Source organism: Panthera tigris, chromosome D2 (genome assembly GCF_018350195.1).
Source record: "Panthera tigris isolate Pti1 chromosome D2, P.tigris_Pti1_mat1.1, whole genome shotgun sequence".
Lineage (NCBI taxonomy): Eukaryota > Metazoa > Chordata > Mammalia > Carnivora > Felidae > Panthera > Panthera tigris.
Genome location: NC_056670.1, coordinates 74447118 through 74569345, shown reverse-complemented (window position 1 = coordinate 74569345; position 122228 = coordinate 74447118). Strand labels below are relative to the sequence as shown.

Here is a 122228-nt window from a genome sequence, read left to right as displayed (position 1 = left end):
GCAGGGGAGGGGCAGGGACAGAGGGAGACACAGAATCTGAAGCAGGCTTCAGGCTCTGAGCTGTCAGCGCAGAGCCCAACGCGGGGCTTGAACTCACAAACCATGAGATCATGACCTGAACCCAAGTCAGACACTCAACCGCCTGAGCCACCCACGAGCCCCAGCCCTCAGCTCTTCAAGCTCGGAAAACTCCTCAGCCTGGGCATCTTTCCTCAATTCCTCTAATCCGATCTTCATAAGCCCTCTATTCAACCCACTCCAATCTTCCCTCCCCTCCAATCTTTTCTCATTCTACCTCTGCCCTCCAGGCCGGCTAAAAAGAGGAGTCATGAGTATGGAGGAACGGTCTCCCTCCATCCACCCACCCACCCAACCATCCATCCATCCATCCACTCATTCATTCATTCATCCATCCATCCATCTATTCATCTATCCATCCCAAAAACAAAAACAAACAAAACCAAAACGAAACAAAACAAAAAGCCCGGAAGATTTGAAAAAGCTTTGGGAATATAGTGTTGAACAAGATAGAGCATTCTAGTGGAGGGAGACAGACAATTGCTGAGTAAAATAATACAAAACAGCCTAGAGTGATAAGCCCATTGCAATAACATAGTGGAGTGTGTTAGAAAGTGGAGGGGATGTACTGCTTTAAAATAGGTGTCAAGGAAGGCTCCTCAAGGAAGAGATATTTAGACAGAGATAGGCATGTTGAGAAGGAGCCAGGCAGTTTGTGTAGCTCCAGGATCCCTCCTCATGGATCTTCTGTGCCTCCAACCCCAAACCTCACAAAACTAATTAGGGAGGGTCTTTGGTATCTACAGGAATATCATACCATCTCCAACTCACTTGACGTACATTTTAAACTATTTAATATAAAATATTATATATATATACACCAATTGTTACATATATACATAAATGCTAATTTAAGGAAAAGAGGTGGTTATCCCCCAGTTTAAGAAATAAAGCATTACATGGGGTGCCTGGGTAGCTCAGTCAGTTAAGCCCCTGACTCCTGATTTTGGCTCAGGTCATGATCCTGTTGCATCCACACGACTCCTGAAACAGAATGTTACGGGCACCAGTGACCGATTGGGACCAACACTCTTGATAAGAGTGTGGCCCCAAACAGCCGGGGTACAGAGTTTTTAAAGCCGATCACATCATTTTATCATTATCTGGGAACAGAACAAAGAAACAGTTCCCAGATGAGTTAGAAACAGTTGCCAGATGAGTCAGAAACAGTTATCGAATGAGGTGATTATTTTAGACTTTCTGCTGCTAAGTTGCAACCAGTGGATCTCCTTGACCTTGTCTCTGATGCTCTTTTTTTGAGCTTTTGTTTCCTTCATTGGTAAAGCCTGATTCACAAGAGTATGAAGTATGATTTACAAGAGTAAAAGCAAGGCTGTTATCTTTTGACCTTTAGTGTCAGAACAAAGTTATCTTTCAAGCTAAGTGTTAGCCCTACACTACAATCTAACCCTTACAATCCTAGCATTGTGGGATTGAACCCCACATGGGACTTCTTGCTGAGTGTGGAGCCTGCTTGAGATTCTCTCCCCAACTTAAATACTCTTTCTCTTTAAAAAAAAAAAAAAAAAAAAAAAAGCATTACAAATATAGTTGAAGCACTTCCCTTTTCTTCTCCAACCTCCTTCCCCTCCCTTTCCCACAGAGGTGACCACTGCTCTAAGTTTGGTCATTGTCATTTTCCCATTATGTTATTAAGTTTTGGTTTATTTCTATGTTTCACTCAACAAAATATTGTACTCTTTCTTTTAAAACTTTACACCAGTGCAACAATAGCTAACATTTACTGAATAGCAGACATTGTTCTAAGTATTTTACTTGTTTTTTTTCCCTTAAATCCTCAGAATATCCTTTTGTATAAGTCCTATTATGATCCCCAATTCATAGGTGAGAAAACTGAAAAGTGGCACAATTTGCCTAGGATCACATACATGATTGCAAGTGGTGATGCCAGGACACAGACCCAAGCAATAAGACTCCAGCCACACAAGAAATCACTGTGCTACAATGCCCTTCCATTCTGTTGCATACTATTTGTATTCACTTGTAAGTTGCTTTTTTTGCTCAACTTTGTTTTTTTTAAAGATTTATCCAAGTTAATACTTATAATTCTGGTTCAGTAATTTTAACTGAGTGATACTTTTGAGTATGAAAATATGATTAGTTCCACCAGCTATTAATGACAATAAATGTGTTTCCTGCTGTTTACTCTGTAATCACAGTGCTGTTATATTTTCAACAAGTCTCCCTGTTCTACTTTCTCCTTACCTTGGGAAATTCTACATCTTCAAGGTTCAAATACCATTTCTGCCCTCAACCCAGGCAAAACTAAGTTATCCCTCTTCTAAGGTCTAATAGCATTTGGCCATAGAACTAGAATTGGGAATATATATGGCTCTTCTTTAAATTTTAAAAAAATGTTTATTTTTGAAGGAGAGACGGAGCATGAGAAGGGGAGGGGCAGAGAGGGAGACAGAGAATCTATAGCAGGCTTCAGGCTCTGAGCTGTCAGCACAGAGCCCAACGCAGGTCTTGATCAAACTCATGAGCTGTGAGATCATGACCTGAGCCAAAGTTGGACACTTAACTGAGCCACCCAGGCACCCCATATATGGCTCTTCTGTTTCTCTCATTAGACTGAACTTCCGGAGGGCAGCACCCTGAATTATGCCCCTTGGATTGATTCCCTATGCTTACTATTGTAGTAAATAGTTGCTAATGTTTCTAGATCTCACAGAAAATACAAAGGTGTTAGGGGCTGAGGAGTGGGATGCAGATTTGGAATCAGTTTGGAAGCCAAGTAGACACTTGCACTCATGTTTCATTGGCTTTTACAATCTCCTGCAAGGTTCTACAGATAAAGTGTTCACAAGGAAAATAGATCCTCTTGTAGATTCCCTTTAACGTGAACAATGCACCAATCTCCATCAATCTGCACCTTAAATACCTGCTTTTGGTGAAGGTCACTGTCATCCAATTAACTAGGATAATTAATTATATAAAATCCTAACATATTTCAGCTACTGTGATGGGCTGGAATAACTCCATGGTTATATGGTATAGGGCTAACCTCACCACCTCAGGATGTGATCGTCTGTGCAGATAGGGCCTTTAAAGAGGTAATTTAATTAAAATAAGGTTGTAAGGGTGTGTCCTAATCCAATCTAACCTATGTCCTTATAAGAGGAGGAAATCTGGACAAAACAAAGAGATATCAGAGATGTGGCTGCCCAGAGGAAAGGCATCTGCAAGCCAGGGAGAGAGGACTTAGAAGAAATTAAACCTGCCAACACCTTGATCTTGGACTTTTTATATCTTGAACTGTGGGAAAATGAATCTCTACTGCTTAAGCCCCCTAGTCTGTGGTATTTTGTTGTGGCAGCCATAGGAAATGAATATAGCTACTCTTCAGCCATGTGTGTTAAGTTTGAGAGAGAGAGTGAGAGAGAGCAAGAGAGCACACGTGGGGGAGGAGCAGAGATGGAGAATCCCAAGCACCGGGAGTGTGGAGCCTGATGTGGGGCTCAGTGCGGGGCTCAAACCCACAAACCTTGAAATCATGACCTAAGCTGAAGTTGGGATGCTTGACAGAGCCACCCAGGCGCCCCACTCTTGGGCCATTTGTATTGGGTGTATTTGAAGCACCCTACTGGAGATTATATTTCCGTGGGGGTTCTCCCCCTCTTCTCTGATAAAAGAGAAGCTTGGAAAGATTGCCTTTGAATCACTAAGGGTAAACCCCTCTTCTCTCTGCAGTAAAGGTGTGGGCCCCTCAAGTTCACTAGCCATCTTCCTTGGGTGGGCAATTGCTCCTTTATCTGGGGTTAGGACATACTGTCACGTCCTTTTGTGGTTGAAGTTTCAGATGTGCCAGGCACCTGGGGAAATTCTCATAGCTTGGAGGAGAGAAAGCAACAAAGGATCTTCGTTCATGGAGTGATGGACCAGGGAAAAAGCCCTAACCTGCTGCTCCTGAGGGACTGGAGTCAGAGTTCATCAGTGAATCAGGGAAAGCATTCCTCCTCTCCCCAAAAGCAGCACTAGGATCTGTGCACTGAGGAACATCCCAGGTCCTGGATGGTAGCCAGATGCTGCAGGCTCAGTCTTCAAGAGCAATCTTTGAGGCCAGAAGAGCCACAGCCAGAAGCAGAGTGCCCAGAACTACCTCACAGTCTCCCTGGATTTGTTTGCTGGCCCAAGAGTAAGCCCCTGGGATCTGGGACAATTGGAAAGAGACGCTGAAGAAATACCAAAGTCTCTGGTAATAAGGCAGTTTTTAATAAGAAAGATAAAAGCAATACAAGCATAATTGCCTGTTGAGTTTGTGACAATTTATGCTGACTTTACTAGGAAATACCTTGTTTTGTTCAATATGGGTTTTATGCATTTAAAGAAGATGTGTTAATGAACTGAAGACTTTCTGAAAGGCAGTCTGGCAGTATTTAACAAAATGCTGAAGTGCATACCCAGCGATTTACTTTTCAAAAATACACATACCAAAATATGCATGTTTAATGATGTTCATCTGGTGCTGCTAGTAATCACAAAAATATGAAAATTACCTAAATATTTACTCATGAAGAAACTAAAAAAAAATAAAATAAAGGCGTATTCCACCATCATAGAGTGCTATGGAGCTATTAAGGTGAGGTAGACATATTTGTACAAACTCACTATAATCACATCTGTGTGTAAAACTCCAAGCTGGTCTGTATATACATAGGATTGGAAGGACGCACACCCGGATACTGACAGTCATTACTTCAGAGGAACGGTGTGGGGATAGGGTATGAAGGAAGGTATGAATTGTATAATAAAAATACAAATATAAATATTTGGAAATGTATGATATGAATATATACATTTACAAATATGTATAGATGCATATATTTAATACATAAAGACATTAAATGCACTAATACAAGGTCCGTAACTGTAAAGATGTCATAGGACAATATAGAAAAATAATAGTGGTTTTCTTTAGGTGGGTAAGACTTTAGCTATTTTTCCTCCTCCTTTTACTTTCATTTCACAATTTAAAAGATAAAGAAGTATTTGTTGCTTGCAGTAGTTCAAATTAAGAAGTCTCTGAAATTGGGATGTATCCTACAATTATAATTGAAAATGTTTTCAAATGTATGGTAGATAAAATGATGTGCTTAATCACTGATGGCATTTCTAGATTTGATGAAAGATAGTACACAGAAAAAATGAGAAAATATGTTAAATCCACAGGCCCCAGATCTCTTGTCTTTCCCACCTCACCAAGGTCATTTGCTGAGTCTTACAGGGACACATTTAGCTCCAAATACATAATATAATTTTCTGTGGTATTTGGGCTTGGGGAATCATTTTCCATTACATTGGCAGGGGTATAGCATTAGGAAAACTCCACTTCCCTTGCACAGAGTGCAAACATTTGCAAAGCACACTGTGAAATGGGCCAAAGGCTGGGGAGATGGGTGCACAGATAACCTCAGCAGAACTTGTGCCTGTGACCACCTTACAATCAGGTGGGAAAACAGAGAAGGGGTGGGGGAGGGCCTGACCAGATCTATTGCTTCTGGGATTTCAGACCTAGAGATCCAAACTTGAGGAAAGGGAAAAAGGAGACAATCTCAGAAGAGCATGAAAGCACCTTACGTGTATTGCCTCTCCTTGTTCTTGGTTGGCTTGTTCATGCTGTGTCTCCTGCAGTCCCTGATGCCTGCTAGACACTCTATTTTCTCAGTGAATTAGTTAGGGAGCAGCCCCTTGTGGCGGGGAGAAGGATAATGAGGCTGTGGCCAGGCTTAGGACACAGGGCAGGGGTGGGGAAAGAACGCATGCCTGCCTCCCTTCCATTTCACTGCTGGGTGCTGTCAGACCTGCCAGACAGGTTCACAGAGTTGAGGGAAAATGAGTAGAGGGCACGGAGAAGGGGAGGTATTTCTAACCTTAAGCAATAAGATGCTGCCTGTCATAGATGGAAGGGGGTTGGAGGGTGTGGAAACAGACAAGCCTGAGTTCAGATGTCAGCTCTGCCATCTTGGCTGCCAAATCTCTCATTTCGCTACTTTCTGTGTACTTGCTTCCTCAGTGATCAAATGGAACTAATCATACTTTCTTCTGTGCCTGTCCCAAAGTTTGAATCAAGAAAAATCTTTATGTTAATATTATAGATCACTCCCAGACCCAATGATTTCTTAGGGGGCCCCCGCAGGATTCAGCACACAGCTGTGCTCATGGCTAGGATTCATCAGCAAGGGGAAAAGGCACATGGGGGTGATTTCCGAAGGAAAGTAGGCCAGTAGGCCCGTAGGCCCAAGCTTCTAACCTCTCCTAGTGGAGTCACACAGGACACGTTTCATTCCTCCAGCAACAAGTTGTAACAACACAAGTGAAATATTATTGAAGAGGGAAGCTCGTTAGAGACAGGCAGGTTTTTATTGGGGGACAGTCAGGTGGCACCTTCTACCGAGCAAGTACCCAAATTCCAGTCTCTCAGAAGGAAACAGGTATTCAGCATGAACCCCACTGTTTGTGCAAGGAGTCTAGATAGTCATTCTTATCAATTCCAGGAATGGTGGGAGCACTCCCGAAATCCAAGTTCACAGATACCAGCCACGGGCCTACCTTATCAGTAGGCTTTTCTAAGCATAGCTGGCTGAGGCCTGCTATGTCTTATTTGCACAGCCTGCTTGCTCTTTGCTCCCTGGGAAAAGAGTTAAGATGTTATTGGCACTAATATGGATTTGGAAATGCCCCAACTCCCTGGGCATGTAGGTAAGGCACCCCAACATCTTCTATAGATGTTCCAATTCCCAGATCCCTGTGAGCCAAATGTGGCTTTTCGTTTCATCGTTTTTCCTTACTTGTATTTAATAAGAGGTTAGGCATATGTCGGGATGTCAGCTCTTTTCAGGGATTCCAGGCTTGCTTGGGGCCCAAGAAGTCACCTCTGAAAGGGGCTTTAGTCAAATGCCTTGACACTCTTTGCTGATGGTTAACTGGCTTCCAGATTATGTGAGGCTTTCAGAACATTCCCAAGGGAAAGTCATCCTTCTTATGTTCTCCATCCATAGTTTTAGGGTGCTGATATTGGAACCTGAGTAGATCCCAGGCCCCAAAAAGCCTAGCTTTCAAACTGTGTTGTATTAAAAGAAACAGATCAGCATGAAAATGTAATTGAGATAAATTCTGATCTGTATTTGCATTTTTCTTTTTTTTTAATTTTTAAAAAATGTTTATTTATTTTTGAGACAGAGACAGAATGCGAGTGGGTTAGGGCAGAGTGAGAGGGAGGCACAGAATCCAAAGCAGGCTCTAGGCTCTGACCTGTCAGCACAGAGCTCAACGCGGGGCTCGAACTCACCAGCCGTAAGATCATGATCTGAGCCGAAGTCGGACGCTCAACCGACTGAGCCACCCAGGTGCCCCTGTATTTGCATTTTTCAAAGAATATTAAAGATGATATAATTTATTACCTACAGTGATATGTCTTAAAATCCCTTTCCCCTATTTTATAAATAGATATTTTATTTTTCTTTTATCATTTTTAATTTTTTTTTTTTTTGGTGCCAAAGTCTGGGATAAATATTTTATTTTAGAATAGTCTTAGATTTACAGAAAAGTTACAAAGATAGTATCTAAAGTTACCTACCATACACCCCAACCATTTTCCTCTTTTGTTAACATCTTACATCAATAAGACACGCTTGTCACAACTAATGAACCAATACTGACACATTAGTAACTAAAGTCCATATTTTTTTTCCTTAGCTTTTTACTTATTTTCTGGGTTCTGTTCCAGGATCCTATTTAGGATGACACTATATTTAGTCAACATGTTTCCTTAGGCTCCTTTCGGCTGTGACAGTTTCTCAGACCTCCCTTGCTTTTGATGACCCTGGCAGTTTTGAAGTATGCTGGCCAGGACTTCCATGGACCGCCCTTCAATTTGTTTTTGTCTGATGTTTTGCTCATGATTAGACTGGTTCATGCGTTGTGGGGAGGAAGACCACAGAAGTGCTCCTGTCATCACATCATATCAAGGGTACATGGAGGTATTAACCTTCATCACCTGGCTGAGGCAGTGTTTGCCAGGTTTCTCTCCTGTAAAGTTACTCTCCTTCCTCCTTTCTACGCTTTCTGCTTTGGCTACCAGTCACTGTGCACGGCCCACGCTGAAGGAGCGGGGAGTTATGCTGCACCTCCTCCAAGGCAAAGCGTCTACACAAACTATTTGAATTCTTCTTCCTGGGAAATGTGTCTATTCTCTCCCATTTATTTACTTATCCAATCGTTTGTTCACATTGGTGTGGACTCCCTCCGGGTTTTTGTGAACCATCACTCCCATTCAGTGGCACGGGTTCTGAAATCTCCCTCCTCCTCTTACAAAAAGCTCTTGTTGTTATCTCCTCTCTCCTCTTTCCTTTTCTTCCCCGTTAGCCTTTTTCCCCTACCCCTCTATTTTTCTCTCTCATCTCAGCCCTTTCCTACTTGATTCTCCCACCTGACTTTTCCAGCTGTCCTCCCAACTGATTACCTTATGTATTTAAGAAGGTATAAGTGGGGAAAAAAGGGGAGGAACACAGGGGGAAATGCCCACTAGTCGGTAGATGATGTTAGCAGTTGAGAGGGCAGAAAGAGGCTGTGAATATTTCATGCATTGATTATTTGCTCTCTCTTACATGTCCATGTATGAAAAAGACTTCTTGAGGGCTTGTATCAAGGACAGTGTGAAGGGTGCTCGGGGTCGTATCTCCTTCAAACCTTGCCCGACTCATGCATATTTCACAGGTGAGAAAATGGAAGCTCAGAGAGATTACTTGCCCAATATCATAGTGCTAATAAATGGCAAAGCTGGGAGCCATTTGGCTCCAAATGAAGCCAACTGGCTCCAAATCTGGCATGCTTATTGGATGAACTGAGGTGTATTTATAATTCTAAATTCCCTAGGAAATGCAACTTAACCCCTAGTTCTAAAAACACCAGTGTGGAGTACTGTAACATGTTCATAGTCTCAGATTCCTTCTCAAGGGCTTTTGCTTGGACAGTCTGAATTTGTAAAGTTAAACCTTACACAGTCTTGCCCTTTTCTTCTACTGAGCTGTACCTTTGTTTTCATTTCATGCAAAGCAAAGTCACTTTAGAATGTTAGACTCCATTTGTGTTTCTTTCTTCTTTTTCTAGAAGTTAATATGGAGAAAATTTGTTAAGGTCTCTGTATTAGTTTTCTATTGTTGTGTAACAAGTTGCCACAAACTTACTGGCTTCACACAACACCCATTTATCACCGTGCAGTTCTATAGACCAGAGGTCCAAGCATGTAATGACTGGGCCTCTGCTCAGGCCCTTGTCAGGCTGAAGTCCTGGGATGGCAAGGCTGTATTCCTCTCTGGAGGCTCTGCAGAAGAATTTCCCTCCAAGCTCATCCAAGTTGTTGATGGAATTCAGTTCCTTGCAGTCGTGGGAGCGAGGCCTCCGTGCACTAGCTGGTTTTTGGCTGGGGGCGTCCCATATCTAGTAGAGGTCACCGACAGTTTTTTACTACGCAGCTCCTTCCATTTTTCCTCTCAAGCTTTGAATCTCTTACTTCCTTTGCCAGTGACCTCTAGACCTGGATTCATAGGGCTCATGTGATTGGTTAGGCCCACCCAGAAAATCTCTTCTGAAAGTCAACTGTGATACATAATATAACTTAATCACAGAAGTAACACCTCATCATATTTACAGTCTCGGGTATTATACAGGGTGTGTACATCAGGGACTGGGAATCTATGGGCATCTTACAATTCTGCCTACCACATTCTCCACTCCTTTATTTATTCACACAACCCATATTCGTAGAGTGCCTGCCCTGTGCCAGGCACAGTTCCAGGAGTTGGAGCTACAATGGTTAACACGACCAGCTTGGTCCCTTAAAGATTACCATCTAGTGTGGTGAGACAGATGGTAACCAAGGAAACAACGAAAACTATCCATTAGTGATGAATGCTGTGCCGAGAATTAAAATAGGGTAGACTTCAGGTTTAGATGGGGTGGTCAGGAAGGGGCTCTCTGAGGAGGTGCCATTTTTGCTGCTTCATGAGAAGACGGCACAATGAAAAGGTCCATGTGAAGATTGTTTAATACCCACAAGCCCAAAATGAAAGCCCACACCCTGTGGTTCCAGGGTTCCTTCTAATCATATTTAACATATTTAACACAGAAGCCTATTTCCAAACCACACCCTAAACCACTCTGCACAGCGTCTTCCTCATTCTGCTCTTGGCCCTGGTTGGTTGGTGTAGCTTTGAGCATAATCTCCTAAACTCCCAGATCCCAGGCGGGAGCTGGGCTGTGTGGCATGTCAACAATGGAGACTATGGACACCAGTTCCCACAAACATGCTTCTCTTCTCCCCCTCAGACTTCTCCTGGAGTCGGGCAGAATATTAGTGGTGAGGACTCGTGGGTGTAAGATGCATTTCTCCCAATAAATAACAAATACTGCTAGGACAGATTTCTGCTAAAAATCTACTCAACTGAATCTCCATTCCAATTTCCTGCTTTAAAGTTACACAACCCAAAGGTTCACTGAGAACTGCTTGGCCCAGGCACAGTGCTCCCCACATCTGCTCTTGGTACACCACCGTTGAAAAGATTTCCAACCCTCATTGGTCACTTTCGTGGTTAAGAATGCAAAGGTGTGGGAAAAAAAAAAAAAACAACAAAAACCCAAAGGTGTGAGGTTTTGGACCTTGTGTATCACCATGCAGTTGGAACCATCAAGGTGCTCTGAAACATACACTGAACAAACACTTTCCGGGTGTGGACCATGTCCCTACCATCAAGGGACTTCCAGTGTCATGGAGGAGACCAACATGCAGGTGGGCAATGATAATACAGGAGGCTTGCTTTAATGTATTAAGTGATTTTTTCAACAAATATTTATTGAGTGCTTACTCTGTGGTAGGCACTGTTATAGGTGCTAGACTTAATACAGCAGTTAAATGGAACAGACATTAATCCCTGTCCTCATCACCCTTATTATATTCTAGAGGAGTATATCATGAAATATATAAGTAAGATGTTGATAGCTAAATAAATTCTGTGGAGGAAAATAAAGAAAAGGGTGCTCAGAAGTATGAGAGGAAGGGGGTGCCTGGGTGGCTCAGTTGGTTAAGCGTCTAACTTTGGCTCAAGTCATGATCCTGCAGTTCATGGGTTCGAGCCCTGCCTCTAGCTTTCTGCTGTCTGCACAGAGCCCACTTCGAATCCTCTGCCCTACCCTGTCTCTCTCAAAAATAAACATTAAAAAAAAAAGAGGGAGAGAAGTATGGGAGGAAGGGAGGTTATTGTCACTTTAAAGAGGTGAGGGAAGGGGCATCTGGGTGGCTCAGTCGGTAACGTGTCTAACTTTGGCTCAGGTCATGACATGATCTCACAGTTTGTGAGTTGGAGTCCTGCATTGGGCTCTGTGCTGACAGCTTAGAGCCTGGAGCCCACTTCGAGTTCTGTGTCTCCCTCTCTCTCCCGCCCCTTCCCCACCCCCATTCACACTTTGTCTCTCTCTCTCTCTCAAAAATAAATAAACATTAAAGAAAAAAAGAGGTGAGGGAAGACAACACTGAAAAGGTGACACTGGCATGCCCTGAGACGGATGGGAATGGGGAAGGGTAGGATGGGAATGGGGAATGGTAGGGTCTCGCAGGCCACTGTATGGACTTTCACTTTGACCACATGCACTGGGTAGCCACAAGAGCGTCTTCATCAGGGGACTGGCATGATCACCTCCTTTTTACTCCCTGCTTGCTATGGTGGAGAGTAAAGAGAAGGGGGTCAAGGGGAAACAGAAAGACAAGTGAGCAGGTTATTACATATTCTAGGTGAGAAATGATGGTGACTTGGACCAGAGTGATAGTTATGGAGGTGGTAGAAATGAAATTTGCTGATGGATTGATTGCATTTGGGGCTGTGGCAGAAAATGTGGAGTCAAGGATGTTTCCAATATTTTTGGTTTAGCAACTGGAAGAAGGGGGTTGCCATTATTTCCATGGGGAAGATGATGGAAGGAGCAGGTTGGAGGCCAGAGAGACCAAGAGTCTGGTCTGGGGCAGGTTGGGTGTATGTTGTATGTCAAACGCTTAATGGATGTGTCAAATAGGCATCTGGGTGTGAGACTGGCTTTCAGGAAAGAGAGAGAGAGAGAGTGAGAGAGAGCACTAGTGATATAATTTTGTAACTTCTAAGCACAGAGATGATGTCTAAAGCCATGAGTTAGAACCAAAAGATGGATGTAGTTAGAGAAGGGAGAAGTCCAGGACCTCGGCCCGAGGACTTTTTAACCTTAGAGGTCTGAGAGGTGAAGAGATACCAGTCAAGGAGACTGAGGAAGAGTCAGAGAAGTAGGAGGAAAATCAGGAGAGGGTGATCCTGGAAGCCAAGTGAGGAAGTATTTGAGGAAGGATGGAGTGAACAACATTCCGTGTGAGAGGAGACAGAATCCAGTGCACTAGTACAAAAGGCTGGCCTAATTTTTAAAATTTATTTAATTAATTAATTTATTTTTACTATTTTATTATTAAAAAATTTTTTTTAATGTTTATTTTTGAGAGAGAGACACAGAACGTGAGCAAGGGAGGGGCAGAGAGAGAGGGAGACACAGAATCCAAAGCAGGTTCCAGGCTCAGAGCTGTCAGCATAGAGCCCAAATGCAGGCTCTAACCCACGAACCAGGAGATCATGACCTGAGCTGAAGTCGAACACTCAATCAACTGAGCCACCCAGGTGCCTCAAAAGGCTGGCTTTAGAGAGGAGCGCAGACTGCCGGGTAAGAGTAGGGAAGCAGAGTCTCTGAGTACAGAAGCAAATGGGTGGGTAGATGGCAGAGTGCAGAGGCAGGTTCTCTTCTCGCTACTCCACTGCTTACAGTGCTACAGAAAATGAAGCCATCAGCTGAGAGCAGAGGATTGGAGACAGGAAAAAGTACGAAACAGTCATTGGGGAGATTGGGGATGTGGCCCAGAGAAGTGTAGTAGGATGGCTGAACAGCAGCACGGTACTTGTTGGGGCTCGTGGTCAGGAATATAAAGTGGGGCTTGTCAACATGGTTGTGCATTTTTCCCCAGTCATACTGGGCTGCAGGCAAGGAGCAGGAAGACACTTGGATTGGCCAGGGTTGGGGTCAAATAAATGGAAAGCGGAGCAAGAAAAGAACTACATGATGGAATCCAACTTGGGTGTGGAGGAAATAGAGGACATGGGGGATGAGGAACAGTGAAAAGGAAACAGGATTTGTGAATGGAATGCAGGTCCCAGTCAGGCAGCAGGACCACTGGGGTTGTGGTTCACTATGAACAAGAAAGTGAGATACTTGAAATCACAATCTGGGAACTGAGAGAGTTGGTATGACAAGGTTTAGTTAAGAGTCAGCAAACATGGCCTATGGGCCAAAGTTGGCCTACTGCCTGTGGTTTACACAGCCTTGAGCTAAAAATAGTCTTTACTTCTTTTTTAGTCTTTATTTTTTTAGTCTTAAATTATTTTTTTAGTCTTTTTTTTTTTTTTAATTTTTTTTTTAACGTTTACTTATTTTTGAGACAGAGAGAGAGAGAGAGAGAGCATGAACAGGGGAGGGTCAGAGAAAGAGGGAGACACAGAATCTGAAACAGGCTCCAGGCTCTGAGCGGTCAGCACAGAGCCCGACGCGGGGCTCGAACTCACGGACCGCGAGATCATGACCTGAGCCGAAGTCGGACGCTTAACCGACTGAGCCACCCAGGCACCCCTATTTTTTTAGTCTTAAAAAATTTATTTTTATTTTTATTCCAGTATAGTTAACATATAGTATTACATTAGTTTCAGGTGTACAATATAGTGACTCATCAATTCTATATATTACTCAGTGGTCATCAAGATAGTTTTTATATATTATTTTCTTTTTATTTTTTTCTTAATTATTTTGAAAGAGAGAGTGTGCACATGTGTGGGCTGGGGGAGGGGTGGAGGGGGGAAGAGAATCCGAAGCAGGCTCCTCGCTCTCAGCACAGAGCCCAATGTGAGGCTCGATCCCATGAACTGCAAGATCATGACCTGAGCCAAAATCAAGTCGGACACTTAACTGACTGAGCCAACCAGGCATAGTTTCTACTATACAACCCAACATAGTTTTTACATTTTTAAATGTAATATACACACACACATACATACATACAAGGGCAATTATTCTTTTGGCAAGAACAATTGCTCTAAGAATTGAAGACATTGCCTCCTGGCCTGCAAAGCCTAGGGTACTTACTATCAAGCCCTTAACAGAAAAAGTTTGCTGACTCTTAGTCTAGACTCTAGGGTATCACCATGAGTGTGAGTAGCTGAGGTAAGGAAGAGGACACAATTGTAAAGGCCAGGTGGCCAGGATATTGGCAGGAATATCTACACGTGTATAGAAACTGCTAATAATTATGACGGTGTTGGAGAGAGTGGCAGGGAGCTAGAACTAACAGTTAAGGAATAAGGAGTTGTGACCTGGGATCTGTAGATGCCTATTGAGGACTGCAACATAGAGGAACCACACGTAATCCAATCTGATAGCATGAGGTTCAACATTCAAAGTTAAGGGAGGAGAGAGAGAATGTTCTAGAAGTAGCTGGGTGAAGAGCTAGTCAGTCATTGGTACTCCTCTAGGCACCAGTGGTTTGAGGGATGAATACAGCTACCACTTGACAGAGCTGCAGGGGAAGCAGAGTGCTCAGAGATGGCCTGGGTGACCAAGTTAATGGTGCCTTAAGGAAAGAGCACAAGTGAAGGGGCAGTTAAGTCAGCCCCCACTGGCTGGAAAGACTTTGCAGAGGAAAGCTTTGAGCGGAAGCTTAAAGTATTGGTAGGACTTAGGTAACAATGGGCGGGACAGGAAGAAGGGAAGGGATATATAGGTGTAGGAAAGCATGATATATTTAAACACTGACCTCAGAAAGGCACAAATGAACTTCAGTACAGCTGGAGGTTCAAGACCAGTGCAATTAGGAGCTTTGGGAGAAGAGCATTATTGTCTCTTCTTCAGTATTTGCGTGCTGGGGCTTGAGTAGATTGAGAGCCTCACGTAGATAGGTAGATGCTCTATAAATGAAACAAAACCACACAATCAACTTGCAGACTTGTTACTTCCCCACGGGTATAGTAGAAACTGTTTTAAATAAATCTGTATATGGGGATGCACTCATTCATCTCTCAAGCATTTTTTGAGAGTATCTCATCTGCCCAACGCTCTGCCGGGCATTGGGGGTGTAGTGGTGAACAACACAAAAGCTTCCTTCCACTCTCTGAGCTTATAGTCTGCAAGTATTGAAGTGTGATCAGGCTCAGATAGGATGTTACTGGTGCTCACTGCTTTGGCATCTAAACCAATCTGGGGGCCAGGGAAGAGTCCTGGAGGAAGTGACAATGTGGAGAAATAGGTTGTTGTTAGAACAAGGAATGGGTGGTGGTGGAGAATGTTCCACGTGAAGTGACAGCACTCATTGGGTTGGAGGTGGGAGAAAGGGCTATTTAAGGCACTGAAGACATGGAGTGTGGTGAAAGATGACTCGGAAAGACGATGGGGGTCTAGCCTGGAGTGGGGTCTGCATCCTCAAGAAGCCTCTGGCAAAGTCCAAGAAGGCAGGACCCATGTCTGTCCTGTTCGCTGCCTTGCACCTGCTATCAGGTGCTCACTTCCCATACCTGGCACGTGGTAGGTACATGATAATGGTTTGTGGAAGGAGTGTGTCACTGTGAACCATAGTCTAACGCTCTGAAAAAATTATTAGTTTATCAGTATAAATACCTGCATTATTCTTGTAAACAAAATGACAAATGTGAAAGCATTTTGTAAACTGTAAAACATACCTGATTTTAAGCTATGTTATGTTGCAATATGTATAATGTAGTACCTCTTTTGTGCTCCTAACAACTGTTTTTTTTTTTTTTGAGACTCTTATTTACTCAACTCAAAATCCCCAAAACATTGTATTAGAGAAATTATCCAGTCATATGTAGTACGAAAGTAGCTTGATTAGGGAAAAAACCTTCATCAGCCTTTTAGCCTTTATCACTTCCTTTTACCGCTTCCTAAGGTGGCTTCTAGCATATTCACATTGCTTGTTTCCTATGAAGTGAGCATAAACCAACAAAGTAATCATACTTTTCTCCTGGTTCAGAATAGATCCTACCTTGTTCCTCACTGTGTACTCCTCTATCTTCACCAGGGAATCATCAACTCCTTGGAAACAGGCGTCTTGCATCGTTTATGCCCAACATCCAACATTATGGCTATTAGCTGGTATTTAATACCTACTGGCTACATTTAATAAATTTATTCTGGAAGTTGCGACTGTTCACAAATACAGTACTAGAGCCTAAATAATTGTATTTAATGCACTTAAATGATCATTGGCTATTATATTACCAAATGTTTCATATACTTTAACTTGAAAGGGAAAAGAATGAAGATGCAGAAATATTGAATTTCATCTTTTCTCCAAATTTTCTAGAGTTTGTCTTGTTTTAGGTCTACCACATAATGGGCGATAACCCATGAGATCATTTTACCATCTTCTTTGATATATAACGCAAAGGTAATAATGTTGAAAAGCTTTTTCTGATATTTAGGCCAGGTTTCCTTTCATTTTATTCTGTCACATCTCTCTGTGGCCTACTAAATAGTTTTCTATCTACGGCATTTAAAAGCTATGCTTGCTCTTATGTTAAGCTCTTTAATTCTGACTTAATTATCATATACACAAACGAGTCTCTTGATCCTGCCCCATAAAACAGTTCCTGTAGCTTCTTAGTAGTACTTGTTGTTCAACTCTGTCTGGCTCTTATTTTGGGGGAGGAGGGTAAGTTTAATTTAGAGTGGCCCAAGCATTTTGGAGAAAGAACTCTGAAGCTAATTTTTAAGTAACCTCTTTTAGAATTTTTTTTTTTTTTTTTTTTTTGGTCTATGTTTGCATTTCCTAAGTTTTCTTTCTTTACAGTGATACATTTAGTTACATAGAAAAACCTCTTTGCTCCGGTAGAACGAATGAGAGGAAAAGGCTTTTTGTGTGTATGTGTTGTGGGTTCATTGTTCCCGGATGTAGTATTCTGTCATTCATTCACATGTACCATCCATTTTTACAAAATGTGTAAAAAATTTGTAACAATGTATCCCACTGCTGCTTTCTGGTTTTTTCTGAACTCCTCTTAATTTCATACCAAGGGTTTGAGTAATTAGATTCAGTTTAAATGGCTTTCAAGTTCCAGGTATAATAGTTACTGATTAAACATTAAAATTGTTGGTCAAGAGGCACCTGGGTCAGTAGAGCACCCGACTCTTGATCTCGGGGTTGTAAGTTCAAGCCCCACGCTGGGTGTGGAGATTACTTAAAAAAGTAAAATACTCAGGGGCGCCTGGGTCGGGTCCCTCAGTGGGTTAAGCTTCCAACTGCAGCTCAGGTCATAATCTCCTGGCTCATGGGTTGGAGCCTGGAGTTGGGCTCTGTGCTGACAGCTCAGAGCCTGGAGCCTGCTTCAGATTTCTGTGTCTCCCTCTCTCTCTGCCCTCTCCTGCTCACACTCTCTCTCTCAAAAATAAACAAACATTAAAAAATTTTTTTTAAATATTCAAAAAAATTGTTGGCCAGTAATAAAAGGCTGTAGCAAAGGGCCTGATAAATTGATTTTTTTCCACTAACACTCATTTTTCTTGTTTGTGATGTGTGCTGAATGTAAAGCTACCACACTCAAGTATTTTCAAACGATGCAAAATCTGTTCTGCTGCAGAGCTTCTGCGCCCTTGCCACGTTACTCTCTCCAGCCTGTCCCCACCTTTCAGGTCTCAGCTCAAAACTCACCTTCTCTGAGTGTCCCTATTCCCCAATCTTGGTCTCACCAACTTTTTTACTTTACCGATATGAAATAAACTTGCTAATTTACTTATTGCGTCCCTCCTCCCACTGCTAGTCCGTCAAGGGTCGGGCCACTCTTACTTCCCAGAGGTGAGCGGTGCTGGGCTAGTGATACCTGCTCGATGCGTTTCTGATTAACGGATAAATACGGCATTTTCACTCAGCGGAGACAGGCCATTCCCCAGGCGGAAGGGACCGGCCTGTAACTTTGCATGACTGCGCACAAAACATGCTCAAAATGACCCTATGCAGACGCCTTCTTTCTCGCCAGGCAGAAACCCTGACCCCAATTTCACCTTTCCTACCCCGTTTCGCGCTCGAGGAGTGAGGGGCGAGCGGTCTGAAAACCTCCTCCCTAACGTTTCCCGGCGGAGGCCGGAGGAGGAACCGGCGCGCACGTACTGCACCCGCCGCCACGTCAGCCGGTGCGCGCGACGGTAGCGCGCCTGCGCGCAGAGGACCGCCCCGTACATCCGGGGCCTGGGCGGCGGCGGCGCCGCCGTGCGGGGGTCACGTGGCTCTTTCCTTTCCGTCTCTGGCCGGCTGGGCGCGGGCGACTGCTGGCGAGGCGCGTGGAACCTCGCGCTGGTTCCCTTTCGTCTCCTCTCGCGGCCCGGGCCACCAAGGAGTTCGCTGACGCCGGTGAGCTGAGCCGCCCGCCAAGATGCCGGCCTATTTCCAGAGGCCGGAAAATGCCCTCAAACGCGCCAACGGTGAGTAGGGGATCGGGGCGCGCCGGGCTGGGTCGGCCCGAGGCCTCGGAGGTCGAGGGGCCCGGGCCTCCTTCTCCCTGCTCCGTCTCCCGTCTGCGGCTGCAGAGGTGGTCGATGAGACCTGTCTGCCGCCGTTCCAGCTTGTGGTTGGGCATGGTTTCCCTTCTCGCTCCTACCGACCGCGGTTGGGGGGGTGGGAGGTGCGGAGCCGGGAACCGTCGCTCTGGGGGGGGGCCCTTCCTTCCCCCCGCCGCTTCCTGCTGCGTCTCAGGGGCCGCGGCCCCGGAGACAGGTCTACCGGAGCCTGGCCTCCTTAACCGCCCCCCCCCCTTGTCCGCCTCCGCCCGGCTCCCCAGGCCGCCGGGCCCTCGGCTGCTTAGGCCCCGCGCCCCCAGCCGCCATCTGGGAGTGCCGGGGAGGAAGAAACATGGCTCCCTCCCGGGGACAATGCACGCGAGAACCTCGACTCCACCTCCTGCCGGCGCCGGGAGCCGGCCAGTCCCACCTCCCGCCCTCTCGCAGACACCTCCGCCCCCCAAATCCAGCGCCGGGCTTTGCTGGGTCAGGGTCCACTTAGCCTTTTCCCCAGTCACTATAGCTCTGCTTCGGGGACTCTGACCCAATTAACCGGTTATCTGTTTTTTTCCTGGCATTGATTATTCTCAGTCCCAGAGCCTATCCCAAATCACATGAAGTTGGAACATTGTTAAACCTGTAAGAGACTTGAAGTTCTTTCTTAAAGATAACGAAATTGAGGCCTACAGAGAGAGAATGTTTACCCAAGGTCACTCCGAGAGTTAGTTGTGGAGCCAGGAGACTAGAACCAAGGTCTCTAGACTTCCAGATGAGTTGGTTTTTTTTTTCGCCACAGCGCTGCTGCCTGCGATTTTTATTTCCATGTGTTCTTATGCCACCGGCCCTTTCGCGAAAAGTTGTGCGTGTCTCGGTCTATTCGAGAGGCATTTATTACGTTCGCATCATGGGGGTGCAATGTATTATGCATGGCTCTGGTCTTTAAAAACTTTTTCGTTTAGAGTTTTTTAAGCCTAATAATTTCTAAGTGTGTAGGTAGTTGATCGTTCTTATTTCAACCCTTCCTGTACCCCAGACAAGTTTTGAGTCTTATCCCATCTTGTAGGTGGATATACCGTGTCTCTTACAGTCTTATGTTGGTGGAGCTAATTTTGTTAGCTTGTTTGGAAATTCCTCTTGTGGAAATGTCAATTTCAGTCGACACAAAATTGTTAGTGATAATCTGTCAGGGGTAAGGGTGCCTTTGTCACATGGTTATTTTAAAAGCAACAATTTGGGAGGGTGGTAAGAGTGTGAAATAGGATAATGCCACATTCTTTGGAATAGAGTAGAGTAAGTGTTCTAAAAATCAGTTAAAAGTACAACTTAGATCTGATGACTGCTCATTTTAACCAGTGATCTAATGGTTAGGACAGGCAAGAATTAAGGACGTTAACTTATAGGAAAGAAACTCAGTGGAAATGGAGATTTATCACTAGAAAATGAACTGTAGCAAAGTTAGAATTTTTTTCTTACGTTTAGAAACTTAGAAATCTGTATTATGGTATACAAAGTGACTTGGATTCAGTTACTACTGTAATTGCTATTGTAGATTTGTTCTACAGTTGTTTGCTTTATCAACAGGCATTTTTCCTTCTAATAGGCTGAAGCACTGTAATCTGGATAGCCTAAGTATTACACATTTGATGTGCTCCGGCCTTGTTGCTTTCATCACTCCCTTTTGAATCCTCATATGAGTTTACTATTGCAGTAATTGTTTAAATTAAAAGGGTTATCTCCTGTGTAACGAATCTTAAACCTCTTTTTCACGTTTTCTAAGTTGAAATAGCTTTGACTCATGAAGGGCAAGTTAGGGAAAACATCTGAAATTAAAGTAGGCAAGATGAGAAAGGGGCACTGTGGGGGGGCTTTTATTTGTGTAGGTTTTTTAAAAGTCTGTATTGACTCCTTGCTGCAGCCCTTTTAAATTGTAGGATGGGTGTTACAGTAGATAGAGGCCTTAGCTTTCAAGTAGTTAGCTCTGTACCTTTGATCTTGTGAATGAAAGATCCTGTCTGAAAGTGTCAGAGTGAGCTGAATGTGGATGGCACATGGCACCGCTTACAAAACTTTAAATAGGATCGTAAAAGCGCATTTCATTCCATGGAGATAATCTCATTTTATGTAAATGTTTTATCTATGATATTTGTAGCCTTAAACACATTTAGACCTAATCCACTGCATTATCGTAATAAAATGTGAATATGTTTAAGTAGAATAGTTCTTCAAGTCACTCTGAGTCTGTAATTCAGAACAATTCCTTCGGAAACTATTATAGTAACCATTCAGGAAGATGAGAACTTGGCCTAAGCAGTTACAGACAAGAAATCTATACCCCAGAATCATTTGGAAAAAGACCCTTTTGCAGATTATGTTGTCAGTAGTGCAGAATTAATTGCTCCTGACCTTGTAACAACCTTTTAATTTAGTTCTACCAGTGACTTTAATAAATAAAGTTATTAAACCCACAAATCGAGTAACATTATAGCTTATCTACTTGGTCTGTTGCCCAAATAAACTAGTAATGTTGAAGGGCCGACCTAAGCTTTTTCTTTCATAAATAGATACAATTTGTCACTGTGTCTGAAAGGTAAGCTCAGCATGTCCACCCTCCTAGTAACAGTTCATAATGCTAGATTTTTATTTTTATTTCAAGAATATCAGTTTGGAAATGAACTTTTTTTTTTTTTTTTTTTTTTTTAACATTGCAATAGAGCTTTTAATATGTGGTATGCCTCTCTAGCCTCAAAAAGTTTTTTTTTTCCCCTTACTAGAGAATTCATAGGAACTAAATTCTCCCTGTATGTGACTTCGGATAAAGACAGGAACTCACCCTCATGGACTATCATATCTGTTCCCATTCAGGTTCTTTCCCTTTAAAAATGTCCTTGCTTGGTATCCATGTTTGCTTTTTTCCCACGATGATGGTAGGGTGTCCTATAAAAATTATTTTTTAGTGCATTTGCTTTGTTTGAACCTATTGTTTCAGAGTTTGAAAGTGGAATTTGTAATAATAAATTCTGATTGGCTGTTTAGGAAGTGAAAAAAATCACTTTTCTATCCCTAAACAAGATTTTTTATTTTTTATAGTGACATTAAGACACCACACTCCCCTATTTAAAAATAAGAGATAGGGTAGGTAAATTATTTTTACATAGTTTATTATTTTGTCATCACCATCCCGGGCACAGTTCTCAACTTTAATTCTCTTTGTGCCTGTTCTGTGTTACAAGCATTTTGACAGTGTTTATATACTAAACAGTATAAGATTTAAATCCTCAGTGTAAGATTGGGAATTGGATATAATAGGTTGTTCTGGTGCTGATGCTGTGCTCTTTAATATGAATGCTAAATTTAACTAAAAACATTTACTTCCAAATTTTTGGGTGATAGAGACTTTTCTGTTAAATAATTATTAAAAACACCTAAGGTACTGTTGGATTTTAGACGATAATCTTGTATGTATGCTCCAGTTTAAAGACTGTAACGTCCTCCCCTCAGAACAGGAAGGCTTAAAAAACAAAAAACACCCAGGAAAGGCTAGTATTCTAACAAAGTATCTAGTTGTGTTACATCTTTGTTTCCTCTTACAAGGTGTTTTTTTTTTTTTTTTTTTTTTGGTTCTTTGTTTTTTTTTGGTAATAGCATTGACTCAAATGAAAATGGACTTTTTCTCATAACAGTACTACTAATGTTGACATTGACGTGAATTACTGAAGAGGGGTTTGTTTTCACTAACCTATGAAGAATAGGGCTTAATATGATATGGGAAGACACAGGCTATCCTTTAAAGATAAGAATTTCAGTATCTTTTGTGATTTGTTGCAAACCTCTTAATATACCAGAGAGTTGGAATATTGTTTGTAGTTTTCCTGGAGGAAGGAACGTTCAGAAGCAGCATTCCTGAAAGATGTGATAGTTGGGAGGAAAATTACTTACTAAATCTGTAAATCTGGTAAAACTCCCAAATAAGCAGTGTTTCTGCCAGTTGTTTGCCTAGCACAGAGTTTCATGATAATGCTGTACGCTGTTTGGTTAACTCTTAAAAATAATTCTTTGTCAAAGATTTTTTTCTTAGGAAAACAGTGATTTTTAACAATAGGGATGTAGTGTTTTAAGATCTTTTTTAATAGTGTTAATTAGTGTTTTGGTTCCCCAAAGTATGTTTCAAATGTTCAGTGGAAAGATTTTTCTTTGTGAAATTTGTTAATTACTGAATTTTAAGTTGAACATAACCAAATGACTTAGGTTAAATAGCCTTCCCCTTCCCTCAGTTTACTAAGTTTTGTGCAAAAGTAAATAAAGTAAAAGATGAGAAAAAAGATAAATTTTAACCTGTGTCAGAAGTAATGTGATAGAGGACTCTTTGCTTTTGAGTGAATTTCAAAATGAGCAGTGTACATAAAACCTTAGATTGGAACTGGATTTTGAAATATTGCCACTTGCAGAGTGCCTTCAGGTTTAGGTGGTAGTAAATTCAGAAATGTGTAATTTTCTCTGGTATGCATTCTAAAATTTTTTTTTATTTTTAAAAATAAACTTAATTTTAAAAGTTAGGGATTTACAGAATTATTGGAAAGATAGTACAGAGAATTCCCATATACACCATAACCTATTAATTTCTTCTGTCATTTTGGGACATTTATCACAACTAATGATCCAATACTGATAACATTATTAATGAAAGTCCATACTTTGCTCAGATTTCCGTAGCTCTCCCTCATGTCCTTCTCTGAATTCCAGGATCTCATCCAAGATACCACATTATATTTAGTCGTCCTGTTTCCTCAGACACTCTCCTCCTCCTCCCCTTGGTTATGACAGTTTCTTAAACTTCCTTGTTGGTAACCTTGACAAGTTTTGATGAGTACTGGTCAGGTATGTTGTAGAATGTCCCTCATTTGGGGTTTGTCTTAAGATTTTTCTCATGTTTAGGTTGGGATAAATAAATGGGAGAGATATTTCATAGATTGGAAGACTATTGTCAATTCTTCCAAATTTTGATATATAGATTCATTAAATCTGAATGAAAATTCCAGTGAGCTATTTTGTAGATATTTACAAACTAATTGTGAGTTTATATGGAAAGGCAAAAGACTTTCCAAACAATAGAGAAGCCAAACAATACAGAAGAACAAAGTTGGAGCACTCATACTACTTGGTTTGAAGACTTTACTATAAGTCCATGGTAATCAAGTCAGGGCGGTATTAGAAAAAGACTAGATACATTGCAATAGAGAGTGATGAGAATAGAGAGCCCAGAAGTAGACCCACATAAATAGTCAATTGATCTTAAAGGAACAAAATCTAATTGACTGTCTTATTGAGTCTAGTGATCCTTTTGCCTAGAGCAGAAATTGTATCCACCAGATCATTGTGACTAAAGTCACATTTCACTTTGTTTGCTGGGAGGAGATTTTTCTCTCTCATAACTTCAATTTTTGGAACATGGCAGTCATTTACAAGGGTTTGGTACAATGTAATTGGGTGAAATCGTTTTATCCATAGACCATATTTTGAGATAATACCAGTTTTCGTTCTATTAAGTTGGGTGATTTTGGCATGGCTTTAGATGTCAAAAATAAGTGTGATCTAAAAAGAGATGGTAGTGAGTTTAGAAATTAAAATAGCCAACTTAGGCAAGATTTACACTTTAGTATAGTATACATACCAATTTTAATTTTTCTGAATTACTTTTCCAGAATTTCTTGAGGTTGGGAAAAAGCAGCCTGCTTTGGATGTTCTTTATGATGTTATGAAAAGTAAGAAACACAGAACATGGCAAAAGATACACGAGCCAATTATGTTGAAATACTTGGAACTTTGTGTGGATCTTCGCAAGAGCCATTTGGCTAAAGAGGGATTATACCAGTATAAGAACATTTGTCAACAGGTATGAAAAGAGCTGGGTTTTATATTTTTAATAGTGCTTTAATGATTTTCAGAGAAGTTTACCTTTTAAAGGTAATATGCTTTTATGTCATAAAATTTGCTCTTAAAGCATTCTGTGGTTTGTTGAGAAGTGTTTTAAGGTTTTCTCTCTCTCTCTCTCTGGTTAGGTGAACATCAAATCTCTAGAGGATGTTGTTAGGGCATATTTGAAATTGGCAGAGGAAAAAACTGAAGCTGCTAAAGAAGAATCTCAGCAAATGGTCCTAGACATAGAAGATCTGGATAATATTCAAACTCCTGAGAGGTATGTAGGTTAAATTGCTAATTTTTTTTTCTTTTTTTTTTTTTTGCTAATACATTTTTGTCAATGTTTTTCTTTACATGTGTCTCCATCGTCCTCATTTGAAGTATAGATGTTTATTAGAAAGAATGCTTACCTTTGGAATTTTAAGTGTCTGATAAGAAAGCCATACTATTCAGAATTCATAAAGGTGGCAAATTAACAACCTTCAGATAGTCAGATACTAATTTAAATGGTTGTAATATGGGTTGGGGGTGCAAATACTTGAACACTTACATGGCATCTTTACAGTATGCCCAAAGTTGTAAGAAGGATTCACACTTTCTTACACTGGTGTCATTGTTGGTTTTGTTTTTTTTAATCTTAGGGCAAAGTAGGAAATCGTGTCTAAAATTGTTTTTAACTTAAAAATTTTTTTTTTTAGTGTTCTCCTAAGTGCTGTAAGTGGTGAAGACACTCAGGATCGTACTGACAGACTACTTTTAACTCCATGGGTTAAATTCCTTTGGGAATCATATAGACAGTGTTTGGACCTTCTTCGAAATAATTCTAGGGTAGAGCGTCTCTACCATGATATTGCCCAACAAGGTAAAATGAGAACTGATTTGAAAAGTTGACTTTTAGGAAAAGACTTTGCAAAAGATTGACAATTAAAGTTAACCTGTTTTTCTTTATCGTATTTATTTTATAGTTTTTATCCTCATTGAGAGATGGTTGGCATTCGTTCAAATAGTAACTAAGGGACTATAAGAAATTTGTTTTACTAGTTAGGGTAATTCTATATGAAATCCACTTCATGGATGTCTGAAAGACAAAGTCATTTTGGAATTTCCCAGGTGACTAGAAAAACAAATGTAACTTTTTGATTGCTTTCTGATAAATGTGACTTGTGCTTTTTGACTTCACCTACTGCATATATACTTAATCATGCCGTGGCCTTTTTTTTTTTTTTTTAATGCTTATTTATTTTGAGAGAGAGAGTGTGAGCAGGAGAGGGGCAGAGAAGGAGAGAGAGAATCTCAAGCAGGCTCTGCTCCACCAGGGCAGAGCCTGATGTGGGGCTCAAACTCATAAACCCGTGAGATCATGACCTGAACCCAAATCAAAGAGTCGGCCATTCAACCAGCTGAGCCACCCAGGTTCCCCATGTAAGGGTTTCTAAGGTCTTTTTAAGCTCTGGACTTCTGTGATTCCTTGAAAAATGTATATTTTTATTTTCTTAAACAGTATTACTGAACATAGAAATAAGTCATCTTGATGACTCTGGATCATCTTAAAAGGTATCCAGCTGTCATAGTGCATATACAGTTGACACTTGAACAGCTTGGGGTGGGGGATTAGAGGCGCAGACTGAAACACCCCTTTGACCCCACCCACGCACCGTTGATCTGCCTGTGATTTGCCTATCCAAAAACTTAACTATAGCCTACTGTTGACTAGAAACCTTGCTGGTAACATAAATAGTTGATTAACACATTTTGTAGGTTATATGTGTTATATACTGTATTCTTAAGGTAAACTAGAGAAAAGAGAAGGTTAAAATTATTGAAAAAATCCACATGTAAGTGGATCCACACAGTTCAAACCCTTGTTCAAGGGTTAGCTGAACTTTCAGTCCTAAAGAGCTGCATCAAGTCTGTTATCTTAATCTTGTGTCTGTCTTTACTGCACTTATCTTGCTCTTAATGGAGCTTTCTAACTATACAAATGGGGTATGTGTGACTTGAGAGTAGCTTTTGACTTTTTCTTATTTTGGCCTTAGTACAACCTTATGTTGCCATTCTGCTCACTATGGGGATGATTGGCATTTGTTTTATCAAGTTGTAAGTGACTTTAAGGAATATTTTACCAAAAAAAAATACTGTAGGGGCACCTGACTGGTTCCATTGGTAGAGTATATGACTCTTGATCTCAGGGTTGTAAGTTGGAGCCCCATATTGGGTGTAGAGATTACTTCATAAATAAATGCTTATAAAAATATTTTACTATGAGTATTACAACTTCTGTTTTATTTACGTAGCATGTGTGAATTTTCATTTAAGACAAGTAAACTTGGGCTTTTTGCTAACTACTGATACATAAATGTTAACTTGAAGTTAAGCTGCATCCCTTCATTTTGGGCCTATTGAAATAGAAATGCTCTCTCTCTTTTTTTTTTTTTTTTTTTTAAGGGCAAAGGAATTCTGAAAAAATTGTTATATTGCATATATGACAGTAGAAAATTATTTTAATGACAGAGCAAGTAGTTAAGGTATACATCTATGTACACAGTTGAAATCAGGTTATCATAAGCCCAAATTTTGTTAGATAAGAAGGCTCTTTGTATTCCAGGCTAGAATTTTTTGTTCTTTTAGGATTTGAAGTGGTAGGTGTTTGAAAGGTGAGTCCCTCCTACACTTCAATTGAATAGCTTTCCATTTGTAAACTCTCCCAGAATCCCAGAAACACATTTTAGTCCTAGGCCAGGACTATGTCTAGTAGATGGTCACGACACAAGTGACTAATGACCTTGATCATTTCTGAAGACTGATTATAAGTTTGGGTAAATCTTGTTAAAATAACTGATTTCAGTATTTGAAATAAAACTTATTCACATACTTGTTGATGGTGGAAAGTACCTAATATATTTTATAATTATGTCTATAGCTTTCAAATTCTGCCTCCAATACACCCGTAAGGCTGAATTCCGTAAGCTTTGTGACAATTTGAGAATGCACTTGTCACAGATTCAACGCCACCATAACCAAAGTACAGCAATCAATCTTAATAATCCAGAAAGCCAGTCCATGCATTTGGAGACCAGGCTGGTTCAGTTGGACAGTGCTATCAGCATGGAATTGTGGCAGGTACGTTGTGAACTACTATCTGTCTTTTGTAGTAACAGTAGCCCATATTGTTATTATTATTTTCTTTAATGAGTATCTTTCTCTTGATACTTACTGGTTAATTTCAATCATTAATTGAAGAATTTAAGATCATCTGATGGATAACCAAGAGTTCTGAACAAGCAATTTCAGAATATCGTGGTTCTAGTTACCTGCTGTGAAATGGGGGCCAAATGTGTGCTCTTTTGGGCCCAGTGGCTTTCCATATAAAACAGTTCATCCTCAGTGCTGCTCCAAGTGTGGTTCATTGCCTGGTGCCAGTCTGAACTACCAGATTGAAATAATTAGAGAGGAGAATATGCATTTACGAAGGGTTTTTTTGGGGGGGAAGGATAGCGATTTCATGGTGATGGTGTGTGTGTTTTACTCTGTTTAGAAAAACTGAGCTTGTTTTTCAATTAATTTTTGTAACAATTTTACAAATTTGTAAAATTTTGTATTTTATAAAAGTATTGGTGGCAAAAGGTTGGAAATTAAAAACGAAACGAAACAAAACAAAACCTGTCCTTTGCTGTAGAGAATTGGAGAAGCTCACTGGATCGTCTCTCAGATTTCTTGGTGCTGCTTTGACTTAGTAAACATGCATGGGGAATATCCTACATGGGAGATCTCAGTGTGGTGCTGGGAGTCTTGCCCACTACTTGAGCTTTTTACACTAAGAATTGTGCAAAGACATTTTCACGTGATTTTATAGTCACAACTTGAGACTTCTACATGTTTGACCAAAATATAAAATTTAATTGAAATTGCAAAGAGAGAGTGGTAGTTTTTTGAGCCAAGTGAAAATGTGATTTCCTGCTCTCCAAAATATTTTCCATTTCTGTAGGGACACCCTTAGAATACTACCTGATGAAATAGGAAAAAGAGGTTCTATAGAAGGTAGACATACTCCTTATAGAACAAATGGATAGATAAGTAGAAAGAAGGAAGTAATACTCACATGTTATCACTCAGAAATAACCTCTATGTTTTGTTTTAATGTCCTTCTAGATATTTTTTCTGTATATCCCAAGTGGTATGATAATCACTTTTAAAAAAGAATTTTAAAGTCACATTTACTGATGTGTAAGTTATCTCCAGCAAAACTCGCCCTGAAGTCTGACAAATGCAGTAACCACCATAATCAAGATGTAAAACATTTCCTCAAAACTGCCTCATGCCCCTTTGCACCCAACCCCTCCCTGATCCTTAAGATCCGCTGATCTGTTTTCTGTCAAAAGGATCAGATTTAATCATTAAAACAATCTATTACGGAAAAATTTGTAAGCATATAAAACCATGCGTGCAAGGGTACTTTGAAACATTTTTAGGACAGTCAATGGGATTTAAAAATAACCTTTGCAAATTAAAGCATGGTTGGCAAAGTTGTCAAGATAGTCGTAGAATAGCTAACCTGGTTACTGTGTCAAGCTTTAGGCTGGGGCTGGTTGACAGAAAGACTAAATAAAATTGAATTCTACAAAATTCTCTGTGGGGCAGATAGATGTTTGTATAGATATTTGGCACTTTCTCAAATTACACCCCTGCTACTACTGTGAAAGAGACAGAAAGCAAAACACTGTGTTCTGTACGTCAGCTGGCACATGTTCAAACCTGTGCCAGTTCAAACCTGTTCTAATTTTAAGAAGTTTAAGGATTTAGTATGTTTGTGATCATGGCAGTTTTGTGAGATACATCAGATACTAGATTATAGATGAATAAAAGGAACCACACATAGAGGGATTTTACTTCCCACTTTTATTCTTCAGTGTTTTGTGTTTTAGGTTTCATAAAGAGATTTGGATTAGATTTTTTGTTCGTTTAGAATGCAGTGACTGTAATTTATACTCCTAATCTTAGGAAGCGTTCAAAGCTGTGGAAGATATTCATGGACTATTTACCTTGTCTAAAAAACCACCTAAACCTCAGTTGATGGCAAATTACTATAACAAAGTCTCGACTGTGTTTTGGAAATCTGGAAATGCTCTTTTTCATGCATCTACACTCCATCGTCTTTACCATCTATCCAGAGAAATGAGAAAGAATCTTACACAGGAAGAGATGCAAAGGTAAGAATGTTGAAGTCAGATAATATTGAAAGTATGAAACAAATATCTCCTACTAAATGGCATGGTTCCAGGTTAGGGTTTCTCAACTTCTACACTGTTGACATTTGGGGCTGGATCATTTTCTGTTCTAGGGGACTAGGCATGAAGGATGTTTTGGGGCATCCCTGGTTCACCAGATGCCAGTAGCAGTTCTTTCCCTTCTATCAGAAATGTCTCTGGACATTGTTGTTCTTTGGTAGTAGCAAAAACCTGATGGAGAAAATTGAATATTAGGAAAGACAGTGTTATGGTATGAGCTTTCTGTCCATAAATGGTATTTAGAATCTAGTTTTAGAACAAATAAGAGAACTAAAAAAATAAATGCTGCCATCATGCCTGATTATAAGACATTAACTGAGTGTGTGTTTGAACATAAAAAAAGGGTCTGTGACGTAGCAATCTAAAGACCACTTTTTTCCTTTAGCATCACATGTAACCTATTTTCTTCCAGTCAAATACATATATTTTTTAACGTGTTTTGGTGGACTCCGGCAGCTCACACACCACTCTTTTCTCTTACTGGCAGACCGTGTTATTTTGGCCTCCATAATTCTTTCTGTATACCAAATTGTTTTTCTTTTGCCTTTGCAGCAATACACGGAACCAACTAAATTAATTTTTCTAGTATATTTTCTTTGAAAGTCTTGAGGACAGTGTTCACTCGTCCTTCATGTAATCCGTGTCTGTTTGAGATTTAAAACAAAACAAAACTTGGTTTCCTTTAAGGTACCTATGTACCATCCCTTTATTTTTATTTATTTAGTTTTTTTTTTTTTTTACATTTATTTATTTTTGAGGGACAGAGACAGAGTGTGAACAGGGGAGGGGCAGAGAGACAGGGAGACACAGAATCTGAAGCAGGTTCCAGGCTCAGAGCTGTCAGCACAGAGCCCTTGCAGGGTTCGAACCCATGAACCGTGAAATCATGACCTGAGCTGAAGTCGGCCGCTTAACCGACTGAGCCACCCAGGCGCCCCAGTACCATCCCTTTAGAAACTGCTGTAATGGTATTATAATAGTAAGTATTGGGCTATGTAGCTCTATGTACATTATTTTGTTTAATCTTTACAATAGCCTCATGACTCAAAAAATTGCCTTAGGTTTCAGTCTTGGAAACGGTGAGGCTGCGATTCTAACCCTTCACCCTTTAGCTCCAGAGCCCACTATCCTTAATGTAATACGGTGATCTGAATTCAACCTGACTTGCCTCTTGTGTTTTAAGGAAGTTACGATTTCTCTCCACCACGCGTCCTCCCAACACCCCTGTTGTGTTCACTGACATTCTTTGTAAATTTCCACCCCTTTCTTAGTGTCATTTTTCTTAGCTTTTAAAGCTGCCTTGTTTTTCTAAGGAAGCATAGGATATACAAAGGTATCTTATTCTACATTTTAACCTCCCAGTCTTTTTCTATAGCTGGAAGATATTGAGAGTAGTAAGTGGGTAGATGAAGTTCTGATTCTCCCAAGTACTCATTTTAGTATGGCCCATTTCTCTTAATTTCCTGTTTTGATGAATAATATGTATGAATATAGTCCACCAAAGGTGGTGTACATATTCTGTCACTGGCATATCTTACGAAATGATTAAAGAGAAGTGTCTTTCTTTATGTCAGGTAACATTTATGAATGTAACAGATTTGTGATTTTGTTCTCCAGAATGTCTACTAGAGTCCTTTTGGCCACTCTTTCCATCCCTATTACCCCTGAGCGTACTGATATTGCTCGACTTCTGGATATGGATGGCATTATAGTCGAAAAACAACGTCGCCTTGCAACGCTGCTAGGTCTTCAAGCCCCACCAACACGAATTGGCCTTATTAACGATATGGTTGGTATAAGTTCGAGCATTCTTACAGCTCAGAATAGGAAATTTATGGTCAGGGTTTACAGTTCGTGCCAGGTGGTTCTGATGAATGGACTGGTTTGAGAACTGCCGGTGTAAGTCAGCACAGTGTTCCTTTAAGGTGATTCCTCTGTAGGGGGTGGACTGAAGTTACATTTGATGTAGTAGATGAGAGTTGGACTACCTCTGAGGAATAATGTGGACCACTCAGTAAGAGAAAAGGTAATGATGGGTAAGGTTCATGGCTTACTTCAGAGGGCTGCAGGAAAACTAACCAAGCTGACAGATGGTAGAAATGGGGTGATGAGTATAGGAATGAATGTTAAGTTGATTAGGCCTGATTCTGGACAATGGGAATATTTCCAATTTTTCTTTCTCTTTTAATGTTTGTTTATTTTGAGAGAGAGAGAGAGAGAGCCCAGTCACGAGACCATGAGCTGGTGAGGGGTAGAGAGAGAAAGAATTCCAAGTAGGCTGTGTGGAGCTCAATGCAAGGCTCGATCCCATGACCATGAGATCATGACCTGTGGTGAAACTCAAGAGTTGGAAGCTTAATTGACTGAATCACGAAGGCACCCCATGAAGTACTTTGTAAAATGCAGATTTCTAAATATAAATAAATTAAATAAATAAATAAATAAATGCAGATTTCTAGGGGTGCCTGGCTGACTCAGTCTTCTGAGAAGAGCATGTGACTCTTGATCTTGGGGCTGTAAGTTCAAGCAACACGTTAGAGATTACTTAAATAAAACTTAAAAAAATGTAGATTTCTAGGTTGTACCCAGTACCTACACCAATCAGTTTCAGAATATGGAGCCTAAGGTTGGTGTATCTTTACAATGTTTATGTTGATGGACTTTTGCATTCACTGGAAATTAGCATGTGAGTGCGTATTATTTTCTTAATGTTTATTTATTTTGCGAGAGAGAGAGAGAGAGAGGGAATGTTCTCCACGGGGGAGGGGCAGAGAGAGAGGGAGAGAGAGAATCCCAATTTTGGGGCTCAATCTCATGAATCACAAGACTGGGACCTGAGCCCAAACCAAGAGTCTGCTGCTTAACTGACTGAGCCACCCAGGCGCCCCTTACACGTGTGTATTACATGCCAGGCAATTAAGATTTACAACTTTAGGTTTTAGAGAGTCTGACTCACAATAGTCAGACTTAGTAGTTACTGTAATATAATAGCCCAGTAAATTACTTTGGAACAAGAGAAATAAGAGGGACAGTTGCTAGAGAAGAGGCTTTCCTTTTCTGGCAGAACCTGTTAAGTAAGAACTAATCAGTTTTCTATGTAGCAACACTTTTCCCTTGGAACACTTTTCTGTAACAGTAGGAAAGCAGATTCCCTTTGTTGTCAGTTTTTATTTTTATTTGTTTGTTTGAGAGAGAGAGAGTGAGAACTGTGTGTGGAAGCAGGGGGAGGGGTGGGGAGAGAGAGTCCCAAAGCATTGTGGAGCCCGACGTGGGGCTCGATTTCGCAAACCGGAGATTGTGACCTGAGCTAGGAGTCAGATGCGTAACTGACTAAGCCACCCTGGTGCCTGTTGTAAGCTTTTAACAAGAACTTAATCTGCAAAACAGCACTTCTCTGTCTCTGTATGCCTCCATGTTTTATTTTGTTGCCACTGGCCACAGGTCAGCTTTGTGTTTTGACGAGTTTTTGTGGGACTGACTTAGAATTAAGTGAATAAAATGATAGTATTTTCTTTGGGAAGAGATCTTACTAGCAAATAGTGTAAAAGAAATTTTTTTTTTATTTTAAAATACTGAACAAGTGTTTAAACCGGAAAGAGAGTCCATATCTCTTGAACTTTTATCTATATACCTAACACACACCTTTGTGTTAAAGTTGGTGTCTTACACTGGTTTGTTTATCATTGTTGGAGAGCTTTCGGCCAGCAGCCAGGACATCCAGACTTGGGTCCTTATTGTGCCCATAGACAGGTATAAAGGTTTATGAGAAGGGTATAGGTTGGTATCAGGTCAGTTATTAGCTGGCTGTCAGTGGGCATTTATATAAGTCTTTATGAGTTCACCATACATTCAAGATTGAGACCTGAGCTTTGAGCTCCTATAACTGAATTTGTAAACACCAAGAGAATGATTTTTCTAAATTTATTTTTTAATGTTTATTTATTTTTGAGAGAGAGGCAGAGCACGAGTGGGGGAGGGGCAGAGAGAGAAGGAGACACAGAATACGAAGCAGGCTTCAGGCCCTTGAGTTGTCAGCACAGAGCCGGACGTGGGCCTCGAACCCACGAATCGCGAGATCGTGGCCTGAGCCGAAGTCAGATGCTTTACCGACTGAGCCAGGCACCCCGAGAATGATTCTCTTATCTCAGGAACATATTCAGGTTAAGCAGAGTTCATAAGCAACTCGTTCTTAGATCAGAAAGCCAATTATAAATCTTAGAAATATTTTAACAGATTACAGTAGCCTATCGTAGCATATCTCCTCTTTGGGGAAAAGGGTGCTAAATGGAGAATCTAGAATAATTTGATAGGAATACGATTACAGCCGGGAGAATTTTATTTGAATGCTTATACCACACCACACTTAATTCAATTAAAGGCACTTGTGAGGGAGGTATTCCAGAAATGTGGAAATCAGTCGTGCACCCATTTTGGATAGGAGGTAGACTAGAGTGCTCGTGTGTGGGGATAGGATCTGCTGTCACTTGCCTCAGTCGTGTGACCAGTCTCGTGGCTACACACACAATCCTGCAGTCCTGTGCTTGCAAGTCTTGCTGTGTGTCTGCAGTTAGTCTGCTGTCTTTGGGTTTGCAGTTCCCCACATGTAAAGGGTAAAGGTCCGCGTGCATTCTATATTCTAGTTTATAGTTCAGGTAAGGTATGATTTAATTATGGGCAGTTTTGAGGTTTATAAAGTTTGGCCATTTTTTGTCTCCCTTTTTAAGAAAAGTTATTCAGGTGGCACCCTTAGTTGAGTTTTAGTCACATATAAAAGTGTAGATCATAAATGTAATTGGGTACATTCTCATCAGGTGGTTTATAGTCCTCGCTCCCCATGCCCCCCAAAATAGCCACTTGCCCTGATATGCGACACCACACATAAATTTGCCTGTGTACTTTATGTGAGATTTGAGGTTCACGTAAATGCAGTATGTTAAATTCCTGTGAGATTTATTCACATGTGTAGCATTTTTTTCTTCGATCATTTCTGTATAAGAACCTATCCTTGTTTGTCCTGAGTTTTTTCTAATAGGGGCTTTTATGAATAGTGTTGGCATGGTAATTTTTGTGTGCTACAGTAAATTGTGAACTGTGGGATTTTACTTATTGCTGGTAATTAGGTTGGCCACACTAGTTGTCTTTATAAATATTTTGTTGGTTTAGAGTTCTTATATCCTTATTAAGCTCTTGGGAGACTTTTCACTGTAGATAGATACATAATTTGGGGTAAGAGACCCAAGTGTAGTTTTCTTTTAGAGTCCTCTGGTAAATTTAAAGAGGATTGAGGCTGGTCTTTCAGACACTTTCTAGATCTCCAATCCTGTATTTTTCTTCTTTGTATTCAATTCAGTTGGGAATTTAGTTGGAAAATTTCCTTCAGCAGTTAAACCTTTTGTTCATTGTAGGTCAGATTCAATGTATTGCAGTATGTTGTTCCCGAAGTGAAAGACCTTTACAATTGGCTGGAAGTAGAATTTAACCCGCTAAAACTCTGCGAGAGAGTCACAAAGGTAAGGCTTGGCGTTCTAGTTTTGGTTATATGACCTTTGCTGGCTGGCCTTTTTTCAGGTTGTATTTATACTGAGGAGAGAGAAGTATTGTCCTCTGTGTTTAAATTCAGTGCACATTTCATTGTCTTTTTTTCTTTATGTTAAGGGAAAAGATATTTCTGATGTGCTAAATAAATAAGCCTTTGGAGGTAAATTAGCAGCATGGCTAATTTAGTCATTGCTGTCAGTCACCTTCAGACAAGCATCAACATAGTTTTGTATTACATTTGTATTTCCCTGCACTGTGATGTTTCTGTATGTTAAAAAAAAAATGAGAAAAAGCTTCACAAATGTTTGACTGTTATTAGAAAGTATGATCTGTTTTCAATGTAATGGACTTTACAGGTTCTAAATTGGGTTAGGGAACAACCTGAAAAGGAACCAGAGTTGCAACAGTATGTCCCACAGCTGCAAAACAACACCATACTTCGTCTTCTGCAGCAGGTAAACATTTTTAAATAAATGTTTTATTTAGAACTGGAATTTCTCCCCTTGATTGTTTTTATCACAACACTAAAAAATTGAGGAATGGCCTAGGATTTGAACTCCTCACCAAATTCTAGCCTTGCCAAAATTAGTCTTAATGTATTTGATTTGGAAAACAATATTTTACATATAATTTGTAGTTTTTTTCTCCTTTATTGTTGAATACTATCTATGTACATTTCTCCTCATTAGCAGTGTAAATCTAATTCAACACCTACATGGTTTTAAATTGTCTCAAGGGTACTGTGATTTATTCAGACTCCAATGATGGAAATCCGTATTTCTAGGGGTTTTTCTGCTATTAGAAAATGTTGTAGCAGTGAACATTCCCATACATGTGTCTTTACGTACTTCTGTGACTTTGTGTAATATCAGAAGTGCAATTAGTCACAGAGTTTACACATTTAAAGCTTTAATAGCTCTTCAAGAGATTCAGTTAGTGAACCCTCCTACCTGTAGTGAGTGGGGAAGCCTTTTCTCTTGCTAACGCTATTTATTGTTAGTCTTTTAACATACTTTAGGCTGACTCATGGAAGTTTGAATATTAGGGTTTGTAATATGGCTTAAATGTTCCTGCTTTGTCTTCCATTTGTTTCATTGGGAGGGGGCTTTTACTATATTTTCACTTCAGTATTTATGCACATTTCATTGACCTGCTTTCTTTTGTATATGTGAGCAGTGTTATTTCTTATGTGCTATACAAATAGTTGAAGGCTAATTAGCAGTATAACTAAATAGTAATGCTGCCAGTCTCCTTCAGACAAATAATTTTGTTAGAAGTGTTCAGATGAATTAGGTAAGTAGCAGATCTCTACAGATATATGGCCATTCAGGGCTTTTTGTTTGAGGAAACTAGGATTTGAAAGGATTATGCTTTTGAGGAATGGTATAATGTGATGGTTCAGAGCATAGCTTTTGGGGTTGATAGCTTTGAATTGTGATTCCAGCTCTAGCAGTGTAGTGTTAACAGTTAACTTTGAGCTTCAACTTCTCTTCTCTGGGAAATGGACATAAGTTCTACTCATAGTTGTGTAAGACTGCACATAAAAATGCTGAATAAATTATTATAGCTATTACTGCTAACCTTGTGTTCTTTATGCAGGTGGCACAGATTTATCAGAGCATTGAGTTTTCTCGTTTGACTTCTCTGGTTCCTTTTGTTGATGCTTTCCAACTGGAACGGGCTATAGTAGATGCTGCCAGGCACTGTGATCTGCAGGTATGTGCTGGAAGGGACACCGAGGTAGAAGGCCTTTAAGGACTAAAAAACACCTATCCTTTGTTTCTCGCAGTTTTTGGTTCAGTGGCACCATTTTAAAGTTGTACCGAATGGGTTTTCTAGCTTTTGTATTTAACATTCTTAATGTTTTCTCATATTCATTTGAAATTTTTTATCAAAAGTTACTTATTTGTGGGGCGCCTGGGTGCCTCAGTCAATTGGGCGTCTGACTCGGCTCAGGTCATGCTGTTGTAGTTCACGAGTTCAAGCCCTGCGTTGGGCTCTGTGCTGACGGCTCGGAGCCTGGAGCCTGCTTTGGGTTCTGTGTCTCCCTCTCTCTCTGCCCCTCCCCCGTGCTCTGTCTCGTGTGCACACACGCTCTCTCTCTTTTCCTCTCACTCAAAAATAGACATTTAAGAAAATATAAGGGACCCGTCTGTAGAATGATTTCGTATTTGTATATAGATGTAACTATTGATGAGGTCGTTTAATTTTCAAAGGTTCGTATTGACCACACTTCTCGGACCCTTAGTTTTGGATCTGATTTGAATTACGCTACTCGAGAAGATGCTCCAATTGGTCCTCATTTGCAAAGCATGCCTTCAGAACAGATCAGAAATCAGTTGACAGCGATGTCTTCAGTACTTGCAAAGGCACTTGAAGTCATTAAGCCAGCTCATATTTTGGTATGCATCTTGGGGAGAAATGAACTACAGAATCTTTCAGGGGCCCTTACGCTATGTCTTGCACAAAAAGGTTTGTTTGGGATGATGTCTGAGAAAAAGACTTTGTTATATATTTCCTATTCAGTTGTATTTCTTAGTTTTGGTATTGTACCTATCACATATAAGACGATATCCCCTCTTCACCCCCTCTGTGGGATTTTTCCTTCCTGCTTAACTTCTTTCCTTGTTAGTGTTGTTAGCCTTTCTCCTTGGCTTACATGCTATAAAGTAGATTTGGTGCAGAGAACAATGGACCTAGCAAATGAAGGTTCTTCAGCTGTGTCGCTGCTATTAAAGACTTTGTATAGGTCATAGTATTTGGTGCTGGGAGCTAGTAGCTTGAGTAAATCATCTCTTGTTATTAAATGCAGATATACGTAAGGGTAATAGATCAGGATTATTTAGTAATTTTTTGGATGCCTAATACCCTGGTGTGTCATGTGATAATTTTTTTAATCCATTTATTTTTGAAGCAAGAGAAAGAAGAACAGCATCAGTTGGCTGTTACTGCATACCTTAAAAATTCCCGAAAAGAGCATCAGCGTATCCTGGCTCGCCGTCAGACAATTGAGGAAAGGAAAGAGCGCCTTGAGAGTCTCAATATTCAGCGTGAGAAGGAAGAATTGGAGCAGAGGGAAGCTGAACTTCAGAAAGTAAGGAAAGCTGAAGAAGAGAGGCTGCGACAGGAGGCAAAGGAGAGAGAGAAGGAGCGCATCTTACAGGAACATGAACAGATCAAAAAGAAAACTGTCCGTGAGCGTTTGGAGCAGATCAAGAAAACGGAACTGGGTGCCAAAGCGTTCAAAGACATTGATATTGAAGTATGTAGCTCACTACTTGTTACGGTCTTTGATCCACATTTCAGAAGCACAGTTCTTTACCAATTAGTGATTTACTTTGAGTAATCTGGTTATTTTCACTCGTTGGGGTACAGCTGATTGATTAACTATAGTCTGTGAAGTAAGCATTTGTTTTAAATGGCTCTGTGCAGTTTTTAGCCATTGTTAAAACAGAGTTGGGTACGTGCAGGTGGGCGGAATGAGAAGTAGATGTTAAGATTATGTTGTTTTTCCCTACACAGAAGTGGAAATATGGCTATTGTAAAACATTCTTACGTTGCCTAACTTTACCCACTGGTAACACTTACTCATTGTATAAAAAGTAACTTAGGTTTTGATTACAGAAAACATTGCTCCATACGCCTTTCTTCTATATTCTTATTAGTGATTGTGCGTTTGTAATACTTTACAGGATCTGGAAGAATTGGATCCGGATTTTATCATGGCTAAACAGGTTGAACAACTGGAGAAAGAAAAGAAGGAACTTCAGGAACGCCTAAAGAATCAAGAAAAGAAGGTGAATGAAAGGACTGGTTGGTAAACTTACAACATGTCAGGTTAATAGAAATTTCTTTCTTAAATACTTTTGTTTTCATGTCATTCAGATTGATTATTTCGAACGAGCTAAACGCTTGGAGGAAATCCCTTTGATAAAGAGCGCATATGAAGAACAGAGGATTAAAGACATGGATCTGTGGGAACAGCAAGAAGAAGAAAGAGTAAGATTTACATTGGACTGTAACAATTTTAGACTGTAAGCTATAATTAAATCCTCTGCCAGTAATGGGGCCACGGTTTCAGAACTGATCATTCTGTGCTCTTTTGCGAGGAATGGTGGCGCTTTAATGGCTGAATACAGACAGACTGGTGGGCAGATAGATGTTTTTACAACAGAGGTTAAAAAATGAAACTTGTAGTAACGCAAAAGACAGGTGAAAAGTTCACTTAAAAAAGAGCTTTATGAGGATATAACTCACATGCCACACAATTCACCCGTTTGAACTGTGTAATTGATGGGTTTTAGTACATTTACAGAATTGCACAGCCATTAAACTTTACCCCAAAAGAAACTCCACGCCTATTAGTAGTCCCTCCCCATTTTCTCCACACCACTTTGGCCTTATGCAACCACCAGTGCCCTGTCTGTCTCTAGATTTGCTTATTGTTTAGATATTTTATATAAATGGAATCATACAGTACATGGCCTTTTGGGACTAGACTGTTCCTTCTGTATTTATCTAATGGTATAAGAGCAAGGCTTTCAAATGCTCGTGATTAAATTGTGATTAAAAACTAGTGGCCCTGTTCTAGTTTTAAAAAAAAAGTAAATACAGACAACAAACCTGTGGGGACTTGCAGTGTGGAGAATGCAGCCTCTTGGTTCCACTGGAGTGTTGCCATCCTGTGCTTCGTTTGCCAGTTCCTCCCATTCTTTCAGAAGTTCGAATTTTTGTGATAATGTGTAAAATCAGAGAAAACAGAGTGCAGACCAGATAAAATATTTGAGATGATTTGTTGTAGTCTCTGCCCTGAAGCCTTCCGTTTCCCTTTGGAGTACAGAGAGAAAAGTCTTCTTAAATCATTAGTGCACTCTGCCTGAACCTCCACAGTTTTCTTTAAGGGAGAAAATATCTTTCATAATTAGATCGTAGTGCTTATTACCATGAGGTGTTTACTTTCTGTTTTACTGTATACATTGTAGTCTTTCCTTTATAAAAATTTTCAGTACCATGGGCCTAGATAAGAATTTCTTACAGATGCCTCAGGACTCTTTTACCCGTCTCCTGTCCCTGATTTCTGCCCAGGGACACGTGGGCATGGATATAGTAACCCTTCCATTTTTATAGCAAGACAGAAGGGGCAGAGGATCTGCTCGTCATTCTTTGAGAATATCTGTCAGGAATTGAGAGTAAATTAATCAGAAAGTGAATGCTTTGAAATTTAACTTCATGTTATGTATTTACAGATTACTACCATGCAACTAGAACGTGAAAAGGCTCTCGAACATAAGAATCGAATGTCACGAATGCTTGAAGACAGAGATTTATTTGTAATGCGACTCAAGGCCGCACGACAGTCTGTTTATGAGGTGAAGTTACTGGTTTCAGGGAAACATTTATTCATGAGCTTTTTTGTTTTGCCTTAAGGTTCTTCTTTAATGCAATGGTACGTTGTGTCCTGAGCCAACGTTTTGTAATAATCATTTAAATAACATTTTAATAGAAACGTTCTTGAAAATATTTTGTAGGTTATTAAGCAGTCAGCCATCTATAAACAAATTTTCTGAAGGTGCAAGTGGACTGCATAATATTTACTTTGGATGTAAGTTTTGTTTACTGTTGGATTTAGAAAGGAGAAAATAGATCAAAGTGTCCTGCTCTTAAATTCTGATTTAATTATTTGATTTGTTTTGTATAAAAACAAACCCACTGGGTGTAGGAAAAAATAACTGGCCACGACACGTCACAGAAACCGGTCATTGGGAAATGTGTGTACATAGGGTTTCAAGAAACTTGCGGTGCTTTTGTAAACTTCAAATTTAGCTGGTTTGTAGGGCTTCAAAAGATTTGATTTTTATTGTCCATTCTATTAATAGGAAAAACTTAAACAATTTGAGGAGAGATTAGCAGAAGAAAGGCATAATCGGTTGGAAGAGCGCAAAAGGCAGCGTAAAGAAGAACGCAGAATAACCTACCACAGAGAAAAAGAAGAGGAGGAGCAGAGGAGGGCGGAAGAACAGATGCTGAAAGGTATCGCTAGACCAAGGCTGGAGGGTGTGTGAGGCAAGGTTGATAGTCCGCCTTACAGTAATCTTACTTAGAAAATACAGGAATGAGGAACCAGGATCAGTGGCTTCTTAACTGCAGCTAACTTAAGCTAACTTTTAGTTGTCTGAAGTTTGTTTTAGGTGAGGATGTTCTGTCCTCTTCTAGCTTATTGCCACATCTTTTGTTTTGTTTTTTAAATTAATACCATTCTTTAATTTTTAATTTTTATCACTCGAGTTTATGTAGCACTGACATGTACTAAGGAGCACATACCACATGGAGTCTGTCAGATGGTCCTTTCTCTGGAATCCCAAGATGCTCAGGAGTTGGGGAGGCATTCGAGTATCTTGTCGTTACAGAAGTGTCGAGTGGCATCGTACTTGTTTTCTTGACTATCTTCTGCCCCTTAGCTCATTGTAAAATACACACAATTTTTTAAAAAGAATTTTCCTTCTACCTTACGCTGCCTGCTGAATACCAGCAAAGTAGACCTAGTTCTAGGGCAAAGACTTGGCACACTTAATAACCTAACCCGTTATCTAGAGCGTGAAGAGAGAGAGCGTGCTGAACGGGCAAAACGTGAGGAAGAGCTACGAGAATATCAGGAGCGGGTCAAGAAATTAGAAGAAGTGGAAAGGAAAAAACGCCAAAGAGAGCTGGAAATTGAAGAAAGGGAACGACGTAGAGAGGAAGAGAGAAGACTTGGTGACGATCCACTTTCTAGAAAGGTGAGTGTAGAAGTTACTCTGTTTTTATGTGCCATGCTTATCACCCGGTTCTCTTGCATGCCTCAGTGCACATATCAGTGTCTGAGCTTCATGTTTTATTTATTTTTTTAATGTTTATTTATTTTGAGAGAGCAAGCGATCAGGGAAGGAGCAGAGAGAAAGAGAGAAAATCCCAAGTGGACTCTGTGCTGACAGCACAGAGCCTGATGTGTGGTTTGAACCCATGAACTGTGAGGTCATGACCTGAGCCGGAACCAAGAGTTAGATGCTCAACTGACTGAGCGACCCAAGCGCCCCAGCATCTGCATTTTAACAATATTTCCAAGTGATTCAAATGCTGCCCTGAATATTTTTAATATGCGCTCACGTCCAAAACTGACTTTTATTCCCCCTCTAGTTTGTGTCTCTAATCCCTGCTCCTGATTGGTGGCACTGTTACCCATTTAATCTTAAGAGTTTTGAATCTACCCCTCTCTCCTTTCTGTTCTACGTTCCTGGCTTAATTTAGAATCTTCCTTTGTCTGTATTATTTTACTGGTCTCCTTACTGTTCCCTCTGATTATAGTCTCTCCCCAGCTTCAGACCTTCCTCTACATCGTGGCCATTTTTTTCATGATGTATATTTGATCATTTTACTTGCTCTTGGGTTTCAAACTTTGCTTTGATTGGTACTCATTACTTAGAACCAAAGGTAAAACCTGCCTTAGCAGTCAAGGCCTTTCTTGTTTCCTGCTTTTTCCAGTAGCTTTGTCTGTCACCATTTTCTTCTTAGTCATCTATACTCTAACCGTTTCTGAGCTCGTTTTATGCCTTATGGTTCTTTGACATCTGTCTGCATTCTCTTTGTTTCCTCTTGGATGTGCCAGTGCTCCCTCTTAAACAAGATACAGCTTTGTTTCTACGTTCAGACTTGAGGAGCTGGAGGGTTTCTTGCCTGCTGCCTGTCTCCATTCCTTCCTCAGTGCCATCCCTTGTGTCAGTTTTCTTGGATGGATGACCTGCTGTTCTTTGATTTCCGTTTAAAATGTATATGGATAGATTTTTGGTTTTGTTACTCCTGTTGCTAGTTTTTATTTTTACTTCCTTGTTACTAGTGAATGTGGCCTATACGATTCCTAACTTTGTGTTCTAAAACATGATGTGTTATGCCTATTCTTTTTCTATTGGGCACAAAGTTGTATGTGTATATGGAATCAGAAATGTTGTTACTTATTTTAATTTGCTACATCCTGTTAACTTATGGGAGCTTCATCTTCTGAAGAAAGGGAGGTGACTTACTTGGCTGTGATGATGGATTCCTGAGTTGCTTTTTTTTTTTAGTTTTCGCAAATCTGTCCATTTTCAGTCTTTTGTTTCTGTTTTGTGCCTCCCCCTCCCTACCCTCCCTTTCAGTTAGTCTTTAATTTATTTACATTTAACATAGTAATTATTATATTTTTTTATTTGTTTCCATGTTCCTGCCACTGCTTCCTTCAAGCCAAATTTAAGAACTTTTCTCAGTACACTTTTGCTGTCTCTAGTCTCTTAGTGATTATCACCATTTTTTAAAATTTATCTGAACTTCACCATCTGTAAATTTTGGGAACTCTGTCTTCTCAGAACAAAAAAATTCTGAGCATACCTTTACTTTTATTTGTCCTATTGCAGTAAGTTGAATATTTTTACATCCAGCTCACTAAAACATGTTAATCTATTTAGGACTTTCTTAACAGTTTCCCAGCAAGATTGGTAAACATGATTTAGTTTCAAATAATGTTTATACTTACCACTTTTTCTCTTTTGCAGATAACATTTTTTTTGGTCTTGTTTTGTATATCTTTTCAATTTTTTTTTTTTTTCCAGGCTGTCTTTGTATATATCTCCACAGAGGTTTCTTTTTTTTTGTTTCCTCCCCTCAAAGTTGAAAATGGTGTAGTGGTTTGGCCAGTTCGAATCCTCCCTTGGAAGTTTCACGACTGCTCAGTATCCCAGTACACAGTGAAGAGAGGAGATCGCGAGCATAGTCTTGGTCTTGCTACTTCTGTAGATACTCTGTATTATTCCTTGGGAATTTCAGAATATTCTGTCCTTGGAGTCAAAGGAGCATGAAGATTTTCCTGAGACTTTGTCCAGTCACCTAAGTACATAGCCTTTGTTATTCACCCATTTTGGCCCTTGTGCCTTTTGTAGTCAGAGGATGCAATTTATTTACCTTAGAGAAGATTATGTTTCCTTAATCTAGGGAAAGTTTTTTCTCTTGTCTTTATTTGCCTTTCAGAGCCCTATTGTTTTCTTTTAATGTTTCCCTTTTTAAAAAAAAATCTCTTTGTCCTTTTGAAACTGGTTCTCTGAGATTCCCGTTCAATTGATGTGTTTATTAGCGGGGCCTGTTCTGTTTGATATATGGACTGAGTTAAAAATTTTTGGTAATCATGTTGCCTTTTGGAATTCTTTTTGTTTGTTTAACGGCTATCATAGCCATCCCTGAAAATCTTCTTTGAGGTTCTAGTTGTATGAAAACCTCTAATAACTTGAAATCTTTGCTGAGTTTACTTTCTAGGGCAAGTATGAAGGGTGGGAGAAACTTGGTTTTCTGGGCGTTGACATTCCCTGCATTGTAGTGACCTCAGGTGTTATGGACAGTTGAGCTCCTCTTTTCTCCCACGGTGTCCACCTGGGAAAGTCTCTTAGAATAACCTCCACCTTAAGAGTCCAGAGGCCATTGCGATGGCAGGTGACTTACCATCTCTGCCTCTTCTTCCCTTCAGTTTCTTATGTTAATTGTTATTGGAGGTTTTATTACCAAAACACTTTTTAAAATTTAAATAAAGATCCTCTTATACACCACCTACTTGGAATTGTTAGCTTTGTTAGATTTTTACCTTACTCCTCCCACCCTTGCCGCAGATCTTGTTTTGTATTTTCCAGAGTATTCTCAATTGCTGACTGTGGCCTTAGGTTATGTTTGTAGGAGCCATCAAACTGTGTCAGAGCTGTATGGGATTAAAATTGTGTGCTTTGCTCTCTACAGAGGTTGTACCACATTTACATTTCCACTGTAAGCGTGTTTATCTCCCTATACTCTTTTCCGTGATTTTTAATGACAACATAGTACTTGGAAGAGGGAAATACTGTTAATAGAAACATCCCTCATTTGACATTTCATTTGTTCCATTTTAGGAGGTCCTGTGCAATGTAAGTTTGGGACACCGAGCTTTTTTCACAGAATCTCGGGAGGGAATTTTGAGGATCAAAGGATATCTGCAGACATTTGAATAATTCCAGGGGTTGGGTGCCAGATTGCTTTCAAGGTGGTATTTTGTTGATTTATAAAGCCAGTCACACCAGTTTCACTGTACTACCACTCTGACTTTGGGTTAAAAGAAACCATTTTAAAACTTGTTTATATTTAAGGACTTAAGGTTAATATAAGTGCAAAAACATTTGGTAATGCTGGTAGTTGTAATAAGTGTTGCCGACGTAGTGCCTCACATTAACTTTGGTGAATGTAGGACTCTCGTTGGGGAGATAGAGATTCAGAAGGCACATGGAGAAAAGGACCTGAAGTAGATTCCGAGTGGAGAAGAGGCCCACCAGAGAAGTAAGTAGAGTCAAGGAAAATAGTACCAATTAGACAGAGGTCCTGTTAATGCCTCATTAGCAGTTTTTCAGTTGGGGTTATTTTATAGAGGTGGGGAAAGGAGAACTTCATACAATATGAAGAATTGTATGCATGTCTGCTACCAAAACGTTTTTATAGTTTACTGCAACAGTGCTGTAATTACGGACTTCTAGATATTTTGAGAAATAAATGCTTCAGGGTTTTTGTTCCCTAATGGAATAATACTAAGATTACAGTAAGAATGAATAGTTCTAGAACGTATTTTCCTTTTATTTTTTTGCTTATGATTATTATGATTATTATTTTGAGAGAGCGAGGCAGGGAGAGAGGGAGAGAGAGAATCTTAAGTAGTCCCCATGCATGGCGCAGAGCCCGGCACAGGGATTAATCTCACAACCATGAGATAGTGACCTGAGCTGAAATCCGGTCATGATTACCCACCGAGCCACCCAGGTGCCCCTTCCTTTAAATTTAAGTGGATTGAACCATCCTTCAAAAATGACTGCTCATGATAAGATGGCTGGTCATAAGTGCTATACAGAAATTAAGTTTTGAAAGCTCATAGTAATGGATGCCAGGATGCTTCTGGTAAAGTGCAGGTAGATACCTTTAATTGTCTACCTGTTTGTTTATTTGTTGATGTAAGATTTTATATTTTGTGTTATTTTTTATTAGGAGCACATATTCTTTCAGGACTAGGAATAATGAATTTAGGCTGAAGTGGTTTTTAGAAGTGAATGAAATAATTCCCAAAAGGATCATTTGCTCTTAAGAAAATGGACTCTTAAAGATGTTTGGCTTGTTGCTCTGTAGGGAGTGGAGACGTGGAGAGGGGCGGGATGAGGAGAGGCCTCATAGAAGAGAGGATGATCGGCCAAGGCGACTGGGGGATGAGGAAGAGAGAGAGTCTTCTCTCCGAGCAGATGATGATCGCATTCCCCGGCGTGGCATGGATGAGGACAGAGGTCCCAGACGTGGCCTTGATGAAGACCGGTTCTCTCGCCGGGGAGCAGATGATGACCGGCCTTCCTGGCGTAGTGCAGATGATGACAGGCCTCCCAGGCGAATTGGCGATGAAGACAGGGGAAGCTGGCGTCATGCGGATGATGACAGACCACCTAGACGGGGACTGGATGAGGACAGAGGAAGCTGGCGAACAGCTGATGAGGACAGAGGACCAAGACGTGGGATGGATGAGGACCGGGGGCCACGGCGAGGAGGTGCAGATGACGAGCGGTCTTCCTGGCGTAATGCTGACGACGATCGGGGTCCCAGGCGCGGCATGGATGATGACCGGGGTCCGAGGCGTGGGTTGGATGATGATCGAGGACCTTGGAGGAATGCTGATGATGACAGAATTTCCAGACGTGGTGCAGATGATGACCGGGGGCCTTGGAGAAACACAGATGATGATCGGATTCCCAGAAGGGGCGAGGACTCAAGGCCTGGTCCCTGGAGACCATTTGTCAAGCCAGGTAAAATTCTGGTATTCAGAAAACCAGCTTAGATGCTTTATAGACTCTGCTTGATGTGTTTTACAAATGGAAAGTGTAATCTTGCACATGCTACTCACTATTCTGTAGTGTTTCAAACAGGGACATTTCAAATGACTGTATTTCAATATCTAAATAAACAGTTATTTTTTAGCTAAAAAATGAAATTTTAATGTATAAATAACAATGATTAGGCTATATTATTATTAGTTTCTGGATAAATTGGTCTTTTATTTTCCCTTAGATGTTTGTGCAGTGACTTTTATCTCAGGAGCTTGGCTTTGATATCCCACATACCAGAACAAGTTAAATAACCTTACCCCTTTTTCTGCTTAAGTGATTCGTGCTTTTTTTCCCCTTCTGCCTGCTGACTGCTTCTTTGAGGGCTCTTGTCCCATGCCTGTCCCTTAAGTCTCGGTGTTTCTCAGGTTCTGTCCTACACCAGCCTTCTTGTGTAAGTAATGAAAAAGTACACTGAGTATTTGCAGTCTTGCCTACCATGGGGTTAGGCTTACGGGAAGAGCGGTTCCTTACTTTCTCAGTCTTGGGCCTGCTCATGTTTTCATACTTTTTTGTTCTTGAGCAGTTGTACGTAATCTGTGACTTCTGTTACCATCTTCTCCAGGTGACTTCTTTCCTTACCTTCAGACCCATGTTACCAGCCTCGTGCTGCACACTGTACAGTTCTACCTAGAAATGTCTCTGACGTGTCGCCTTTAGCCTGTTGAAACTGAATTCACACCCACAGGCTTCTCGTCAGGTCCACCGCCATCCGTCCCATTTTATAACCTAGAGATCTGGGAGCTGTCCTTTGCCCTCTTTCATCCTTTATGATAAGTCTTTTCATTTAGTTCAGTTCTGTTTCCTTGTGTTCCTTAAATCCACCCACTTCTCTGTTCCCCTACAAGTGCTTAGGTCTGGGCTGCTATCATGCTTTCCTTGAACTCTTGCTGCTCCTGGTCCCCGCAGGCTCTCCCACTCCCGACTCGGAGCAGTAACCGGAGGCAGCCGTCCTAAATGCACATGTCAGTGAGCAACTTCCTTTCCTTTGCCCTTGGTGTTTCTGTCTCTTCTGGTCTCCATTCCTTCCACTGTCTGGCTGTGTGACATTTCTGTGCCTTGTGTAAAACAGGGATAACGGTGTGGTAGGTTCTCATTAATTCACGATAGATGTTTTATAGTCACTGTGAATACTGAATCATTGCTCTGAAGGAAAATACCAGATTAGGTTCCGTTAAGCCCTCTGCTCACAACATTTCTGTCAACCAAGTCAACCAATGAACGCAGAACCCTTCTTTTGTGCATTTCTGTTTTAACATGTTAATTGACTCATTAACATTGAACTCGTGGCCAGCAGCACTGTCTCTCCTCAATGAAGCTTATCTAAAATGGTATTTTTTCTGTAAGGCGCATCCATCACCTTCTTGTGCTTGGGACACGAGATAGCACTGCAGCACAGTGCTTGAGGGCCATTTTAAACAGTGAAATCACCAATAAAACACAAAAACGCAAAGATGTGTTGCTAAATTTAAGACCAGCAAAAGGATACTTGTTTTAAAGTATGAGAGAGCTGGGCGCCTGGGTGGCTCAGTCAGTTAAGCGTCCGACTTTGGCTCAGGTCATGATCTCGCGGTTTATGAGTTCAAGCCCCGCGTCGGGTTCTGTGCTGACAGCTGGAGCCTGGAGCCCTGGATCCTGCTTCAGATTCTGTGTCTCCCTCTCTCTCTCTGCTCCTCCCCCACTTGTGCTCTGTCTCTATCGAAAATAAATAAAATGTAAAAAAAAATTAAAAAAAAAAAAAGTATGAGTGCTGCAGCAAGAAGACCGGGCCGTTGCCTTGTTCACCCTCCACTGTGAATGGGCTCTTCCGGCGACTCAGGTACCATTCTGCACGTGTCTGCGAGGGACTATAAAAGTGCTTGAGTATTAATTTTAGCAACTTAAAAATTTTAGCAAGTATGTAAAATGGCAGGTATGGGATTTACTTAGCTCAAAGCTACGGAAAGGATTAAATGAGTTAATATACACAGAAGGTTTAGAATAGTGCTGTGGCACGTTGTAATAGAAATGTTAGCAACAATAATAGTCCTGCAAGGGTAATAGATTTTCATGTAAATTTGCTCCCTTTGGCCTCTTTGTGCAAATATATTACATTCCTAGGTTTGGGCATCCCAGCGTTAAGTGTGAGGTGAGGTGATGGATAGGGTGGGGTCAAAGGATTGATCTTTCTTTGTTCCGTGATTGCATGGGTGGTAAATGGTGGAGGGCAAGAATATGAAAAGAAAGTTTTTAGTTACAAAGGTTTTGAAAATGTTGCAACATGTGAATGAAATTACAGTTGGGGCTCCATCTCTCAGAGATCTATTTCCTAATCCTCCACTTTTTAAGTTTTTTTGCTTAAAATGAGTTGTCTATTTACCATCAGAACAGATTTTTATAGCCATAATCTCAGCATATGAAACAACCCAGGCTATATAAATTTCCCTTATCTTACATGTTCCTCCCTGTGTGTTAGAAAAACAATAATAGGTAGTTGTAAATACAAGCTGGTGATTCTGTAAAATGATATAAGTAGCTTTAGTTCTTTAAAAAAATTTATTTTTATTTTTTTTTCATTTATTTATTTTTGATCGAGACAGAGCACAAGTGGGGGAGGGGCAGAGAGAAAAGGAGACCCAGAATCCGAAGCAGGCTCCCGTCTCGGAGCTGTCAGCACAGAGCCCCGCACGGGACTTGAACCCACGAACCGCGAGATCATGACATGAGCCGAAGTCAGACGCTTAACCAACCGAGCCACTCAGGCGGCCCTAGTTCTTTTTAAAAATAAGATTGTATTGTATTTTTTTTTATTGTTTATTTTTGAGAGAGTGAGAGCGAATTGGGAGGGTCAGAGAGAAAGGGAGACAGGATCTGAAAAGTAGGCTCCTCACTGTCAGCACAAAGCCCGATGTGGGGCTCAAACCCACAAACCATGAGATCATGACCTGAGCCGAAGTCAGGTGCTCAACTGACTGAGCCACCCAGGCACCCCTAGAGTGTCTTAAATTAACATACATAATGGTGATATTAATGTCAACATAAAGATGTATAGTCATAGTTACCAACTTGGGTTTCTGGCGTATTAAAAAAAATTTTATTTCTTAAAAAAAAAAAAACCAACAGGTGGATGGAGAGAGAAAGAAAAGGCCAGAGAAGAGAGTTGGGGTCCACCTCGAGAATCGAGACCATCAGAAGAACGTGAATGGGATAGAGAAAAAGAAAGAGAGCGAGATAACCAAGATCGTGATGAAAATGACAAGGACCCAGAGAAAGAAAGAGAGCGAGAAAGGGACAGAGAGCGAGAGGGGGATCGAGAAGACCGCTTCAGACGGCCGAGGTTTGATGCTCTGATTGGGATTCTTTGTGGAATTACAGCTGGGATTCTCCTAAATACTCTTGGGTGTTTTCCCAGATCACGTTGAGAAACGGTGTGCTGCATCCCTCAACCGACGCCCCCTTTTAACAAAGTTGAGAAAGTGAGGCTGACACCGTGTAGCTTTCTGCAGGTTTTGTAATGATTTAGTAAGGAAGCCAGACCAGGTATTTTTACCCATCTGTTGCCTATCCTCTGTGGTTTAAATTCTTCAGTTATATAGTCCTTAAACTAGTAAAAGCCCCTTTTACTTTTATTAGCGGTAATGGTTCTAGCTTGCTTCTTCTGGCCAAATTGGCTTTGTGCTGATGAATCTAAACCAGCACTGTTTATAATACAATTTTCTGCAAGGATGAAATTGTCTTGGATCTGTAATAATCCAGTATGGTAGCTATTTGAATACTATTTGGCTATTGAACATTTGGAACGTGGTAGTGCAATTAACAGAATGTCTTGACTTTGTTTCAGTTAATTTATGTTTAAGTAGCTACATACAGGTTGTGGCTGTTAGGTTGGAAAGCACAGATCCAGATAATCTCATTTGACCTCTACACCTGGGGCATCAGGTCGAGATCAAGTTATAAATCTAAACTTCATCCCTGTTAGGTTTGTAAACTCTCTCAGCACCGACTTGGAAATGATCTGTTCACATACGCTATCATGTAGTTTAACAACAGGATTTAACATTTTGAATGGCTACAGGGATGAAGGTGGCTGGAGAAGAGGACCAGCGGAAGAATCTTCGAGCTGGAGAGATTCGGCTCGCCGAGATGATAGGGATCGGGATGACCGTCGTCGGGAGAGAGATGATCGCCGTGACCTAAGAGAAAGGCGAGATGACAGAGACCGAAGAGGACCTCCTCTCAGATCAGAGCGTGAAGAGGGTATGGATGGCCTGCATGTTGCTGGACTATCAGAAATCCATAATTTCTGGGGAAGTTTTGAGTTTTACTTAATTATCTCACATACTCATGTAAACATCAAAAATCATGAATAATCAGTTTAAAATCTATAGTTTTCGTAATCTTCGTCACTCTGTGAAGTTAGCTCATTTCTGAATTCAAAGTATATCAGTAGGCTAATTACATTGGATAGTAGTGATATATATTGCTTTGAAAGCTTATTTTATGTAACCAGGAAATAGTGTATTTGTTCTTTAAAAGTAAGATCTTGGTAGATAAGCACAAAGTGTAAAACATTGTTTCTCTGAAATTGTGACCATTGAAACTTTAGCTTTAAAAAAAAACCAAAAAACAAAAACCAAAAAACCCGTGCTGGGGGCGCCTGGGTGGCTCAGTCGGTTAAGCGTCTGACTTCAGCTCGGGTCATGATCTCACAGTCTGTGAGTTCGAGCCCCGCGTCGGGCTCTGTGCTGACAGCTCATAGCCTGGAGCCTGCTTCGGATTCTGTGTCTCCCTCTCTCTCTGCTCCTCCCCTGACTCATGCTCTGTCTCTCTCTGTCTCTCAAAAATAAATGGGGGCGCCTGGGTGGCTCAGTCGGTTAAGCGTCCGACTTCAGCTCGGGTCACGATCTCGTGGTCTGTGAGTTCGAGCCCCGCGTCGGGCTCTGGGCTGATGGCTCAGAGCCTGGAGCCTGCTTCCGATTCTGTGTCTCCCTCTCTCTCTGCCCCTCCCCCGTTCATGCTCTGTCTCTCTCTGTCTCAAAAATAAATAAATGTTAAAAAAAAATTAAAAAAAAATAAATGCAAAAAAACAAACAAACAAACAACTATGCTTAATGGCTACTTTGCTGTTTGGTTTCATTAAGAGCCAAGAATTTTTTTTAATTTTAAATTTTCATTTAGATTTTTGTCACCTTGTCTTAAATTACTAAATTTATTTTATTATTTTTTTTATGGGGGTTCTGCATTGTTACCTTTAGTACAGGATTTCTGAGTAATTGGAAACATTCTTTTTGCTAAAGTTCTGTTTAGTCTGAGCCAATACAGTACAGCACTAACTTACTCTCTTTTTCTGTTAAACTTTTAGTAAGTTCTTGGAGACGTGCTGATGACAGGAAAGATGAGCGGGCAGAAGAGCGGGAAGCCCCTCGTCGTGTTCCTCCCCCAGCTCTTTCAAGAGACCGGGAAAGAGACCGAGAAAGGGAGAGAGAAGGTGAAAAAGAGAAGTCCTCTTGGAGAGCTGAGAAAGATCGGGAGTCTCTTCGTCGTACCAAAAATGAGACTGATGAAGATGGATGGACCACGGTACGACGTTAAATCTCAAGATAATGGATTCAAACTCATGTCTCACATAGGTTTGATCCCATTCAAGGATTATTATACTTGTGTGTCAACCAGTCTAAATTGGATTCTTTAATGTTGTTTCACCATAACACAAAAAGCATGAACTTGTATTAATCCTCTATAATAGATTGATCATGCACCGTACCCACAGGAGGTTGGACAACGAGGCCATTTTCTGGAATTTGAGGTGTTGCATTATTTCATCAATCATTTGTTTACAAAAGAGAAAAACTAAAAAATAAATTAAAATGTGAACCCTTCAGGTATGGAGTAACACCTGTATCTTGGTATAGAACTGATTTTTTTTTTTTTTTTTTTTTTTGAAATACCATATTCATTTGGAATGAGGTAAGGTTCTATTATAGAAAATGTATTTGAAGACTCTTCAAAGCAGGGGCTGAAACAATTTCCACACCATTAGTGGTTGAGACATACCTCTAGATACTTTGAGGTATTTACTATATTAACTACATTTAGAAAGTTTTTAGGTTCACTATAAGTGCAGTAAACATTACAAACATTGGATACAGTGGGATTTTCTGTAGGTTTTACTTGAGAGGTGAGTATAAAGCAATTTGCAGTCATGATTGTAATGACGAGAATACTGCTCAAGTGTGAATCCGAAACAGTTACAGCTTTTAAATTTTAAAGCATTTGGTAAACTGTTGCTGAGTTTTTTCTGTTGCCAATAGCAAACTGCTTTTCCATTAATGGAGAATTCATGCCTTTCAAGCATTTTAAATATGACAATATTTATAAATGTGTGGTTTGGAGGAATTGTTTAAATTCTTTTTCCTAATTTCCTTTCTCTTCAGGATAGATTCTTTGAACAAGTAATTTGTAGTAATGACTGTGTTGACTTCAATTTTGGAGTGTTGTAGCTATGTTAAAGATTAACTATTTGGTCTTATTGAAGCCAACACAGAACTTGCTGCTGTGTTTTTTCTTCAATGATAAATAAAATACTTACAGAATTTGTTTTAGTGTTGATTTGTAGTTACAGTCAAAGTGTTTTATTTATTGTGGTGAGTTTACATATCCAGTTGAGTGTGGTTTTGAGTTTTTTGGGCCATTAAATGTCTCAGTATGTAGGATCAAAGAAAATAACCCAAATATAACAGAGCAGATGTGGCTACGATGTTTCCTTCCATAATGAAGGATCCCCTTAGTTTCCTTGTAATGCCATCCTCTCTGTGAGTTTATATATATGGGGGGTGGGTGGGTGAGTGGTTTACTGTTTCGGGTATTCTCCTCAAATTAGAAACATCATAGTTTCAGAGAATGTTAGTTGCAAATTGATAGTGGCTACAGACATGTAAATTATTTCCAGTGTTGAGTGGTGGGGAGAATTCCTGCTGGTACAGCTATAAGGCCAGAAGAGGGAGTATTGATGCTTCTTTACCTAATCAGATGCAGCGTTTTTGGTTTGATGTTACCAGCAATGGAAGCCACTGTTTTCAACATTTAATCTTTTTTTTAAAGAATTTTCTAAATGTTTGTTTATTTTGAAAGAGAGAGAGGGAGAGAATCCCAAGCAGGCTCTAGACTGAGCCACCCAGGCACCCCAACATTTAATTTTCTTAATATATTTAGTGTTTCAAAAAGTGGAAATCTTAAAAGATATTTGGGGGAGAAGGCCTTTTGTTTGTAACCAATAAAAGAACTTGGGGCAGTAACCTGCTGAGTGTCCAGACACTAGAGCAGGACTGTACCTGTGACATCACTGATTGGCCCCAAGGCACGATTTATTAGCTGATTAGATGAGTTGTAGTTGCATGTCTGACCGTTAGCCTGCATTTCCAGGCTAGTCTGCAAGCTACTAGGACCCTTTCCCAAATATACGATGCCCCCCAGGTTCTTTGTCCTGGGTGGTGTGAGTCCAGAGCATGGGATAGGGTCAGAAGAGTCAGCTGCTGCTCTGTGGTCCTGCTCTTAAGTTTCTACTCTGAAGGCCTCCCCACCCCAGTATTCACAGGTGTCAAGGGAAAACCGAACATCCAATCTACTATGTGTAGAACGTCTTCCATGTTTCCAGTGGCATCTGCTTTTTTTAAGGTTTACTTATTTTGAGAGAGAGCACATAAGGGGGAGGGGGGCAGAGAAAGGGGGAGAGAGAATCCCAAGCAGGCTGTGTGGTCGGCACAGAGTCTGACCTGAGGCTCGAACCCATGAACTGTGAGGGACGATGACCTGAGCCAAGATCAAGAGTTGGACACTTAACTGAGCCACCCAGTCTGCATTTTTAAACCAGAACACCATTGCTATTAATACAGGTGAATTCTAAGAGTGGAGACAGTGGCCCAGAAAAGACTACAGCCATCTAGCTGTCTGTATTGGCTTCCAGGAAGAAGTTGGCGTCTACGTATTGGGATGCTTTTATGTTTTAACTGTGTTTTGTTTTTACCCAAAGACATTTGGACTGTGGATTCATTTTATAATTTTACAAGTCTAATGGACATATATATTGGACACTGGAAGGAATGAAGGAATGTTCCTCGTGCCTAAGCACAGACTAGAAGGTTAGGACTGACACCAAAACTTGCCTGCCCTTTCCCTTGAGGCACGCATATTTGTAGTATAATTTTAAAATACATACATAATTTTGGCTTCCTTACAATCTATGCCAAAAGTTGTAATAAAAGTTAATTCTGCAGCTTCTAAAAAGCACTGCATAGGAAAACTAAAACACAAATTAAAAGCTACTGCAGAGGTCTCTACGGAAGGGGACAAGCAAGGTAGGGCAGTCTAGTCTGCCTGCACAGCTGGTAAAGCTCTTTTGAGATTCCATACATTGATTTTTAGGCAAACATATAGCCATATTTTTATAAAAACAAGATCACTTTGTCATACCAATTATTTTATGTATTTTTTAAACTTTGGAAAATTGGATTTCTTTTACCCTAAATAAAAGAAAATTTTTTTTAAGGTTAAGCATCCGACTCTTGGTCTCGCCTCAGGTCATGATACCGTGGTTTGTGGGTTTATTCCCCAAGTAGTCAGACTCTGCATTGACAGCGTGGAGCCTGCTTGGGATTCTCTGTTCCTCCCATGCTTGTGTGTGCTGTGTCAAATAACCTTAAAAAATTTTAAATTTTAAGTCAACTCTGCCACCAGTGTGGAGTTCAAACGCACGACTGACTGACTACAAGATCAAGAGTCACTTGCTCTACTCCCACTGAGCCAGCCAGGTGCCCCACACCCTAAATTAAATTTTGCAAGTATTTAAAGTTTTAGATCGAGAGGTCTCTGAGTCTGCTCTTAGGTGCATTAGAGCATGGTCAGATTTTCCCTAAAAGATCTCTAGAAAATGTAACTGTAATGTTTCCTTTTCACACTTCAACTCCCAGCATTTTAATGTTAGCTGGGAAACAGGGAAATTTGAGGGGGGGAGGGGCTGAAACAGGTGCATTTTAAATGGATGAACATGATGGTTGGTGGTCCAGGGTCTTTGGGATACCTTTCTTGATACTCTTCACTTCAAGACTTGAATAAACTCCACGTTGCACATGTTCACAGTTTGGATAAAACCGTGATCGTGTCAATATCCAATCCTTATTAGGCACACCTCATCACTGAGGGATTCTCCTATTGAACGAGCCACGTGCCCGAGATCTAGAAACAGTGTCTAGAACAATTTGGATCTTTGAAAATACAAAGCACTTGCCTGCCTAGTTCTGGGTTGCAGAAGACATGGGCCTGTAGTGATCTTTGGAAAGGTAGAACAGTGAGAAGCTAACAGGAATTCCTACTGAGCTGACACCTCCCCAAAACCAAAAGTAAACTGGTATATTTTCTAGCACAATAAGAGAATAATTACTTGTTTTTTATGAAACTACTTGAGTTTAAGACTAGTCCTATCTTAAGTTCTGTGGTCTGGGGCTAGACTAGCAGGAATGGATCTTCTCTTGGCTAATGCACTGTTTGCCAGCACCTCTCCTCCTTGTTCTGATGCCGTTTCCCTCCACCAAAAAAGGCTCCTAGCCTTCCAGTGTTATTTACTCCAGCCTGTATTCTACCTTCAAAGGAGTGTTCAAGCCAATTTGTTCTAGAGGAAATTAGTGGTTTGATAAACAATCTACGTCTAGTAGAGAAGCTCAACTCTCCTACTTGAATCTATATATTTATAACCAAATCTCTTGCTGGTGTTTTCAGATAGTGATGTATTTTGTACATTCATATGCGTTCATCCTAATTCACTGTTTTTGGCTCTGTATCTGTCCTGATGGTAGCTGCATGCCATTGTGGGACATCCAGCATGGATGTAAAAATAAGGGTGCGACATAAAGTAGGGATTAAGGATGTTTGCCTAAAGATCGGGTCTAATCTTCAGATAAGTGGTGGGATTCCAGAAACAGACTAGGGTCTTTGAGGGAAAAAGGAGCACGAGGGTGGCCATGTTCCTGGTCTTCAACCCCCACTCCACAAGTAACTCCTTTAGTGCTTATTCCGGTTTGAAGACTGCCTGTGCCTCAAGCCAGACACAGCCCATAGTGGAACCTTCTTGAGCACAGGTTATTACATTAACCTTCTGCAGCTCAAAGGATTGCATCGTCCATTTAGTTTGAGAGGCAACAGCTGGAATGAGCTTTCCACTATTAAGGAACCTTGAAACTGATGAGCAGGGTGACTAAATACTGCTCCCTTTTGATCCTACAAATGTTTTTCAACAATTGGAGATGGGGAGGTGGGTGCATATGGACAAAAGGCCAAGTAACAAAGTTATAGGCAAGATTAATGAATTCATATACTGTTACTGTATAAATACACAAGTCAGGTTTTTTAAACAGCACCAATTTCCAAGTGTATACACAATAAGATTTTAACCTGGCACAATTTTTCAAGGTGGAAAGACTAGTTCCTAGTTCGGTAATAAAAAGATCTGGTACATAAAACGATAAGGAGCTGTACTCTACCTGCTACAGATTGTACATTTTTTACACCTCCAGCCAAGACCGAAACAAGCCACAAGGAGGGAGTAACCCACACAAATCAATACTGGAAAGTTTACTAAACCTTCACTTCTCAAAACAGTGATGCTGCCAGGGCTTGCTTCACCTGGAATTAGAATAACTGATTTAAGGACAACTAAGAAATTGTTTCAAACAATAAAATAGTCAATTTGCCGACATTCCATAAAATCGTCAGTTTCAAGTCCAGTTATGAGGCTTTTAAAAAAATATTCTAGACCTAGTAAAGTGCCTCCATAAAATTAAACATCCGAGATTAGATGGAGACACTTCATACTGATGCGCATCTAAAATAGATCGACGTATACCGTAAATAAACAGCGCCACTAAGTTGCCATATTTCAGGTAGTGGAATACACACCCAGCCTTCACCGTCTGGATGTGCACAAACTGGAAACTATAGACATAAACAAATCAAGATGTTAGCGTCTAGTCTCAACCGCTCTTCGACAGGAAAGTACTCCGCACGGCCGGCTTGCTTTGAAAAAAACCAAGACTTCTTCCCAAGCTGAGCCAACTGCTGGTCTCCAGGCCTCTCCCACAGCGAGGGAAAGACGGTGCGCAGACCAAAAATGAGAGAGCGGGCAGGCGGTGACCCTGGTGGCGTCAGGTGGGGGCAGACCGGAGCCCAGGCGCTCAGCGCAGCTTCTTCCCCGGCTGGCAGTCCCTGGCGCTGCGCGGCGGCGGGCGGGCGGCGGGCGGCGGCGGCACTTTGGAGAGCGGGCAGTACTTGATGGTGTGCGCGTTGTCGCCGCTGGCGCCGCACAGGGGACACGTGTAGCGGCGCAGCACCGGGCACAGCACTCGCCCGTCGGGTCCCTTCAGGATGTGGGTGGTGTAGAGCGCCACCGCCTCCTTGTTGTTCCGGCAGAACACGCACACCTGCAGCTCGGGCTTGAGCAGTCGGGCGGCGGCCGCCCCGGAGGCGGCGTGCAGCCGGGGCTCGGCCGCCCACGCCGGGGCCCGCTCCTCGCGCGGCGCCACCTCCGCGGCGGCAGTGGCGGCAGCGGCGGGCGCGCAGCCTAGCAGCACGGCGGCGGCGCGACCCGCGAACGGGCTCAGCTCGGCGAAGCGCTCCTCCAGCAGCCCGGCCTCGGCGGGGCCCGCGCACAGCTCCAGCGCGCGCAGCTCCAGCGCGCCGCCCAGGTAGCGGCCCCGGGACGCCGGCTCGTCGCTGTCGTCGTCGTCGTCGTCGTCGTCGTAGTCGGGCGGCCCCAGCGCCGGCCCCAGCGCTCCGGGCCCGGTCCCCGCGTGGGGGGAGCAGCAGGACGACGAGGAGGAGGAGGGCGGGGAGGCGCCGCCGCCGCCGCCGTCCCCGCCGCGGGCGCAGCCGAAGCGCGGCTCGCCGTCCACCGCCTTGGTGATGAGCGTGGCGAGCCCCAGGTAGTCGTTCCACGAGCTGAAGGGCTGCGGGTGAGCCGGGCCCTGGGCGCTCACGTAGCGGGCGCTGGGCACGAGCGCCATGGGCGGGGGGGCGCGGCCGCGGCTGGGCGAGCGGGGCGCCCAGGGGAAAGCCTCCATGGGCGGGCTGCGGGCCGCGCGCGCCGCCTCCCCGCGGCCGGCGCGGGCCGGACGGAAGGGAAGCGCGGAGCCTGCCCGCCGGCCTGCCGCGGGGTGGGGCCGCCTCGCAGCCTTTTTATCGGGCCCCGCTCCTCCCCGTTCCCCCGGCCTCGCCGCCGCGGCCCTGCCCCCTGCGCCACCCCGCCCCGGCCTCCTCGCCCGCGCCTCGGACGGAGGCGGAGCGGAGGCGGGCGCGCCGGGGGCGGGCGGGCAGTGCGCGCGCTCCGCTCCGGCCCGCGCGGCTTCCGCGCCCCGCGAGCTGCGCCAGCCTAGCCAGCTGCGGGCGGCTTTCATTCCGGGAGGGGGCGGGCGAAGCGCCGCCTCGGGCCCGGCCGCTAATTGGCTGCTGACCAGAGCCCCCTGCGCCACGGGCGCCGCTCGGGACGCTGATTGGTGAATCTGGGGGAGGGGCGTGCCCTGCCGGAGCTACTGGGAGGGGAGGGCGAGATGGGGGGGGGAGAGCAGAGGAGCGGAGGGGAGAGGAGGGGCGGCTGCTGGGACCCGCCTTCGCCCGAGCGCTGTGCCTCGGGTTTGGAACAGGTGACCAGGCCTGGGTCTCCCTCGGCCGGGTGGCGAGATTCGCCGAGGAAGCGAGTAGGCATGGGTATGGGGGGAGAGTGCCCCAAGGTTCGTGCGCCCATCTCCCACCTCCCCGGGGCAGCCTTCCGAGAAGCCCCTTCTCCCGCCTCAGCAGGAAAAGCTCGGGGGGAGGCAGGATTTGGCGCGCTCTGAGGATGCAGTCGTCAAGTCAGAGCTTCCCAACAATCGAGAAACTTCCGTTTGCACAGTGCTTTGGAGAGCTTTCCACTGGGTGAAATCTTCGCACAAACCTGAGGCTCAGAGGGTTATGGTTCTTGCCCTAGCGAGTAGGGGAGGGATCAGGACTTTCCCACAGCGCGCGACACACTCCCAACAGGTGTTCAGAGACTGGGTGGCCATTAACTGGTGACTTCGTAGGGATGAGGGCTCGGCCAGAAAATCTTCCAGCCCTCGGACAGTGATTGGGGTGTGTGTGTGTGTGTGTGTGTGTGTGTGTGTCTATGAAGCCCCTCATCCCTAGGTGGCCATATCAAAATCTGGGCTGCCTGTGCAGTTTGAAAAATAAACCCTGTTCAGCGTCACAATTTAATACTTTAAATGAGTAAAATATTTTTGTAAAAACAATGGAAAATAAATTGGAAGATTTTTTTTCTTTTTTGAGAGAGAAGGAGCCGGCGAGCGAGCAGGGGGGGAAGGGCAGAGAGAGAGGGGGAGAAGGAATCCCAAGCAGGCTCCCAGCCGTCAGCGCAGAGCCCAGCAAGGGGCTGGAACTCACCAATCATGAGTTCAGAACCTGAGCTGAAATTAAGAATCCCATGCTTAAAGGGCTGAGCCGCCTAGGCGCCCCAGATTTTTGATTAGGAGGATGGGAGGTGGCCATGCCCTTCCCAGAAGGGGCAACACTTTCTTTTTTTTTTTTTTAATGGAAAGCAGTAAATGTTTTTGGTATTGCAACAGGTTCTTTAGAGTTCTGTGGGACTAGGAAAATGCCTCCTCTGGTGGCTGGGCTGGCAGGCAAGGTGGGCTGCAGAGGGCAGGTCAGGACTTTCCTTCCTCTCTCTGGCTATGCTGTGGCTATTGAAACAAGGGGGGGGGGCAACTGCTACTGACAGCCGTCATTAGGCCTGAAGCTGTGAGTCTGACTGTGTCCAGCGGGTCTAGAGTGGCCCAGCAGGGGATGCCGGGAACCTCATGGTGGCTCTGGTTTATGGTAGAATGAACGAGTGGATCAGAATGTCAGCGGTGGAAGGGACCTTTGGGATCCTTTGATCAATCCAACCTTCCTTTACAGATGAAGAAAACGAGAGCCAGAGAAGAGAAGGATTTCTTCAAGGTCACACAGTGAATATGTCACAGCCAGAACTAGAACTCAGGTCCCTTCACAAATGGCTTGGTGGCTTTCCTGTTACACATGGACCCCGAAGGTATTTCAGACTTCATGCCTGGGTATGCATCAGCAGAAATCAAGTGTGGAACACAGGGGAAGTTGGAAGAAGAGAAAGGAGGTGGGGCCATGTGCCTTTGGCTTGATCTCCTGCCCTCAGGGAACAATCCAGAAGCCAGGTGGTGGGCATGGGGAAGGAGTTGGAACAGTACCATGATGCATATTCCAGCCACCTGTTTGCATGAAGAGTAGAAGCTATGCTTCTCAGCCTCTTCTACACCTCTGGCTCCCTCACGGTGAAGCCATGAAACCAGGCAGTAATATTGTGCACCTGCCAACCCAGTTCCTTCTTCAAGTTTGTGTTGGCACTCAAGTTAAAGAGTCGTTCCTTCTCTTTCCTCCCCCTCTCCCACCAAAAATAAATAAAAGAGCCCGCAGAAGCGTGGCGGGTTTGCTGACACTGAGCTCTGAGCTCTTACACAGGAACACCAGCCCCTAGAGTAGCATGAAGATGATTATTCTATAAATGGAAAATTCCACTCTGTTCGCACAGCCCTGCAGCTTGCATGCTTTCAAGGTATGCAGACTTTTCAGCTCTGAGGAGCGGGAGCCACTGTGCTGAGAATAACTTGTGTAAGGAAAGTTGAAAACCACCAGCTGCTGCGTTGGCTTCCCTTTGGTCAGGCCAAAGGGGATGGCAAGGGAGTGAGACCTTTCCTCTCCCACATGATTTTTAGCCCTTGTGGGTTTTTTTGTTTTTAATGTTTATTTATTTTTGAGAGAGAGAGAGAGAGAGAGAGACAAAATGAGGGAGGGGCAGAGAGAGAGAAGGAGACAGATAATCCCAAGGAGGCTCCTTGCTGTCAGCACAGAGCCCAGTGAGGGGCTCGAACTCACAAACTGTGAGATCATGACGTGAGCCGAAATCAAGAGTCGGACACTTAACCGACTGAGCCGCTCAGGCACCCCATGTTTTGTTTTGTTTATAAGGGGAATTAAAGCTTTTATGAGAACGTGGGTAAGAACAAATAAGAACAAATGCCTTGCTGTGGGGCTGCAGGCTGGGTGGGTGGGTAGTGATGATGGCAAAAAAGATGCCCTGGAAAGAGGTGGAAGGGAGCTCCTGTGTCCCCAGGGGTCTGGCTACCTGCTTTTTCCGCAGGCTGCTCACCTTATCTGCTACCAGCCTTTCCCCCACAGTAGGTGGTTTGATCTGGAACATCTGGAAGTGGAGGCAGAGTGCATGATGGCTTTTTTTCCCCTTTTTCCTCCTGCACGTGTGGCCTCCGTACCCTGGGAACCTCTGTTGCTAGTTTCCACAGAAAGGCCAGAGTGGGTGCCTGATCCAGTTCTGGGTTTAGCAGACAATTACTTTTATCACTAAGCACAGGCTTCAGCTGGGCCATGAACTCTCCAGGAGCTCTCTCCAAGGTGGTGGAGCTGACCTCAGACATGTTCTTAGCACCTCGATGGAGTCAGCCTGCTTCTTGTCCCCCTTCTAGAAGTCTGGAACAAAGTGGACAGCAATAGCCGGAGCATGAGCATTTATTCAAGGGGTGCCCTCTGATTGGTGCAGCAGGAAGACAGGCTGGGACAGGCCTCATCTCAGAGATTAGAAGGTGTTGCTCTGTCTTCTGGAATGGGGCCTGTGAGGCTCTGGTGGGACGGGGTGGGTGGTGGGGTGGCCGCTTGGATTCTCTGTTTTCACCTCTCTGTATGGCTCCCAGCCCCCAGCCTGAGAGGCAACACACGGACCTCAGGCATCTTGAGGATCTTCAGAAATATGAGGTCAGCCCTGGGGAATGAGGCAGCTTGGCAGGTGTCCAGGTGGCTAGAGAGATGCTGTTTGTCAGGCTCTGGGTTCCTGCTGACTTGCCTGCCAAGTGCTTTCTAGGGGCAGGAAGTGCTTTGGCTTCCCCAGCTGTGGGACTTGTAGGCCAGTCGGACACATTTGTGTGCTTTGGGAGCTCTCTTCTGTAACAGTGTTGACTTTGCCTATTTTATGCCTCTAGCCGAGCTCAGGGAGTCCTGGAGATGGGGCTCCTGTCCTTTGGGGGCTTAGAGTCAGCTATAGTTAGTTGAGAAGCCCTGTGGTGAAGTGCAGGGAGGCGTCCTGAGCCTGTGAAGTCACATGCGGCTTTGAATGAGGGACTTAACCACTCTGGCCCCCAGCTCCTTCCTCTGATCCTTGAGGGGCTCATCCTGTAAAGTGGCAGCCACTTTACCCTTCTTGCTGACTCCAGCTCCAGAAGAGTCTCTCCATGGGCTTCGGGTCGAGCCGTGACAGGTGTAGGCCAGCAGACATATCTCATTCCCCCTTGGGCATGATTGGTTTAGGAGGGGGTTCTGGTCCTTGAAATATAAGAGGAAGTCTGTCAGGAGGACTCTGGGAGGGGATTTGCTCCCTTGCTTAAAAAGGGAAATACAGGGCGCCTGGCTGGCTTAGTCAGTAGAGTGTGCGACTCTTGATCTCGGGGTTGTGAGTTCGAGCCCCATGTTGGGTGTAGAGATTACTTAAAGATTTAAAAATCTTTTTAAAAAATAAGAAAAAAACAAAAAAGGCCAGGAGCCTCCCGTTTTTCCAGCCACCAGCGGGTTATGGAGCTGAGGCAGCCTTGAGGTGGGAGGTCTCATGGACAAGCAGCTAACATACTGGTGATCCCTGACCAGAAAAGTTATTTAAAAAAAAAAAAAAAAAGCCTCAGGGGCATTTTTGTTGATTCCTTGGTGACTTGTTACACAAGACCATTAAACAACTTTATTGTTTCAGCCCCTGGAAGTCGGGTATTTTACTTCCAGCTGAATTCCTTCTAACTGAAACACACAGTAATATGAAAAAAAGATACATTTGGTAATTCTATCAAAAAGGTAGGATCTGGTACTCTGGCCAGGGGGAGGTGACGCCCATGCCAGGATTGTGGGTGTGTTGTGGGTGTGTGCACAGGGGTGGAAGGAAACACGGGGAACTGAGAACAGCGTCTCCTCTGTCACCCACCCCGCCTGCGCCAGAGTCTCCCAGCTGATAGTAATGAAATACCCGCTTCAGACCAGCATCGCCTCGTGGACCCCCACCTGCTACACAACCGCCCCGTGACCCGGGTTCTGTGATTGCCCTCGCGGTGCAGAAGAGGGGCTGCATGGCTCACAACCAGCAGGGCTCAGAACCTGTGTCGCTCTCGTTCCCAAGTGGGGCTTGTGTCCACTCGCCAGGGCAGGGGGCTTCCGCAGCCTGTATGGGGGAGGAGCCAGTGCAAGGAGCCGCCGGGAGCAAACCTGGGCTCATTCCACTGTGTGTCAGAGATTGTCCCCCAACAAAACCAATTCCAGTTGAAAGAGGTTAGGTTTTTCTATTTATCCAAGAGAGTGGGTACTTTGATATAGTGAGTAATCCTCTCTCTTTGTAAGGAGATGCTACCCCCACTCCTCCCAGCCAGGTGGTGTCCTTTCAGAAACCTGGACTGTCCCAGTTTTGTTTAAAGCAGTACATGTAGGCCTGGAAGGCAGAGGTCCTGAGATCAGTGATGCCAGGAATGATAGTAATAACAACAGCTCACAGGTATGGAGCCCTTTCAAGGCACTAAGCACGAACTCCTGTCCTTTCTTAGACCTTCCCAGTAGTTCTGCAGTGATACCCATTTCACAGAAAGGAAAGTGAGGTTTGGGGACCTAAAACAGTACTGCTCGGCATCTCCCAGCTAATTAGTGGGTAGGATTTCTCCGTGGCCTGCACTCTGGGCCTTGACCATCTCGTGGCCCGTGGGCATTCATTCAGTTAAGAATTCACCAGTCCTGCCTCCCATCTCCGTAAACGGGACCATCGGCCTTCTTTTACTCATCTTCAATCCCTGCTGTCTGCAAGAGGGGAGGAGTAAAAGCTGGGGCCTCTAGTGGAGGAGTTATACATAAAATGATAAACTATAAGGTCAAGATTGTTCTCCAGTGATGCATAAAATGATGAATTATAAGGTCAAGGATGTTCTCTAGTGGGCCTGAGGGCTGGAGTGGGGATGGCAGGGAAGATAAGATCAGTGAAGGGGATGAGACCAGACTGCCAAGCAGGGCCACTGTGTATGGTTCTGCAGGTTGTGCACTGCACAAGGACTTCCCATCTAAGGGAGTACCTTTTATTTCACAGATGTAGTAATATGTATGAGTGAATCTAAAATAGTTTATTGGTGGATATGGGATAAATTATCTTTTTTAATGGAATCATTATATTGTGACAGTTTTTCTGACAGATGGATAAAGGTACCTTGTGGAAGAAGTGCCTTTTCCTAATCTGCCCGAAACCCAAAGCTTTGGTTCTAGGCAGAGGCATGAAATTGCTCTGCTTCTTGAGAGCAAGCCTTAAGTTTGCCATTAGCTAGGTGCCCAAGGGGCCTTTTCAAAGCTTCAAAGCTTTTCAAAGCTTTTCAGTGAAAGCCTCTGTCTAACTGAGCTGACCAGGCCGGGGCCATGCACGGGTCTGCTCTCGTAGTTAGAGGTGGATCAGCATCTCTGTTGGGATTAACATTTTTAAGATTGCTCAAGTCATTTAAGACATCTCCTGGTCTTACCTGACTTACACTTATATTTTCCCAGCTGTCCTGAGTTCCCTAGGGATTTCTCATGCCCTGCCAGTGTCTGTCCATGATGATAAGTTGGCAGTGGTGTCTGTCCTGGGGCGTCTGTGGTTTAGGAAACAGAAGGTAGGGGGACTTCCGAAGACGGTATAAATTAAGTAGCCTGGAGCAAGTCATTTTCCTTCTCTGGACTTCAGTTTTTTCTCATTTAAAATAACTGGGTGGCCTAAGTGATTTCTCGGCCCTATCTAGCTCTAAAGTTTATGTGTTCACCATCAAGGCCTGGGACTGAGTGGTGAGTGAGACCTATGACCTTCTGACCTCATGGAGCAGATGCACAAACAGTTGATGCTTTGGTGGGAGACCTATTGGTTTCCTATTGGTGCTGTAACCAATTACCAGCCACAGAGTGGCTCAAAACAACAAAAAGAATCTTCCTTCCCGTTCTGGAGGTCAGAAGTCTGGAATGGGTCTCACTGGGTTAAAATCAAGGTGTCTGCACGGCTGGTCGCTCTAGGGGAGAATCTATTTCCTTGGCGTTTCTGGTTTCTAGAGGCCACCTGCGTTGCTTGGGCTCTTGGCTCCCTTCCTTTTTCAAAGCCAGCAACAGCAGGTTCAGTCCCTCTCATTGACCATCTCTGTTTTTTCTTCCGCCTCCCTCTTCACTTTGTGATTATAGTGGACCCACCCCGATAATCCAGGTTAATCTCCCCATTTTAATGCCATCTAATTAGCAACTTTAATTCCTCCTAGAACCTTAATTCCCCTTTGCCTAAGGTAACATTCTCGGGTGCTGGGAATTAGGAGGTGGACATTTTGGGGGGCCATTATTCTGCCTCCCACAGGAAGAGTACAAAGGACAAAGGGGTGTCATGGAGTCCCAAGACCTTAGCACATCCAGAGGTCAACTGGGCTGGTCAACCTAGATTTTCTTTGCCAGTTAGGACCTGACATGGTGCAGGGGAAGCTGTAGGATGAGGGAGCCCTATGTTGTGTGTGTGTGTGTGTCCATCTGTTCATCTGTCTCTTGGGCAAGTGGAAAGGTCTGAGTTGCTGGAAGGAATGATGAGCAAAGGAAGTAGAATAGGTATGGAGTACTCTAAAACTTAATAGTGATGATGATGATGTCACTTAATTTGTGGTTAAATCAAATAAAACAAACAGCCAAGTACAATAAAAACAGCAACAGCAGTATGTACTTTGGGCAGAGCAGCTGGAGTGAATGTCTTGCTCAGGAGGAGGGTAAAGATACTGACAAGTTTAATATTTTTTAATTTTCAAGCATTACAAAGTAAAGGTCATGGTATAAAGGACCTAACCCAATTTACCCTTGGTACATGATTAATCATATCTCCACATCTATTTTTCACTCCATCTCCCGCACTGTGGATCATTTTGAAGAAAATTCTGAACACCAATGTTAATTAAATTTAGATTTTGATAGTTAGGCACATATATATTTATTATCTATATACACGTATATATAAATATAAAAATATATATATGGAAATGGTAGAACAAATTGGAAGTATACAATAAGATGGTTGAAATAAAGCCAAACATGAAACTACTTATAATAAATGTAAATGGACAAAATGGTTCTATTAAAATACAAAATTTCAGGTTGCATTTAAAAAACGGCCATGTCCTCTGGAAGAAACACGTATAAAATGTAAGGATGCAGAAAGGTTAAAGGGTAAAGGTAGCAGGGCGAAAGAAGATGTGCCAGTAGACGCTAACAAAGGAAGTCAACATTGCTGTGCTGAGAGCAGACAAATAGGCTTTATGGCAAAAAGCTTTACTAGAGATAAAAGGGTGGCTTAAAGATTCGATTTACCAGGAAGCTGTAACAATTCTAAACTAGCATATACCTAATAATTTGGTTTCAAAACATAGGAATAAGAAACTGAGGAAATATCCATAAGGAGATAGGAGACTTGAATGACAACAAGCTTGACTTTATATATACATCTGTACATGTGTATGTGTAATTATATAAAATTATCTATAAACACTCTTTAAGTGCAGAATTTACATTCTTCTCAAGCACGCAGCGCATTCATAGAAGTTCTGTGCCATTTCCCAAGTATTAGCAAATTTGATAGGATTGGTGTCACATCGGATTTTCTGGACACAATTCCATTTCATTAGAAATCAACAACAGATGGTAACTAGAAAAGAACGTAATACAGGTAAGGGCAGGGACTGATGAAACGGGGAATGAAGATATGCTAGATGATTGACAGAGCTAAACAGTGGATTCTTATACCAGACTAATAAAATTGATCTATTTGGCAGGATTCAGATAATCAAGACACAACACAAAAATAAAAGATACAAATAAAAAGTTTTGTGGCTAGACGCTTCATAAATCTGAAAATGTATATGAAATGGAAAAAAAACAAGAACTAAAGAAGAACTTAAAAACCTTGATGTCCTGCAACATTTATATAAATTGAATCAGAGTTTAAAAATCTCACAAGGGAAATACCAGATCCTGTTGCCTTTATTTTTTTTTTCCAGTTGACTTCAAAGATAAATTCTATTATTCAAGGAACACGTAATTTTTAAAAAAAGTTTATTTGTTAATTTTGAGAGAGAGAGAGAGAGAGAGACAGAGAGACAGAGAGGGGGAGAGAGAGAATCCCAAGCAGGCTCAGCCCTGTCAGCATGGAGCCCAACATGGGGCTTGAACTCACAGAACTGTGAGATCATGACCTGAGGTGAAACCAAGAGTCAGTCAGCTTAACCAACTGAGCCACCCAGGTGCCCCCAAGGAACAAATAATTTCAAATCTACACAAACCATTTTAGAATTTAGGGAAAAGGGAACTGTTTTCTAATTCACTTTATAAGGTTAGTGTAACTGGATCTAAAACAAAACAAGTGTAGGGGTGCCTGGGTGGCTCAGTCTGTTGAGTGTCCAACTTTGGCTCAGGTCATGATCTCATGGTTCATAAGTTTGAGCCCCACATCAAGCTTGCCGCTGTCAGCCTGTCCCCTTGTCTCTGCCCCTCACCTGCTCATGTTCTCCCCAAAATAAATAAATATTTAAAAACAAAAGTATAAGAAAGGAAAATTACAAGTCATGCTCAGTTGTAAACACACATACAAAAGTTGTAAACGAAATATCAGCAAACCCAATTCAGTAATGAAAAAAAAAATTGTCAGACCCAAGGTAGATTTAGCTCAGAAATGAAATGTTGACTTACCATTAGAAGTCATTCATGTAATTCACATTAACATATTAAAGAAAAAAAATATGACCAGCAGAAGAGATGCAAGAAAAGCATTTGATAAAATTCAACATACGGTTATGATCCAAACTGTTGGAAAACTCGAAAAAGATTTCCTTAACTGATAAACCATGTCCACAAAACCACAGAGCGAATATATTTAACTCTTCTATTTAATATTGTACTGGAAGTCTCAGAGGCCATAGCCAGTACAGTATGGTAAGAAACAGAGTTAACATTAGAAGGTTCAAGAAGGGAGAAACAAAACTTTGACTATTTACACATCACACGATTTTTCTATGTAGAAAGTACAGGAGAAGCTACAATAAGTTGTTAGAATATTATATCATCAGAAACAGAAAATGTTGGTATATTGCCAACAACATAAATGATAAAGTAGCATTTATATTAACACTAAGAAATCTCTCACACCCCACCACCCCCCACAAAGAAAACACCAGATCTAGATGACTGTACAGATGAGTTCTATTCAAAGAAGAAATAATTTTAGTAATCTGATAAAATATGTACAAGACCTTTATGGAAACAACTATAAACTTTATTGAAAGACATTGATGGAAACCTAAATTGGAGAGAGATGCCAAGTGTGTGTATTAGAAAATTCACTATTATAAAGTTGGTTCTTCCAAATTCATCTGTAGATTCAATGCTATTCCAACCAAAATCCTAACTGTGTGTGTGTGAAATTTGACAAGCCAGTTCTTAAACTTCTATGGAAAAACAAAGGCCAAGAAAGCCAACACACTCTTGAAGAAAAAGAACTAGATGGGTAGTTGTGGGGGCTTGTCAAAGATGAAAATTAATATAAGGCTTTAGCAATTCAGGTGTTGGGCTACTGAGACAGCCATTGGTTGAGTGGTCAAGAATCAGACCCGGGGTGCCTGGGTGGCTCAGTCTGTTAAGCATCTGACTTCAGCTCAGGTCATGATCTCATGGTTCATGGGTTTGAGCCCCATCAGGCTCTTTGCTGACAGCTCAGAGCCTGGAGCCTGCTTCAGATTCTGTATCTCCCTCTCTCTCTGCCCCTCTCCTGCTTGCACTCTCTCTCTCAAAAATAAACAAACATTAAAAAAATTAAAAAAGAACCAGACCCACACATATAAAGAAGCTTGATCTATGTTGGAAGCCTGATCTGTGATGGACTTTCCAATAAATAGTACTATGGATAATTGAGAATCCGTATGGGGAAAAAAAAAAAAGCAATAGATCCCTATATTGCATTTTAGATAAACATCAATTTCAGGTAGATTAAAGATTAAATGTGAAAGACAAAACTGTACAGCTTTTAAAACTCTAGCTTTTAAAAGATGATACAGGAAAATATCCTTATGACTTCAGGGCAGGAAAGGGTTTCTTAAACAAGACACACACACATAAACCCCACTAACTATAACAATAAATATTACTTATGAAAAGATGCTCATCACTCATCATCAGGGAAGCACAAATCAAAACCACATTGAGATACTACCCCACACCAGTCAGAGTGGCTAAAATTAACAACTCAGGAAACAACAGATGTTGGCGAGGATGTGGAGAAACGGGAACCCTCTTGTCCTATTGGTGGGAATGCAAACTGGTGCAGCCACTCTGGAAAACAGTGTGGACGTTCCTCAAAAAATTAAAAATAGAACTACCTTATGACACAGCAATAGCACTACTACGAATTTATCCAAAGGTTACAGGAGTGCTGATTCATAGGGGCACTTGTACCCCAATATTTATAGCAGCATTTTCAATAGCCAAATCATGGAAAGAGCCCAAATGTCCACCAACTGATGAATGGATAAAGAAGATGTGGTTTATATATACAATGGAATACTACTTGGCAATGAGAAAGAAGGAAATCCTGCCATTTGCAACAACATGGATGGAACTGGAGGGTATTATGCTAAGTGAAATAAGTCAGAGAAAGAGAGATACCATATGTTTTCACTCATATGTGGAACTTGAGAAACTTAACAGAAGACCATAGGGGTGGGGAAGGTGAAAAACAGTTTTAAACAAAGAGGGAGGCAAACCATAAGAGACTCTTAAATACAGAGAACAAACTGAGGGTTGATGGTGGGGGGTGGGAGATGGGAAAACGGATGATGGGCATTGAGGAGGGCACTTGTTGGGATGAGCACTGGGTGTTATATGTAAGCGATGAATCACGGGAATCTGTTCCCAAAACCAAGAACACACTGTATGCACTATATGTTAGCTAACTTGACAATAAATTATATTAAAAATAAACAAAATCAAGTAAAAAGAAAAAGGAAAAAATTATGCATGAAACCTGAAGAAAATAATAAACATTACTTAATTAAAATTAAGAACTCCTGTTCCTCAGAAGACACCACAAAGTAAAGTAAAAAGGTCACGATGAGATGAGCTATTCACAATACATGTGATTGAGTAGGGTCTTAGCACCCAAACTATGTAAAAGAACCCCTAGAAATTTGATATGATTCATGTAACCCAATAGAAAAATTGGTAAAAAGTGTGAAAAGTTACCGATAGCAGAGGAAATTTGGCTAATAAGAGAATAAATAAGGTTATAATGTGGGAAATGCAAACAGACTGCCCGATCATAGGTTATGTGTGGCATCAGCCTTACTAGATCTTTCCAAATTATTTTCCAAATAGTTTGTACCAATTTCACCCCCTCTAGCAGTGTGTGGGAGTTCCAGTGCCACCGCATCCTTTTTTTTTTAAGATTTTATTTTTATTTTTTTAAGGTTTATTTATTTTGAGAGAGAGAGAGAGAGAGCATGCTCAGGAGGGGCAGAGAGAGGGAGAAAGAGAATCCCAAGCAAGCCCACCCTGTCAGCACGGAGCCCAGTGTGGTGAAGCTCGAACCCATGAACTGTGAGATCATGACCTGAGTGGAAACCAAGAGTCCGACGCTTAACTGACTCAGCCACCCAGGTTCTCCAAGATTTTGTTTTTAAGTAATCTCTACACCCAACGTGGGACTTGAATCTACAACCCCGTGATCAAGAGTCACGTGCTCCACTGACTAAGCCAGCCAGGTGCCCCCAAGAATTCCATTCCACCACCTTCTTGTCAACTTTGAACACTGACAGAATATTTGATTCTGCCAGTCTGGTGATGCACACATACGTACATCACCTCTTTGATGATTGGTCTTCTCCATGAAGGCAGACACCAGTCACCAGTTAGGGTGGCTTCAAGGAGTGTCCATCCTTCCTTCTGGTGGTGGCAGATCGTGGATAGGGAAGGAGAGCACAGGGAGCCCCAGGGTAGGACCCTTGCTTCTTAGGTTGAATGTGGTGTGGTGGGATGAGGAGGTCCAGGAAAACCACCAGCATCTACTCTGGTGATAAGAACTGAAAGACAAGGAAATTTGAACCTGCGTCTGCTTGTGTGAGGAGCCCTGCCATACCACAGCAAGGATGCTTGTAATTTATGTGTCACATTTGGAACGGTTGCTTTGGGCCAAACTTGAATATCTCCTGGATGGTTATTTGGCTCTGTTTACAGTTGTTGTTTTTTTTTCACCGTTTATTTATTTATTTTTGGGACAGAGAGAGACAGAGCATGAACGGGGGAGGGGCAGAGAGAGAGGGAGACACAGAATCGGAAACAGGCTCCAGGCTCTGAGCCATCAGCCCAGAGCCTGACGCGGGGCTCGAACTCACGGACCGCGAGATCGTGACCTGGCTGAAGTCGGATGCTTAACCGACTGCGCCACCCAAGCGCCCCAACAGTTTTAAAAAGTTGCAGGGAACTTTGCCCTCATGGCCAGCATTTCATGATCGTAATGAAGTTATAAATTAAAGAGTTAAATGTAAGAAGTTAAATGACACCACAGACAACTTAGAAGGAAATGCACGTAAACATTTACCTCATCTCTGAACTGGGAGGGTCTTTCTGAGCATTTAGATGATGGACAAAATCCCAAAAGAAAAAGTCCTAGATCTGACAACATGAAAATGTATGAAAAATTAACAACAACAAATGGTAAATGGCAACAACGAACAACTATTTATGGCAAATATTTCCCCCAAACAAAAATGTATGGCAAGTGTTTTCCAGAATATATTTGTCACATAAAAACACAGGTCACTATTTTTTTATATGAAATTTATTGTCAAATTGGTTTCCATACAACACCCAGTGCTCATCCCAAAAGGTACCCTCCTCAATACCCATCACCCACCCTCCCCTCCCTCCCACCCCCCATCAACCCTCAGTTTGTTCTCAGTTTTTAAGAGTCTCTTATGCTTTGGCTTTACAGGTCACAATTTTTTATGTTCATATGTATATTCATTTACTCTATTTTATGTTAACTTTCTGATCAATTTATGTTTTATATATTATTTATATATATTTTATGAGAAATATATGTAAAACACAAATTGATTAGAAAATTAACACATAAATAGAAATATGAGAAAAGAACATGAACAAATGATTCATAGGTGACGTAAAAATTGCTTGTAAATGTAAGGGGAAAAGGTTTAACTCCACTAATAAGCAAAGAAAGGCAAATTAAAACAAGATCCTATTTTTACCTATCAAATGATTTTAAGAATCATGCAGATTTTCAAGAATTTGAAATGGATCCTCTCCTCCCTACTCTCATGACACTTATATTCAGGGCTCACCTCTAGGAAGAAAATGAGAAAGGGTGGGAGTTAGGGAGATAAAGCAACATATTAGCTTTGTCTATATTATTTGAATTTTTCACAGTAGGAAGTAGCCTGCTGTCTGAATAATTAATATTTATTGGTAATACTTTCATTGGAAAGGTACCTTTTGTTGGAGAGCCACTTGTCATTATCTATTAAGAGCCTCAAATGTGCATACCCATTGGATCAATGCTTTGACCTCTAGGAATCTGTTCAAAGGAAGTAACCCAAGATGCAATCAAAAGTTCAAGCAAAAATATTTACTGAAGGATTGTTTGTAATACTAGAGAATTAAAAACAACCTAATGACCAAATAAAGAGAAGCAGTTAAATAATGGTACATAAATGTGATTACCTATTATGTGATCAACGGAAGTTGTTTTCTAATTTTTTTAAAAAATTTATTCAATGTTTATTTTTGAGACAGAGAGAGACAGAGCATGAATGGGGAAGGGTAAGAGAGAGAGGGAGACACAGAATCCAAAGCAGGCTCCAGGCTCTGAGCTGTCAGCACAGAGCCAGACGCGAGGCTCGAACTCAGAGACCTTGAGATCATGACCTGAGCCGAAGTCCGACGCTCAACCGGCTGAGCCACCCAGACGCCCCTATGTTTTCTAATTTCTAATGACAAAGGAGAATACTCATCATATAAATCCATAACTATGCTGTAATTCTAAAATACTAACAATTGTTATCCCTCAGCTGTGGGTATGAATTAGAAGCTGTGGGCTCCTTTTTTTTTTTTTTTTTTCAATATATGAAATTTATTGTCAAATTGGTTTCCATACAACACCCAGTGCTCATCCCAAAAGGTGCCCTCCTCAATACCCATCACCCACCCTCCCCTCCCTCCCACCCCCCATCAACCCTGTTTGTTCTCAGTTTTTAACAGTCTCCTATGCTTTGGCTCTCTCCCACTCTAACCTCTTTTTTTTTTTTTCCTTCCCCTCCCCCATGGGTTTCTGTTAAGTTTCTCAGGATCCACATAAGAGTCAAACCATATGGTATCTGTCTTTCTCTGTATGGCTTATTTCACTTAGCATCACACTCTCCAGTTCCATCCACGTTGCTACAAAAGGCCATATTTCATTCTTTCTCATTGCCACGTAGTATTCCATTGTGTATATAAACTACAATTTCTTTATCCATTCATCAGTTGATGGACATTTAGGCTCTTTCCCTAATTTGGCTATTGTTGAGAGTGCTGCTATAAACATTGGGGTACAAGTGCCCCTATGCATCACTACTCCTGTATCCCTTGGGTAAATTCCTAGCAGTGCTATTGCTGGGTCATAGGGTAGGTCTGTTTTTAATTTTCTGAGGAACCTCCACACTGCTTTCCAGAGCGGCTGCACCAGTTTGCATTCTGTGGGCTCCTTCTAGTGTTGTGTTAAGAGCTAGACTTTGGAGTCACACAGACATTCCTCTTCAAGGCCAGCAATGGCCAGCTGACCCTTTCTCAGTTCAAGTTTGTCTGATACTGACTCTTTTGCCTCTAACTTCCCTGTACAAGGACCCATGAGCTTACGTTGGGTCCACCTGGATAAACCAGGATAATCTCTTTATGTTAAAGATCAGCTGATTAACAATCTTAATTCCATCTCCACCTTTAATTCCCCTTTGCCATGCAGGGTAATATATTCACAAGTTTGGGTGGCCATTATTCCGACCACCACACTAGCTGGGTGACCTTGGGCAAGTTATTCTCTTGAACCTCAGTTTCTTCATCTCTAACAGGGTTTCTGAACCTCACCACTATTGACATTTTGGGATGGATAATTCTTTGTCATAAGGGATATCTTGCAGATGATAGGATATTTGGCAGTATCCATGGCCTCTATCCATTAGATGCCGTGCAGTTTTCCCCTCCACACAATGTGACAACCAAATATATCTCCCAACTTTTCCACATGTCCCTTGTAGGAAGAATTGCCCCTAGTTGAGAAATGGCCTATAAAATGACTATAGTTTTTACCTCATAGTGTACTTGTGAGTATCAGACTAGATGGTGTGTATAAAAGATTTAACATAGTGGCTGGGGCATAGCAAGGTCTCCCCAAGTGGCATAAATCTGTAGTTTACTTTTTTCTTTTTTAAGATTTTATTCAATCTCTACACTCAACGTGGGGCTTGAATTTACAACCTCAAGATCAAGAGTAGCATGCTCTAGGGACACCTGGGTGGCTAGGTCTGTTAAGCGTCTGACTCTTGACTTCAGCTCAGGTTATGATCTCACAGTTTGTGAATTTGAGCCCTGTATTGGGCTCTGTGCTGACAGCATGGAGCCTGCTTGGGATCCTCTCTCTCCCTTTCCTCTGCAACCCACCCCCACCCCCCAACTTGTGCTCTCTCTCTCCCAAAACTAATTAAATAAATAAATACACACATAAATACATACATACATACATACATACATACATACATACATACATACATACATAAAACTTTAAAGAAAAAGTCCCATGCTCTACCAACTGAGCCATCCAGGCACCCCTAGATCTGTGGTTTATTTTCTGAATGCATAATACTGCTATAGTAATTTAAACAGAACTTACTAGAAATAGGCACTTAACAGTTGGGCAGTAGGCCTGAAAAATAAATGACATCCAAAAGCAAAAATACCTTTTCAATGAAAATATTACACATACATTTTAGTTATTCAGATTGAGGGCTGGGACACCAGGGTGGCTCAGTTGATTAAGCGTCCGCCTCTTGATCTCAGCTCAGGTCTTGATCTCAGGGTTGTGAGTTCAAGCCTTGCATTGGCCAGCGTGGAGCCTACTTTAAAAATAATAGAGGTTAATTCCTATATTGAAAAACTCAAATAGTACAGCAAAGACTAGTATTTTCCTTTCTTTCCCCAACCCCCATCCTCTATCACCCTCATCCTGAGACAACCCCTGAATGTAAGGGTCATGAAAGTAGTACTTCATTTGTATTTTTCATCATTTATTTTTAATTTTTAAAAATATTTATTTATTTTGAGAGTGAGAGAGAGCATGAGCAGGGGAGGGGCAGAGAGGGAAGGAGAGAGAGAGAATCCCAAGCAGGCTCTGCACTGTCAGTGCGGAACCTGACACAGGGCTCAAACTCATAAACCATGAGATCATGAACTGAGCCGAAATCAAGAGTTGGCCACTTAACCAACTGAGCCACCCAGGTGCCCCCATCATCACTTTTAAAGTAGGCTCCACATTGGGCATGGAACAACTCAGGAGCCTGAGATTAAGAGTTGCATGCTCTACGGACTGAGCCAGCCAGGAGCTCCAGTGGTTTTCACCATTTTATCTCTAGAGGCTGAAGGAGTGTCAGCCACACAGTAGACATTCAATTCATCTTTGTTGAATGAATGAATGAATGAATGAATGAGTTTAATGTGTATTATTCCAGTTCTTTTAGAAGATTTGCTTGTAAATCTTAGTGGTGTTATTATTATATTCTAGTCCCACAGTTTATTAGCCAAATGGTCCAATTACCTAACCACAAAGAACCTTAATAATTTCATCTGCAAAATGGGGTTAATAACACTACTTCATGGGGTTGTTGGGAGGATTCCAGTTCTTCGGCCATGCATTTCTGTGGACATATACACATCCTTAAATTTGGTGTATCTGAGACCCTCTGTATTGTTATGCAATTTGCTTTTTTTCTTTTTTTTTAACATTTAATGTGTCTTAGGAGCTTTCCAGGTCAGTATATATAGAGTCACCTCACTCTTTTTAGCTGCTGTTACAGGTGAACCCTGGTTTATTTAAGGGATGGTGTCAAACTCGCTGCCCTCCTCCTGTGTCTGGCAGGTGCTCAATGAACAAATATCTCTTGCTGAATCACTGATTGGGCAAAGTGCTCTGAGAACTGGAGGAGCCTGTTGATATTTTAGTTTTCATCGACTGTGCAAGTCTTTGAGTCTTTTTGGTTTGAGTGCGTCAGAGTCTGGTCTGGAAATCTACCAGAGACTATTTTTAGCCTATTTGGCCAGAGGATCAGCTGCTCTGTGGAAATGTGAACTCAGGGCTGGGGCCTGTCTGCACGTGCTGCCTCTAGCAGGTGGTCACAGACTCTGGAAGAAATACCTGGGTGTAGGGTAGACGTGACTCAAAAGCTGATGTGGAAACTTGAGTTCTTGAATCTTAAAGCAGGACTGGGGGGTCTCCTGGAATTGGCTCCAGCCAATCAGTCAGGGACCTGAGGGAATTCCTGGGCATTCTTTCCTCATCCTGCTTGGACTGTGACTGTAATGGTTGTTGGATACTGATGGGACCTCTACACTCTGGCCTCAGCCTCTGCCCCAGACCTCCTTCAGCTCCAGACAGACTGTGAATGTTCACACCTTTGTGCCTTTGCTCAAGCCGTTTGCTCTGCTAGGACCTTTTCTTCCCTCTTTTTGCACTCAGGGCTCAGCTCAAATGTCCCCTCTTTTGGTAAAGCTTCCCCCTTTCCTCCAGGGGAAGAGCTGGTCACTTTCTTCTGAGGGCCCAAGGACTTTATACCTGCTACGTCCTGGTCACAACATAGGACTGACTTTTACTACCTATCTGTTCCCTTCACCAGATGAGGACTTCTGGAGGCAAGGACTCTGATGCCCATCCTAGGGTCTGGCACGGTATGGAATTTTGCAAATGTCTGCTGGCTGAGGGAAGCTCTGTGAGTGTAGGGCAAAGGCACTGAAGAACAAGCCCGGGAACAGAGAGAGTGCTGCATGAGGAGAAGGAGCTGAGCAATCATGTGATTTAGAAGCATAGGCTGTCTTGAAGAGGTCACTCATTGGCTGTCCTTGGGATAACGTCCTCATTGTCTTCAGAGTGTCCATATGGCCTGGAACCCAGAGCATCAGGCTTCAGTTCCACTCAGATGAAATTTTTGTCTAATTTCTAGAAAAAGACTAACAGAAGATGGCAGTCATTTCAATGATGATAATTATACATGAATATGGAAAAAAGCATCTTGAAGCACTCTCCATGTGAACAGCCATGTCAGATGAGGATAATAATGGTCACTTTAATCAGGGTCTGACCCCCCAAACCTCAGCCATCCAGAATGAGGCTGAGTGGGAAGTAAGAGGCTTTGGGTAGCTATCTCAGAGTTTTATGAAAGCAGTTTTGCTGTGTAGAAGAGTGGGGTCCTCTCTGGGAACCCATTAACTCACACTTTACAGGCCCTTTGATCTGGATTCTCAGCTCAGACCGTAAGCCGGTGGTGATAGAGGAGGTAGTAATGTTGAAAGGGGAGAACCTGACACTGAGAGAGGACACTGGCAAACTGTAAAAAAGCTGATACAGGCACTGTTAGGACAGAGTGACCTTGGGTTGGGCCATGTAGAATTTTTTTCTTAATGTTTATTTCTGAGATGAGAGAAAGACAGAGTGCAAGCAGGGGAGGGGCAGAGAGAGAGGGAGACACAGAATTCGAAGCAGGCTCCAGGCTCTGGGCTGTCAGCATAGAGCCTGACGTGGGCCTCGAACCCACGAACTGTGAAATCACGAAATCATGACTGAAGCAGAAGTTGGACCCTTAATGACTAAGCCACCTAGGTGCCCCAGGCCATTTAGCATTTGAACAAATAACCCAACTTGCATCCAGTTGCCTCTGTAGATATGGTGGCAGGATATAATCATTTGGTGCTGTTAATTCTAAATTATCTGCTTAAGAAGGCAGGCTATGTATAGTGCAGTTTAGAAAATGATTAACACCTAGACTGGTTTGTGGTATGTCTATCATGTGCCTATATTCACTTATGTGGTATCTCTCCTTTTTCAAAACCACCAGGTAAATAATAATTAATTGTGGGTAATATGTCCAGCACTATGCTAAGAGCTCTACCCTGTTACCTCATTTAATCTCTAACAACCCAGGGAGATAGAATTATGGATAATCCCATTTTATAGATGTGGAGGGTGAGGCTCAGAGAGTAATGGAACACATCCAAGGTCACACAGCCAGCAAGAGCTGGAAAGGACTTTGATCCCAGGTCAACAGGCTCTAAAGGCAGTGCTCTTAACCCATTGGCCCTGAATCTATTGTGGTTTTCCTCCCTCATCTCAGTGGACTGCAGTCTGGTGGGTGCATCTCTTGCGGTCTCTTTTCTTTTTTAAGTTTATTTATTTATCTTCAGAGAGAGAGGGTGACAGAGAATCCCAAACAGGCTCAGGATGGAGCCCAACATGGCTTGAACCTTTGAACCGTGAGATCATGACCTGAGCCGAAGTCAGACACCTGACCTACTGAGCCACCCATGAGCCCCTCCTCCCATCCTTTAATCTCTGTACTTGCCCCATCTCCCGGTAAAGTTCAGGGTGATGGATTTGCCTCCCAGGAGGCTAGATACATTGTCAGAAACCCTGGTGTCCGCTGATGTGACATTTTGCTGATGAATAGCTCCCTTCCTGGAGCCGAAGAGTATTCATTGTCCAGTCACAGGAAAAACACACCATGTGTCCCCTGACAGCCCAAAGATGAGTCGTGACTGTCTGGACATGTTCAGGGTGTACCCATGGCCTTTGGTTGAACCAACCACATCTTGTCTCTAGGCCAGAGGTAAAGTCTAGGGCCATCTGTCTGCCTAGTGACTGGGTCCTGCTGGAGGCAGGAGATGGCAGCTCTTGGGAGGCAGGGCCCAGGGTCCTGGCCAGGAAGTCATGTGGTTGCCCTGCAGGCTGCTGTGAGGTTGAGGGTGTGTGAGCCCTGGAATCTGCTGGGGGAGTCGAGGCATGTTGAACACAGTGTCATGTTCAGAAGGGAACTTGCCACGCAGCAGCAGCACAGACTGGAAAGGGCTCTGAGTGAGCCAGAGCTTGGGGGCTTTTTGACCTCCCTATGTGACAACAGCAAGTTTCCTCCTCTGGACCTCAGGTTCCTCACTGCTAAATACAAGGACAAGCAATGGCATGGAAAAATGGTAATACATATCACTGTCAAACAAGATCATGAAACAGTAGTACCCCTCCCTTTTTGTTAAATGAAACAGTTGGTATGTATATTTGTCTCTATATCTTGTGTAAAAAATATAGAAGCTTGTAGGGGTGCCTGGCTGCCTCAGTTGGTAGAGCATGAGACTCTTGATCTTGGGGTCGAGTTCAAGACCCACGTTTGGCATAAAACTTATTTAAAAAAAATTATACATACATATATATAATATATATCATAATATATTCTATTTATATATTCATAAATTCATGAATTTATATGTATATATTTATATCTATCTATCTATATATGTGAAAGTATATGTGATATAGAAGGATATACATAAAATTGGTAACCGAGGTCATCTCCAAGTGGTAGAATTATGGGTGATTTATTTTTCTGCGTAGTTATATATTTTCTTATTTTTGAAAAGTACAAAAAATTCCAATCTGAGATGTCAGATTCCAAACCTTGTGCTCCTGGCTCATCTGTACTGCTGCCTCTGCTACTTAAGCCCAACAGTGACTGTCCTCTGTGGTCCCGGGAGACCAGAAAGTTCTGGGGAACTGCACCTGCTCACTCTGTTCCTTCTTCCCACCAGGTCCTTCATGTTGCACACAAGTGTGCTTTCAGCCAGAATTTTGTGGTGCTCAGTGGAAGTCTGGGGCCTGTATGTTTCTTCATCTCTCACCACTGCACCCGTTGGCCCCACCCTCAGATCAAACAGCATGATGGCCCTGGAGAGATGAGCTGGAGTAGATGAATCAGGTGAATGGTGCTGTGTGATGTCTGCTCTGCTTTTCTCCTTGTCTCAGCTCAGGCTGCTGTGATAGCAAGATACCAGAGACTGGGTGGCTTATAAACAACAGAAATTTATTTCACTGTTCTGGAGGCTGAAAGTCCAAGATCAAGGCACCAACAGATTGGGCGTCTGGCTTACAGATGGTCATTTTCTCCCTGTGTCCTCACATGGCCTCTTTTATAAGGGCACTAATCCCCTTCATGAGGGCCCCACCCTCATGACCTAATCATCTCCCAAAGGCCCTGCCTCCTAATGCCATCACATTGGGGATTAGGTTTCAGTTTATCAATTTGGGGAGAACAGAAACATTCAGTCTACAGCACTCTCCTTCTCAGGTACTCTTTGGGATCACAGCTGTCCCACACCCCTTCCCTCCACTCTCCTCCATCTCCCCTAGTAAATCCTGACCAACTATCAAGGCCAGCTCATGTGCCACCTCGTCAGTGAGGGCTTTGGTGCTTGACTGGGGAAGTGAGTGTCATCCGCATGCTTTCCCACACTCCTTCCTTGAGTTCCTCTGGAGAACTTGCTCATGTTATGTGGTTTGGTGGGGCTGTCAATCATAGCACTGCCCCTGCCAGAGGCATGGGCACACAACAAGGGCTGATAAATCAGAGGATCCAACCTCACTGGCCACAGAGATTGGATCAGTGATGGGCATGTGACTCAGATAGGACCAATCAGATACCTCCCTGAGACTCATATGCAAAAATTGCAAGAGAGAAGTGTTCTTTTTGCTGTCCTTGCATACCTGTGTGTGATGCTATGAGTCTGTAGCAACTGGCAGCCATCTTGCTTGCATCAAAAGAGCACTTTTATGCAGAAGAAGACCATATACAGGCAGAGGCTGAATGACATCATTGGTTCAGCATCTGCATTCAGCTATACCTGAAGCAGATACTCCTGCCTTCCCAGTTAGGTGAGCCAGTAAATCCTCTTTTTGTTTGAGCTGGTTTGAAATGGGGTTCTCCTCCTTGCATCTGAAGGACACCTGACCAGTATAACTTCCCTGACACCCCCTGGTGTCCCCTACCATGTCATTCTTTAGAGTTAGTAATTCATACTCCTGTGCTGCATTGTTGCCGCTTGCTACTGTCCTCCTCCTCAGTAGGACCTCCCTGCTCCTTTTTCCGCCCACAGCTCTGAGACCATATATCATTAAAATTAGTGAAGGGTGATTGAGTGAATCGGGGAGGGAAGAGTGCATAACGGCCACCTTGACACCCTTTTGGCAGCTGCTAACACTTCTACTAAGGATAAGCTGGGTCTGAACTTACTCTGCAAGGAGACTTGAAGAAAACAAACAGTTAGTTAGCCCCACCAGCCAACATTCCTACTTCAGGAATGAGGCTGGGCTTGGGCAGTGCCTTGATGATCCAGTTCTGACCTGCCAGTGGCTTAGAGAACAGACAGAACTGTTTCCGGAGGAATAAGAGAGCCCGAAGCCATAGCACTGGCACTTGTCAGGGACAGAGCTGCCATCAGAGCACCTCTTGGCCCCTTGGAGGGTAGTCAGGAGCTGGCTAGGAGGTCAGAGGCAGGACCCCTTGAGATGCTGGAGCCACAATGAAGACAGGGGTCCATTTGGAATGGATGGATGGAAAGCTGACTTCCTGCCAGGAATCTTAACCATGCACAGTCTCAGCTCTTGGGGAAAAGTTCAGATTTATTTAGTGTGATGCAACCCTGGGACATAGGCACTGTTTTCCATGTGGCTGCAAGAATAAAAGTTATGATGGATTTTTAAAAAAATGGAATCAAATGATCAACATGTTTCCAGGTCTGCAACTTGTAGAAAGCTTGGTGGACAGTTGAAGAAATGTTTCCCTATAATAAATTAGAAAGTGTTTTATTTTCCTTCAGCTAATCTTTCATAATAATTTCGATTGTGGCATGGGAAGGCAGGATTCTTTTAAATAATTCTTCCCTGAAACATAACATCTGTTGGTCCCAAACTGCTGTAAAGGACCATTGATTACTATGAAATAGATGAAGATTAGATATTAATTCTACAATTTGCCCATATTTTATTTTCATTTGTGGATGGCATCCCCTCCTTATGCTGGCTCTCGAGAAAATACCATGATTGTGACTTAGGTATGCAGTAAGTCCACGGATGGTGGTTGTAGCAAAAACATGGACAGCACAAAAGTCAAATCCATATTTAAATACTCTATTCCAATGAGAAAAAAATGGCCGCTCCTTCCACGATGGAAGTGATCCAATGTAATCAACTTGCCACCAGATCACTAGCTGGTCCCCTTGGGGAGAGGAGACATTGTAACCATATGAGCCTTAAAGAGTGGAAGTCCGCGTTGTTGAGCTCATGCATATTTTCCATTCATCAAAGTGCCATAGCCACTTGGGTTGATGTTCAGAGGCAGTGTTCAGTAATCTCTAAAAGTCTAGTTATTTCCCCTTCTCTAAAGCAAAACCTGGTAACCTGCTGGAAGACTATTTTAGGGTAGCAGAGTTCTTTCTAAAGGGGACTGTGGCAGATTGTTTTTTCCAAACATGGTTCTGTTGAGTGTAGTTCATCTCATGTGTTTTTCTTTATGATATGCTGTTGAGATTACTCCACTGAGTGGTAGGGCCTATGATCTCTTTCTCTAAATATGGGCTGGTCTTAGTTCTAAAACACAGAACGTGGCTGTAATAGTAAATTTTATGTGCCAATGTAACTCTGCTAAGGGAATGCCAGATACCTGGTAAAACATTATTTCTGGGTGTGTCTGTGAGGGTGTCTCTGGAAGAGATTAGCAATTGAATTGGTGAACTGAGTAAATCAGATGCTCCTCCCCAGTTTGGGTGGGCAATTGCCAATCTGCTGATGGCCTAGATAGGCGGCCTAGGGCGAATTCTGTCTGCTTAAACTGAGACATCCATTTTTTCTTGCCCTCAGACATCAATGCTCCTGGTTCTTGGGCATTCAGACTCACATCAGGGTTTACACCGTTAGCTGCCCCCACCCCTCCCTGCCTCCATTCTTAGGCCTCTGGACTCAGACTGAATTATACTACTGGATTTCCTGTTTCTGCAGCTTGCAGATGGCAGATCGTGGGACTTCTCAGCCTCTATAACCACGTGAGACAATTTCTATAATAAATCTCCTCTTCTATCTATCTATATATATCCTATTGGTTCTGTTTCTCTAGAGAACCCTGACTAATACAATGGCAGTAGTGATGGTTGGCATGAGGCTAGGTTAAAAAAAGCAATACAGTTTCCATATGGTTCTCTCTCTTTCTCTTTTTCCTTCTCTGTCTCTCTCTCTTTCTCTCCACACACACACAGCACAAATACACACACAATACATGAATATATATACATATCACACACATATATGCACATCACACACATGCACACGTATATGCATGACATGTGCCTTGGGAATTCTGAGCCAACCTATAAGAAGTCTACCAGCTATCCTGAAGCTGCCATTCTGGACAGACCACATGTGAAGTTTCCACATAGAGAGAGATGGTTGAGGGGCCCAGTTGTTCCAGTCCTTGGCTGTTTGCGTCCTCTGAGCTTTAACAGCCAGACATCTGGATGAGACTTCAGATGATTTCAGCCCCCAGCCTTTCAGTTGCCCAGCTGATGCCAAGTAGAATAGAGATGAGCTATTTCCACTGAGCCCTGACCAAAATGCAGATTCATGAGCAGAATAAATGATGTTTTAAGCACCAAGTTCTGGTTTGGTATATAGCATTATTTTCAGAGTCTCTGGGCCTCTGGACTGGCTCCAGTCTGGGAAGGGTTTGAGGGGCTTTGATTCTGTTGTGCTCATTCAAGTCAAACCTTTGCTCATCTGACCTAGAGCTTTCTCTTTATGCAAATAAAGTGAGCAGAAGGGTCCTTGTCTCTTTCAGTTCTAGGGACACCATGATCTCATGATCGTTAGCCAATACTGAAGATCTCTGCTTGCCAGACCAGCAACACTTGGCTCTGTTGCTCATTACAGAAACCATGCTATACCTTATCTCTGGTGATTGAATACCATCCTCTGGCCTCTGCTTCCTGGGATTTAAGCTTTCCTATTGAGTTCAAGAAACGCTATTTGATGATGCCATCATTGTGGAGAACAACCACAATAAAGACCTTCAAGGATGGTATGCAAACCCCATCAAAGTATTTCTCAGAGCCTTGGTGCAGGGAGTGTCCTCTGGATCCTCCCAAGGATCCTGGCTGTAGGGTGGGTGGAGCAAGTCTCACACAGCAAACCTACTTCAGCATCCCAGTCTCCTCAAGACTTTGGACACATCCCCTAGAGTGTACCACAGAAGATTCGGCACTTCGGCCTCATTCAACATTGACATGTTTGAGTCAAACCAAAGAAAAACTGGAGCCCTAGGCCTATGACACCTTTCAGTGTAGAGGCTGAATTTCAAGATGTGCTAGAGGGCTTCCCAGTTGAGATATTGATGTAAAAAATATAGTCCCTCTTGTACACCTTGCAGAAGCAAATATGAAACTTTTTTAAATGTTTATTTATTTTTGAGAGAGAGACAGGATATGAGTGGGTTAGGGGCAGAGAGAGAGGGAGACACAGAATCCGAAGCAAGCTCCAGCCTCTGAGCTGTCAGCACAGAGCCTGATGCGGGGCTTGAACTCACGAGCTATGAGATCATGACCTGAGCTGAAGTTGGACGCTCAACCAACTGAGCCACCCAGGTGCCCCAATATGAAATTTTTAATAGAAATTCTTTCATAACTCACAGCCATGGGACTGCTTTAGATAAACTCAATCCCAAATCCCAAATGGTATGATATGAAGAATCACTATGAGGAAGAGACAGCATATAGGATTAGTATTTTTTTGATTTTTTTTAATGTTTATTTATTTTTGAGAGACAGAGCACAATTGGGGATGGGCAGATAGAGAGGGAGACACAGAATCTGAAACAGGCTCCAGGCTCTGAGCTATCAGCACAGAGCCTGACGTGGGGCTTGAACCACGCACCATGAGATCATGACCTGAGCTGATGTTGGTTGCTTAACCGACTGAGCCACCCAGGTACCCTTAGGATTACTATTTTAATAACCCCCAAAAATGTAAACGTACTAAAGAAATAAATAAAATGGAAAGAAGCAATAAAGAAAGAACAGGATACAATAATAAGAGAAAAAGATTTGAAAAAAAAAAACCCTACATTGAATTTATAGAAATGAAAAAAAGATAGCTATTGAACTAAAGATACTCAGTGGATAGGTTAAATAGTAGGTTAGACACAGACAAGAGAACATGAGGGATGAAATTATCTCAAATGCAATACAAATAATAAAGAAATGGAAAATGAGAAAGAGATTAGGTGACACGGAAGATTGAATGACAAGTCCAACGTGCATCTAGTGGCCATTCCAGAATGAATAGCAGAGGGAGAATAAGTGAGAAATGGTATTCAAAGAGATAACTGCTGAGAGTTTTCTTGAATTAATGAAAGCTATGAATTTTCATAGTGTTGATAACAAAGTGTCCTCTGAAGGTAAAAACAAGTAAATCTACACTTCTATATGATGAGTAAATTTTTGGAAAGCCAAAACAAAGAGAAATCTTAAAAGCAACTGTATGGCATTGACAGATTACCTGTAAAAGGACAGTGATCAGGCTCACAGCAGACTTAGTAACAGTGGACGCCAGAAGACAATGGAACTACAGTAAAACTTTGGTTTGTGAGCATAATTCATTCCAGAAACATGCTTGTAATCCTAACCACTTGTATATCAGAGCAAATTTCCCCATAAGAAATAATGAAAACTCAGATGGTTTGTTCCACAACCAAAAATATTCATATAAAATGATTACAATGCTATAACATGACACAAAATAAGAAAGAAAATACAAAATATAAAAAAAAAAAAACCAGGGGCACTTGGGTGGCTCAGTTGGTTAAGTGTCCGACTTCAGCTCAGGTCATGGTCTCGTAGTTCATGAGTTCAAGCCCCACATCCGAGCCCGCTTCGGATCCTATGTCCCCCTCTCTCTCCGCCCCTCCCCTGCTCTCTCTCTCTCAAAAATAAATATATGTTTAAAAAAATAAATTAACCTGTAAGTACCTTTGAAAACCTTCAAGGCTGGTGTGAGGGAGACAAGAGAGAGGAGGGCCATTGTGTAGGATGACTTTCACTATCACTGATGGAATCACTACTGTCTGTTGGCTCAATGGAATCTTTTTCTGCTTGGGGGCCATTGTATATGCTTGCACAGATGTTGACTACAGTAAAGTATTAATAAACTCTTATCATCTACTGTATTTAATGTAACTGGCAATAAGGCAGCAGAAAAAAGGGTCTATATCTGCAGGCAGCCTGACCTAGAATGAAGCAAAGCATTCCCATCCCAAGCTTACTCTTGTATGGAAAAGCAAAGGACTGTCCATAGGTGCTTTTAAGTGACAAAAAATACACTACTGCCAGTTGTGGGCACCTTCCAATATTCTGAAAAATCACTGATTTCTACCAGACACTGCAGCCTGAGACTGAGCATCTGAGCATGGGAGACGATCACCCACAATCCTGCAGTGAGAGAGAGAGAGAGAGAGAGAGAGAGAGAGAGAAGAACCATTGGCTCAGTTGTGATCATGTGACATTCAGTGCCACATACTACTTGTATTGTAAGACATCACTCGTTTATCAAGTTAAAATTTATTAGAAATGTTTGCTCGTCTTGGAGAACACTCACAGAACAAGTTACTTGCAATCCAAGATTTTACTGTTTCTAATAAAGATGCCACGGTAGATAATTGTCAGTCAAAAAGTCTGTAGCCAGCCAAGAGTTAGGGCAGATAAAAGACATGTTCAAAGAAACTCTGAGATTCTAAGGCTCACAGACCCTTCCTGAAAGGATCATTAAAGGATGTTCTTCATTAAGATGGAGTTTAGCCTAGAAGGAAAAGGTGGGACATAAGAAGTAATTTGAGACAATGATAATTATGTACATAAGTCCAAAGAAACATTGGGCATATAAAACCAGTAATTAACAACCAGTACTGGGGATTCAGAAACAGGACTGAAGTAATAGATCACAACAACTTGGTGAGATTGGAGGCAAAGGTTTTTGAGGTCCTTGTGTTACTGGGGTGGAGGAGAGTGACATTGCTTAACTTGGAACTGTGTTAAGTATTCATTTTAAATATGCTAGGAACTAGCTATAAGAGTATAAAAAGATGTGTGATTTTGAAATCAGTAGAAGAGGAATCTTTAAAAAAACTCTGATCCAATAAAAAGCAGGAAAGGAGAAAAAAGCAAGGTAAACGGAAAACACAAAACAGGATGATAGAGGAGTCTGAATACTTTAGTCATTACAATACATGTAGGTGGATTGTACTGGATACCTAAAAGAAAATTCCAGAACAGGTTAAAAAATGCAACACCACCAACACCTCAAATCCAGCTTCGTGCAGCCAACAATGGCTCATTTAAAACAGTAGAAAGATAGAAGGTAGAAAGATATGGGAGAGGGTACGTCCCATAATTACTAACCAAAAGAAAGACAGTGTAGCAATGTTGGTTTTTTTTTTTTAATTTTTTCCCCCACATTTATTTATTGTGGAGAGACAAGAGAGCGACAGAGCATGAGTATGGGAGGGGCAGAGAGAGAGGGAGACACAGAATCTGAAGCAGGCTCCAGGCTCTGAGCTGTCAGCACAGAACCCAACACAGGGCTCGAACTCACAAACTGCGAGATCATGACCTGAGCCGAAGTCAGATGCTTAACTGACTGAGCCACCCAGGCTTCCCTACCAATGTAGCAATGTTATTATCAGACAAAATGAATGAGAAACAGGGCCTTCCTTATGTCATTCATAAGGTCAAATTATGTCAATCATATGTCAATCATATATCAATCATTATGTCAGTCATAAGGTCACATGTCAAAGGAACAGTTTGCTAGGAAGATATACTTGGACTTGTATCCCCTACCAACATTATTTCAAAATATACAGAAAGTACACAGAATTATGAGAAGAAATGGAAATGTTTAAAATTTTAGTGAGCGATTTTGCCACAGCTTTCTAGAACATAAGAGCTCTTGTAGACAAAAAAAATTAGTAAAGACACAGAAATTTTGAATGTCATCTTTATCAGCCTTGGTAGGATGAATACATAGAGAATACTAACCTTGAATTTGTCATTTAAATACATATTTTTCATGCATATGGGAACATTTACAAAAATTGATCACTTACTGGCCCAAAGCTAGTCTCAACAAACATTAAAGAATGACTATCATATATAGACTATATTCCCAAACCACAATACAAGGAAATGACAACAATAAGGAGAGGTTAGCCAACAAAGGAGAAAAGCTTATTCTCAGGATTTCCAGCCGCACTCTCAACATCATGACATTGAGCACGGGAGCCAGGCAGATAGTTATCACTGTGGGCAGTTATGCTCTGTAATTTGGGGCAAACCATCCCTCCCCAGCCCAGTGTGTAGGTCCAAGGACAGAGAGTGCTTTGCCAGCAAAGTTGGCAGGCACGGTAACTGGTGTGTGAGTCCTTGAGGCTGACTCCCCAGTGGCAGCAGCTGAGTCAAGGGACAAACTGGAGACGACCCCTCGGGACTCTTCTCTTTTCCCTTCTCTCTGGTTCCCCACTGACTCCAGATTCAAGTGCAGATGAAAAATCCACCTTCAGGCTGGAGGCAGCCTCTGCTCTGAGTGCTATGGGGCAGCTCTCTTTTCACCTCTGCTTGTCTGTGGTTTGGACCCTGCCATGCCTTGAGAGTGGGGTGGGGTGTTGCTAAGTGAGCATCTCACTCCATATGTTGGCTTTAGGGTAGCTTTGGTTGGGGCCAATGCCAGACCCCTAGACAGGAGAAGAGGCAGGGGGTCATATGGAGAACTGTCTGCAAGCCAGGCAGCCTGAGTTCTGGTCTCCGCTCTCTCACGAAGCAGTTTCACGACCTTGAGCAAGTCACTCACTACTGCCTTGCGCCCCAGCAAGTAGCCTTCCTAGACACTCGGTAAACCAGAGGTAACTTAGGATTCTGGGAGTCCTTATCCAGGACTCTTGGTTGTGAGTGACAGAAACCCATCTCAGACTGGCTCAGGCAAAAGGAGAATTCGTTGGCTGATGAAACTGGAAAGCTCAAGAGTGCCACTGGCCTCAGATATGGCCGGATCCAGAGCTTCAAACAAGATCATCAGGACTCTGCCTTTCTCTTCATCGCTTAGCATTGCTGTCCTCTGAGCTGCCTTCGTCTCAGGCACTTGCTCCACTTGATCCCACCTGAGGATCAGGCTTCCACCCAGTCAGCTTCAGAGCCCTCCGTGGGAAGGTAATGTCTCTTTTCTGGCTGTTTGCACACAAATCCCAGGACTGGATCTCATTGGTCTGACTTAGGTCGTGTGCCTGTCTCTGAACCCGTCACTGTGGTCAGGCGTTTGGATGCTCTGATCGCGCAGGGCTTGGTCAGGGGCTCACCGCTGGAGCTGAGGGAGGTGATTTGCCAAGACCTCCCGGGTACCCGGGAAGCAGCGGGCAGCTCAGAGGCGGTTGGGTTGTGATACTCTCCTCCATTCCACGCCGTGGTTACTAGGCATCTGGCCTGGGATACAGAGATGAGTTTACATCTTAATTTGCTCACAGTCTGGGGAGGGCAGATAAGTACACAGTGAACCGTAATACCAGCTGGACCCTCTCTAAGGCTGTCATGGCAGCCGACACCAAGTGCTCCAGAGCCCAACGGAGGCAGGAATTAATTGTGCCTGGGGGCTCAAGAGGGCTTCTCAGAGGAGGTGATATCTATCCGTCCTGCATCTCTCTCTTTACTTTCTGCCTGCACTCAAAGGCGGTTGGGACCTGCAGTGACACAGGGCTGACCCAGCGCAGGACCGGAGCCTCTATTCCACCTGGCGGAAAAGGCTGAGAATCGGCTACAGCAGCGCAAATCTGATTATCAGGAACTGAGTGGCTCCTGAGGAGTCCTGGACCTTGGTTGCTCACGTCTGAGTATGGAAATTCAATAACCATACTCGATCTAACCCTACATCTCTGTCTGTACCGCCGCAGAGAGAAAATTAGTCTCGGTGTTTGCAGTTTTACAGACATTAGGGAACTGGTACGAAAAACACTGGTCCCTGAGCTCGTGGGTCTCAGGTGACAGTGGTCGGGTTGTTGGTACGATCCTAGCACGTGAGAGATGGGTGGCCTGAGAGGTGATCCGGGCCAGGGGATTCTTCATGTGGAATTTGTTAGGGCTCCTAAATTGGAGACAAAATTGTGCTTTTGTGTGTGCCTGTGTGTGTGTGTGTGTGTGTGTGTGTGTGTGCACATGTGCAGGTGTATGCTCTAGGGAGAGGTTCATTGCTTTGGTCAGATTCATGGAGGGATCTGTGTGCACCAAAATACTGAGAGCCCTGAAATGGGGCCAAACCCCTCGTTTGGTGGTGGAAGAAAATGAAGCCCTGAGGAGAAAATATTCCTGAGAGAGCCCCTCAGGTCAGTGTGTGAGCAGGCGCTGAACCTCAGCTGTCCAGCTCCTGGGCCATGAGGTCTTCCTCTAAACCAGGGGCTTCCTGAGCCTGACTGAGCATCAGAACCTTCTGGAGAACCCAGTTTCCTGGGTTGGCACCAGACGCACTGAGTAGAGTAGGGTGAGCCTTAGGAACCTGTGTGGTTAGCAGGCTCCCTAGCCTGGTCTAATGCAGGCCACTGAGACGTGGTGCTGGGACAGAGGTCTGGGACCAGAGCTTGAGAACATGGCCTGAATGAGTGGAGAGTCAAAAGGCCATCTTTGATGGGGGTGGGTGGCTAGGTGGGCGTGTGAAAGGTTTCTAAGACCACCCTGAGGCCTGGTGATTCACTAGAAAGACTCCTAGAATTCGGCATATAGTCATACTCATGGCTGAGATTTACTATAGCAACAGGATGCAAAGAAAACCAGCAAAGGAAAAGGCACATGGGACAAAGACCAGAGGAAACCAGGCACAAGTTTCCAAGGTCCTGACCCAGAGAGTGACACAGGGCCCCAGCATCAGATTGTGACAGCAGGCGTGAGTGTTGTCTCTCACAGAAGCTGTTTGAGCCCAGGAGTCCAGGGTTTTATTAGGGGTCAGTTACATAGGTACCCTCTGCCTAGTGTTTCCAAAATTCCAGACATGCAGGAGGAAAGCAGGTGTCAGCACAAACCATATTGCTTGTACAGACATTTCTGGTATTCCCTAATTGATAAGCCGAGAACCCTACCATTCTGAGGTCCTGAGGGTTAGGACTTCGACATATGACTTTTGTGGGCAGGGGATACAGTTCAGCTTACAACAGTAGACAATTCCCCAAAGATAGAGCAGGGGCTTGGAAGCTGGGCATCCCCTCCTGAAGGACAAAACTGAGATTTTAATGTCTGGCAGCTTCTGTGGTCATGATCATTGTGTTCTGAGGTCTCCCCCTGGTAATGTGAATGTGTTCTCCCCCTATCCCTCCTAGCCTCTCTAGAAGCAGCCCTGGTTTACAGAAGGAGAAAATGCCAACTGGCTTTTATGCCATAAAAACACATCCATCATCCAAATACAGCCAGTCAGGAGAGTCTGACCTGTGTGGCTAACCTCTGGAACCGGGCTGGGGTCTCAGCCATGTGGAGACTGCGGGAGAAGTCAGTGCAGCTCTGACCACTAGGCTCACTGGCTGGCTCGCTCTACCTGCTCCAGGTGCCGTTGGCTCTGACTTGAAGGTAGAAGAAGCCGGGGCAACTTTCCCAGCCAGCACACAGCGTCATTTCTCTGTTTCTTGAAGAAGGCACCCTGGTTCCATAAATAAAGATCCTTGGGGTGAGTTGACAGCTGCAGAGGCATTTTGGGAGCAGTAACTGAGCTGCCACATTGCTGGAGCGTGGCCAGGGACCTGCTGAAGAGAGAGAAGCCATCAGGGTGGGCACAGGCCTTCCCCCTACGCCTCCCAGACCTTGACTCTGCTGCTCGAGGTACCCCAAGGCCTGCTGTGATGAGAGACAGACAGAGAGAGAGAGAGAATGAAAGAAAGAAAGAGAGAGAGAGAGAAAGAAAGAAAAGAGAGAGAAAGGAGAGAGAGAGAGAGAGAGAGTGAGTCATTTCCCACATAGAGGCAGAGCAAGGCAGGCAGAGTGCTCGCGGGGCACCCTAGGTGGGTGGTGTCTAGGGAGAGCCATGTGACTTTCTGGCCCTTCATTTCCTCATCTGCAAAATGGGAGCAATGGTCCCTGCTCAGCCTCCCTCACAGCATTGGGTGAGAATGGAATAAAGAAGGTAAAGCAGCATTCCCAGGGACCCTCAGTTCACAGAATGCCAGTTTACAGTGTAACAGGGTCGCACTGCCTTTTGGGATCTATGGCCGGGAGGCCCGGATTTCAGCCTGTGACTGCCCCCAGATGGGCTAACCACGTGGGACCCTGCCCACTGACAGCCCTCAAACCCTCGGGCAGCTCATATTCAGAGGGCAAGTCTGGTGTTTGGGCAGATGGGGCTGGTGTTGGTCCTGCTCACATTCCCCACCCCCCCCCCACCACAAGCAGAAGGTTGCTTTCAGAACTTACCTGACTCTGTACCCTTAAAATGGTAAAAAAATGCACCTTTTGATTTTGAAGGGCAGAGGCTGCTGCTTTCAGCTGGGGGCCTGCACCGTATGAGGAGAACTTCACAGGAGCTGTGAGGATTTGCTTAGAGTCAGCAGGGTGGGGAAGGGGGGAGCGGTTCAGCCCCGGACTCCTGATTTCAGCTCAGATCATGATCTTGTGGCTGGTGAGACCGAGCCCCTCATTGGTTCTTCGCTGACAGTGCGGAGCTTGCTTGGGATTCTTCCTCTCCCTCTCACTCTGCACCTCCCCCCCCCAAGTAAATAAACTGCTTGAAAAAGCAGTTTTAGGTTCACAACAAAACTGAGAGGAAGGTGCAGAGTGTTCCCATATGCCCCTGCCCCACACACGCACAGCCTCCTTATCAACATCCCACCAGAGTGTACGTTTGTTACAACATTACCACCCAGAGTCTATAGTTTATCACACTGTTCCCCCTTGGTGTTGTACATTCTATGACTTTACCAATGGATATGATGTGTATCCATAATACAGTATCATGCCCACCCCCACCCTCAGCTGGGTTTATATACTTGCCCACACTTGTGTCTGTAAACCGTGTAACCAAAGAGCCTCTTGGCAGCTGGGATCTAACGAGTGCAGTGAGGTGGCAGGAGGGGTCAGCAGGGGCCCCCTGGGCACCAGGTTTGGCGTTGGGCTTTGCTGGCCACGGAGAGACCTGAGACATGTCACTATACTCTCACTGAACCTCAGCTGCACTGTCAGTGACATGGGGGCAGGAGGGTGGGGTAGAAACTCTAGACCAGGTGAGGCTAAGACGAGGAGATGAAGGCATTCTGTGAACTGAGGGGCGTTGTGGGTGGTGCAGTGGTACCTCAGCCTCTCCTCCTGGTTGCTGACCTCTCCAGGAAATTCTGATCCTCTGTCACCTCCCTGCCAGAGATGAAGGGAGGAACAGGGACAGCGGGGAAACAAATGGCCAATTAACGCCAGCCAGAGCTGCGGGTCAGGGCTGGACACACTGTCCGAAGGGTGCCCCCTGGTGTCTGTCACCCGGATGATCAGGCCTCGGTTGGCAGTGACACAGCGATGGGTTCCCCCTTCCCTGAGTTTCTAACCTTCTCGTTTCCTGCTGCAGTCCCGAACTGAAATGTAAAGTAGAACTTCATATGCTGAGCCAGTTCCGCAGGGCAGTCCTACTTACCCTGTGTGCGAGGAGAGAACATGCACGGAAGTAAATGGGCAATTAATACCCACTGCTTGTTCTGAAGTGCAGGGAGCTTAGTTTCTATGTCCTGCTCAGGCAATCTTTGCCTGCCCCAAGGTCACGAAGATATTCTAGTTACTTTCTAGAAGCTTTTTTTTTTTTTTTTTTTTTTTTTTTTTTTTTTTTTTTTTTTACTTTCTGTGGTCTTTACTTTAAAAAACAACTAAAATTTGCTTAAAGAACAGAGATTGGTTGCTGTGGAGTGGAATTCAGTTTTGGGCAAAAATAGGTCAATACACCTAAGCTTTGGTTTCCTCAACGGGGAAATAACTGTGCCAGGATTGTTGTGACGTTAAATGAGATAACAAAGTGCTCAGAGCAGGGGAAGGCTTGCAGCAAGTGAATTCAGTGTAGGCCTCTCACTGTTGCTGTTTTTAAAGCTGTAGCCGGGGCACAGGGGTGCAAGAGAAGTTAGCTCCAGGGACCCCAAACAGACCAGGTGCAGCCGCTCGCCACTGACAAAATCCGAAGGCAGAGAAATGAGCGGTGGTGGAACAAGAAAGGAATTTATTTCAGTGAGGGCAACACCGGGAAGACAGCACACCAATATCTCAAGGACTGTCTCCAAAGTGCTGGGATTCCTTCCAGGTTTATATAAGGAAAATGTGGGGCAAAGGCGGGTGAGTCTGTGCAGGTGGGCAGTGAAGGGCAGATTGGTCATTGTCTTGGGGTCAATCATGGGTGGGCCTTGCTGGCTTGGGCTGGTCCTCCTGCTTCTTGAGGGGGTAGTTTCGGTTGCCTCAGGGGCTGCTTTGCCCTTGGTACCTTCCACCTGAGCCCAGAGAGAAGTTGGAAAGAAGAACCCAACTGGAAAGTTTGAGGCCATAATGGAGCCAGCTGCGATCCTCTTTCATGGCTGTCCAGTATTGTATTTGACAGTGATGGGCATGGAGGTAGTTTCTGTTTTTCCATTCTTACAATCCATGCTGCACTGAATATGCTTGCAAACACAGGCGTTTACGAGTATTTCTGCAGGACAGGTTGTATGTATTATTCTTTTGTAATGTTTGTTTATTTTTGAGACGGAGGGAATGCGTGCAAGTGGGGGAGGGGCAGAGAGAGAGAGGAAGACGGAGGACCGGAAGCAGGCTCTGCACCGACAGCGGAGTCCGATGTGGGGTTCGAACTCATGAACTGTGAGATCATGACCTGAGCCAAAGCTGGACACTTAACCGATTGAGCCGCCCAGGCGTCCCTGTATGTATTTCTTTTAAGATTTTTAAAAGTAAGTAATCTCCACATCCAATGCAGGGTTCAAATTTACAACCGTGAGGTTAAGTGTCTCATGCTCTACCAACTGAGCCAGCCAGGCGCCCCTGGTTGTATCTATTCTTGATGATTCCATGTGCCTCCTTCAAATGTCCCCACCAACTGAGCTGGAGGAAAAGACCGTGAAGGTTCCCCCAGGTTCCCAGCCTGGCCTAGGGGAAGGGTGGGCCAGGAGCCGCAGCTGAGCGGCTGCTGGAGGGAGGCCAGGAGAAGACAGATCTCTAAGATTTGCCCTCTGAAGAGGGAGAGCGGCCAGGATGCAGGTGTGGAAGGGGAGCGTTTGCTACAAACGGTGAGAAAATAGCTTGTGGGAGCCTTTGTTCCTTCAGAAGAGTGATTGCCTTTGATGGGCTGTTAATAGGAGTCATTACGTGGTTATTAAGAAGGGAATGCAGTCAGCCCAGCTCTGAATAGCTAAATTCAGCGGTCTTCTGGTTTAACCGTTATCTTTCCCTCTGCAAATACGGAGTGCAGGCACCGTCCCTGGAGCCCCCTAAAATTAGGGGTTTTGACATTTTAGCTCAGCAGGATGGACGATGCTTGCGGGTGCCAGTGAACAGCTGGGGTAGCTAATGGGAGGGCCGAGGTGGAGAAAGAAATGGAAGTCAGAGCTGAGAAGGGAGGTGGGGGTGGGCATCAAGAGATGCAGTGATGGAGAGACACAGGAAGAAACAGGGCAGGGGAGAGAGCCAGAGAGAAGCAGGGACAGAGATAGGGAGCAAAAAGAGAGGAAGAGACAGGGAGGAAAAATTTCTAAGAGCCTAGATTCTGGCCCAGGGCCAAAGACATCAGCATCACCTGCAAACAAATGCAGATTCCCAGGCCACCCAGCCCTGCTGATTTAATTTCTGCATTTAACAAGATCCTCTGGTGATCACTCTTGCGTGTTCAAGTTTGAGAAGCCTGGTTTGGAGCTTCACCAGGGTAAGGGACCCAAATTGGTCCACAGGCCTGGGGCTAGGGGTGGCCATGCATGAGCCGAGACTCCGCGCAGAGGCAAGCTGGGTTTGATCTTGAGAAGAGTGCTCAGGAGAGGAAGAAAAGCAGAAGAGGGGATTGGAGAGTTTGGGGTTGGGGGTGACTTTGGGGCAGGTGGTCAGAGACGTTGCTAAGGTGACATTTGCAGAAAGAGCTGGATGGAGAAAAAGCCCATGCGACTCCTGTAGGCTGGGTTCTGTTCTGAGTTCTTCACTGTATTAGGTCATTTAACCCTCACCCCTTGAGGGGGAGGGTCAGACCTCCTACCCCATCAGGTGTTCACAGCTCACGCTGAATTCAAAGCCAGGGGGAATTGGAGCAGTTCTGACCCCATTACCCACCCGGCACAAGCCCAAGTCACTGGCTAGGGAGAGCCATATCTGCTTCCTCCTGCTTCTCCCCCTCGATGTTTCCCAGCCATCACCTGTGTCACCAGGGGCTGTCTGATGTCCATTTCTGGAAACTCTGGAGTTCTTCCCAAAGCCAGAGACCCTTATACTTCACCTAAGAGAGTGGCTAAAAATGCATTTGGGTGGTGGTTGGCGGGGGGGATGCCAATGAGGGACTGTGTGGGGACAGCTGTAGGCCTCCTGCACACCCCCCTTTCACGGGCCTTAGTCAGGATGGTGACCTGCTCAAGGTCCTGCAGCCAGAGCCTAAGCTGTCCAGGATGCTGGCCTGTCAGAGCCCAGAGAGAGCACGGCAGTCTTCTGCCTGGGGATTTGTGATGTGGGGTCACAGGAGTGGCTGAATGAGAGCAAAAGTGGGTGCGGCTGTGGACTCGGGACTGGGAGACCAGGACACTAGTCCAGCCAGTGGTACTGGGCAAGTCCCTTTACCCGTCTGGGCCTCACTTTCCTTATCTGTAAAATGGAGATAATGAAAATAGTACTAACCTGTAGGGTTGTTGACAGTATAAGTGTCATCAGTGGTCAGCAATAGGAACACATTTTGTCTGTATCGTTTTGCTCTTATTGTCGCCGTGACTTCCTCCATTTCTGGCTCCGTGGTTCAGCTGGGAGGAGCCTTTGCTGCCTGCAGACAGGAGTCAGGCTGCCTGAGGAGCGCCAGTGGTAAGGGGACACGTGGGTCACCCACAGGCCAGGGTGAGCCTGGGTGAGGGTTAGGGCTCCACCTCAGGCTGACAAAGGAGTTCAGACAGGAGAACGAGGTCTCTCTCTGGGGAGGCAGTGCCTACCGCGCCAGAACCTGAGGAGTTTGCAGCCACCTGCAGGGACAGGAGCAGGTCTCCGTGTTCCAGGAGCAGCCACCTGGCCAGTGTTTCCATCAGCTGCCCCAGGGTGTTTGCAAATAGATGGCAGGTGTTGGGGTGTTTCATGAATTGTCTTGTCAAGCCCCAAAGGGCTCTCCCTTCACATCTTCCATCCGGGGCCGCGTCAGTGTATGTAGACAGGAGCCGGCACTGACCAGGGGCTCAGTCCAAAACAGTTTTAAATACATTCAGGGTGTCATCTCAGACCTACGGTGGACCTGGGGATGGTCGGAGCCTCTGCCCCTTGCCGGCATTTTCTCGTTTTCTTGGGCCTCCTGGGTCCAGCTGGCTCTGGCAAAGTCCAGACTGCTTGGTGCGTTGCCCATGGCCCTCCAGGTGCTCAAGACCCCCATGCTCTGGCCCGAGGGCCCTCCCTTCCCTCACCTCACCTCAGCAGCTGGAGACCAGGGCGAGCCTTGCTCTGTCTGCACACATTTGAGTCAGCTGATCTCCCTGCCCAGCCAGCCATGCCCACCCCCTTTCCCTCCTGACTCCTACAGTGAGTCCGCAGTGGGGCCCATGACTCTCAGGGAAATTGTCCCACCCCCTCCCTGACTGAGCAGGCACTTGCCACCTGCTTACCGACCTCCTCCTCCAGGCTTGTTCAGCATCTCGTTTCCAGACCATCCGCTGACTCAGTGAGTGAAGGAATGCCCCTCCTTCTCCCAAAAGAGTTCCCTAGGTTTGCTTTCTAGAATGAAGGCTTTCTCGTTACAGTCTCTGCCCCTGCTTTCCACCAAAATGTCAAGGAGTTCCCACTTTTCCAGACAGAGAGGGAGGAGAAAGGAAACTAAATTTATCTGGTGTTTGTTTTGCATGAATAGCATGGAGCCAGGCTTTATCAGACCAAGTGTATCTAAATGAGAAAGATATGGCTGAAATGCTATTTTTCTCCTCTTGTCCTTTTCCTTTTTCTCCTCCTCCTCCTCCTACCGGGGCTGCTCCACTCCAGACCATGTGAATCATCAGAATCTCAGGGGGATGGGACCAAGCTTGGCTGCTTTTTCCTTTTCCTCTTTCTCTCTCTCTCTCTCTCTCTCTCTCTCTCTCCCTCCCTCCCTCCCTCCCAGGTAATTCTAATGTGTAGCCTGGGCTAAGAGCTGCTTCAGGGTAATTGTTGTCATTATGACCAGAAATCCCAGAGGCCATAGATGTGGAAGGGGAGCTGCTGTGATAACACTGGGATGTGGCTTGTCTCTCTTTCCTTGTTCCTATTGTCCTTTACATTGGTTCCTATTTCAAGCCCTAACCTCAGAGTCACAAGATGGCTGCAGCAGCTCCAGGCTTCACATCCTCTTACCTTCAAGCCCTGTGGGAAGAATGTCCAGCTGATGACTGCATCTCATTGGTGCTTGCTCTCCGTATCTCCCACTGGCTTGGTTCTGCTTGTTTTCATTTCTATGTGTAAGCTTTCTCCAGCAGGTGGATGGGTGCAGTTTCAATTTAGGGTGGGTGGGCAGTTATAATGGGGGAGGTGTGAGGTGCTGTGGGAGCGGAGTGAGGTTGCTGGCTGAGAGAGGTTTGGAAACAGCTAAGAGGAGGCCTGGAGGAAAGAGTGTTCCCAGCAGAGGAACCAGGATGTACAAAAGCCAGAGGGGAACCTGGGAGGATTCAGGGCCACTTAGATCCTGTGGTCAGCCTGATGGGGAGGTGTGATATTGTAGTTAATAATAAGAAATCTGTCCTTGGTCTTTATCCTATTCATTGCACCTTCTAAAAACCCTTGGAATTTCCTAAGTGGTAAGAGGATAAAGGTGTCTTTTGTGATGTATAACAAGCCCCTTTCAACCACACCTGAGTTTATGTTACTGAGGGGCCTTTTGGAAAGCCCCTACAGCTGGGGGCTGGTTGCCAGGAGATTAGAGGTTTGGAACTTCCCCACCCCACTTTAGGGGAGGAGAGAGAGGCTGGAGATTGAATGGGTCACCAATGGCCAGTGATTTAGTCAATCTTGCCTGTCTGATGAAGCCTCCATAAAAAGGCTTCATCAAGAAGGAGGGTGCTCTCAGAACTTTCAGATTAGTGAACAAGAACACATCCATGTGCTAAAATGGGGGCTCCATCCGGACAGAGGCTTCTATGCTGGGGACAGACCTCGCCATATGTATCTCTTTATCTGGCTGTTCATTTGTATCCTTCAGTATACTTTGTGACAAACCGGTTATCTAGGAAGTAAACGGGTTTCCTGGGTTCTGAGTCACTCTAGTTGGGAACTTGTAATTTATAGCCTATAGGTCAGAAGAACAGGTAACAACTTTTGGATTTAGGATGGGGTCTGAAGCATGGTGGGCTGTTTTGTGGGGTTGAACTTGTGTCAGAGAATTGCTTGGAGGTATGGGTACCACCCCCACAGGCCTCCCCACCCCCCCATATTTAGTGATCAGAAGTGTTAGAAGTATTGAGTTGAGAATAGACTGAACACAGGTGTGTTTCCTATCCTGGAGGCAATGTACACACAGCTTAACAAGGTATATGGTTAAAAATTAAAAATTAAATAGTGCCCTCTGAGGCTTATAATGTAAAAACTGCAAAACCCTATCCCTGCCCCCCATCTTGCTGCTCAGTGGTAATTTTTTCGGCTTTTCTAGAGATGTCTTCTGGTTTCAGCATCTGTATTCTAGTGTTTATGCTGCACTTTCTTGATGTTTCTGTTTTAGACACTGATGACTTCCTCCTCTGGAAGATGGAGATTTAACCTATTTCAACCTCCTCTGTCCCCAGCCCGTGCCTTAATCTCCCAAACCTGTGAATGTGTTACCTTATATGGCAAAAGAGATTTTTGTCCATGTGATTCAGGTTAAGAACCTTAACATGGGGAGATTATCCTGGGGTATCTGGGTGGGCTCAACCTAATCACCTGAGTCCTTAAAATTGAAAGGCAGCAGAGTGGGTCACAAATACTACAAAGGAAGGAAAGGCCAGAGAGTCAAAGCCTCTGTTGCTGGCTTTGAAGATACAAGAAGGGGGCCCAGATTCAGGGAACTGTTGGCAGCCTCCAGAAGCCAGAACAGACCTCAGCTGACAGCCAGCAAGGAAATGGGGATTTAAGCCCTACCCATGGCAAAGAACTGAATTCCACCAACAACCTGAATGAAACAGGAAATGGATTCTCTCCTAGAGCCTCCAGAAAGGATGCAGCCCTGCGCACATGTTGATTTTATCCTAGTAAGACCTATTTCAGACTTTTGACATCCAGAATGGTAAGAAAATAAGTGGGTAGTTTTTAAATGACTTTATTGGCTTAAACTACTAATTTGTTACAACAGCAATAAAAAACTAAAAGACGCATACTTAACTTCCTCTACCCCCTCTTCTGAACGCATTTATAAATTTATATGAGATTACAGTGTTTTCATTTGTAAGGTTAAATATTGTTCCCATGTAATGAACCGTGGTTATTTGTTTCTTCTACATTTTATTTACTTGGAATTAATAATTGCCTTTTTTTTGATTTACTTTTTTATGTACTTATGAATTCAGCCCTAAATATTTGGTCATGGTTTATTCATCATGTGCTTAGTTGCAAAAATAATGCACTCTAGGTAGAAGAGGAGATCATTACAGGATGTTGACCAGCTGCAGGATTTCCATCCAGGTTGAGGGAGAGTTGGGTTTGGAGACCTCACGGCCAGGGTCTGTTATCAGACCGCAGGGGCTGGATGTCAAGAATGCCTATCTTTCCCTGCTCTTGTTCCTGAAAATTAGGTCCCTCCCCCCATCCCCCAATCTTCCCCCAGTGATTTTCACTGACATCTGCTTCTTTGATTTCTCTTGAAATGAAATCTCACGTGGATCCCCAGTTGGTGGGGCTAAGATCACGTGTTCACACCTAGCTACAAGGGAGCTTGGGAAAGCTCCCCTCTCCTCTGGGTCAGTTGCTGTCCAGATCTGCTTGACAGCAGTCCTTCTGGGAGCTTCCTTCACATCTTTCTAGGTATTTTCCTTTTTTTCCTCTCTGCTGGACTCCTTGCTTCCTGGGTTCCATGTCTTCCTCTTCCTCATTTCGGTGGAACATCTCCAGTAACAAGAGGGAGAACATTCTTGATTCTTGCAAGTCTGGGAATGTCTATTCTGTTAGTGACTTGACAGAAACAAAGTTCTAGATTGAAGATAACTTTTCAGAGTTTTGAGTTCCGTTGTCTTCTAGCCTCTAATGGAGAGAAATTCCTATACCATTATAATTTTTGATCTTCTGCATGTAGACATTTTTCCTCTTTCTCTCTGGAAGCCTGTGGAATCTCCTCCCTGTGTGAAATTTAAATTTCGCCTTGCCTTTAATGTAGATTTGTTTTCTCCATTATGCTGGTACTTAGTAAGCCTTTTTAATCTGGAAGCTCAGGGCATTCATCTTGGATTATCTTTATTTTTTAGAAAATGTTTATTTCTTTAGAGAGAGAGTGAGGGTGAGTATGAGCAGGGGTGGGCAGAGAAAGAGAATCCTAAGCGGGCTCCTCAGTGTTAGCACAGAGCCTGACTTTCGGACTTGATACCATGAGTCATTAGATCATGACCTGAGCTGAAATCAAGAGCGGTATGCTCAACCACTTGAGCCACCCAGGAGCCCTTGAATTTTTTTTTTTTTTTTCCTCTCTTCTCTCTTTCTGGGATACCTATGATTTTGATGCTGAATCTCTTGAGGTTTTCCTCTACCTTTCTATTTTTATTTCTTCTATCTCTCTGCTTTTGGGGAGGTTTTTTTCATCTTCAACTTCCAAACCTTTGAGATTTTTATTTCTACTGTCCTAAGATTGTGGTTCTAAGTATTCTTTTAAAAATGATAGTGTCCTGTTCAGATTTCATGGATTTAATGTTTTGGCTAACTCTTTGAGCATCTAAGCCCTGAGAAATTAATGATTCTCTCCTTCCCCCAAAAGATTTCCTCTTCTTTTTCCCCCACCCCAGGGTAACGTTTTAATTTTTTATTTTTTTAAAGTAGATTATTTTTAATTTTTTAAAAATTGTTTAATTTACATCCAAGATAGTTAGCATATGGTGCAACAGTGATTTCAGGAGTGGATTCCTTAATGCCCCTTGCCCATTTAGCCCATCCCCCCTCCCACAACCCCTCTGGCAACCCTCTGTTCTCTATATTTAAGAGTCTTTTATGTTTTATCCCCTTCCCTGTTTTTATATTATTTTTGCTTCCCTTCCCTTATGTTCATCTGTTTTGTATCTTAAATTCCTTATATGAGTGAAGTCATATGATATTTGTTTTTCTCTAATTTCACTTAAAATACCCTCCAGTTCCATCCACATAGTTGCAAATGGCAAGATTTTCTCTTCTGCATAGTTTGTTTCCTCCTAACTGTTTTATATACAATTGACCCTTGAGCAATTAGGGGTTAGGGTTCCAACACTGTACAGTTGAAAATCCGCGTGTAACTTTTAACTCCTCCAAAACTGACCTAATAGCCTGTCGACCAGAAGCCTTCCCAGTAACAGGTGATTAACACAGCCCTTGTATATGTATTATATACTGTATTCTTACAAAAAGTAAGGTAAAGAAAATGTTCTTAATTACAAGAGAAACTACATCTACAGTATTATATTAAAAAAAAAATCTGCAGGGGCACCTGGGTGGCTCAGTCAGTTAAGCATCTGACTTTGGCTCAGGTCATGATCTCACAGTTCGTGGGTTCGAGTCCTGCATCAGGCTCTGTGCTGACAGCTCAGAGCCTGGAGCCTGCTTCAGATTCTGTTTCTCCCTCTCTCTCTGCCCCTCCCCGGCTTCACTCTGTCTGTCTGTCTGTCTCTCTCTTTCTCTCTCTCTCAAAAATAAATGTTAAAAAACAATTTAAAAAATATGCATGTTAGTGGACCCACAGAATTCAAACCCATGTATGTTTAAAGGTCCACTGTACTTGATTGTTTTGGTCTGTCTTGTTAGAGATTTTCCTCAGCTATCTGGTGACCCTGGTCTGACCAGTCATATTACTTAAAGGTAGACATTAGTAAGTGGATTAGATACTATGATTACACCAGTGGGCTTGTCCACCACAAGCTTCACTGAAAGGCTGTGTTTTTCAACTTCTGCATGTCACAATCACCTGGGGAGTTTTTACAACTGTGATGCCTGACCCCTCCCTGACTAATTAAATCAGAATCTATGGCAGGCTGGGCTCTGGGATTGGTTTGTTTTTAAAACTCCCCAGGGAGGTCTAATTGCAGGTGAAGTTGAGAATCCCACTGCAGGGTGATCCAGTTCAGCTGTCTTGGAATGGCAATAGTAGCAGAAACGTAAGTAGATTCCCTACCCCGCTAATCCTATGTGTCAGATGCAGTATACTGTTTCCCCTGCTCTGAAATAGAAACTACAGGCAATAAGAGAGTCGGTGTAGGAAATCGTGTTTTCTCTGACAGAAGTTAATTCTAAATTAAGTATTCCTGTAAGAGAAGCAAGGCACACCTTTTTACCCGTCTATCATTTGTCCTTGGAGGACACAAGTATGTCAGCACCCAGGGCTCTTTTCCGTTGAGAATTCCACCCACGAAGAATTTTCCAGTCTTCTGCATTTTTGTTAGCCTTCTGAGATCTGAGCGGAGGAAGAAGACTGTGGTTCTCCATATGCAATATATAAGCTTTGATTTAATTTTCTGGTTTGGTACAGGCCCTCCCTCCCCCTGCTTCCTCGATAGTCCCCAGCATAGTGGTCCTGTTTACAGTCCCCGGTGACTCCATCTCCAGTCTTCTCTGGGGGCAGAAGGGACGTTTGCCCAATTGCACGAGTGGGAGAAGTAATCAGGGTCTAACTGCTGGGTGGGCAGGCTTTCAACTGATCTTCCGGGTCTCAGCCCCCCCTCTCACCCCTTCTGCCAGGGGCATAAATAAATTTGAGACTGCTTTCTCTATTCTACTCTTGTCAGTTACAATTTATCCGTCTGCTTTCCAGGTTCCAACATGCTGTTTCTGCTGTTTCTCCTTCTGTTTGTCCTTGTGCGTTGGTTCCTTTAAAGAGTCCCTTTACTAATGTTTTAATGGGATTCGGGGAGGAATCCCAGGTGAATGTGCTCAATCTAGTCTTTCATCAGACGTTTTCACCATTGCCATAGTAAGAATGTATTGTATTGCTTTGTGTGGACATGTGAGTTATCTTAACTTTAGGGAATGGCTACTTTAACAGTTCACGTGTAATTTATTTTCTGTGAGGCATTGAATTCAGCGCAAACAAAATGGCCTTTTGGAACTTTCCAGGGTGATGATGGGGCGGTGTGTGTGGAAAGGCTCTGTGTTGAACAGTTTCTTTTTTTTGAGAAAAACTTTTTTGAGACAATTTGGGTCCCATTTTGCACAGAAATATCATGGAATATATCACAAATGCTGCTGAGTGGCATACTTCTGGCTTCATGTGGGTTTCCATTCACAATGGCTGCTGGAATGCGTTCTAGAAGATTTTCCCAGAGAGCTAGGGTGGTACATTTAATTTTGTTCAGACACCAACATTTCTCCCTTTGTTGCCCACCAACAGGATTTGCAACGTTGAGCTATGCACTGTGGACTGAGAAATGTATTTGAAATAAAAACTCCGAGTTCCTGGGTATTGGATTTCCAGGGAGGCGTCTTGAAATAGTAGGGATCCACGTGGTTCTATTTTTGACTGAGTAGTTCAGGCAGGTGTTGGAGGGATGAGGGGTCCATGGGAGAGATTGTTGTGTCCCCGGGGCTCCTTCTGCCAGTTGGGGAGGAGGCGGGCACAGCTGTGGCCAGGTTGAGCACCAGGTTACTTGGGGGAAGACCCCAGGCAGCAGGTGGGGAAGGAGGTGTCCAGAATGCCAGACTCTTGGCTCCACGCATGTTGCCAACTCTGGTGAACTTTTGATGAATTATTTCAGTGTCTTATCCAGAGCAGGTCTGGAGGAGTAGGAAAAGGCCATATTATAAGGCAGGAACCCAGATCATGCTCGTTAGAGAGCACTCCCCCCCCCCCCCCCCCAACTAACCCTATAGAGGTTTGCAGACTTTATACAGTGCCAGGGAGCAAAAATTACAGGCTCTGTGGGCTGTGCAGTCTCTGTTGGACACACGTTTGTTTGTCACAACCTTTTAAAAGCATAAAAGTGCGCTTAGCTTGCTGGCATACAAGGAAGCTAAGGGCAGGATTTGGTTGGAAGGTTGTACTTTGCCAAACCCTGCGTCCTATCGTTCTGTTTCCCTCATAAAACCTCCCACAATCTGAATTATTTTCTGTTTCCTCTGTGAACTTTGCAAGGGCAAGAGCCTTGGCTGCTCTATGTCCTGCTCTGTCCTTAAGGTGTAGGGCAGTGCCTGGCACAGAGGGGCACTCCAACATGGGCCGAATGATTGAATGCGTTATTAGCTCTAATTTCATCTCTGGTCACTCATCTGTGAAACAAGGGACATGACCTGGGTGGTCTCCGAGTGACCTTCCAGAGCTTAAGCTCTGAGATTCTAGTTCGAGGAGTGGTGTGGGACTCAGGCTCGTATCACAGCTGTGTGTGGATTCTCCAGACATCCCAGCCTGCATCTGAGTGCAGCGTGGGGGTGAAGCCCTGGGGGTGGGGAGGGGCCTGGCTCTGCCTCTCACCTGCTTCCTTCTGCAGAGTCAGACCCATCCTGCCTGTGCTCGAGGAGAGAGTTTTCTTTAACAACAAATCAGACCAGGGGCGTCTGTGTGGCTCAGTTTAGCGTCTGGCTCTTGATTTCGGCCCAGGTCATGATTTCATGGTTTGTGAGTTCTAGTCTCATTTGGAGCTCTGCAGAGCTGAGACAGTTGCAGAACCTGCTTGGGATTCTCTCTCTCTCCTGCTCTCTTCCTCTCCCCTGCTCACACTCTCAAATTAATTAAAACTTAAAAATAAATAAAAAATAAAAACAAATCAGATCCTATCGATCCTCTATTGATAGTTTGGGGCTTCAGTTCCTCTCCAAACAGGTATGATGGTCAAATTGTTGAACAGCTGGTATGAGCACAGGTACCCATCAGGACAGGTGGGGCCACAAACAGCTGGAACTGCTGGGGGTGATGCCTACAGCTGTTCTCTCTGCCTACTTCTCCAAGCGTTCCCCGGGCTGTTCACCTGGGCATGAGCATTCCATGCCTCCCTCCTTTGTTCCTGCTGTTTCTCCCACCTGGAATGGCCTCCCCCAAGCTGCTTTTCTCTTGCCTAGCAAACTCCTATGCATCCTTTAAGAACCAACTTGGCCATCAGTGTCTCTGCCCCCCGGACACACTTAATTGTTCCCTTCCCTGCCTTCCCGTAGTACTTTTAACTTTTCTGGGTCATCCCACTTCTATGGTATTATTGTCATTGCCTTAGGTTTGTCTCCCCTCTGGGCTCGATCCTCAATGCCTGGCTCCTAAAAACCTTAATGAATGTTTACAGAAAGGGATTTAAATCAGAAGAATGAGACTCACACGGCAGATTTCAGGGACCACGAGTCTGGCATCAATATGACATTTCCTCTCCTGGGTTTGATACTTGGCATCATCACAGCTGTAAGTGGGCATTTGTGTGAGGCTCTTGCATGTTGAGAGAATTGGATGGCAGCCCTGGGCAGCTGGGCCTGCAAGAACTGGCACCTGTACGAATGGTGCCCCAGGGCACTGGGACCACCTGCGGGGGGTGGGCAGGAGGGGCCACAACCCGGGTTATCTCACTTGTGGGGCCCTGGTTTGCCTCCCTTTTCCCCTGGAGGGATCACTGTGTTGCCTTTGAGGTCCCTTCCAGAAGTAAAGTGTGATTCCACGAAAGAAGTGTTGGCTTATCAAATCGGATTCTTTATCTGCTGATCAAATACTACCCCGTCTTTAAACACCTCCTCTGGGATGTCTCTCGGGCATCAAAGTGGCATCCTCCTGCAGGATCTCTGTGCTCCTCAGCACATGTGCACGTGACACCATTGTAATTCTGGAACCCCAAGGCTGTCTGTTAGAACCCCCACCCCGCCAAGTGCCAGGCACAGTGCCAAGAGTACAACTGACATTTCTTACTGCTCAGCCTTTCCAACACTTGTGCCCATTTCTCAGGCTCAGAGAGGCGGAGGGAATGGCTGAGGGTGTGCGTTCCAGCCCCTCCCTGAAGTCACCTACAGACCGTCCCTGCACACTGGTGACTTCCTGCGTCTCTTTCCGAGGCTGCTCTCTGGCTGGGGTGTGTGCTGGCCTGTGTGCACAGCTAGTATGAAGTGCTGGGGAACTGACACCGTGGAGCCTTCCCCAGATCTCCAACCACTTGGGGGGAGGGGAGGGGGATGGTAGATGAATGCCTGGCTTCTGCGCTCTCAGTGGGACAGCTCTGGGAGCTCCCTGTGGGTTGAGCCCCTGCAGTCAGCACTTCCTGACGTACCTCTTGTTGGCCTTCCTCCCTTCCCTGCCCTACCTCCCTGCTTCAGGAGCCATGTCCCAGACAAACTACCTGTACCCACACCCTTCATCATGGTCTGCTTTTGGGGACCCCCACAAAGTGCTCAGTAGTAAAACCAAGATTTGGCCAGCTCAGGCTGACTCTGAATCCCCTCCTCATATTGGTGGTTTTGGGTCTGTGGAAACTTGAAGGTCAAGGCCAGAATCTAGGTCTGGTTTGTTTATGGCCCAGATGTGGGATTTCAGTGTGGCCTGGATAGCCTTTCAACGGACATTTGCCCACTAGATGTATTTCCTTCCACTCCAGACCTCGAGGAGAGTCCTGCCTCTTGCCTGGGGGCAGGTTGTTGGCTGTAGGATCTTGGGGAGGCAAATTTGGGAGGTGCCACCCCTCTGGTCACTCATGCTTCTTTCTCTTTCCTGAGCTTGTCCCGGCCCCACCTGGCATCCTAGCTACTACTTTCAGGCTCCGTGAACTTGACAGGAAAAAGGAGGTTTTCTCCTAAAGGTGTGACCAGCTAAACCGGATAACTGTCTGCAGGCACCGTGCGGATGTGAATGGTGTGCATACTCTGGTCACTACCCTGGAGGTCCAAAATTGGCTCGGGAAACTGGATAAGCCTCCAAAGAACGATGGCGTCTATAGCAGCTCAAGAGAGGAGACTGGAGTAGTCCAGGGAGAATTTCTGGAGAGGGTAGAAAGGTCACTTAGGCCTTGGCAGGGAATAGAGGGGGCCCCCAATGGGGTCCCCGAGGTCCCTGCACTTAGGGACTACTCACAGAGGGGAGTATGGGGAAGAAAGAAATCCTCCTGGGATGGGGTGCTCACCACTCCTGGCTAGAAGGTCAACGCCAGCTAGTGGTATCAGAGCCTGGAGTGGAGCAGCCCACCTCGTCTGGAGCTGTTGGCCTGAGGGTGGGGGGTTGTGCACTGCTCTTCTGTAGCTGAGGACTCCATTCTCTGACTACCCGTCCTGCCACCCTCTGGCTCTTGCTGGGACCTCCACTCGATGAGCCCAGCTGGAAGTCGAGGCACCCAGGGCAGGACGGGGGAGGCCGGGAAGACATCCACCTAGTAGGGCTTCCGTGGATCCTTGCCCATAGTTGCATCTGAGTAATGTCTAGTACACAGAGGCCTGTTTTCACAATCCTACTGCTCCTGTTCAATCAGAAAATGCACCAGTCCCAGAACTCCGTGTGTGGCTTTCTTTCCGACTGGATGCCTCCCTTTCTCTAAATGTAAAACATTTGAACAGTCCCGCATTTGGAGTGATTGCTCCTTCTGTTCCTTTGCTTGTACCTCCCTGACCTTGAAAGAGCCATTTTCCAGGGCTGTTGCTAATGGACCTTCACATGATGACGATAAAATATCCTGGCGCTCGGAGAAAAGAGAGGAGAAGCCCTCTTGAGTGATAAGACATTATCCAATGTCTTATGAAATGGCCCAGGTGACGGATTCCCTCAGCCGTACTCCTATGGCACCTTGGCCCCATTTGTTTGGCCCCCACCTGATGCTGGGAATGATGCTGTTTTAAAATACCCTTTTTGCAAAACCCACCTCAAGTAATGTCATGGCCAACGGCTGACCCCCGGGGAGGCTTCACCAACCCACTGTGTGGGGAGGATCCTGTGAGTAGATGCTCTGGAAATGTTCAGTGAGTTTTCTGAGACCTGAAAGATGCCTTTAACTAGGAAGCTGGATCTTTGAGCTCCTGTGCTTGTCATTTCCCTTCACTTCCAGCATGTAGCCAATCTTGGAGCTTGCTGCCTGTCCAGAAGTCCTGATGTTCAGATCCCCAGCTGTACCTGCTTACTCCCTCCTGCTTAGAGGGTAGAAATGAATCCTTGCAGGACCAGCCTCTCAAACCTGGACTGGGAATGAGTGACTGCTTGGTTGGAGGCCTTGGCTGTTGTCTAAGCACTGTGGGGCGCCAGTGGGGCTTTGAACCGCCTCTGAGCCACGTCTCCAGAGGGCGTGAGTGCAGCATGCGGCGTTCTTGTGGGGTTTGAGATCCACGCTTAGGTAGAAGGACAGGCTGTGATGCCAGGAGCCTCGTCCCAGGGCTGCAGCGTTCCCCATCCGCTGACAGAAGACCTTGGTTCCCTCCAGCTTTGGCCTCTAACTTCCTGGGGACCCTAGACAAGTATCCTTTGTCCTTCATGTTTCTCATTAGCAAAGTGAGGTCCCGACTGGACCTGACAGCACAGCTGGGCTGCCACCAGGGTCCCTTTGCTCGTGACCCAGCCCCAGACCAGTAACCGTGGCTCAGAGTACCCGAGGATCCCTCTACCATGAGCCCAGTACTCCTGCAGTGTGGTTTTGATGAGCTCCTCACTCACTGGGCAGGGACCCGAGGAGGAACTTTGACCTTGCTTAAGGTCCACTCATTGGAAGGGTGCGGACCGAGGTCAGCACTTCTGACAGTAAACCTCACACTTCTTCTTTAGACTCCTGCCTGAGCTCATCCCCTTCTGGGGGACCAAAGTGTACATTCTCACCCATGTACTGGGTGCTGTAACCCATCACAAATGTAGTGGCTTAAAACCACATAGATTTACTTTCTTGTGGTTTTGTGGGTCAGTGTTTGGCATAAGTGTCACTGGGCTAAAATCAAAGTGTGGGCACTGCTGTGTTCCTTCTGGAGGCTCTGGGGATGATCTGTTTCCTGGTCCAGCTTCTAAAGGGCGCCTGCATTCTTTGATTTGTGGCCCTTTCCTCCATCTTTGAGGCCAGTGGGTTGAGTCTCTTACACTTCATACCTCTCCTTCCTTCCTCTCTTCTCTGGCTCACTTTGCCCTCTCCCACCTTTTTTTTTTTTTTTTTTTTAAGTTTATTTATTTATTTTGAGAGAGAGAATTCTGTGCTGACAGCACAGAGCCTGCTGTGGGGCTCAATCCCGTGAACCAGGAGATCATGACCTGAGCCAAAATCAGGAGTCGGATACTCCACCGACTGAACCACCCAGGTGCCCCTGCCACCTCTTGTTTTAAGGAATCACGTGACTAGACTGGGCCCTTCCAGGTAATCCAGGACGGTCTCCCCGTCTGCAGATCCTTAACCTTATTCACATTTGTAAGTCCTGTAGCCATGTAAGGTCATCACAGGTTCCAGGGGATTAGGGTATGGACATTTTGCAGTGGGGGGGGGGCATTATTTTGGTGTCTCCATCCAGGTGCCGGAGAGGAGCCCTCTGTGACGGTACCAGGCCAAGGCGGCTGGTGTGTGTACCCTTATGGCCCTGGGCATACCCTGCCACACATATCACTATGCCATGTGGCGTGGCAGTGCTCATGGGTAGGAACGCGTGGGCAGGGGCCTTGCCTTCTCTCTGCGTCCTGTGTGTCTGGGGGTGGTGAGTGGGTATATACGGTGGCCTCAGGAGCCCCTTCATAAGCTGTTGAACAGTACAGAGGGCTTCTCCAGGGCCCCCAGCTGCAGACAGGGCTGCCTCATGCACTTCCGCTGATCCTTTTCTTTGGTCCTTGGACAGTCTTGGTGGCAAGGCAAAGCGTGGGTCATAATCCCCATTTTACAGGTGAGAAAATAGGCTCTGAGAGGTTGTGTGGCGGCCAGGACTCTCTGGGGAGGTGGCAGAACAAAATTCCAACTTGGGCCTCTTACCTGCTGTCCTCCTGTCCTCCGTGTTGCTCAGTTACCCTTTACTCCTCGGACTGCCTGTTGTGGGTTGAATTGGGGCCCCCACAGATTTAGACGTTCTAATCACCAGTGCCTCAGAATAGGACCCCAGACCTCAGAGGTGAAGGCTAACTGAGCGGGCCCCTCCTGGGCCTCCAGCCACATTTCCCATCCTTCCCTCCACGTGCACCCGCCACACTGGCTTTCCGTATATTCATTTCTTAACAGCTTTACTGGGCCATTATAATGGACACAGAGTAAGCTAGATGTTGTGCAATTTGATGAGTTTTGACATATGTATACACTGATGCAGCTGTCACCACCATCAAGATAATGAACAGGTCAGTCACCCTTGGTAATCTCTCTCCCTGCCCCACCTCCCAGCCCAGGCAACCACTGCCACTATAGATTACCTCTTCATAGAATTTTATATAATTGGAATCTTCCAGTGAGTACTCTTGTTTTGTACACTGGTCTTTTTCCAGGTTCTTGCAACTCCGGCTGCCTTCCTGCCATGGAGTCTGACCTTGCTCTTTCTCTGCTCCTCCTCACTTCCCTTTAAGCATCACTCAGCTCTCACCAATTCCTCAGAGAAACCTTCCTGGACCTCTCTCCCCCGAGACCCAAAGGTCCCTGATTTAACATACGGTGCTGGCCCTGCATCCTCCCTGGACAGTTTCCACAGGTGCATTTTACATCCTCTTTGTGGGTAATGCTGTCTTGCCCACCGACCTCCACCAGCAGCAGGCCTGTGATGGACTCTGCTGTCTGTTAGCCCTGGCACCTGGAGAATGGTGGCACACTGGAGATGCTGGCTGGACAAATGCATACTCACAATGGGAGTGTCCAAAGCATGGGGCTCAAGAGCTGGGTCTGTGTGGTCAGCCTGCCCGATGGTCTTAGGCAAGATCATCCAGCCTTCTTTATGCCTTTGATTTCCCATCTTTAAAATGGGCACAGTAGCAATACTCACCTCACTATGTTGTAAAGTCTAAGGAAGGTGATGCATGGAAGGAATTTCAGAAAACACTTGACACATAGTTCGTGTTCAGTTAATGATGGTCAGTTTGGGAGCTGTAAAGGAATATGAGATCGTCCTGTGGCTCAAAGCTGAATTTCTCATCTTCCAAATGATGGATGTGCAAGGCTGTTTTTTTTTTTTTTTTTTTTTTTTTTCCTTCTTGCTAACAGGCCCATAGTTACAAGCCTCTTGTTGGATCAGTAATGCGAGAGAACTAACTGAGCCAGGATAAATCACTGTGCGAACCTGGTTCCATTCCAGGGTTGGGATTTCATTAGCTGTTGGCAGTGCTGTACTCTCCTCAAGTCCTCTTCCTGGGGACTCAGGCTGGGTTTATTCGGTGCATATGTTTATGCAGTGGGCCCTGAATAATGGCCCTGCGGGGTGTGTTGGAAAGTGTAACCGACAGGCGGGCAGGCAAGAGGTAACTGTGGCTGTGGAGGGCAGATTTCCCACCAAGTTATGTTGATAAAGCCCCACAGGCTTCTCCAGCCAGTCCCCATGGGTTGTGCTCTGGCCGGTTTAGAGTGACAACAGGTTGGGACCAATAGGATTTTGAGTGTGATAGTGTGTCCAGACTGATGAGGCCATCCCCAACTGAAGGAGCCCTGAAGACCAGGGCAGGGGACATTGAGCTCTATAATGAGGAGAGATGCTGGTCCAGGGCTGTGTGGGGTCTGGGTTCAGGGCACAACTCTGGACATTGAACTTCACATGAATGGTACTCCCCGGAGTTGTGCAGTGTGCAACCTGTGTGGCTGTATGTGGTTGCTCTGTCCAAGGTACTGGGTTGTAGATTAATATTTCAAGGGAAGCACTCAGACCCACGGGAACACTGAGGAAAGCAGTAAGGAGTGGAAGAAAAAGCCGGCAATCTGTGGGCAGAGAAGATGGCATAGAGCCAGTTCTTCCACTAAATCTTAGGATGTCAGGCAAAGCCCTTGGAGCCTCTGCTGTTTCATCTGTAACACAGGGATCATCTGTCATGCCCCACTCACCACACAGGGTTATTGGGAGGATTACAGGAGCTGGGGCATAGAGAATCTTTGTAAGCTGCTGAATAGGATGGGCAAGTATTGCTTAGTTTTTTTTGTACTCTGGTCCAGTGTAAGCTACGGGCCCTCCAAGTTACAATTGTCCCCAAGAGAGGCACCGGAGCAGTTACTGCCTTGAAGTGAGATTTTGGTTTTCTGGGAGAGAGCCAGGGCCCTACACTGGTGAGTATTGGGAAGCAGGAGAGGACACCAGAGGAGACATCTCCTTCTACCCAGCCTCCTGTTCCTGGAGATTGTGCAGCTGAAGGTGGCCAGGAGGCTGTTAGCAGGAGTCCCACCTGGCAGGTGTTTCCTGAGGCCCAGGCAGTGCTCTGCTCTGTGTCCCCACACGGCATCAATGCACACCGGCAGGAGGCCACAGTCCTGACGTGCCAGGAGCAGGTTTCTTCCGGTCTCTTGCTGTATCGAGCCTTGCGGGCTCTGGAGCTAGCCACAGTGTGGTACGACTCTCCTATGGTTCTGTGGCCTTGGAAGAACTGGTCGACCTCCCTGGGCCTCAGTTTCTCCACCTATAAGATGGGGATAGCAATAGCACTACCCTCTCGGGGTCCTCTGTGAGGATTCAGTGAGCTCGGTGCTGAGGTGCTCTGTACGGGCTTGGCAAGAAACAAAAAGTGGCAGCCGAAGTGACCTGTTTCCCCCAGGGGTCACCAGTCCCTGAAAGTGGAAAACGGGGGCTTCGGGCTGCTGGGCCGCCTCTGCGTGTGAGGCGTGTTCTTGTCATTCACAACCAGGGTGGGAACTGAGGTGGGAACCTCGTCAGCTCACAGTCCCAGGAACTGCTAGGATATTTTCTGGAGGGAAAAGCGCCCACAATAAAAGCCCCTGGAACAAAACCCAATAAATCTCAAAGACTCACATAAATGAGATGGTCCCCAAATGAGAGGGTCCTCTTCACAGACCCTCCAGGAAAGACACATGCAAACAAAGTCCCAGAAACACGGGTTGCCCCACGATATCACAAGCTGCGTATCACAAGAGAAGTTCTTCTGAATTCTCAAGGCAGCCCCCATGGGTGAAAAAGGCAGCATTTCTCTGAATGGTCACCAGCTGGTCCTGGGTCTCTAGGTTATTTGGATAAATAGCAGGGTGGCAATCACTCAAAGTCCCTTCTGTTTCCTGGGATGAATCCTATGGCTTGAGGCTGTACCTGGACTCCTGACAGAGGAGAGTTGGGCTCCATCCATCAGCATTCTGGAACCTTCCCTGCTGCCCAGGGCCTACATGTGCCAGGGGTCTAATGGGCTATTCATTTGTGGGTATCCTGGCCTGGCCAGGAGACACCTTTCTCCATGGGTATCTTTTTTTTTTTTTTAATTAATTTATTTAGAGAGTATGTGTGTGTGCATATGAGCAGGGGAGGGGCAGAGAGAGAATCCTGAGCAGGTTCTGTGCTGTCAGCACAGAGCCCCACGAGGGGCTCCATCCCACAGACTGTGAGATCATGATCTGAGCTAAAATCAAGAGTTGGATGCTCGACTGAGCCGCCCAGGTGCCCCTCTCCATGGGTATCTCCACTTCAGGTGTGTGGAACCTCAGGGAAAAGTGACAGGCATAGGCTGAGCTGGGTGTCTGGGGAAGGAGACTAGGGACCGAGGGCTTTTGAGGCTTGTGTTTGAGGATCTCCCTCCTCAGATCAAACAGTCTGAGTAGATTATTAATAGTAGCCCAAAGAAAGATCATTTATTTGGCATTTACTCTGTCAGACGCTGAGTTTGAGGTAATCGGGTTATTATTACTGGGTCCCTCAGGTCCCAGTCTCTGTGGGGAGCTGCTTTCAAGGAATGTAGTGTGGCACCTCAGAAGCAATTAAAGGTAGTTCAAATGCTGACTCCTTCTCTTGAAGAATATCAAAGGCAGAAAGAATATTCTCCGTGCGGTGTGTGAATTTCTTCAGAAACACTTTTCTCTCTACTTCTGCTTCCTGATGCCTTTCCTGTGGTTGTTGTCCCAAACTTGCCCTTGTTGAGGGGTTAGAGGCCAGAGTGAGGGGATCAGGGGCTCAGTCCTCCTGGCCTTCACTGGACATGTCTCACCTTTCCCCTCAGCCGCCCCACCCTTCTCTTCTGACAGGCAAGGCATGAGTCCAAAATGGCGAATGTAGTTGGTGGCATTCATGAGTTGGTGAGTCACTTTATTTTTTTAAATGAATGAGATTAAAACTTTTTTTTCCACCAAGGACAAAGTTTTTTCTGTAGGAGTTTATTGTAACCCGGGTTGTTTTAAGGAATGGGTATGTGGAAGCTGGAACACCGGTATTGTATAGATCAGAATAAGACCAGCTTTCTTCCTGTGGTGGCCCATGTTCACCCGAAAGCCATGTGACAGCGTCTGAAGTCCAAGAACAGTGAGACCAAGTGTCAAGGAGCAGTCACTCCAGCATTAGACTCAGGGTGGCAGAAAACCAGCTCTGGGATCCTGTTTCTAAGGATTCAGGCACTAGCCTGGGAAGGTCAAATGACCACTTGAAAAATTTCCTGGGAAGATTTCCATGACTCTTCATGGGAAGTGATCCAGGTACAGGTAGCTCCAGCTTGTGGATCTGTCTGGTTATTTTTAATGGGCTGAATCAACTGCATCCTTTCCAAATCCCCAAGCCTGGGGGAGAGGATACTACTTGTCACAGCTCCTTCTGCCTTCTCCCTGTGCAGCCCGGTGTCTCCATAGCTGGGGGACTCTACGTATACCTCCCGCCATCTTGCCCAGGGCCACAGCTGGCCTGAGGAAGAGGGGGGCGTTGTGGTATTTTTCCATGCCAGGCCGGCTTTACCATGGGGAGAAAATAGACCAGCTCCAGGCTTTCCTTTGTGTGGTGTTTTTGTTTAGGACTGGGAGAAGCTCAAAGCAAACTTTCTTGGAATTTTAGTGGAATTTCTTGACAGAGCCTCGTCTTGGGAAGGAGGAAGCTTCCTGAAGGTTTGGACCAGTGGTGGGAGGGTGGGTTTTGCTGGGGGCCCATTGGCTTGAAGACTTATTCTTCTCCTTTGTGGGAGCCCCAGGCCCCCCGGTGTGGTTCTTTGGCCCCTGTCCGCAGGATTGAGTGTAGCCTTGTGCTGGTCTGACTTCGGATGGATGAGAGTGATGCTACCTAGTATGTGCTCCTTCCTCTGTGGAAGGTCCTGTTCCTTTCTACGTGGTCCAGATATGTAAGCTGAGGCCCAGAGGCGTTGTTTGCCCAAGGTCACGTAGCTAGAAATAGGTGGAGTCAGAATTTGAACCCAGCTTTTGCAACTTGAAGTGTGGCTGTGGGTCAGAGAGCCTCCTTGGACATAGCTGGCTTTAGTGTTTTCTTGCCCCTCCTTTTCCTTCTAAGGCCCTTGCTGTCTTCTGGCTTCTAATCTGCCACACATATGCCTCCTTGGCTGGAATGCCCTGCAACCCCCTGCCCTACTCATTGTCAGGACCTGGCTCGGTGACTGCTGCCTCCAGGAAGCCTTCCCTACTGCGCCCCCCCCCCCCACCCCGCCACCAGAGTCCAGCCTGGGTGGCTCTTCTGGTGCTCCCATGGCATCCTGGGCTTCCTCCCAGCAGACTGTTGGCCACACACTGTTCTATTTGGGGCTCTTCTTGTCTGTCTCCTCCTCCAGTGCAAGCATCTCGAGGGTAGGGGCAGCTCACCGAATGTTTGATGAATGACTGAATGGTTCGCTCCTGTCTCTTATTGCCGCGTCTGGGGTTATCAATTCGTTTCCTGTCAGCAGTGTAGCCTGCTTGCTTCGGTCTCTCATCTGGAAAACGCAGAGGATCCTAGTTCATCTTTGTAGTGTTGGAGTGCAGCTTAAATGACAACACACACAGCCCTCAGAACAGCCCCGCTGCCCATGAGCTGTCCTGACTGCCTGGTGATTTGCAGCCTGGGGTGGGGAGGCTCTGCCCCGGGCTGACCTACTTCTTCCCTACCCCCCCCACCCCTGGCCCAGCACCACTCCCTGAGGTGAATGACTCAGCGCTTGGAAATCGCTTTCCTTTCTTGAGGAGCCAGATCATTTCCCCCATCAAACCAAAGACAGTAGACAAAGTTAATTGCCAACTGATGAGGTGGGGGTGGTGTTTGAGGGGGGGAGTTGTGGAGGTGGGGCTGGGGGTCAGGGGATGGGTGACAAGAAAATCATTCAGATAGAACCAAAGAGAGCATTTGCCACGGAGGGCAGCAAATAAAGTGTGAGCGTGTGTGTGTGTGTGTGTGTGTGTGTGTGCGCATAGGAGTGAGGGGAACGGGACAGGAGATGCTTGGAACACAGCTGTGAAAGGAGACTCAAAGTGATACTCATGGTCACAGATCTGTAGCTATAACAGCCTGCAATGTCTATGCTCCCTAATTCGACCCTGAGGTGACTCCACAGGGAGGCAAATGTGTCTGGATATTCCTTTTCTCTCGTGCCGTTTTTGAAACTGCATCCTCTAGAAACAAGCCCCTCCAGAGGCTCTTGGAAGAGGACTCTGTGGTCACATATGTGGGAGCCCACTCCTGTATCCCTCCCAAGCATTCACAAGGCATTAGCATGGGAAAGGCCCTGAGAAGTCCTGCAGTTAAGAAGTCCTTGTAACTTTGTTTAGGCCAGGGTTTCCCCGATCAGGGAACCCTTTTCCCATGTTACACCCATCTACATCCCATAGTTCCAGGAAGCGCTTTGGGAGCCTACCCCTCCACCGAAATGACTGGGACACAGTTCGTGTCATTGTGATTGAGCTGATGTTTTCAAATTTAAAACTGAAAAATTAGTTCAACTCTGTATTAGTTTCCTAGGACTGCTGTAACCAACTTATTTTTTGCAAATAGTTTCAGGTAGGCATCCACTGGTACTTTCTTCCAGAAAGAGCCACGTGGGCTATAGCACCATTTGTAAATAAACTGTCCTTTCCAATTGATTTGCTTTTCTCCAAGGAGGATAAAATGGAAAGTGTCATGGAGGAGGTGGGATTTCAGGAGCTGCAGGAATATGGGGGTGAGGGACTCTGGTGAGGGGGTGTCCTATGGAAGAAGGGAAGGGAGCTAGTGACAGAGGCGTCTGAATGAGGAGAAGGGCCAGGTGCTATGGGCTCAGAGGGCCAAGCAACACCAGGTTAGTACTTAAAGGACAGGGCACCCCTTCGCTTCCAGCGGGGGTGGGGCCAGAACTCCTGGAACACGGAACCCCCGGACAGAGTGTACCTGTGTCTACAGGGCGTGGTCCCAAGTGATGGTTACTGGAGATCTGGGGTGTTGACACGAAAGCAGAGCACAGGGCCTGGGAATGGGGGATGGGAGTCCAGGGGGATAGCCCAGGCTGGAAAACTGAGCAGGAGCCCCGTCCCCCTGATGTGGTTGGCAGATGTGTCCACCTCCCTGGGCACTCACTTTTCCATGAACACTGATCAGTCCTGGAGGCACCTGCTTCTTGGCCTGAGTGTGTGCTCACAGTGTGTGTGGGCAGCCAGAAATGCTAATTAACTTGTGTCTCCAGGAGCATCCCTAACCCAGGGCAGATGAGATTTGGTATGTAAACCTCTAGCTTCCTTGGTCCGTGGGTGGGTAAGGGTCTATCCCCTCTCGCAGAGATCCTCAGTGGGATTGGGCTCCAGTTACTGATGGCCATAACTCGCTCAGGGACATGCCTTCCCTGTCCCATTTCTTTACTCCCCTATCTGTGATCCCTGGGGCCACCTCCCAAACCAATTCCCACACTTGAATCCTCACCTCAGGGTCTGCTTCGGGGGAAACCCAAACATCTATGTTAGGTCAGGCCCCAGAGGGCTGGTTGGAACCTGTCCCATCTCTCCTGCTTCACATGCAGTTGGTGCTAGGGCTTGGTGGAAGGGGAGTGTGAACCTGTGGGAAAGGGAGGACAGACTTACAGAGCTTGCCACCCAGGAATGCTCAGTTTTGGAAGTTGTGAGTCACAGAAACTACATTCTAAGTGGCTTAAACGACAAGGGGGAGGGCTCCTGGGTGGCTCAGTTGTTGAGCGTCTGACTGTTGATTTCGGTTCAGGTCATGATCCCAGGTTCGTGGGATTGAGCCCCATGTCCCAGCATGGAGCCCGCCTGATATATTCTCTGTCTCTCTCTCTCCCTCCCTCCCTCTGCTCCCTCCCCCCTGCCCCCCCCCCCCCACACACACGGGAAATGTTGGCTTATGGAACTGAGATGTTCTGTTGGTGACACTAACTTGAGGCATGGCTGGGTCCAGGGGCTCAGATGAAGCCATCAGATGTCTCCATCACTCCTCTGCTTTCCTTGCTGTTGGCTTTGTTCTGGAAGGGTGGGGGGTGTTCTCCACATGGCTCCCCCTGCCCTAGCCCCAGGTTTATATTCTATTAGCTGAGTAATCTCAATAGTAAGAGTGCCTCTTTTCAGATAATTTTAGGAAAAGTCCCAGCCCTGACCCTACTGAGTAAAGGACCAGTGTCTGAACCAACTCCGATGGCCATGGCAGGGAGTGAGCTGACTGGCCAGGACTGGTCCTGGGGGATGTCTCAGCTTCAGAACTAAATGGTCTGACATCCTTTCTCCTCCAAAAGATGGGCTCTATTCCCTGTGGAAGAGGGACAGGGAGGTGGAAACAACAGATGATTATGGGCGGGTTGGGTAGACAGGGACAAAGAACAGAACACCTGAGAGACGAAGGCAAGGGGCCAAGGGCATGGGGAGAGGAAGGACCTTTTTGATGAATCTCTTGTGGAGCCCAGGCTGTCAGATGTCTGCCCTGAAGCACTGTTAAGAGAAGGCAAGGCTTTTTAAAAAATATATATTTTGGGGCATTTGTTTTAAAACTTTTTGTTTTGAAAGAATTTTAGGTTTAGCTAAGAGTTGCAGAGATAATACAACTTTTCTGTACAGTCTCCTCTGCTTTCATGGTAACACACTCCTTGTGCAATTATCCAAACTGATAAGCTAATGTCACTGTTACGGTTAACTAAACCACCCACTTTATTCACATTCTCCCCATTTTTTCCCACTGATGTTCGTTTTCTGCTCCAGGATTGAATCTAAGATCCTCCCTGGCTTTTAGCTGTCATGTTTCCTTATCTTATTCTAAATCATCGTGTGTCTCTGACTGGAGACCCTTTTCTCCATCTTTCCCTGCCTTTCATTGCCCAGACACTTTTGAAGAGATGTGGGCAGATATTCCATGGAATGTCCCTCAAGTGGAGTTTACCTGACATTTTCTCAGGAGTACACTGAGGGTGATGGGTTTGGGGAAGAACACCACAGGGGCGAAAGCTGCCCAAGGATGCAGGATACCAGCATGACTTCTTGCTGCTGCTGCCTCCCAGGGGGTCACCGGTTTCGGTGCTGCCTGTCAGGTTTCTCTAGTG

At 44.3% G+C, this 122228-nt stretch overlaps 2 protein-coding genes, 2 long non-coding RNA genes and 2 other non-coding genes across 6 annotated transcripts; 3 read left to right on the top strand and 3 right to left on the bottom strand.

The window, feature by feature from the left end:
* Nucleotides 1-7437: 7437 nt before the first annotated feature.
* LOC107179906 lies at nucleotides 7438-18334 on the bottom strand. Its single transcript, XR_006208991.1, has 3 exons — nucleotides 18232-18334; nucleotides 14966-15116; nucleotides 7438-9699 (listed from the first exon to the last, which is right to left on the bottom strand). It is a non-coding gene; the product is annotated as an uncharacterized LOC107179906 (long non-coding RNA).
* A 98-nt stretch (nucleotides 18335-18432) lies between these two features.
* On the top strand, nucleotides 18433-53955 carry EIF3A (eukaryotic translation initiation factor 3 subunit A). Its single transcript, XM_042960090.1, has 22 exons — nucleotides 18433-18639; nucleotides 24414-24604; nucleotides 24771-24907; nucleotides 25329-25492; nucleotides 27551-27750; nucleotides 29629-29837; nucleotides 31533-31704; nucleotides 35321-35425; nucleotides 35810-35908; nucleotides 37053-37169; nucleotides 37670-37855; nucleotides 38368-38715; nucleotides 39146-39250; nucleotides 39339-39452; nucleotides 40700-40822; nucleotides 41330-41483; nucleotides 42045-42229; nucleotides 45721-45809; nucleotides 46644-47305; nucleotides 50486-50699; nucleotides 51438-51619; nucleotides 52725-53955. The coding sequence occupies exons 1-22, from the start codon at nucleotides 18591-18593 to the stop codon at nucleotides 52952-52954; spliced, it is 4035 nt and encodes a 1344-aa protein (XP_042816024.1). The 5' UTR covers nucleotides 18433-18590; the 3' UTR covers nucleotides 52955-53955.
* LOC122232246 lies at nucleotides 35535-35668 on the top strand. The gene has a single exon (XR_006209585.1). It is a non-coding gene; the product is annotated as a small nucleolar RNA SNORA19 (small nucleolar RNA).
* LOC122232245 lies at nucleotides 36587-36716 on the top strand. The gene has a single exon (XR_006209584.1). It is a non-coding gene; the product is annotated as a small nucleolar RNA SNORA19 (small nucleolar RNA).
* Nucleotides 53956-57460: 3505 nt separating the features above from the next.
* On the bottom strand, nucleotides 57461-59469 carry NANOS1 (nanos C2HC-type zinc finger 1). Its single transcript, XM_042960599.1, has one exon. The coding sequence runs from the start codon at nucleotides 59467-59469 to the stop codon at nucleotides 58585-58587; it is 885 nt and encodes a 294-aa protein (XP_042816533.1). The 3' UTR covers nucleotides 57461-58584.
* Nucleotides 59470-116639: 57170 nt separating this feature from the next.
* Nucleotides 116640-120753, bottom strand: LOC122232060. The gene is made up of 3 exons (XR_006209389.1): nucleotides 120608-120753; nucleotides 118549-118658; nucleotides 116640-117261 (listed from the first exon to the last, which is right to left on the bottom strand). It is a non-coding gene; the product is annotated as an uncharacterized LOC122232060 (long non-coding RNA).
* Nucleotides 120754-122228: the final 1475 nt, after the last annotated feature.

What these genes read in the sequence shown, in the direction of transcription:
- EIF3A (XM_042960090.1), top strand. Translation starts at nt 18,591, where the DNA reads ATGCCGGCCTATTTCCAGAGGCCGGAAAATGCCCTCAAACGCGCCAAC. An exon ending in TTGGCCTTATTAACGATATG is followed by an intron (nt 31,705 to 35,320) that starts GTTGGTATAAGT and finishes TGTTCATTGTAG; the next exon opens with GTCAGATTCAATGTATTGCA. An exon ending in TACTTCGTCTTCTGCAGCAG is followed by an intron (nt 35,909 to 37,052) that starts GTAAACATTTTT and finishes TTCTTTATGCAG; the next exon opens with GTGGCACAGATTTATCAGAG.
- NANOS1 (XM_042960599.1), bottom strand. Translation starts at nt 59,469, where the DNA reads ATGGAGGCTTTCCCCTGGGCGCCCCGCTCGCCCAGCCGCGGCCGCGCC.